The sequence below is a fragment of the Martes martes genome (genome assembly GCF_963455335.1).
Source record: "Martes martes genome assembly, chromosome: 9".
NCBI lineage: Eukaryota > Metazoa > Chordata > Mammalia > Carnivora > Mustelidae > Martes > Martes martes.
The window spans coordinates 85,816,169-85,960,347 of record NC_137896.1 but is presented as its reverse complement, the minus strand read 5'-3'; the positions used below and the strand labels follow the sequence as shown (position 1 = coordinate 85,960,347).

At 39.9% G+C, this 144,179-nt stretch overlaps 4 protein-coding genes across 5 annotated transcripts in view; 3 read left to right on the top strand and 1 right to left on the bottom strand.

Moving 5' to 3' along the window:
• Positions 1 to 25,116, top strand: part of AAK1 (AP2 associated kinase 1) — a 158,905-nt gene extending 133,789 nt beyond the window's left edge. The window contains exons 16-22 of the mRNA XM_080813302.1: positions 1,416 to 1,520; positions 6,484 to 6,579; positions 18,043 to 18,144; positions 19,174 to 19,275; positions 20,664 to 20,774; positions 22,397 to 22,507; positions 23,410 to 25,116. Coding sequence (XP_080669428.1) covers positions 1,416 to 1,520; positions 6,484 to 6,579; positions 18,043 to 18,144; positions 19,174 to 19,275; positions 20,664 to 20,774; positions 22,397 to 22,507; positions 23,410 to 23,504 — 722 coding nt within the window. The 3' untranslated portion in view covers positions 23,505 to 25,116. The remainder of the gene's footprint in view (positions 1 to 1,415; positions 1,521 to 6,483; positions 6,580 to 18,042; positions 18,145 to 19,173; positions 19,276 to 20,663; positions 20,775 to 22,396; positions 22,508 to 23,409) is intronic.
• A 16,533-nt stretch (positions 25,117 to 41,649) lies between these two features.
• Positions 41,650 to 53,845, bottom strand: LOC308349112 (uncharacterized protein; the record flags this gene model as incomplete). The annotated part of the gene is made up of 4 exons (XM_080813636.1): positions 41,650 to 42,220; positions 53,059 to 53,155; positions 53,653 to 53,796; positions 53,832 to 53,845. 4 exons carry the CDS (start codon positions 53,843 to 53,845, stop codon positions 42,173 to 42,175), a joined length of 303 nt encoding a protein of 100 aa, XP_080669762.1. The 3' UTR covers positions 41,650 to 42,172.
• On the top strand, positions 53,814 to 77,066 carry NFU1 (NFU1 iron-sulfur cluster scaffold). Its single transcript, XM_080813301.1, has 8 exons — positions 53,814 to 53,905; positions 56,424 to 56,524; positions 61,265 to 61,400; positions 66,343 to 66,409; positions 70,380 to 70,494; positions 72,627 to 72,687; positions 74,176 to 74,350; positions 76,223 to 77,066. Exons 1-8 carry the CDS (start codon positions 53,844 to 53,846, stop codon positions 76,265 to 76,267), a joined length of 762 nt encoding a protein of 253 aa, XP_080669427.1. The 5' UTR covers positions 53,814 to 53,843; the 3' UTR covers positions 76,268 to 77,066.
• Positions 77,067 to 86,383: 9,317 nt separating this feature from the next.
• On the top strand, positions 86,384 to 140,411 carry GFPT1 (glutamine--fructose-6-phosphate transaminase 1). 2 transcript variants are annotated; one of them, XM_080813299.1, is made up of 20 exons: positions 86,384 to 86,575; positions 98,676 to 98,783; positions 100,928 to 101,035; positions 107,066 to 107,191; positions 108,578 to 108,636; positions 110,672 to 110,806; positions 112,210 to 112,271; positions 113,213 to 113,292; positions 113,492 to 113,545; positions 116,662 to 116,767; positions 118,863 to 119,026; positions 119,936 to 120,031; positions 122,686 to 122,783; positions 127,284 to 127,404; positions 128,265 to 128,422; positions 134,896 to 135,010; positions 135,481 to 135,608; positions 136,417 to 136,584; positions 137,204 to 137,365; positions 138,257 to 140,411. In XM_080813299.1, the coding sequence occupies exons 1-20, from the start codon at positions 86,569 to 86,571 to the stop codon at positions 138,299 to 138,301; spliced, it is 2,100 nt and encodes a 699-aa protein (XP_080669425.1). In that variant the 5' UTR covers positions 86,384 to 86,568; the 3' UTR covers positions 138,302 to 140,411. The 2 variants fall into 2 exon arrangements, with proteins under 2 accessions (XP_080669425.1, XP_080669426.1); XM_080813300.1 differs by lacking the exon at positions 113,492 to 113,545 and having other exon boundaries at positions 86,399 to 86,575.
• The last annotated feature ends 3,768 nt before the right edge of the window (positions 140,412 to 144,179 follow it).

Below are 144,179 nucleotides of genomic sequence, written 5' to 3'. Positions count from 1 at the left end.
CTGGTAGGTTAAGTGTCCAGCTCTTGATCTCAGTTCAGGTCTTGATCTCAGGGTCATGAGTTCAAGCCCTGCACTGGACGCCACACTGGGTGTGGAGCCTTCTTAAAACAAAACAAAACAAACAAACAAAAACCCCCACAGTCTGTTTTGAAAGGTGGGACTCATACACACAGACACACATGCACACTTTGGAAAACAACAGCACGCCCTGGGAAAATACCTAGGCATTAGACAAGAACACAGGGTAAAGGAATGATCAGAACTGAGTGAATGATAAGAACTTCAACCATATCTTTTTGAACTTTACTCTTTTAACTTATGTTAATCTCTTTTAACTTTATTTCATAGATATCTTTTTTTTTTTTTAAAGATTTTATTTCTTTATTTGACAGACATAGATCACAAGTAGGCAGAGAGGCAGGCAGAGAGAGAGAGGGGAGGAACAGGCTCACTGCTGAGCAGAGAGCCCGATGCGGGGCTCGATCCCGGGACCCTGGGATCATGACCTGAGCCAAAGGCAGAGGCTTTACCCCACTGAGCCACCCAGGCGCCCCTCATAGATATCTTTTAAAAATTTATATTACTTTCTTATTGTTTTAAACAAAAGATAAGATATAGGATTTAACTCTGACAGACAACTAACAGACAACCCCCTTCTCATGTGCTCTCCTCAACTGTTTCCAACGTGGAAAACAGAGAGGCAAACTCAGTAGTATTTTATAAAAACAAATAGATTCAAAGTAAGGACTGGAGGCATTCTGCCTGAGTAATGTCCTTGAGCTTTTGGGCGTTTGCTCCAGCCATCTCTTTTGTTGCTTTTTTATTCATTTATTTGAAAAAAAATTTAATTGCGACAAATATACCAGGGATGCCTGGGTGGCTTAGTGGGTTAAGCATCTGTCTTACGCTCAGGTCATGATCCCTGGGTCGTGGGATCGAGCCCATGTTGGGCTCCCTACTGAGCTGGAAGAATGGTTCTCCCTCTCCCTCTGCCCACCCCCGCCCACTCATTCTCTCTCTCTTTCTCTCTCTCTCTCAGATAAATAAATAAAATACTTTTAAAAATTATAATAAATAAACATAACATAAACATGAACTTTTGAACCATTGTCAAATGAACAGTTCAGTAGTGTTAACTACACACACATCGTTGGGCACCCAATCTCCGGAACTCCTTCCATCTTGCAAAACCCATGTGCTGTCTTTGATTCTTAAAACTTCTTTCCTTTTCTCAGCTGTTGTCTCAGTTACTGCAGTGATTAGACAAGGGCCTGTGAACAGCTGAGGTATTGCCTTGAGGCAGTAAAAGGAGTCCAGTCGAGAAGTCAGTTCAGAAGGTGCCCTCCACCTTCTGCCTGTGTGTGTGCATCATGGGGTTCTGCTGGAATGAACTCAGTGGCGTTTTGTCCCTCCAGGCAAACATCCTGAGAAGCTCGGAGGCTCCGCTGAGAGTTTGATCCCAGGCTTTCAACCGACTCAAGGTGATGCTTTTGCCACTCCCTCGTTTTCTGCTGGAACCGGTTAGTATAGCCAATGCCTGAAACATGGAGCTCACAGTTGTTGCCTCCTCAGTTTCCATCCCACAGATAGCTGTGGCACACCAGTGAGCCCCAGATCTTGGTGCTAACGTATATTTTCTCTTATTCAGAAGATTTCCAACATAAAAGGTAGGGAAAAAGAAATACTTAGAATCATTCTGAATCAAAATGACAGAATGATGTGTCAATAATATACAGGATTTATTCTCTCTAATTCACACACATACTTTAAGCAAATATTTCTGAATTTAAGAACATCACTGCTAATCTCTTATAAAATTGCTTAGATCTTTGGAACGGCTTGAAGAATTCTTATTAGATGTTCTGTCCTCTATCCAAGATTTTTCTGAGCTGTTTCTGTGTGTGTGCGTGTGTGTGTGTGTGTGTGTGTGTGTGTGTTTACAGGGAGAGGGAGATATCTTTTTAAATTAGACCTTTTTTTAAATTAAAGAAGTAATAATAAAAAACTAATTTTCTCCTTTATTAATAAAAATGATACATAGCCAACTATATTTCAACGAAAATTTCTTAAAAATGAGAGAAAATTGTACATATTTATTACACAAAAGTTAGTAATTTAACCGACTGAGCCCCTCAGGTGCACTAAAGGTTAGCAATTTATAGAAAAGTATAGAGAAGGAAGTTAAAATCCCCATAATCTCACCATTAAGAAGTAGCACAGGAGTACCATTTGGTGTCTGTTAGTGACATTTAACCTTTTTAGGGTCACATATATCTTCATGAACGTAATGAAAGTTTACAGATCTTCTTCCCCAAGAAAATAAATGACCACGATTTTGTACATAATTTTTGGACTCAGCTTAAGACCTTAATGTACATCTTTATAGTCCTATTTTAAAACCAAATTTTCTTGCTTACTAAGTCTAGCACATTTCCCACATCATTAAAGAAGCTCTTAAAGGATAAATTATAAAAGATCTGCATTAAATGGCTTCATATGGATTTGTCATAATGTATCTAAGTAACCTCTTTTTTTAAACATTAATTTGGTTTCAGTGTTTTCCTGTTAAAATTCCCTCAGCAACCGATATGAGGTTTTGAGTATAAATATTCCTTGTAGATAGGAATTTGATATGCTTCCAAAATTGATCTTTTTAATTTTATTAATTTCTGATTTTAACCTTATATATTTTTTCTTCCTGCCTTTTTCTAACGTCATAAGTTTATTTCTTATTGGAACTTTGGCCGTCATTATATGATATCCTTTATAGTTTCTTTAAGGTAACCTCTAGATTATTTGTTAAATCAAAAGATACGTGTCTGCTAAGGCTTTTGGTGCATATTTCTAAATTGCTTTGTCAATATTAAGAGGAACACAGTAAAATTTTAAAAATTTCTTCTTAAAAATGTACTGAAAGTATTTAGAGTTTTTCTGTTACTATAACAGTGATTTTCAGTCAGCATGAGAGTAGGGAGAGAGGCTCATTATAATCTGCTTAGAAGTCTTGTCCACAGATATTTCAGTATTCACTTTGCTTCTCTCTTTCATTGCCCACCCCACCCTGACCTTTGAGAATTACACTGGTTTTTTTTTGTGGTTTTTTTTTTTAAGATTTTATTTATTTATTTATTTGACAGACAGAAATCACAAGTAGGCAGAGAGGCAGGCAGAGAGAGAGAGATGGGAAGCAGGCTCCCTGCTGGGCAGAGAGCCCAATGCGGGGCTCGATCCCAGGACCCTGGGATCGTGACCTGAGCTGAAGGCAGAGACTTTAGCCCACTGAGCCACCCAGGTGCCCCGAGAATTACACTGTTTTTAAGAGTGCTTTCTGACATGTTTGTGTTTCCCTTATCAGAAAAAACCTGAAATTTTAATCATATCCTATAAGTCTTCATATGATATAAAACTTGATATGATAATCTCACTATTATTAATTTAATTAATTGGATTCGCCAGTGTTAACAACAGAGGTCCCTACACATTTTCCATACATTCCTAGTTTCAGTGCTTATAATTCCTACTTATCACATGTTTTGTTTTTTTTCTATATGGTTTTTCAGGATTTTTTTTTGACAGCCAGAGATCACAAGTAGGCAGAGAGACAGGCAGAGAGTGGGGGAAGCAGGCTCCCTGCTGAGCAGAGAGCCCGATGCGGGGCTCGATCCCAGGACCCTGGGATCATGACCTGAGCCAAAGGCAGTGGCTTTAACCCACTGAGCCACTCAGGTGCCCTATTTATTTATTTTAGAGAAAGAGTGTGGGGGGAGGGGCAGAGGGAGAGAGAGAAAGAGAGCACCTTAAGCAGACTCCTCACTAAGCCTGATACAGGGCTCGATCCCATGAACCTAAGACCAGGACCTAAAAGGAAACCAGGAGTCCATCGCTTCTCAGCCTTTTGACTAAGATCAAGTGGAAACCAGGAGTCCAACACTCAAATGACTGCACTGTCCACGTGCCCCTGTATGAACTCTTCTTAAAACAGTTTTTATTTTTGTTTCAGCCTCTTCTCCCCCTTTATGCTTGAGTAGAGTTATGACAGTAATAACAGTGAACATACACTGAGCTCTTGCTACATGCTAATAATATTAGCCCACTGGTTAAGTGCTTTTTTATGCATTATCTCAGATGGTCCTTAAAACAGCCCTCAAGGGGCACCTGGGTGGCTCAGTTGGTTAAGCGTCTGCCTTTGGCTCAGGTCATGACCTCAGGATGCTAGGATGGAGCCCGCATCCCCCACATCCAGCTCCCTGCTTGGCAGGGAGTCCGCTTCTCCCTCTGCCCCTCCCTACCTTGTGCTCACTCTTGTGCTCTTTCTCTCCCTCTCTCTCAAATAAATAAAAAAAATCTTTAAAAAAACAAAAAAACACCACCAAAAAACAAAAAACAGCCCTTGAGAGGTTAAGTGACCTGCCGAGGTCACAACTGGAGAATGACGGAATAGAGAGTTGTACCTGAGCAGCCCAGCTCAGAAGCTGTAGTCATACCACATCCCAGGAGTCTTTGTAATTCAGTGACACGACACTTTTTTGAACATTATAAAACATCTTCAGATTTTTTTCATCTTATCTAGCCTTTTTTTAAACAGACATTTGGTATTTTTCCTTCTTTCTTGTTTGTGGTACAAACTTTTGTGTGTGCAACATTTTTTTTTTATAAATGAAAGAAAACCACATCTAAATCCCAGAAATTAATATGTCCTCATTTGTATGAAGTATAGGATAGCTTCATTTTCTAGGAGTTTTCTAATCAAGCTCAGACTGTTCACTGATTTTAAACCTTCTGATCAACCAAGGAAGGAAATAAACAGGAAATTTGGCAGTGAGTCACAGAGGATGACAGAGGGTTATTTTAAACATTTTTATGGTAAAAGCTGCAAAAATGTTGATGAACTATGTCCATATGTTGGAATAGACATTTAAAACTTGATATTGTACCTCTTTATTTTAAATATTTTTCTGTTAAGTTATATACATTCTTTTGTGTAATTTTGGGAAAATGACTAAAAGCCCAAAGAAACAAGATAAGAGAACTCACAATCCCACCCAGTCAGAGAGGAAAACATTGCCGACATTTTACAATATTTATGTCCATAATTTTATTTCTGTATATATTTCTGTAAAGATGAATATATCCAGTTTTATGATTCTTTCTTTTTCTTTTGATGTATTTCATTGTGTCTCCTTTGAAAAATATTTTAGAGATTTTAAGAGCAGTGATTTTACCCTTCTCTTCCTCCATCTATCTTTAAAGAAGCTTCATTAAAAACCCACTTTAATAAATAACCTCAAAATGACAAAATTGTAGAGATTGAGAACAAATTAGTGGATCCCAAGGGAGTAGGGACTGGAGTAAGGAGTGGGTATGATTATAAAGGAGAACAACAGGGGGGGTTCTTTGGTTTGATGGAACAGTTCTGTGTCATCGTCACGGTGGTGCTTGTGCTAACTTATACATAGGATCTGAATGCAAAGAACTACACCCACACACAGGTGAGTGCCTGTGAAAACTGGATAAAGTCTAGTTAACAGTATTGTAACAGTGTCAGCGATACTGTCCTGTAGGGGGAAAAGATCTCACCATGGAGGGAAGCTGGTCAAAGGTTCCCAGGACTCTATGTAGAGCAGATTCCTGTGATCTCATAATTATTTAAAAATAAAAAGTTTTAAAAAAATCTATAGAAGGTAAAATGAGATTTTAACTAAAGAACAAATGAGTATTAAAATACAGTGTAAAGAATGGGTAAATAGAAAACCAGCAAGCCTGGGTTCTGACCTCAGGTTTGGTGGCAGACCTCTGGCTAGCCTCTTAACTTCTGGGCTTCATTTTCTTTTCCGTAAAATAAGAAAACTGTGCTAGAAAATCCTAAGACCCCTTCAAGCCCTGATATCCCACAGGGTGTTTAGATTTCTGTACATCAGCAAGTTTGCCAAGTATAGAATGAGTGTCACTGATGTTAGATGTAGTCCAGAAGTTAGGGCTTGTCTAACCTTGCAACAGACAAGACTCCTATTTCTGTTTCTGTCTGTGTCTGTCTGCCTAGCGCTGTAATAGACATTCGGTGATACAGTGACCCCAGGATGGTAGAGGGCACGCTGAAGCACCTATACGTCTGTGTTCTATTACAGAGCAGACAGTGTTTGTTCACATGCCATAGTATGTGATACAGACAATAATTACTATAGGAATTCTGGAAGAATTCCACACAAGGAAGAAGTGGACTCAGGTGTAGGAGTAAACTAGTTTTACCATCGATTGCATCTTTGAGTATGTTGCAAGGACCGGATTGTATCTCTTACACAAATTTTGCCATTACACTGGATTATAGTCACTCATCCCTCTTTACGCTGCCTTTGAGTTCAGATTTACTCTATAATTTGAGCTGTTGGGTTACTAGATGCTAAATTCATCTAGATTTACTTGATGTTTTCTGCTTTTCTCTTTTTTTCTCTCCTTGATCCTTTCTTCCCCTCCAACCAACTCCAGCTGAAAAAAGGAAGGGTGGGCAGACTGTGGATTCTAGCCTCCCACTTCTAAGTGTTTCTGATCCTTTCATTCCTCTTCAAGTACCTGATGCACCAGGTAGGTAAAGAGAGCTGATCTGAGGTTAAGCAGCTTGATTCTTATGTCCCAGGGTCTCATGAGAGTTGTTTAAACACTCCATAAAAAGGGCATGAATTCCAAGCCCTAGTAGTAGGTGCTGTTATATATTTTTTGATTATGAAAACAGCCTGTGTATTAGAGGGAACATTAGTCCAATATGATTACAACATGTTGGGGGACACCTATAAGCATGTGATAGAAGGAACAAAATGCTAATAGTGGTTAGTATGATGATTGGATTACTGGTGATTTCCTGTGCAGTTCCTGTTTTCCTATAATGTGCTTTTATTTTATAAATAAAAGTTAAAGGGAATATGACTCAGGAGACCCAGGTTCCCTTCCTGGTACTTGTACTATCTGAAAACCTTCTGGGCTTGACTCTTCATCAGTGAAGTGATTTGGACTGTATTGAGTTTGAATATGCCTTTAGGCCTCGTATATCCTGATTTTTAAGTGAGCAGTCTAAAAAAAAGTAAGAAATTGTTAGTGTGTTCTGATTGAAATAGCTTTTGAAACAATGGTTGGATGCTTTCTCTTCGGGGTTCATGGATGCCCGTGATTTTCTCCCTACTCTCCTCCCCATCCTTTTGGGGGTGTAGTGAGGGAGCGTGATGTGAGACACAGAAGCTACCCTTTCTCTTCTCTATCAGTCCTTTTGAAAAAGCAGAGAGATCCAACGCTCTAGAAGCATCTAGCCGCCATTTTGTTCCTGATAGTTTTTCTTTTTCTTTTCTTTTTTTTTCATTCTTACCCCTGCCTATTCTTGGTTTTAAACTAATAGGATCTGTTTGGTTCTTCTTCTCTCCCAGAATGTTAAAGGTATTTGACTGACTCAAGATTGGAAGTGATTGTGATCCTTGTACCGTCTACTTAGTAAGACAGACTGCAGCAAGGGTACCATGACGGTTTTTATTTCTTTAGGCAATTTGTTGACTCTCCTTAGGGGAAGCAAAAACTTGCCTCGATCTGGTAGTATTGTGTAACTTTACAGCTTGCTGGACCTGGATGTAAGTCAGAAATACCTAGGGTCACTGAGGAATGATTCAGCATCGGATAGTTAAAGGAAGGAGAAGAAAGGAATCAAGGAGAGGCCCTTTTCTCTCATGTATCATTCCGGTATGCCTGGCAGGACCTAGACAAGCCAGTTTCTAGCAGAACACTGGAAAGGTACAGGCTGCAAACTGACACCCCTCAGGGTTCTTGCCTTGCTCTTTCCCAGGTAGCCCAAGAGCTGTGGAAGCGGGAAGGGTGGCCTCTTGGCACAGGCCAGAAGATGAGGGTCCACAGGCGAGTGGCTGTCCTCTGCAGCTCTCACAGGTTCCCTTCAGATCAGGGGCGAGGAGCCGGGCACACACGCCAAGTGGCTCAGGATATCAGCTCCCAATTGTAGGGATAAGTTGTGAAGAGTTGTGAAGATGAGCCTGGGAGGCACCAGAGGTAGCTGGCTGCCATCCTCCCTCCCTTATTGTCATCTTTCCTGTCTCCTGATCCTCCATATTTCTCTCATTCTGGGGATTCCTGTTAAAGTGATACTGGTGTACACTTCAATACCAATTAAGCCATGGTCCCTCTTGGTTTTAATGGGAAATGTGTTAAAATGGAACATTCTAATAGAGAATTTCAGGGGTTTCTTACCTGCTTTATGATCCATCAGGCCAGACTCATCTGAAAACATAAATTAGACATGTCACTCCTTTGTGCCCCAGTGAATTTTCATATCACTGAGCATAAAACCCAGACTTCTTATCATGACCTGAAAGGCCCTAACTAATCTGGTTAGCTCTCTGGCTACCCCTCTAACCTGAGCTCATAGTATTCTTTTCTTGAGTTTTTCCTAACAAGTGAGGCTTGTTCCCACCTCAGGGCCTTTGCATATGCTGTTAACTCTGCCCGGGAAGCTTTCCTCTATCTCTTTTCCTTCTTGTCATCTGACATTTGAGTCTCTGCTTAAATGCTATCTTCTCAGGCCCATTGTATTCCTACAGCACTCTTAGTCACACTTCCTGGCCTTTTTCTTCAAAGCACTTACTATGACGTTGTAAGTGCTTAGTTTCATTTTCTGTCTTTTCCCACCAGTATGTCAGTGTCCTGAAGGAAGGACCTTGCTCTCTGATCCAGCATTGCTTTGCCAGTACTAAGTACACTTAGAGCTGGCACTCAATAAATATTTGCAGATTGGATGAATGAGCAAAGTAAAATGTGAGACTGAAAGGCTCACGGTGCCCCCATTGCTCTCCGTTTCTGTCCCCAGCTCCCAAATACCAGACAACGGGCTCCATAGCCTTCCCTCTGTGCCCCTGCCAACTCCCAGCCAGGCCTCCCAACCATTCTTTGAGGACGAGTAAATGAAGGCACAGCCCACAGTGTCATGAGGCTGCCAGACCCCAGAGTGGAAGTAGTAGCTAGGCTTAGCAAATCCTTCAGCTCCAACCCTTCCTGGAGCCCTCCAGAATTTGGACTGAGCAGGGTGTGTTGCCGCTGTGTCCAACTATTGTATATACTGTAACATTCAGCATATATACACCATTCAATTCCATAGCCTCTTTATCCAAGGATGTGGATGGGATATAGATAGGATTGCCCTACATGCTTCCTGGCCATCTTGAAACGTCTGACTGAAGAAAGGCCTGAGAGTTTAGGGTCTCTGAGACCTCAGCATTGTCTCTGGGACAATGGCCAGTTTGTCCCACTGTGGGCACCAGTCCGGCTCTTTGGTCCATTTGTTTGTTCGTTTTGCATACATTCTTACCTCCATACTCCACCTTCCTGATTGTGAGTCATGAAAATTTAGTCTCCTGACAGCTATATGCCTTTTAATGACTTTAACATTTTATTTTATGCTTTTTAAATGTTCTCACGTAGAATTTCCTTTGATCCTACAAAGAATACTGACTGGTGGGTATGTCAAGTAATATCTCATCTTCTTGCGGGAGTAGGTGAGGCCCTGGGGCTACTGTGACAGGTACTGCTGCATACACTCCTTTTTGTGGCCATTGGGTGCCCAGCAGCAAGGTTTCCTTGTCTGGAGATCAGCAAGGCCTTCGATTGGAGAACCAAATTTGAGGTTTAGGGAAATAAAAAAATGGGTTTGAACTTAAAAGACCTACGTTCTACCTGTATAGTAGCTTGGTGATTTTGATCAAATCACTTAAACTCTGTGTTCCCCTCAAAATTGGTGCCATAAAACCTACCCCATGGAGTGGCCTGTGAAGTTCAGATGAAAGCATGTGTTCGGAATTGCTTTGTAAACTTCAAGTTAGTATAAAGATAGGAAATGGTGTAATAGCTTTGGTTCTGGGTCCTTATTCCCTGTGGGACAGTCCTACTTACGATAAAGTCTTAGGCAGTGATATTTCCCTCTTACAGAAATTAAACTTGCTCTAGAACCTTTGACCTTTGCACAACCAAGAGCCATTGAGGTAGACTTTCTTGATATAATGATTATTAAACTGTGGGTAAAGGGGACTGAATAATTGAATTTGTTTGGGTTTTCTTAAAGGAGCATTTCTATTGTCCAAAGCATCACAAAACAAATTTTCTTAGGAAATCTCTCATATATATATATGAAATCACAGCTGTGAGCATTTGTGTGCTCATAGAGCTGTCAAATGAAGCCTACCTCTGGTGAGTCGCAAAGTATTTCACTGATGCCCATGTGCTATGTTTATTCATTTATTTTGCCTTCTATTTGTGTCAAAGAACGGATAAACTATAGGTGGTACCAAATTTAAAACATGGTAGAAGAGAGTGGGGAATTTTCCCTGAACATTGGCTGAATGATTTAATCTTTTGTTTTTTTTTTTAAACGGTAAAATATATATAACACAAAATTTACCATTTTTAAAGTGGCACTGGTACATTCACACTGTTTTTTGCAACCATTACCATCCATCCACAAAACTTTTTTATCTTGCGAAACTGAAACTCTCTACCTGTTAAAAAGTAAAATTCTCCTTCCTGCAGCCCCTGGCAATCCCCATTCTACTCTCTGTCTCTATGAATTTGACTACTCTACATACCCTCACATAGGTAGACTCATATGGTATCTGTCATGTTATCACTGGCTCATTTCACTTAACTTAACGTCCTCACGGTTCATTCATGTTGAAGCATGTGTCAGAATTGCCTTCCTTTTTAAGGCTGAGTAATATTCCACTGTATGTACATAACCACATTTTGTTTATCCATTCACCTGTTGGCCACTTGGGTTGCTTCCATATTTTGGCTCTTGTGAATAATGCTTCAGCAACACGGGTGTGCAAATGTCTCTCCAAGATCCAAGATTTTAGGGGTTTATATATCCAGAAATGAAATTGCTAGATCCTATGGTAATTCTATTTTTTGTTGAGGAATCACTGTATTATTTTCCATAGCAACTATATCTTTTTACTTTTCCTCTAACAGAGGACAAGGGTTTGAGGGAGAGATTTTCAGAGCAACTCCTTAACACTGATCTCTCAACATCAATGTTCCACAAGACTAAGCAAGAATGCATTAGTTGCCCCATGAGAGCTGCTTCCTAGAATCAATAGCTTCTAAAAACTGTGCCTCCTGGTTTATGGCACTTCATCGTCTCTTAGAAAGTAGGCAAGAGAAAATGTGTTTTCTTACTGGTTTGTTGTCAAGATAGGCTTTCCTAAAAAAAGAAAAAAAAAAGATAGGCTTTCCTCCCAGAGCTCTTTGCCTGGCATCTTCCTCACTTCCAGCTGCTGGTTTGGGATATTGAAAAGTCCAAAGTTGAGCACCTCTGTGTCTTTGCTCTGGAAAGTTTCTCTTTCTGCAGATTCAGTTCCCTGAAATGAAGTTGGAATGGGGCATGGTGGTTGACTTTGGCTTCTAGCTTGCAGATGTTATAGACAGTTTAGTGACTGGTTTCTTCAAGATAGGAACTATTTAAAGTGACTAGATTTTAAAAACAGCATCTCTCATCACAAGACTTCAGACAAGATGTAAATTCCCAAAGCCACAAAGCTGTAGCAATGAGACCATCTCTTTTGATGGGTCTGGCATCAAGCTCTTCCATGTTCGTTAGTTCAAGCTGCTCTACTCCTCATGGTCTTATTCCTGATGAAGTCTGGAATGGTCCTTGAGGGAAGCCTTCCCCTTCTTAACCTATGTAATAAGCAGATACCTATCCTCTCTTTTGATATTTTGAAAGAGAGAAAACTCACAACTTGCAGTATATCCCAGTCTCAAATCAGGAAGCAGTTTTGATTATCTAACCTTAGACAGGTTTACAAAGGATTTATTACCTTCTTGCCTATTCATATTTTCAATAAGTTGTGAGAGAAACATAAGAGAAGACTCTGGAATGGACTAATTCCTACCTCTTCCTCTCTTCCCCTAGTCCCGAGTGCCACTTGACTTATGCTTGAGAGGAAAAAGAGGGGTGCTCAGAAAGAGGACTTTTTCTAAGTCCCCTCTTAATTTTTGAAAGTACTAACAATCTTCTCCCTTACTTTTAAAATTTATTTTTATTTTTTAATTTTTAAGAATATTTTATTAATTTATTTGAGAGACAGAGAAAGAGAGAGTACCAGAGTGGGGTGAGGGGCAGAGGGAGAAGCAGGCTCCTCACTACGCAGGGAGCCCAACGTGGGACTTGATCCCAGGACTCCAGGATCATGACCTGAGCTAAAGGCAGACCTGTAACCGACTGAGCCACCCAGCTGCCCTCCTCTATTTTTTTTTAAAAAGATTATATTTATTTTTATTTTTGAGAGAGAGAGTATAAGCTGCGGTGACGGGCAGAGGGAGAAGCAGACTCCCCGCTGAGCAGCAAGCCTGATGCGGGACTCGATCCCAGGACCCTGGGGTCATGACCTAAGCCAGAGGCAGGCATGTAACCAACTGAGCCACCTAAGGGCTCCAGTCCTCTCCTTTAAGTGTACTCTCAGTCTCCAGTGCCGAGGCTAACTCCTTCCACATCCACTTTGCTCCGGGGGTCCACATTCTCAGTCCTCTCCCCGTGATTTCAGTGTTTTTCCATGCTCCTGACTCATTTTTATTTGGGAACCCTAGACACTTGAGAAAGAACCGAGTCTAATAGCAGGGATATGATAAGAAAATACCACTAACAGGAAAACCGAAGCAGACAATTCTAAAAGAAGAGATATAAATTACCATTAAATATAGATTTTGTAAAAGTCCATCGTGATGATGAATCCAAGAAGAGCCATTTATGAAACAGTGAGATGCTGCAACATCTGCCATCCCCTTGGAAAGGGGGAAAACCCCACCACTTCATGCTTGATGAAGATCTAAGGCAGTGCGGACTCACTCAGATCCTGCTTGTTTACGTTCTTTCCTTTTCTAAAAAATTATTCTAAGAGACGCCAGGGTGGCTCAGTCAGTTGGGCGTCTGACTGGTGATTTCTTTCTCTCTGTTAGACCACGCTGCCTCCTCTCACATTTCACTTTATTCAAAGAATTCTGCCTTTCCTGATCTCATACCAAGACACGTGGGTAAAACCTGAAACTCTGCCCATTCTCATTCTAATCCCAGGCATCTGTGGCCTCATTAGATGTCAACAAATCGTGAAATGCCCAGGGAGAACTTGCTTGAGGCTTGGGATCTTAAAGAACACTTCCGGCACATGTTCCTAAATTCACCACCCTCTTCTCGGCACTGCTGGTCCCCATCCACCCCCTTCATGACACGTGTTCTCAGAGCGTCTTTCTGTAACTCTCAGAGAGCAGATAAAATTCCTAACATGAGTCATATCAAGGGCGGCCCATGCTGCACATGGAAGGCCTGCCGGCCATGGTTTAGAAACTCTCAGCCTCCTGTAGCCTTCCTTGTGCAGCCCATTACATCCTGTTCTCTGGTTCTTCACTTAAAGTGATCAAAAATGAGCAGTAATAGCTTAAGATGTGACTTCTTCTAAGAGCCTTCACTTTCTAAAGCAACCAAAGCCTTAGTTCAACCAGAAGACTGAATCTCTAGTGTGTAGAAGGTCGGGTCCTAGTCCTAGTTAGCTCTCTGGCTTACCTGGTGTTAGCTCTCAGGCAGGTGGCTTTGCCTTTCTGAGCTGATTCCTTCATCTGTGAACGAGAAGGCTAATTGAGTAAGATCTGAGGCTCCTCCCAGGGCCAACGTGTCTTTGCTAATTTGGCCGTTGTGCAGGGGGCCATGGCTCTGGAAAACCTGTTCTCCCATGTCGATGAACATAGGCAGACCCTGTAGGCAGCATGTGGGGGAAACTGTGAAGTCAAGTCTGAGCTCTACCGTGTCCCATCTGTGACTTTGGGCAAGTCACACAGTCTCTGTCTCCATCCTTCTCAACTCCATCTGTATTCCCAAACCCAGGTCTTTTTGTGAAAAATGGATGAAAATGCTTGACATTGAACTCTACAAAGGGAGGTGATAATCGTAGTTAGAATGGCTGCTGGGCACCCAAACTGAGTCGCTGAGAGTCTTCTGTCCTCTCAAGAGCACTAGGTTTGGCGGAGTGGGGTTGCACACTCCATCTGTGCTCTCACTACTAGTTCTCTGTCTGCTCCTGCCCTGTCCCTGCTTCTCCCTCCCACGAGTCAGTATTCGAGGATTCTCGAGCAGCAGTGACCATACAGACTAGCCATGTGAATTGCCTGATACTTGAGGTTTGGTCAGAAGATAAGCCCCCTAAATTGGGCAACTTACCCCATCCCCATCCTGTCTGTCTCACCACACGCACGCACGCACGCCCATGTACACACGTACTTTTTTTTTTTTTACCCCCTCATGTTATCTTTTTGCTAATGGCTAATAAAAATATTCAGTTCTTACTGAAGTACCTGACTTTCCGGTTGACCCCCTCTTCCTCCCCACTTCCCTAATGAAGCAGAGATGTGATGTAGGATACGAGAGGAAAATCTGAGAACTGGGGATACAGAGACTAAGAAGATACCTACCCTGTCTTCAGTCCTTTGTAAGGGCTGCAAGAGAAGTAAGTGCAGAGTGGTCCAGACGGTTCCCAATGTGGAAGGGAGGATCGGGAAAGGAGCAGAAGAGATGATACTTGAAAGACCAGTATAGAAACGTGGTAGGAGGTATGTCCATTGTACAGTTGGGAAGTAAGGACAGAAGTTTGAGGACAGACACCATGGTCGCAACCTCTGGCTGGAGAGACTAGAATTCACACTCTGCATTTGGCTAGCCCAAGCTTTAGCACCGAGATAAACTACTGTTTGAAAGATAAGCAGGTAATTTGGGAGTCGTTACTTTCTATCCATTGCTTTGAGATTGTGATTGTGTGAGTGCTAAAAGTAAAAGAAGCAAATAATTACTTTCCTGCACATGAAAGAAGCTCTTTTTTGGAGTAAAACAGAAGCTAGTGTTCAGCATAATGAAGAATTAGACCATCTTCTTTTTGCTGGTATGCTAAAAACTGTCACATTTTTAAACATGTTTTCTGCTAATAAGATGTTATGCATGATGCAAGATTAATGCTGATGTGATTACGCTTGGATATTTGGTCAGTACTCTGGGATTTTTGCCCCCCTGCTGTTGAGAAGCTGCTTTTCCTCTTTCTTCCTTTCTCCAATATAAATACCAGGCGTAAATGAGAGAAAGTTAGCAGATTGTCATTTAACTCAAAGATATCCGCATCCAAAGATGGTAAATTGATATCACATATAAAAATCTTTTTCTGTAGTGTGTTACTTGTACCAAAGCAAATTATCTTGCCAAGACATTAAAATCCATGATTTGGTTTCAGTCCCTCAACAAATACCAATTTTGTCTTTATTTATCTTGATTCCTGATGGCCTAGAAGAATGCAGATTCATTAAAATGTTCTGTACACTTACTTGAACTTTAAGTCACTTCCTTTTCTCAGACATTTTCATTTTAGTTTTACCTTAATGGCATGTTATTTCTGTGATAGAAAAAAGAATGTCAGCAGGCTTTAACTAGGCAAGTTAAAGAGTTTATGTGGCCTCAACCTCCTTACAAGTAAAAGGAGGTTGAGCTCTTAATTCCCTTCTTTGTGTAAGCTTCTATGATTCAGGATTTTGTTTCAAGTAATGCTCTCTACCTTTAATAAGTTGAAGATAAATAGAGACTTGTTGATGGATCGAGGCTGAAAAAATCATGAAGAAATCTTAATGTGTGCACTTACCACACATTAAGTTACCGGGTGTGACAAATCTGGCGGCTCCTTCTATCCTTTTGTTTCCTAGCCAGAAGACATCAGAAGTAATCCATCTTCAGGTTTAAGTGCGTTTCATGAGATTTGACCATAGAATGATAAGTGTACCAGCTTGTCACAGGCTCTCAGTTGGCAGACAATAAATGATTGTTGAAGTTAACTTAGACATATTTTGATTCACTTGCTGAGTTACACAGCATTTCTAAATGCAAGTCCAAAAATTTTTTTCGAAACTAAGCCCAGGAAGGGATATGAATGCATAAAGACTTATATGCATATGTTTATGGCAGCTTTATTTTAATAGCTAAAAACTAGAAACAACCAAATGTCTTATCAACTGGAGAATGATTCAACAAAATGTGGTGCATTCATACACTGAAACACTACACAGCAATAAAACTGAACAAACTTTGCAGCAATGTCCACAATTGCCAAACTGTGGAAAGAGCCAAGATAGCCTTCAACAGACGAATGGATAAAGATGTGGTCCATATACACAGTAGAATATTACACAGCCATCAGAAAGGATGAATACCCAACTTTTGCATCAACACGGATGGGACTGGAGGAGATTATGCTGAGTGAAAGAAATCAAGCAGAGAAAGTCAATTATCATATGGTTTCACTTACTTGTGGAACATATGGAATAATAGCATGGAGAACATTAGGAGAAGAAAAGAAAAAGTGAAGGGGGGGAATCAGAGGGGGAGATGATATATGAGAGGGACTGTGGACTCCAAAAAACAGAGGATTTTAGAGGGGAGGGGGATGGGGGAATGGGTGAGCCTGGTGATGGATATTAAGGAGGGCACGGATTACATGGAGCACTGGGTGTTACAGGTAAACAATGAATGTTGGAACACTACATCAAAAACTAATGTATTATGCGGTAACTAACATAACACAATAAAAAAACAAAAACAACAACAAAACAAACACACTACTGGTACATGCCATGACAGGTAGGGATCTCAAAAGCATTATGTTAAATGAAAGACATCAGGGGTGCCTGGGTGGCTCAGTGGGTTAAGCCTCTGCTGTTGGCTCAGGTCATGATCCCAGGGTCCTGGGATCGAGCCCCGCATCGGGCTCTCTGCTCAGCAGGGAGCCTGCTTCCCCCCTCTCTCTCTGCCTGCCTCCCTGCCTACTTGTGATCTCTGTCTGTTAAATAAATAAATAAAATCTTTTAAAAAAAAATGAAAGACATCAGACAGAAGAGAGTACCTACTCTATGGTTCCCTTTATAGGAAATTCTAGAAAAGGCAAAACTATAGGGACAGAAAGTAGATCAGTTGTTGCCAGGATCTGGGGGTAACAGGATGGCACTGACTAGAATAGGTACAAGGGTAATTTTGGGGATAATGGAAATGTGCCACATCATTTCAGTGGTGCTTACATGAATGTGTGCATTTATCAAAACTCAGCAAATTGTACACTTGAAATTGGTGACTTTTATTCAGTGTACATCATACCTCAAATTTTTTTCAACTTTTTATTTAAATTCCAGTTAGTTAACATATAGTCTAATATTAGTTTCAGGTGTAGAATTTAGGGATTCATCACTTACACAAAACACCCAGTGTTCATCACAACAAGTGTCCTCCTTAATACCCAGCACCCATTTTGCCCTTCCCCCTCCTCTCCTCCTCCCCTCCAGCGATCTTCAAGTTTGTTCTGTATAGTTAAGAGTCTGTTTTATGGTCTGCCTCTCTCTCTTCCCCACCCCCCCATGTTCATCTGTTTTGTATTTTAAATTCCACATGAGTGAAATCATATGGTATTTCTCTTTCTCCAACTGACTTATTTCACTTAGCATGATACACTCTAGGTCCATCCATCATGTTGCAAATAGCAAGATTTCATTCTTTTTGATGGCCGAGTAATATTTTATTGTATACTTATGTATGGACCACATCTTCTTTATCCATTCATCAGTTGATGGACATTTGGGCTCTTTCCATATTTTGGCTGTTGCTGCTATAAAAGGTACATGTATCCCTTCAAATCAGTATTTTTGTATCCTTTGGGTAAATATTTATACCTCAAATTTTAAAACAAACAAACTTAGGGCAGTATCTTGAATGACTTACAAAGTGACTATGTCACCTGGGGAAACCATCACTTCTAAATTTTGAACTTTGAAAGCTTATTTTTAATTAACAGTAAAAGATAGTAACAGTCTTTGTTTTTATGATGAATTGATACAAAAGTTTGACCCCAAAATGTGTTTGTATAGAAAATGGTAAATGATCAACTTGCTTTAATATCTCACTGCATTTTTGCTTTCTCTTTGCCTCTTTGCCCAACCTAGAAAAACTAATTGAGGGACTCAAATCTCCTGACACTTCTCTCCTGCTCCCTGACCTCTTGCCTATGACAGACCCTTTTGGTAGCACTTCCGATGCTGTAATTGGTAAAGTCGTCATCTCTGTTTCTTCAGTCCTGCATGATATATGTGTCTGTTTCAAGAACGATCACTAACTGGTTAGCAGATCCCCAGGGGATAGCCCTTCTGAGGAGTGGAAAGTGCCACAAAGCCTCCTTTAATCTTATTTGCTATCACCCCAAAGGAAGAGTTTTCTCTGCCTTCCTGGGACACCACAGTTACGTTTGCTTTGCCTGAGATGTCTAGAGGGACTTGTTTTTGAATGAGGAGGAATGGAAAAAATTCACTGTTAGTTACAAAAGCTTCGTGAAGGAAGTTGGTTTCGAGCTGGGACCTTACCTTTAGCAGATTCTTCTTTAGAAGGCCCTGTATGTGCCACGTATCTGTAACGGGCAGCACTAGCCCAGCAGTGACAGGAAACACTTGCCCGGTGGTGAAGCCCCATGAGTAGAATCCAGGCAAGGGGCTTGGTCCGCTCAGTCTGCTATTGCCCTGTGCTCCTACAGCAGGGCAGGCGAGACGTACAAGATGTCAAGGTCCCCTGTACTCTGGGGCCCATAGTCCTCGAACTCAGAAAGGCCATGAGCCGAGAGAGAGAGAAGGGCTTCCAGCTGCGGGATGTCAGACAGCGTGAAAGACCTCCCTGCTACAGCAGGGAGTGGGATTTGAGATGGACTCGTGGCCTTTGCGAGGCACAGAGGACGTCTGCCCCCAGGTTCATCCCTTAAGAAAAGCAAAATTACCATAAGATATTATGATACCTTTCTGCCTGTGTCTTCTGACATGGAAGAAATCTGCTGGGTGGCCCGTGTTCTACATTTATCTGTAAAAACCAAGACTCGCCAGGACTTATCAGAGCAGTTAACCCTGCGCATGCATGCTCAATCAGGGAAGCCCAGACAACAGACATACAGTAACTTCTTGGGCTGCCCATCTTGCCAGAGACTGGCACTTGAGAGCCCCATAGAAGAAAGCCTCCACAGAATTGTCTAAAGAACCTTTTGACTCCTCTTCCCTTACCCTCTGTTCTCCTTTCTTAATGCTCTGTTACAAAAGAAAAGGCCGATGTTGCTGTTGAGAGTCTCATACCAGGACTGGAGCCCCCAGTGCCCCAGCGCCTTCCATCTCAGACGGAATCTGTGGCCTCGAACCGCACAGGTCAGTCCGGTCTCTCTGCAGCTGCGGGGACCGTTCACTGTGGTGGCCCTCACGGTCAGCCTTTCCACCTGCAGCAGGTGACCCTCTTCTTTTGCAGCCTGGTCAGTTGCCCCTAGAATGGTCAGATGCCCCTAGAATGGGGGTACAGCCCCAGCTTCTAGAAGTTGAGTGATACCGTTCCATGCCGAAGAGCAGAGTATTTTTGGAGCCATGTTTCTGTAAAGTGGTCCTTGGACTTTCTCTGGTTACGGTATTTCCTTATTTAAGATTCTTTTCACTGGTGTCAGTTTCCCTGCACCCCCTTCCCTAAAAAACTCTGCTGAGCTGCAGGGATGACTGGACTCTTCCAAGGTTTCTGAGCCACTTTCCAGTGAACAGTGTCAGTAACTTCGTGGAGCTCACTCTCTGGATGTGGACGTTCTATTCTCAGCCCAGTGCTTTTAGCTTATATGGATGGTTTGCTGTTAAATTGTAGGCGGAGTTGAAATCTTCCCTGCTCTGGCATTGTTTTTACCCTAATTTCAAACCTCTCTTAATAGAATCCTTTACTGTCCATAAATCTAGAGTTGATAGCCTGCATTTTTATCGAGCCCATAGTTACCTTGGTAAAAGTGTCTGATTTCCTACCTTGGGACAGAAAACAATTGGAAGTCTGGGAACTATGAAAATAAACTCAAGGGGTGGGGGGGATGAACAAAGAAGGCGAGATGGTTCCTTTGCCTCGTGCTTCCTTGACTTGTCCAAAACTTACCCAGAGAACAGTTTGTATGTTAAAATGCTTGAGCTCCGCATTTTGCCTTCTCTCTGTTCCTTACCTAAAAGTAAAATCATATATTCAGAGAAGCAATTCAAATTGAAAGAATACTATTAAGAAACAAGATCATTTTATTTTGAATGGGGATCTGGTTGAGATTTAGAAAATGCTGTTTAACCATGCCATATTCTGCTGATAATAAACCAGGGACAACCCCCTCCTAATCAGCTTCAATACCTCACCCTGTTGTACTTTTTCCCCCAATTGTTTAGGGAAAGTTTAAATGAAACTCTTTAGTGGCAAAGTCCTTTTTTCCCCAAGTGGCATTTGCTGAGAACTGAGTTGCTGAAGGGTTCTTGGCATCCAGATCACATATTTGCTGACCCAGCAACCTCTGAGTAAAGAAGTATTCCATATTTGATGTCGTTGATGTTAAGAGGAATCTAGAAGTACATGTTTCTATTGATGAAAATGCTGGGGGCTTAACGTGTTACTTGTGGTTTTCTTTCTCCCGCCTTGGCTTGTACGTATGACATGTAAATGCAGTAACTTCAAGGCTAAACTCTAATCTCATGATATTGTGTGTGCCATTTAATGCCATCACTGACCTGCGATGCTGTCAATCTGGACTCAGATTCTCTCACCGGGGAAGATTCCCTGATTGATGGCTCCCTGCTTTCTAACCCTACTACTGACCTTCTGGAAGAGTTTGCCCCCATAGCGATCTCTGCTCCAGCCCATAAAGGTAAAATGCTTTCCTGTCCTCGGGCTCCCATGTGTCCTTCAAGGAGAACTGAATGAGTCCTGAGAGTTTTCCTTACTGAAAGTCTTTGCAGTGAAGTGGTCTCACCCCCTCCTTCATGTAGGAAACCCAAGTTTGTACTTAGTCTCTCTGTTATAATCCCTCTCGGGAAGAGTGCCTCGTAAGGCTTAGACAACAGATTGGTGGAGCCATTGCTTTCCGGCTATCACAGGGACAGCATATAGTCCCTGTTCTCCGTGAAAGGCAGAGCTCTGTGCCTTTGCAGTCAGCGCAAGTAGATGGTTCAGTTGACTGTCCACTGACTGACTGTTGTCATTAATACATTTGTTAGCCTTAGACCTTAAAATTGTTCATCAAATCTGATTTCAAGTTTTTGGGTAGTGATTGCTCAATAAAGCAGCAGGCACAAGTCCTCAAAAGTCAGTCTTCAAAGACTGAACTTAGCAAAGATTTAAATTTTGAGTCATGACTGGTTACTAGATTTCTCTTACTCATCTGCCATTTTCATTTCTTAGTCCTTGGTTGATACCGGTTTGAAAGGCTGCTGGACAGAAGTAGCTTGAAATGAGTTCCCTTCAGTGAGCGGTTTATAAAAGTGACAGGCATGGGATGCAGGCGTTCACTAAACTTCTTTCTCTACTGGGGGTAGTGAAGTCGGTTTTCTGGAAGGAGCAAATGTATGGAAAAGGAACGGTGTAAGTTTATTCTGAAGGAAATTCGAGAAGGAAGCCTCCCCAAGAAGTCTGAAAATAACTAGTTTATGGTTTACGGCGGTAATAGCTGAGTTTTTGTTTTTACCCTTGATGGCATTAAAATGATTATGTTTTTATAGAGTGTGTGTTTAACCAATTATGTCTGGCAGGAGTGTGTCAGCAGCGATATGTAATTACAGAGAAACATCACTTGCAAAATAGGTGCTCAGCTAGCACTTGCCCGTAGGGTAATCTTAGAATGGAGGAGGATATTCTAACAAACTTAACACTTGAAATCCCAGGGCATGTGATCTTGGGCCCCAGCGTTCCCTGAGGCATCAGAGTTGATGGAAAGTCACAGGGCAGCAAGTCCTTTCAGAAGTATTTTATTTGCCTTGTATACAGCAGTTGCTTCTTTTTTTTAATTTTAACTTAAAATTCAATTAATTAACATATAGTGTAGGTAGCAGTTGCTTCTTCAAGAGCTACTAATTACCTCCCCCCTGCCCCTGGCTTTGAGTTTCTTGAGTATTGTTTGTTAGTCAGGCCTCTGTTTGCTTAATAAGGAAGATAAATGACTAATTCCTGGGCCTTTGTGAATTACTGGCACTGAAGAGATCCCTCACAGTAACTACAATGAGTGGTTTTAAAACGGTATTGGAGAATTCATCCTCTAACCCTTCTCCCTGACCATTTACGGAAAGTCTTAACATGGCCAGCTCGAAACCATTTTTTTTCTGTTTCCCTATTTTCCAGTTTTGCTACTTTTATTTCAAGTCATGAAAATAAGCATTTTCACCTTCAAAAACAACAGCAATTATATAGTTGGGAACTTTGTGCCCTTACATGTTCTCTCATTTGCTAATCTCTACCTCTGTTGTTTCTGCTTGTGTACTTGCATTCTGTATTAAGCTGCAGAAGATAGTAATCTCATCTCAGGTTTTGATGTCCCTGAGGGCTCGGACAAGGTGGCAGAAGATGAGTTTGACCCTATTCCCGTATTGATAACCAAAAACCCACAAGGTAAGAAAGAGAGGATGTGGAAAAGAGAAGAGCTGGACATCACAGCTCATTACAAAATAGTAATGTACCTAATCTCCAAGAGGGGAAAAAAGCACCCGCACTTAACAAAGGAAACGGGGGATAATGGCAGGCCGTGGGGCTGAAGCAGAGATAGAGATACAGGTATAGAGGGAGATACAGTTATCTTAAAGATTGGCCGTGGTGTTTAGTTAGAAGGAAGGTATTTAATCCTTTGACCAAAATCTGGTTTTTACAAAATTATCAAGCGAAAAATAAAGCGGAAACTTAGTGAAAACCGGAAGGCATATATTTTTTTAAAAGCACGGAACATTTCTTGAGCATAATTAGAATAATCTGTAATCAATATTCTTCCCAAAGAGATGAAGGATGGTGCTTGGATACCATTTGCATCTTTTGGACATTCGTGAAGCATCCTTTATCCTCTCTGATGGGTTAAAATCATTTCAATATGCCATGAGACCCTGAATTGCCATGGGACCATCTATATATTTCTTAGAGTCCATTTCTATTGCAGTGGTCTTAGTAACTAATTTCTCCCCAAAGCAAAAATTGTTGATTTTTACTTTGTCAGGGAGATGATTCGATGTTATCAGGAAGTTAGGGTCCAGCCAGCAGTTCTCAGGCAGAATGTCTGTTCATTTGAAAATAGCATCCTCTTTGCAAGGCGTTCTGCCTGCAGAATGGTTTGCCTGGAGTTTTGGTGGGAGGTGGTGGATACCTAGCTTGTATGCTTAAAAATCAACATGTAAGAGTTTGCAAATGTAAACTGTTGCTTCTCTAGGGTTTGGTTTGGTTTGGTTTGGTTTCTCCTTTGCGTGCTCTGCACATCTAAACCTTAACCCTCTGTGTTTTGTACTGAATTCCTATCTCTCCACTTCCAGGTGGGCACTCTAGAAACAGCAGTGGGAGCTCTGAGTCCAGTCTTCCCAACCTAGCCAGGTCTTTACTGTTGGTGGATCAGCTCATAGACCTGTAGCCGGGACCCAGTAGCAGAGGCAATTCTGTAACCTTCACACCGTAATACACGTTTTCATTACGGAGTTATGAGAAAAAAGGATTTTTTTAAAAATCTGCGAATAAAGGGCCCTCTAGCCCTTATCTCCTACCCCTTGCCTTCTCCTGTAGAAACGATAAGGAAAGAAAATCACTTTGGCCCTCCAGATATTCCTTGGCCAGTTCCTCCCTGTTAGTTTGCTGTGTTTTCTCATTACCCTTCAATAGCATTATCTTAAATCAAGCGCTAGATGCCATGAGCTTCTCTGCTGGAATCAACTCCACCCAAAGCTTAACTGTAACTGAAACTAGTGAATTGACACCCTTGTCTCATTCTTGCTAGGAATGGCCTCCCAGACCAATCCTCCCAGCCCCTGTCTCCTTTGGCCAGATGCTGATGAATGTGTTTCTCTGTTTTTGCTTTTTATGCTGCTGCATTATCATGAGGACATGGCTTCTTCAGTTGGTCTTGACTCTGGGCAGTAGCCTGGAGATGGGTGTGTGACTTAAGAGAGGGTAAAACTGACTGACGGATGGGATGTGTTTGAAAAGAGCAAGTGAGCCCAGCTCTAGCCCACCAGCTCTGACCTTATTTGATCGTAGACTTAGCCAAGGGATTTCACACCCCATGCAACCTGCCCAGCATTCATCCAGCATTCTGGCTTCCATTGAACCGTGATTTCTCAGATCTGGAGACGTGACTGCAAGTACTTGAGATCCTTGGATAAAATGTGTATGTTATATAAAACCCAAGTATTGCCATTCCTTTTCATGTTAACTGTCCTGAGCCGGGATCTCAGAATTAGACCAAAATGAGACAATGGTGGTAATATGATACCTTTTATTAGAAGACTTTTCACTGGGGGGTGGATGGGGGAGGGGAAGGAATTGTAGCAGAAACAGATGTATTTTTCTTGTGATTTTTATTTTGAATCAAATATTGTAAATTGTGTATAAATGAAGACGCTGAATAGTTCTGTTTCCACTTGGCGTTTCAAGTCTGATATCAGGTGTCTGTACAGGGTTTTGATCTCTTTCCCTTGTATAACTACACAGCAATCCTACAGTGTAACATATGGAATCATTTTGAGTAGACTTGTGTGTTGCTATAAGCTTTCAGCAGGTCCTCTGTCTTTGTAGAATAAGCATGTTGTTTATTTTCAGATAATCAGAAATAAGTGTGCTGACAAGCTAGGCACAATTTGATTCTGGCTACTTACCTTTCTTTCTCTCTGATGTTTGAATCGAAGGATGCAGCCAATGATATATGTCCAGTTGGTTTTCCTTGGCTTCCTAGATTAAAAAGCAAAACAAAGCGTAGTTCCTCACTAACCTTAGAATATTGTTCATAAAATAAATAAAGGACCCTGCACTGACATGACAACATGCCTCATGGTTACCCTCTGTATATGTCCTTACTCGTTGGAGTGTATTTTTTTTTTCCTCCCATAGAAAACAATTTTATAAAATAGCCCTTTTGAAATGAGGTGGGCACGGAGAAGCCCGTTGTGGTTCTCTTCCTTGAGTGCCACTTTCCATGATCAGAAGGGGAAACTCTTAATTGATCAGATTTGTACAAATAAAATTCCAAGCTCATTTGTTTGTTTCTCTATCTAGTACTTTTGTTTCTTTTTCCACACGTTTGCACTTTAAGGGGGTTGGGGAAGAAAATTGAGCAGGCAACAACGGCCTACAAAACACGGCACTTTGGAGGTCAAGCTTTGACCCCAGAAAGGTGAGAACAGCCTTTGAAAGGCATCGGAGGAAAAGTCTGAATCTTTCAGTCTTCCTTCTGACTTTAAATACTTCCTGTGCCAGCTGAAATTAGATGAGCTAAGTCAAGCCCTCTATTAGGATAATGGATCATTTCCAAAATTGAGGGAGGCACAACCTTCCTGCTGAAGATAAAAAAAGATGTCCTTGATGAGCTCTCTCCATGATTGGACAGCAGTGAAAATGGGACTCGGTTTGCCCCTTTATGGACAGGAGTATTACTGAAGATCGAAACTGTATTCTTTTTCCTGGACATAGAAAGAATGTATAAACTAATGAAGGAAATGTTTATTTTTAAATAAGAACAATGTTTTATGCCTATATTTTCCAATTTGATTTTTGTTCACACATATACATGTTAGAAATATAATGGAACATCTAGTTTCTCGATTTAATTGAAGAAGTGAAGAGTACAGTTTAGAAATTCGGTATCTCTAAATTGTTCCTTTCTTGTATTACCCATAATCACATTGAGATATATTCCCTAGTCGTCTGGCTCATGAAAGCTTAATGGAGACTGTTAATGAAAATGAACAGACTAGACTGGATGGAGGAAGTCTGAGGGAAATAATGACATGAAATCATCTTGGGTTTATTCTTTAGGAATAGGACCTCAAAGGGGAGAACTATTTTTCTTTTAAGTTAGGAATCCATGTGAGTGACTCAGTAAATGGGACCTCCGTTAGTTTATAGCTTCATCCCTGAGCTAAAAGGGTTTATTGATAGGACACTAGAGACACTACAGCGTCTGATAATTGGGAGACACATGAAACTCTAGACTGAGCCGCAAGTGAGTTAAGAGAGACCAGCCTATAGTTCCTCCACTTCATCTCACAGGTGTGGGACGTACGGCCGAGCCGTGGGAGAAGAGGCTTGGGCAGGACAGGCCCCCTGGGATCGCTCCCTGACTTTTGCCAGTCACTGGCCAAGTAGCTGTCAGCAGGTGCTCCAGTTCTAAGAGCGGTCGTTCCTTAGGTATATGGTGATGAGTTTGGACTAGATGGTCTTTAAGCTTATGGAGTTCTAGCGTTCTACCTACATATTATGATGCTTGGGAAGGACTATGAAGGATCTGTATAGTCCTGATGTTCTTTAGTTCCCTTCTGTAGTTCTTAGTGTTACTGGAGCAGTATTTACATTTTAGAGAATTATAATGGCCCTTTACTACTTGAGCGGCTCTTCCTTGGTTATCTGAATAGAAGCCTACATTATTGGACAGTTTGGGACATAGATTTTTTTCTTTTTTAAGTATCTAAGTATCATTTTGTTTTGTTTTTTAATGGCCCTACCTATTCAACAAAACAGTATCAGAAGACTGCAGTTCTTTTAAAATATATAATCAGTGATCTGGCACTTAAAAATGGGCAGATACTATAAGCATATGTTTCTGATTTGCTTTAATCCAACTGTGCAAGAGTGGTAACTATACCAGAACACATCACAAGTTTTTTTTTTTCCCCCCTTACAGCATTCAAATAACTAGATCACCGAATTTAAGTCCCAGTATTTGTAAAAACACAGGACTTGGAGGAGATAAGGTTTAAATGGACAGTCTTAGCTACAGTCATAATTAATGATTTCTTTAGCAGACCTGTCAGAATTTTGGCCGCTCAGTGAGTGTTGTTCCCCTCAAAGGCATCTGGTTTTAATTGGGAAGCTAATACTACTCTAACGGTGCTGCCTTCATTTAAGTTAATTCTGAAACCACCCCCATCCTTAGAAACACTGTCAAGGACAGTAATAAGGTATAAGAAAATCCTTTGAATTATTATCTAATTAGTATTGCTTTTAGCAGCCGGAAGTATGTTCTCTGTCTTAATCTTTTCCCATAACTCTTGGTTCTGAGTCACATTTAGCTGTTTCCAAAAAGCAAAATCACCCCCCGCCATGAAATATGGTTACTATTGAAGACAGTAAAAAGAATAATCCACAGAAAATTCCCAGAGAGGACCTTATAATGGAAAGTGACAACAATCAGTCTTGACTTCCTTAATATTCTGAATAAGGGAACTGCCATAATTTCACCTGTCTTTAGTGGTTTAGAAAATGGAAAGATGCAGATTTTAAAATAACCTCTGAAAGAGGTTGTCACTTTGTTCAGTGTCATTTGATATTGAACTTGGCGCTTCCTGAATTAGAATTATAGAACTTGGATTGCTAATAATTATAGGGGAACATACTCAAGAAAAGAACCTGTTTTTCTCAAGATGAGATTTTAGTTTTGCTTATAATACTTTTCTTTCCTGCTGTCCTGGCAGGTAATTGATCATTTTGATGTGAACTAACACAGTTTTCTCTAGGTCAGGAACAGTCTGCCTTCAGCAATTTTAGAGGAAGGAGGAGACCTTTGGGGTTGACCTCAGCCCAGAAGTGTGGAGGGATCTGAGTTCAGCTGCATAAATTCATACTGTAGATACCTTGGGCCAAAGTCAAGCCTCCCATGATGATGTTTGTCTAAATTTCCAGAAGTCTTTAAATTTCTCTGGCTGTAACATTACCAGGATCATGTAGCCACTAACTTAAAAAGAGTTTGGGGACAAAAAAATGACAAGATTGCCCAAAGTACAAAATTAAGCAAATTAGAGGCTGCCAGCCAGAACAGAGAAACTATCAGAGGGATATTTAAAATGAAATCTTTACTGAAACACTCCAGATTATACAAAGCTATCTTTTATTCCTCTCTAGAGACTATAATTTTACCAACACAAAGTTAGTCTTTTCATTTTCCACCCTAGTCATATTCCTGAAGTTGGATGTACTTGGGTTTCTTGAGTCAAAATGAATCCCAGATGGCCTCCCTTTCACATAATCTGTAACAAGATACTTCTTTGTTTATCCTGGGTTTCCTTTCACTAAGGTGGAGGAGGGAGGTTCTTTGGGTAATGCTGACTTAGGCAGAGTTACCAACGGTGCGGTTGCTTGAATGGAAGACACTTTCCTTGTCCTCATTTGGATGTAGTGTCCTGACTTTCCTCTCTTTCCTGTGAGTATTCCCTCCACCTACTGCACATGGCCTCGTCACGTGGATGCGTACGTACCACAGGTCTTTACCATGTCCTCCCCAAGAAGACAGAGCAAACAGAGGTACGCGAAGCTCCCTTCTACAGTAAAAATATGAAATTTAAACATTGCTACGCAAGTATTGTATTAAAAAAAAAGGGTCTGTAAACAATCTATTATGTAAACATACAGGGGAATAAAGACTTATCTGTTCAAACGGGAGCCTGATGTTCACAGATGTAAATAACTTACAGTAACTGCCGCTTTCCTGATCTGAAAACGCACTTGTGCGAAAAGGACTTGAACCCATTGTTGAGTGACTTACTGAGTGTGGCTACTGAGGTTTCCCCTTGCTGTCAGAGTGAGCCTGTATTTGGTATGACTAGACTCGGGGTTGCAAATGGAGCAGAGATTTGCAGCTGCCCTCCTCTAATTTGATCCTTAATATACCCAGGTTTAATTAAACATTTGATGCTGGCAACAGCAGTTTGATGCCCAGGGACAAATCTCTCTAATTGCTCCATTGCCTTGAGAAGTGCAGCGTCACTGGCCCGCATTGGCGCCCACCAAATCCCTGTTCCCCAGTCCTGAGCTTTAATAACCACTGCACGGCGTAGGGTAGAACCAAACCCTTAATTTTATCATCTAAGCTGAAAGATCATGGCAATTACTAATTTGATGTCCATCCCTTAATTCCCTGATTCGGTTCCGAGAGTGTGAATTTCAATTGGTGCTGCATTTCTGACCTTCTTGAGAAGGGACAGTTTGCTTTCTATTTGCCAAATATATGTGAAGGTTTCTCAGTACTCCCAAGTCTTCGTTTTCAGTTTGGGGCAAGAAGTAGGTCTTCGATACTGTTTGTAACTGTTATTTCAGTTTACGGTATGGGGGAAAGTAAAATTCTGGCTGTGCAAGATATATCGCACTGAAGACTATCCAGCCTGGAATTTAAGTCTTCAGGTTCTGATTTTTTTGAAAGCACTCTGATGACCCCTTCACTGTGTCCATCGGATAAAATGCCCAGAGTAGACGTACCCTGAATCACTCAGCACTTAGGGTTGCTTTGAAAGTTAACAGGCCGTTAGTGAACAGGTCATCAAAGAGTTTTGGGGACCCCTTTCCTGCTCAGTCAAGCACATGAACTCTGACTGAATCTGCATGAATTTGGAGCCTTGAAATAGACTCATAGAACTCCTAAAAAGTGTGCTGACCTTTCACCTTGCACACAGTCCTCCATGACAGAAAGAAAAAGAGGGGTGTCCTGCCTTCTTGTTTAACTGAATGCGCTAAACCAAAATGAAAAGAGACCTAACCCAGTTTGAGGGGATAAGAACCAAATGCCCTACTTGAGGCTTCATGGTAAGAAAGACCCTCGTGCAGCCTGTGAGACCAGGGCCTGGATTGAAGGCCCCCGCTCCTCAGGAACAACTGGCTGGCTTCACTAAGCTGTGTGGTCCTGGGGCATCTGCTGTGCGTGCTATTGGTTGCCAGAGGAATGGGGCCAAGACATGGGGTTAAAGTAGTGCAAATCCTTCTATACTAGTAGTCAGACTGTTTCAAACACGTTTATCTGATAGGGCAAGGCCATTTTCATATACAAGGATTGTTCACCTTGAAAACACATGCTTTCCTCACAAGAACATACATACTCATATTCCAAAAAAGACCTCTAATTGCCAACAAGATTTAATGTCCATCTTCTGCTTGTAAGTTGTTTAGGATCTCTCCTTGACTACTTTGTGTCTTGTGCTGAGGGCGTATGATGTCTGTGTTTCTCCCAAACCCACTGGCATTCTTTGGTCTCCAGAACGCCCGGCTTGGGAGAGTAGCGAAGAGTGGTTGCTCTCTGCTGTAGTCACAGTACACCTTCTCGAAAAAGAGTGAAGAGGTTAAGAGACTTGGCCTTCTCAGGAAAATCCTTTAAATGTAGTTTTCTAACCCTTAGGAGGCAGATTCATGCTGAAAAATAGAAACAGGTCTGGCCTTGTTTTGAAGAACAGGAAACAAGATTCCCCTTCAAACTCAATGTCACAGGGTTTTTGTGACTGGGCTTGAGAGGTTTTGAAAGTTCTCGAAATTTTAGGTATGGTTTTCCTGTTACCATCAGGGTCCTAGAATATGCCAATCTGGCAGGTTTCCTGTTGTCCAAGAACCCACTTTTTAAGTAATTTAGATAGGGTAAGCATGCTCTTCTGTCCTGTCCAGCTCCAGATATGGTCCCCTACACTTGGTACCTGATAGTTCTCAAAATGTAACCCAACATTGCAGGCATCCAGAGTGCCCCCGATTCTGTAGGCAGCTGCTTTTTGGTGTTCTCTGCACACAAACAGATCTGACTGAATTCAATTTAATTTCCCAAAAGCACTAACTCCAGTCAAACTAGTGTCCGGTTTTCATTATTGATCGGTATGGTGCCAGAATTGGTCATTGGCTTGACTAAATTTACCATGTTTCCCCTAAAAGATATTTTGCTCTCCCACAGAACCAGCTTGATAACGTCAGCTCTGGGGGTATTTTTGGCAGATGAGAAATTGTGTCTTAGTTTTGGCAACTGAAAACTTTGTCTAGCTGAGTCTGTGTTAGAACGTGGTTCAAGGAGTCTTGGGGGAGGGGAGCTTCCATGCCCCTTTGCTGGACAAATCTTATTTTGGAAAACCTCTTTGCCCCTTTTCATTTGAATTTCCTCCCAGAAATCACCGCCTAAGAATCACGGTGGCAGAACTAATATCATTATACTTGCCTGAGAGTTTAGGATTATGTCTCTCCACATATACTGCAAGAGAGAAGATGTTCCATTTGCTTCCTAACAGCTGACTAACGCTTTCCTATCGCCACGTGGGTGCACATACCAAAGCCGCAACACCAAGAAAAAAAAAATGTATCCTCTTCAAAATCATATTCTTCAAACACTACTCAGAAAGCTGTTTGGCACCAGTACAGAATTTCACTTAAAGACTCCTAACTGGAAATTCACTGAATGCATTCAAACTCAGAAAATGAGGGGGACACCCACCTTTTTTTGTTTGTTTCCGGAAACAGTATTTAAGATCAGAGCTGTTAAAAAAGAAGCATTGCTAAAAAGTTCTAGCATTCCGAGAAACATAGTATTTTTGTACAGGATCTTCTAAAATGTTCCGATCTCTCTCTAACATCTCTTTACAATGTAATGTCTCTAAGTGACTGGTTTCCCAATAAACTGATTTTGATGCCGCTTCTGCTGTGTTTTGTGTGCTTAATTCAAGCAGAAACCTTGGTAGGGGATAACTGTTAGCAGAAGTTTCTACTAGCTAATGATTTGCCTGGAAGGGGAGAGGGTAACATGGGGAGGGGTTGATAGAATTACCTCAGTACAGAGGTTCCAGGGCATCTACAGAATCCAAACCACTGTACCAAATGCCTGGTGGGTTGGGAAACCCATGATGAAATGCTCTCTTTACCCCCAACCACCCTTTCTCTGGATTCTTCTTGCTTAGTTACATATGCCTTTTTCCTGCCCTCTTGCTAACATGTGCCCAATGACATACTTCTAACCTGCTAATATTTCTTGGAAGGTAAGCTCTCTTGCATTCTGATAATTGTCTATTTGATTTTAAAAGCCAGAGCGCCCTGAGGCACGTCCATCTAGCTAGAAGTAGACTAGTGTATTAGCGTTTGCAAATATTTCTGCAGTTAACCCATGTATTTTACTCCTTCTGCTTAAAGAACTTTATAATAGATTCATTTAAGCAGAGGAGATCTTCCCTAACTGAGAAGACTGAAAACAAAATTCCGCACCAACTCCAGCTGTAGGTGACTTATTTAATATGATTTTTTATTATGTCTCCTCCCCTTGGAAGGCACCTTCAGTGTTGGCATTTGGGGCACTCCTGTGCTCTTTGAATAGTGCTTCTGATGTAAATCTTGCATTTATCAAGCAGCCGTGCTCTGCTGCTCTTGGGGGTAGGGATGGGGGGGTGTGGTTTGGGATTGAGAATCTGTCCTCAGAAACAGGCAGTGTGGAGCAGATGACCACTTGTCAGATACTTAGTTGCATTTGTCCCCAGACAGTATTTCTGCATGATCCAGAACTTCCATGGTATATGTGGAGCTGAGCGACCGGGTTTGTTTTCATTCCGTCCTGAGCCAGCGTCAGGTAGAGCAGCTGGCTGTGCCTGGCCCCGCGAGTAGGAGCCTCGTGTAGTTATGCTGAATGTCTGTGTGCCTAACATCTTCACCTCCTTTCCTGTACATTGTGCCTATCATGTTCCAAAATGTGAGACAGTGACTGCTTGTGTTCCAGTTTGTGTGCCGTGTCCTTGCCTGACTTTTATTTTTCTGTTTTTCCTTTTCCATTTCAACCTTTGTTTATTTGGTCCCACAATGTTTCTGCCATGGGTTGACCATTTTAAATGTTCCTAGGAGAGCTGATCTGATCTGTGCATTAATTCTGCATTCTATGCTTTTCTAGGTCTCCAGAGAGAGCCCAATCCCTGTCCTGTAATAACTGTAGAGCACTTTAAAGACTCAGCGGGCGTTAAAGGCCTTCCCCTGTATCCAGACCCCTCCAGGGTACCTGGCACGAAAACGCAGAACAATTTAGAATCGGACTACTTGGCCCGAGATGGCCCTTCAAGCAACAGTTCATTCCACAGCAGTGAAGAGGAAGGGACTGATCTCGAGGGGGACATGCTGGACTGCAGTGGGTCTCGACCTCTCCTCATGGAGTCTGAAGAAGAGGATGAGAGCTGCAAGCCTCCCCAGGGGAAGCTGGAGGGAGCTCTTCCATTCGCTCAGCATGAAATCTCCACTGAGCAAGCAAAGGCAGGCCAGGGCGGCCGAAAGAACCAGTTCCAGGCCCTCCCACAGCCAGCCACGGATGGTCTTGGGGAGCCAGATGTTTTTGCCACAGCCCCTTTCAGGAGCTCAAGAGTTCCAGCTGATGATTTGGATATTTTCTCCAAAGCCCCGTTTGTCTCCAAGGGCAGTGTGGCTCCTTCCCAGCCAGAGGAAGCAGACGTGTTCTTGAGAGCTCCTTTTACCAAGAAGAAGAACGTGGAGGAGTTAACAGTTGCCCAGAGCGCCCCCCAGGAGTTGCCTGTGCAGGCCAGTCTCCTCAGTCAGACTGATGATGTCCCTCTGCTCCCAGGCCTTGAGAGAGCAGTGTATGCCCCTGTCCGAGCTCAGTACCCCGTGGCTGCTTTTGTCCAGCAGTCTAACCTCCCCTCCCATTCTGTACAAGCGGCAGACCATCTTGACAGCATCTCTCCCAGGGGATCCTCCCTGGAATCGGGGGGCCATCCTAATGACAGAAACAAAGGACCTCAGCCCCAGAAAGAAGCTATCTCGGGCCCTGTGGCCGGCAAACCATTCCGCCCCCAGTCTTTATCCAAATATTCCCGTCACTATAGCCCAGAAGATGAGCTAAGTCCAGAAGCCCAGCCCATTGCTGCCTACAAGATTGTTTCCCAGACCAACAGACAGTCCATAGCTGGCTCTGTTTCCATCACATCCCTTTCCTCCAGGACTACGGAGCTGCCAGCGGTGGATCCATTTGCTTTAGCACCCTTTCCTTCCAAATCAGGCAAGCAGAAACCTTAGGAGCGCTATCTGAGCCTTCAAGCCTCTGTCTTTACCGCACCCTCAGTACTCATCATATCACTCCCAGCTGAGCCTGTCTCAGAAGAAGTGCACCAGTTATTATCTCTCAGTTCCCCACGTCCGAGCAGGATTCCTGCGGGCAACGAACTCAGTGGCAGTGATACTCAGTTGAAACCCCTTTAAGTTATGCTCATTTCTTTTGTTTGTATTGATTTCTGGACTTCCAGGCATTTCCGTCTCCACCTCCACCCAGAACTCTGCTGTCTTTTTTGGCCCCAAGACTGTTTAAATCCAGAAATAACTTCACCCCAACCCTAGAGGGGCCATGTTACTGCGAATTTTTTTTTCCTGCACTTCCTGCTCTGAGTCTTGTCCGTTGAGGACTCAAGATTAGTCCCTTCAGGACTCGACTTAATGCTCTTGCAAAGGGGATATTTATGGAAAGAAATCCAAGATAAAAATCCTGCAAATGAAGAGGAAGTGTAATCCTGCAGATACTAATCATTCCTGTAAAACCAGCAGCTCTGCAAAGGATTCTCTGGATCCGTTTGAGTCTTTGTGAGCCGGGCTAGCCTCTCACACATGAGTGTTTATGGGTGTGTGACCTGCATCAGATCCTTTCCTATGTAGAAACTCGAATAGATGAGATATCTGTGCTCATGTTGAACAGTATTGAGCCTGCCCACACCCATGCTTTTTAAATCACTCTGAGTGCACAGGTATGCGTGTGTGCGCGTGTGTGTTTTGGCGCGCGTACAGGGAGCATTTTTCCTATAGGTAAATCCTGTCTCACTATGCCTACCTCCACAACCACTCATTTACTGGCATTTGTCTCCTGACCTAACTGATTTGAGCCCCGTTTTTATTTAGTTCTGTCTTGTGGCAAAATCAAATCCATTGGAAGGTGTAGGAGAATCCTGCTGAAACTGAGGTTTCACGGAGTAGATGTTTTCCTCCAAAATTTGCTATTTGCTCTTAACAAATTCCATTTACATGGTTTTAAAAAATTATGATTTCTTTTTCCCTCCCAGAACAATAGAAAAGAGCATCTTGTCCCAATTCGAACCATTGGATATGTGGTCTTAGTAATATTTTAAAGTACTTAAAAACCTAAGGTCTGAGCACTCGAGGCTGTCCTAGAATTAATCATGAGACTAGGCTACAAATTAGAGTTGCATACTTGTTTGTGTTTTCCAATTCCTTGCTACCCTTCTCCACTGCCTCTTGAGGAAAAATAAATCTGAGACATGTAAATCAGTTTGAGAGAAAAGAGCTTAATCAACTATCCATGAAAATCTTTCAATTTCCCGTCCTCTGTAGATGTTAAAGTAGGCCAGATAGGTGACTGACTTGTGTTTTTGAAATGTCATCTATTTCTGGAAAGATCTGACTCATTCCCGGCTCTTTCCATACCCGTTATTATTAGTGCCTTAAGGTGAAACTTTTGTCTCAATGGGAAGATCTGTGCTGAGGAAGTTCAACTTAATGGAAAGAGCTGCTGCACCGTGTTTCAGCCTGAAAGCTTTCATTGACTTGTAATCGATGTCAGTGATGTCTCCATTAGCTGGAGAAGTTGTGAGAGTTGCTTACCAAAACAGATGAATGATTTAAGAGTTGGAAATTCATCCAAGAATCAAGCCAGAATGCCAAACTCTATTGCAGTTGAATAGGTGTTGTATACTTTAAATTTGAAATTCAGGAATCTTGGGGGTAGAATATGAACAGCAACTTCTCAAGACATTTTCTAGTTTGGTCTCCACCTATTTCAAACATCCAGGTGAAAAGAAAAATACTTGGCACTGGATCAGGGCTACTGGCGATGGCTTTACACCTGAGGTTTCAACCACTCCAGTCTTTCACTTTGATGAATGTTAAATGTCCCTTCTGCTTTTCTCCTCGTGATGATTTCTGATTTCTTTTGTGTAACGGTGGATGCAAAATCCTCTCTCCAGTTGAATAAATAGTTTGGGCTAACACATATGGAACTTTGCATCCCAGCCTCTTCCCTTGGCCATTATCAAGTAAAGCCCTCCAAGGCAGGAGCTAAGAGGATAAGAATATTCAGGGAGAGTTCTCACCCCCAGTCAGGAACTCTTCAAGTGGAAGGTCATTCTCATTCCCTCTACCAAATATTCAGGATCACCTCTGTAATAGCCCTGCAAAATGTCTTTCCTTTGGTTATTTAATCACTTCTAACTAATCAAGCAGCCATTTTAGCTCTTGAGGTAAAATCAATAAAATCATGGTGATTTTATCACATCATTGAATCATTTGTCAAGCATGGACTTGTAACCCTTTTTTATTCTCACTGGAGAGTATGATGGGTAGGGACTCTAAATACATTCTTTGAATAGAAGTGAACATAAATACATGCAAATTGCTTGTGTTCTTACTGAGTGATGCATGAAAACTTTTGACTATATTACATTAATTGTCAGCCAATAACTAGTAAATTCTGCACTGATCTTTGGATCATATAGGGTAAATGCATCATTTAAAGATAAAATATTCTTGCCAGAGGCCATCCTGAATCTGGAATTCTAGAAAATTTAGTGTTAAGGGAATTAGGGGCACTCAGGGTGCTTTGAATTAGTAGCAAATGCATGTTTCCAACAACTAATACTGCAACAGGTTAACATTACAGAGAAAAAGAAGATATATAGCCAGCAAAATGCTACTACACCTTTTATTTTTATATGTTATTTGCTTTACACATCTGATAGGAAATGCAAGAACTTGTGACTTTTCATTTCAGTGGAGGGCAATGAGTCAGAATCTATTTTAGATACAAAGCATTGAACCCACAACATGCACTGATGAACTCTTTTAAAGAGTCTGCGTTAAATGACTAACAGGCACTATTGAATTAATGGAGTTATATTATGTGTGGTGGAAAATACTCACCTTGAGCTCACATACAGCCTGTTAGGCTCCCAGTCCTTGTTAGATTGGGAGATGGAATGAACAAAAACTTGATGCAGAAGCAGATGCTGGGCAGAACCTCAGTGAATCTAGGTCATAAATTCAATGTCATTTTGGGCTCCATAATTATTGAGTTGAAAATTTGGTATGTGTAGATGTGTGTACATGTCCACATGCCCATGTTAGGTCTGAGTTTAATTTGGCAGCCAACATTTCTTGAAATTTTCAAGAAAATACCAACATCTTTTTGGCCCACTATTTATTTAGTAAGTTTTAGAGTACAGGTCCATCAGTGTTTCAAATTATTGGGTGGACATTTCAGCGACTCATAAAGTAGCAGATTTCAGTTTTACTTAAATGTAATCACCAGAGTGACCTGACAATACAAATTCAATCATGCTGATAAAGAAAAATCATCAGAACATACGTCATATAATATGTATGCATTTTATCAAATAGGATTTTATAGGAAACTGCAGAAGGGTGAGATCCAACTCATTCTCTAGCAGGAAGGATACAACTTAAAATGGAGTCAACTTGGGTGCCTTTAATAAGGAAAAATGTTATTATCGGCTGTGTCTTTGGAATTGAAGTTGGAGAACACATACCAATCAACTCTGGAATAGCTGCTGGCCATATAGACGCAGTCTTATCTGAGAAATTTGAAACTCAGATCATTTTGATAAAAGGTATGTAGGATTGCTGCTGGAAAGACTGCAGCTTCTAAAGAGGTAGAAGCACTTTGTAAATGCCCAGAGTCACCCCTGGGTTCTAATCCAATCCTGCCTGATGGAGTAAACATGAGGATTTTAAATGGAATCATGTACTTTAAATTCTTCATTTTCCAATGCCTTAGTCAACAACTACTTGTTTTTTGTTTTGTTTTTTTAAACCATCAGCACACTTGCAGACTTGTGAAGTTCACTTAAAGATTTCAAGATGCTTCAAAATTTAAAAAAAAAAAAAAAGTGGTATCTGTTTGGGAATTGTTCCTGTGTTCTGCTACAGAACAAGTCTTCTAGGTTGCTGAAAACAACTAGCTGCCTCAGTTTAGATGTGAGAACCCACACTGGCAGTGTCTTGATTCCCCAGGTGCCGCCTTGCTCTCTCACTTCCTGGTCCTCCCTGCCTCATTTGTACCTTGACCTTTATTAGGAAATGGACCTCTCATGTGGTCTCCAACATCCCACCACTAAAACACTGCCAGACACAGCTCTTTCCTGCTGCTTCTCTACTCCAGCAGGTCTTTCTGGCTCACCTTCCTTGTTCCTGTTCCCACTTCATTTCCCCATCTAACATTCCCCTACTACAACCATACCAATAAATGAACGATGAGAGGTATGACTGGACGATCGTGTCAATTTTTATGTGCCTTGTTATTGTAAACAGTTTCTGCCCAAGTTTCAGCTTAACCTATGGTAATCTCACCACACTGGAATAATCCCAAATAAGAGTGAAATGGCTCACCTTCCCCATTTCTTATGGACCAGAAGAACAGACGAAGAAAAGTTGGCAGAAGTCCAGCCTTACCCTGGAGACACAACCCAAAGGCATCTCTCCATCATGATCTAACCTAGGCCCAATGTGCCCCAGAATGCAGGGGTTAAGTTTAGGTATGAAAGGACTCTGGAATAGCTTGTAAAAATACCTGTTAACCAGCACACCGGCGGCTTAGTTTAGTATTCCCAGAACTTGTAATTATGTAAGAAATTTAGTCCGAGCTACTTCCCGGCAGTCTCAGTATGGGTGACACTGTTCAGAGTTTATAGTAATGTTCTTGAAATCAAGTCAAAGTTCTCTCCATTGCATTATGCTAGAACTGTTTATACATGTTAAAGGGATCTGTTTGATTCCTTTTGGCAAGGAATTGCAGAAATGGCTTTTGTGGTTTTTTTTGCAGAAATGGTTTTTAACAATGTCAGTTATAAAGTGAGACTTTGGGAGTGAGCGAAGACATTGTAGCCTTTTCACTCTGAAATGGCAAAACAGTTGTATTCTCTGGGTCTATCAAAGACTCCTATTTGAGGATTGTGAATGGAGAGGGTGTGTGTGTGTGTGTGTGTGTGTGTGTGTCCGTGTGTCCATGTCCTCATGCTTTCTGCCATGGTGTTAAGGCCTCCTTATGAAGGCATCCAAAGAATACCACGTGGTAACAGTAGGCAGTTGGCTTGAGTGAATTCAGCCCCATTTGCCAACAACTCAGAGAACTGGAGTTGTTCTAGATAAAGGTGGGCAAAATCAGCCATTGCCTTAGCCTGTTTTCACAGTAAGCATGCTTTTCTCATCCACAAGGATGCCATTCAGTAGGGTTTGACTTGAATCCCTGGCTCATGTGTGGTGTTGGACTGGCAATAGTGACCAGAACAGCACAAGGCCTGTAAGATGTTCCTTTGAAAGAGAAAGTGCTGTCATTTGTTAGGGCACAGAAACCAAATGATGGCCAAGGACAATGTTCCTTCCATGGAAAAGAGGTGAACTCTGCTGACAAGACATTTTGAGTTGACTGAATGAGGGAGTCGACCCAGCTATAAGGAATACTGCGGTCATCAGACCCCAGGAAACCATACGTGCACACAATCTTAAGGGCTGTGAACATGGGAAAGGAAGGGAAAAAGACATTTATAAAGTCAATCTTAACAGTTTTTGCGATACCTCTTATTTGCAGACTATTGGATTTATGTTATTGCACTCTTCGTGTGATCTATCTTATGTATCGGATAGTTTTTATGAATAATTGTTTTGAGTTGTAAACTCTTATACACTTTATTAAAATGGACCTAATAAAAGTAAATGATTTATATTTTGTATTATTTCTTAAGTCAGATCTTCCTAGGATTGAAGGGTTCCATGAGTGCCTTTTATAGTACCAAGCCTAATTTTGTGTTTTTAAGTTTCAAAGAACCTCTAGTTGGTTGGTTGGTTGGTTGGCTGGCTGGCTGGCTGGCTGGCTGGTTGGTTGGTTTCCAATGCCAACATTGTTACTTCCTGAGACCTACTTTTCCTTCTAGATGTTATATGGAGACATAAATGGAATAATAAAAGATAGCGGGGCCATACAGACTGAGGCAAGGAAACCAAAGAGCTCCCTGCTATTGTACTATTGTAAACTTTACTGTGAGCTCCTAAAATATGTTAATCTGAATATGATTTGCATCAGTATTTAGTCTTTTTTTTAAAGATTTTATTTATTTACTTACTTAATTTGACAGAGTGAAAGAGAGCAAGCATAAGCAGGCAGAATGTCAGGCAGAGGGAGAGGGAGAAGCAGGCTCCCTGCTGGGCCGAGAGCCCTACATGGGGCTTGATCCCAGAACCCTGAGATCATGACCTGAGCCGAAGGCAGGCACTTAACTGAGCCACCCAGGTGCCCCCAGAATTCAGTCTTTAAAAACAAACAAACAAAAAATCCCCCTTAAGAGAGACCATCATTAACATAACAAAGAGAGAAGTCTTGGAAATGACAAACAAAAAAACCCAGACTGTTAACTATAGAGAATTAACTGGTGGTTACCAGAGGGAAGGTAGGTGGCAAAATGGATGACTAGGTGAAGGAGATTAAGAGTACACTTAACTTGATGAGCACTGAGTAATGGATAGAATTACTGAATCCCTGTATTATACACTTGACACTAATAACATTGTACATTAATTATACTGGAATTAAAATAAAATTTAAAAGTACACAAAGTACACATGCCAAGAAAAGTCTTGGGGAGAAATGAATTATACCTATGAATCTTAAAATCCATAGTGTGGGAGAGAACCTGCCTGCTTATTTCCTCTCCAAATTTGATAAAATAACAGTAATATTTGGGCTTTAATGAGTTTTGACCTCCATCATTCAGGGAGAAGTGGTAGAGGGCTGAGTTCAGGTCCAAGTTCAAGCTGGTAATGGTGTTCACAGAAGACCCAGGGATCCAGAGAGTTCTGGTATAATATACATGAGTAAAGTCAAAATTGCCTCCTTTTACTAAAGATTCATCTAAGATCTGATTTGTCTATCTTTAAATATATGCCCCACCTCATTCTACAGTGTGAAGTTCCTGTGCTTTTTCTGTTTCAAGTTATCGTTAACCAAGAATACAGTCCTCCTTGTCTGTGACTTGGACTGCTCTGGGGGAAGCATCATTCCTACTGAGGTAGACGCAGGAATGCGAGCCTTCTGCAAATGCAGACAGATTCACCTTCAGTGACTTAGCTCTGTCTTTCTTGTAGGGAGAGCCAAACTTAGCAGCTCCAGCTCCCACAGGGTGTTATCGTTTGCATTCACCCTTTTGTGGCTCATTTTTGCCAACCCCGAGACTGGTTAATAAGAGACCAGCCAGGGAGGAGGTGTCCTTAGATCACTCCCTAATTGAGAACCAAGTGAGAAGTGCCAGAGTGAGACCCAGAGAAAGGCCACGAGCAGATGATTTAGAACTTTCCTTCGGATTTGGAGACAAAGATCTTTTTCCTTCCACCTTAATAATTTTTCCTTGAGTTAACCTCTTCTTGTATTGGGGTAGTAAGATCTAGAGGGCTTCAGTTAGCATCTCAATCTATATGGAAGAAGACAAGTAATTCAACCTGCTTTTATGTAAGCTTAGCCCAGAGGCCCAAAAGGAGTGCAAATATTCTCTATAGAAAGTGGCCCACTTCTCTAGCACCAAGGTTTTGGGACCAAGATCATCACTAGATAGGGAATTTGCCAAGTCACTTATGGAGAAATTGGTATTTTTACCGGATCTCCCCAGGAACATCCTGTTTTTGAGCAGGACCTTTGACCTCAAGGACAGACTCTGTTTTTACTCTTCAGAGAAACCTTAAGTTATCAGAGGGAAATTGATGACAGTTTTCTCACAGAGGAACAAAAAATTAAATATAAACTGTCGAACTTTATTCAGTTTATAATGAATATTACTGGTAGAAATACTCAGTTCAAGTTAAATTCAAATCTGCTAAAACCATACATCATTAAAAATTGGTGGAAAGAATGAAATTTTGACAAAGTTTAAATCGAAATTTTTGACCAGGAAATTTGAATTTTATAGGTATAGTAGCCACAAGAGAACTTAGTAGCAGAAGATACTTTGGTAAAATTTGAAATGAACCAAAAATTGACTAAGTCTCCATTATAAAACATATAGAAGAAACTGGATCCCAATGAAAATAATTACAACAAAATGGAAATATATTGCAGAGGAAATTGATCAAAAATTAAATTGGCTTAATGGAGTTGCTGAATGGAGTTTCTCGACGAAAGTTCATCAATATTAGCCCAGTTAAAATATGTGATCAAAAACATTGAGTGAAACAGCCACAGTAGTTCAAAATGTCTTTCTTGTGCCCACCTGTGGGCGGTCGAAATGAAGTTGTCCAGATGGCCATTAGCAGCATGAATCAGGAGAGAAGTCTTGACTGCTGGTAGAGAGAAGTCATCAGTGAGTCCTGGACATAGATGAAATCAGAGGAAGAGAATGTAGACTAAGAGGAGCACTTACAAAATCTTTTGGGAATGACAACATTTAAAGGATAGGTAGGGGGTAAAAAGCCATGGAGGAAACTGAACCACAAAGGTAGACAGAAAAACAGAAGGGTGATACCAAAGCTAAGAGAGGAAAAATTTTCAAGTATGAGCAGCGGTCAGTAGTTTTCTTTTTCTTTTCTTTTCTTTTTAAATATTTTATCTATTTATTTGACAGAGAGAGACAGCAGGAGAGGGAACACAAGCAGGGGGACCGGGAGAGGGAGAAGCAGGCTTCCCGCTGAGCAGGGAGCCTGATGCAGGGCTCAATCCCAGGACCCTGGGATCACGACCTGAGCTGCAGGCAGATGCTTCACCACTGAGCCACCCAGGCACTCCTGGTCAATAGTTTTAAATGCCAAAGGAAATCAAAAGAGAGAGAAAAATGTTATTTGGATTTGTCAGTTGGCAGCCATTGGTGACCTCAGCAAGAGAAATTTCTGTAAAGTCGTGGGGCAGACTGCAGTGATTTGAGGAGTGAGCGGGGTGTAAAGAAGGCAGGCTATATTTTGAAGAACAAGGTGGTTCCAATTTATACAAGGACCTTAAATAATCCACAACTTAAGGGCATACCACAGATGCATGTTCCTTCCCAGAACACCAGCGAGGCCCCCGGTTTTTTCCCCCCACACTATGTTGGTTTTATTTCTTAAAAGATTTATCTTTCTTATTCTAACAGCCCTTTCCATACCTTATTACGTGAAACTTGCATTCCAATATTATTGTTTTGAATGTGTTGTTTTCCTCCAGTTCTCATACTAGTTACATCATTGAACAAATGTTTAGATGACATTTGTAGGCTAGGAAAAGAGAATTACATTATTCTATCAGTGAATTAAAAACAAAACAAAACAAAAAAACAACCAGTAGTCACTGTGATGGGCTGAGTAGTGCCTCTGACATTATCCATGATAAAATGCCCAGAACCTGTGAAGGACACCTTATCTAGCAAAAGGGATTTAGCACGTGTGATAAAATTAAGGATCTTGAAATGGGAAGACTATTCAGGATTTTCCAGGTGGGCCCAACATTATCACAGCTTCCAGTTAGAGAGATGCAGGAGGAGTCAGAGAAGGCAGCAGTGTGGTGACAGACAGGAAGGCTGGGGTGTCACTTTGAAGATGGAGGAAGCCAAAGAATACAGAGAGCCACTAGAAGGTGAAAAAGACAAGGAAACAGATTCCCCCCTCAGAGCCTCTAGAAGGAACCCATCCTGCTGACAACCTGACTTTAGTCCAGTGAAAATGAACTCCAGACTTCCTGCACCTGTACCAGACTGTATCAGACCTCTGGACTGCAATAGAGTAAGTTTGCTGTGTTAAGCCACCATGTTTGTGAGAATTCGTCATAGCAGCAATAGAAAACCAGTCACGAAAGTCACTCTCCAAATTTCTGACACGAGTTAACAACAGTGGTGTTCTTACTGACAAAGGGGAATGGGTGCCTTGTGTGGAGGAGTGAAGAAGATGGGTTCCAACTGCTGAGGCTTAGATCCCTTGTCTGTCACTTCCTAGATGTGTCACCTTGAATATATCACTGAGATTCTGCATGTTTCTTCACCTGTGAAACAGGGAGGACAGCAAATGCCCACATCGTAGACTATCAGGAGTTGGACTTGGGAGAGCCGCCCACTCTGGGTGCTCCGTCAGTGTCGGCGATGTCTGTTCGGCCCACTCCTGTGGCGATGGCATAGCTCTGAAGTGCTGTACCTGACCATTTTTCATATTTGCATGCATTTCATATTTTGCACAGGAGTTGACACTTTATTAATCTCTCATGTTACATTTTCAAATTCATATAAAATGTGACCATGCCATGAGCTTGAATGGAAATGAAAAGAGAACTAGGGAGCTTGCCAGTGGGGGACATGGATAGGAAAGGATGAATGAGGGAAGAACTTGAATACGGTCTTACCTTAGCAGCTAAGGAGAAACAACCCGTAGAGAGGGAGCAGACGAAGATGAAGGAATAAGAAAGAGAGAGAGAAGTAAATGGATAAGAAGCACGCCCAGCACCCAGATCTTGGTTTCTGAATGAAAGGAACCATGGCTCCGTGGAGAAATGGCTGAGGGCAGGAAATACACAAGGTGAACTAGGGGTATCTTGTACGGCTAGAAAGCAAAGAAGTGCTGAAGAACAACAAAGATACAAAAGCAACTACCACAAGGACACAGGCACCAGCCTGAAAGAACTGCCAGTAGTCAAAGCTGGAACAATGGGATCAACAAAATAAATAACATAATACTAGATTATAACAAAATATAAAGTAAATATCCACCACCCATACTGATATAAGTGATTGAAAAAATAAATAGGGAAGACAAGACCTATCTCTCACATAGAAGAATTTCAACTAATTTATGTAGACCCTCCTGCCTCCAAAGTAGAGCTTCATTCCACATACTTTGAATGTTGGCTGTGCTTCCAAAAAAATAGTGTCTGGAATGGGGAGATGGAAAGAGTAACTTTACATGGAAAAACCTAACAACCACCACCTCAGCCAGATGGTCAAGTTAACATCAACCGTGGTATGTCGATAATATGTACCCTTAATACGATGTGATGAGAAGGGTACTTCACCTCCGTGGTCCTCCTCTCCAAAACCCATTAATCCCAGACTAACCAAGAGAATAACATCATACAAATCCCAATTGAGGGACAGACTAGCACTCTTCAACACTGTCAAAGTCATCAAAAACAAGGAAAGTCTGAAAAACTGGTATAGGCCAGAAGATGCTAGGAGATATGACAAATAAGTGTAATATATCCAGATAGGATCCTGGTGCAGAAAAGAGCATTAGAGGGTGCCTGGGTGGCTCAGTTGGTTAAGCCACTGCCTTGGGCTCAGGTCATGATCCCGGAGTCCTGGGATCAAGTCCCATATCGGGCGGGCTTCCCCTGCTCTGCAGGGAGCCTGCTTCTCCCTCTCCTTCCGCTTGCCACTCCCCCTGCTTATGTTCTCTCTGTCCAAAAAAAAAAAAAAAAAAAAAAAAAATCTTAAAAAAAAGAAAGAAAAAGAGCATTAGAGAAAAAGTAGGGAAATCCAAATAAACTGTGGAGTTTGGTTGATGTTGGTTCCTTAGCTGTAGTAAATAGTCATGCTGGTTCCTTAGTTTTGGCAAAGGTCTAATGGTGATGTAAGATGCCATCAGTAGCAGGGGACACTGGTTAAGGGATACATAGAAACAGTCTGCACTGTCTTGCCAACTTTTCTGTAAACCCAATACTTTAGAGTACTTTAGAATAAAAAGTTTAGGGGCGCCTGGGTGGCTCAGTCGTTAAGCGTCTGCCTTCGGCTCAGGTCATGATCCCAGGGTCCTGGGATCGAGCCCCACATCCGGCTCACTGCTCCGCAGGGAGCCTGCTTCTCCGTCTCCCACTCCCTCTGCTGTGTTCCCTCTCTGGCTCTGGCTCTCTCTCTGTCAAATAAATAAAATAAAATCTTTAAAAAAAAAAAAAGAATAAAAAGTTTACTTAAAAAATAATAAGTTGGGCAAAGTCCCTAAGGAATGGCAGGGGGAGTAAGGAGTGGGGTGGATCCTGAACACAGGTGAAGTTACTGGCTTTGAGTAAGGAAAATGCCTCTTCTCCTGCTATAGGAGAAAAGCAGTAAGATTAATGCAGTGTCAAGGAGGAAAAACTTTTCCCCTACCCTCTCCAGTCCTTTTCATGGGGGCTTGCAAATTAAACTGCCAAAAAGACAGATTAGCAAAAAAGATTTTTATTCACATACTCACACAGGAATTCACAGAAAAATAGGACTCAAGGAGGCAGAATTTGGATTTATATACCATCTTAATAAGAGAAGGGGGTGGGGAGAAGGGCGCCCTAAGAAAACAAATGACTTTTAGGAAAAGATAAATGGCAATTTTGTCAAAATGTCTGTTTAGGTGATTGCTTATTCCTGAGCCAAATTCTCCTCTCCAGTGATAGGAGTCTATCTTTTGTGGTTGCTAAATTCCTGGAGACGGGACCGATTTATAACTAATGGATTCTTTGGGAAGCTCTGCTTTCAGGTAGTAAGGGCAGTTCAAAAAAAAGAAAGAGAAAACAAAGCGAAACTCTTCAGCAATATATTGTGGATGCCTTCAGCAGGAAGAGGTGAATGTGTGAGTCCAGGCAGGGTTCTGACCAGTTAGAAAGCCCACTGCTGCCCCTACCACCACCAAGTCCTCTTTTTTTCTGCAAAGTAAAATCTACTACGAATGAAGATGCAAGGCGTTAAGTTTGGAGTAGCTAATAAAGGGAATTGTTAAAATATTTGCAACCAGTATTTTAAATAGACTGTGTTCAGTAAGATAGGTAAGAGTTCAGGAAAGGGCTTAAATGTGATCCTTAATGAAATTCCTGCAGATTCCACAGCTTTCTAGTTCCTTTCCCAAGTACTCTCAAGTATTAAAAAAAAAAAATCTAACCAAGTCTTCACAGCTTCCATCTCACATCAGCCTCAGAGCTTCCCTCCTTTCCCAAGGTTGTGCTCCAGGACCAGCTTCCTTCCACACCTGCCTTGTGCAGTTTGGGGCAGGATAGGGGCATTGGGATCAGGGTGCATATAGCGGTCCCTTTCCTTGGCTGGGGTTCCCTGTGGAACCCGCCCCTCTCCACTTCTGCAGCTGGTGGTATACCCCACTCGGCAAGCTGGAGCCCCTTGCCCTCCTGGGGACCCTGGTGAGCAGGAGCCCTCCAGCAAAGTTCAGCCTGGCTTGCTTCTGCAGCATCTTCTTGTTGCATGGGAAAGTCTTGCATCCTTGTCCCTCCAAATGCCAGGAGTGCAAGCTGGTCCCCTATTCCTTCCCTGTTTGCTTTGCCATTGTGGGGTGCTTTGGTTAGCCTCCTATCTTTACGCTTCATCCCCAAACTCCTGGGGATACTCCAAGGACTCCCTCCCAACTCTGGGAGGCAGACCCAGAGTTCCTAAAGCTCAGGAAGCCTGCACCCAGTGAATGTGACAGCACAATCCTCTTGTAGCAGGACCCTGGGGCCTTCGCACAGGATTTTCAGTTGGCCCATCTTATATAGCCAGGAGGGGCTGAGGAGGTGGTCACCATTTTCCTGCATCTTTTAGAAAGCTTACAGGGTAGTCTCAAATCACTTTAAAATGTTGGAGCCCTTATCACCCAATGTCTTTGACTTTGAAGCTTTATCTAAAACACGAAAACCGCAAGAGAAGTTGCAGACCATACGCTGTGACCCAGGACTCTGATGCGGTACAACCTCAGGGCTCATGATCCACACCACAGCCTGGGTTATGGCAGGGGTTAGGGTCCTGGGGAGCACAACCTGCATGGCCAGAGGCAATGTGTATGGCTCCGTATACACAACAACAGACCCAAATGAGCGCAAATCTAAGGACTCTTCCCTGGCTTTGGAGGCCAAAGCAGACCTATGCAGTGTGATGAAGGAAGCCAAGGTTTTGGTGGTTGTTGGCATAAGCCTTTGAGCATAAAATAGCAGAGGAGTTCCAAGGCTTCCAGGGTAATTTGGGGAAATAATAAAGTAGGACCTTTTGTTTTTATTTTTAGAAGATTTATTTTTTTATTTAAAAGAGCGAGTGAGAGAGGGAGCACAGAGGGGAGGGGCAGAGAGAAAAAGAGCCAGAGTCTTAAGCAGACTCCACATTCAGCATGGAGCCCTACACAGGGCTTCATCTCATGATCCTGAGATCACAATCTGAGCCAAAACCAAGAGTTGGATGCCTAACCGACTGGGCCACCCAGGCACCCAGGGACTTTTGTGTTTAAAATGTTTATTCTAGGGGCGCTAAGTGGGCTAAGTGGGCTAAGGCCTCTGCCTTCAGCTCAGTTCATGGTCCTGGGGTCCTGGGATCAAGCCCCGCATCAGGCTCGCTGCTCGGCAGGGAGCCTGCTTCCCTTCCTCTCTCTCTGCCTACTTGTGATCTCTGTCTGTCAAATAAATAAATAAATGGCTCTTTTAAAAAAATGTTTATTCTAGAATTTTTAAGAGAAAGGAACAGATTTTTTTTTCTCTTAAGCAACAAACCAGAGTGTGGAGAGAACTGTATGTAATTAGGTAACTAGAAGGCATGATCTCTATTATTACCTGTTTAACATTTCTTGAGACCATAACCAATCTCTTGGGAAAAACAGGGTCACAATACAATGTTTCCTTGTCCCCACCTTCTCTGTAGAGACTCCAGTGACCTACATCTCTTCCCAGCTATTCCTGGCATCACATGTGCTTGGAACAAGATTCTGTGCTGCTATCATTTACATATTTACTTCAACTGCTCTGCCGCTTGCTGCCAGATCAGCCCCAGAAGGCCAAGGCACCCATGGTGTCACATCCTCCCGCTTCTCCTGTCCAGAGAGCAGCTGCTGCAGTTTGCTAATAAGGCAGCAGGACCCAGGGCTCACACAGTCTGGGATATTTTAACAAAACAGCCCTCTTATTTTGTGGGTCACCCTTCCTGAACCTCAAGCAGAATCTATGGGTATTGGGCCAAAGACAGTCTGAGCAGAAGGGCTCACTGATTTTGAATCAAGTTCGTGGAATACTGACTTTTCCCCCCAAGAGAAATTCTTTCCCAGGACCAGTTCTCTCCTGGCAGACTTTTCAGTACTTCAGACGAACATTTCCCTGCTGGAACTGCCACACTGGCCCCCAGAAATGCTCAAACCAGTCTCAGTTCTAAGAACAGACTAGGCTGCTGACCTCAGGTGTTGCTGCTTGTAGCTGTGTTATGAATGGGTCTCCAAGTTTTACAGAAGACAAAAGCACCGTTACAGCCACCCATGTGATAAGTTCCGGGCAAGACATTTGAAATGCATTTTTCTCTTATCCACTCAATCCTTTTTGATAGCTCTAGTTATCTACATTTTATAGATGAGAAAACTTGGGGCTCATTCATTCAACAAGTATTTACTGAGTACCTACTGTGTGCCAGGCACCGTTCTAGGCATTCGAGCTACCTCAGCTACCAATGGAGGCCCCCTTGTGCCATATGCTTTCTAGAGGGGGTAAATGGCTATAAATTATTAGCATAATAACCATGAAATAAAATATGGTAGAAGGTGCCCGGTTCTATGGGACTTCAGAGAGGTCTCAATTCAGCAAGTGTATTTTGAGCCTCTCCTAAATCCCAGGCACTGGGAATGAAATCAAAAAGATAAACTTGCGTGCCTGTCTGCAGTTTACATGCAGCAAGGCTACCGAGTGAGCAGCCGAACCAGGAGTTGGAGCTAGTGGGCTGGTTCTGAACTGCGCTGCCAGACACTGCTGGAACATCCTAACACTTCTTTTTCTTTAAACACACAACACAAGACTTTCCTCTTATGCGAAGCCTTCCTCCGGCTCTCCTCTTACCTGTAAGTCCTCATTCACTTCTCCCACCTGCCACCAGTGGGCCCTTGTGGAGCATGTTGTCCCCTGGGGTTGCCTGCGTTGATTTCCAATGTCTCTCCTCTAGGAGCTCCTTGAGACTATGAATTGTTTTGTTCGTGTTTATATCCTCAAACCAGGGATTTTGATCATTCTTGAGTAACGGGAAACCTGGTTAACCTGTGGCATCAGCAAAACCGTGGCTGATTTTTTTCTCATGCCCTAAGCAGTCTGGAAGAGGGTGGCTGCTGGTGGCTGTTGGCTCATTGCCTCAGGGATGTCATGGATGAAGCATGGCAGCCTTGATTCCAGCATTCCTGCCCTGACACAAGCAGGAAGAAGGACCCGCGCAGAGGGCAGGAAAGCAAAACCTTCTCAGACAGTTCTGACCATCTTCCACATTTGTCTTATTGGATGGAACTGTGCCACATGACAAGCTGTAGTTGCACGAGAGGCTAGGAGAATTCTTCTTCTTCTTCTTAGACTGAACACACTGCCACCTAAGCAAGGTCACTGTTGACTAGTTAAGAAGGACAAAATGAACACTGGAAGGTAACCAGCATCATCTGCCTCAATGCCTAAGACAAAGCGAGTGCCTGGCACCATGCTATCCAGAAAGCACTCAACAGTTATTGAAAGAAAACAAATGAACAAGGCAAAAAGAGACAAACAAAAAAACAGACTCCTGATTATAGAGAACAAAGTAGTGGTTGCCAGAGGGGAGGTAGATGAGGAGATGGATAAAACAGGTGAAGGGGATTAAGAGTACACTCATCTTGGGGAGGGCTGAGTAATGTGCAGAATTGCTGAATCCTGACATCGTACTACTGAAACCAATGTAACACTGTATGTTAATTACACATGAATGTTGAAAATTAACTAATTTAAAAAGTTATCTTAAATCATTTTTTAAATGATTTTTATTTTAATTCCAGTTAGTTAACATACAGTGTTATATTAGTTTTGGGTGTACAATACAGTGATTCAACAATTCCATACCTCACCCAGGGCTCATCATGACAAGTGCATTCCTGAATCCCCATCACCTATTTCACCTATCCCCCACCCACCTCCCCTCTGGTAACCATCAGTTCTCTATAATTAAGCATCTACTTTCTGATTTCTCTTATTTTTGATCTGTGCTTGTTATGTTTCTTAAATTCCACATATGAGTGAAATCATATGGTATTTGTCTTTCTCTGACTTATTTCACTAACCATTATACTCTCTAGCTCCATCTGTGTCTTGCAAATGGAAAGATTTCATGCTTAAAAAATAGTTATTGGGGCGTCTGGGTGGCTCAGTGGGTTAAAGTCTCTGCCTTCGGCTCAGGTCATGATCTCAGGGTCCTGGGATCGAGCCCTGCATCAGACTCTCTGCTTCCTCCTCTCTCTCTGCCTGCCTCTCTGCCTAGTTGTGATTTCTCTCTGTCAAATAAATAAAATATAAAAAAAATAGTTATTGAATAAATGGTAAATGAGTAAATAAATGATTTTTTGGTCCATGTCACATGGTCTGGTGATCTTCTTAGCAAAGAATTAAAACAGAGCCAACATCTTATTGAAATAGTACTGGGGAAAATATCAGTTGTCTATCAGTTATCATGGTGAATGAATGTGTGTGGGTGTGTGTGTGTACATGCGTGGTGCAGAGGCAGAGAGAGAAAGAGGAAGGAGCGGGGCATAGATAGAGACCCAGATATCTCAAGTAGTAGTTTTACTCTTTCCTAAAAAAAGTCACCCTCCTTCTAGTATATTTGGGGAAAAAAGTGAAGGCTGTTTCACACCAGTTTCATGTGCCAATGGCCTTAGTCCTCTCCATTAGATGCTACACCCTGCCTTAGCATAGCACCAGCTAAGGGGTGAGTGAGGCCAGGCCCTCTCCTTCTGCTGCCCACACGGTCATTACACAGAGTGAACAAGTGTCCTGGATTTGACAGAAGGGTTGTGGTGACCACATTCACTCAACTACTTCTTGTTGAGCACCTACTATGTGCCAGGTATTACAGTAGGTGCTGCTGGGGTACGAGAGTAAAGAGACAGACATGCCCTTCGCAAGTCTTAGGATACAGTGGGGAAAGGGTCATTAGAAAAATTAGGGGCGCCTGGGTGGCTCAGTGGGTTAAAGCCTCTGCCTTCGGCTCAGGTCATGATCCCAGGGTCCTGGGATCCAGCCCCGCATCGGGCTCTCTGCTCAGCAGTGAGCCTGCTTCCTCCTCTCTCTCTGCCTGCCTCTCTGTGATCTCCATCTGTCAAATAAGTAAATAAAATCTTAAAAAAAAAAAAAAGAAAAAGAAAAATTAACACCCAAATCCGTAATTTTAACTTGAGACAATGTAAAATGAAGGAAAAGGAGAGGGTATATTGAGAGAGAATAACGAAGGAGACTATTTGGATGGGGATGAAAAGAGGTGTTAGAAAAGGCCCTCTAGGGGCCCCTGGGTGGCTCAGTGGGTTAAGCCTCTGCCTTCGGCTCAGGTCGTGATCCCAGGGTCCTGGGATCGAGCCCCACATCCGGCTCTCTGCTCCATGGGGAGCCTGCTTCCTCTCCTCTCTCTGCCTACTTGTGATCTCTGTCAAATAAATAAATAAAATCTTTAAAAAAAAAAAAAAAAGAAAAGGCCCTCTAAGGTAGGATATTTAAGGAGAATATTCCTACCTTATATTCAGACCTGGGGGAATTAATATGAGCAATTCAAGGAAAAATGAGGGGAAGAGGAAAAAAAAAGAGGCTGGCAGGGGGGAGAAGGTATTCCCCATAAGGGGAACAATTTATGCAAAAGCCCTGAGGTCGGAAATATTTTGGGACGTTATTATTCTCAAAAATAATTTGAGAAGTGTGGTTTCAGGAATGAGAGGTGAAAAACTAAAGATTAGAAGTGTTAAGAGATTAAAACTCTGCAGCACCTGGGTGGCTCAGTTGGTTGAGCAACTGCCTTCCACGGGGGTCATGATCTTGTAGTCCCAGGGATCCAGTCCCACATCAGGCTCCATGCTCAGAGGGGAGTCTGCTTCTCCCTCTGACCCTCCCCCCCTCATCCTCTCTCCCTCTCTCAAATAACCAAATGTTAAAAAATAAATAAATAAAAGATTAAAACTCTTTTTATGTCTCCAGAATGTAAACTGTACTCAGGAGCCATGGCCTGCTCAGTGTCCAAGCCCACACCCACCCCCGTTAGACACTTCTCTGGGCCACAAAACCCACCAGGGTTATATTGGGTGTGTCTTCAATCTGTCCAACAACAGGTGTGTTGTTTCTAGTTTAGAAACCAGTACTGTGCTTAGAACCACTTCTAGAGCAGTGGTTCTCACATTTTTCCTGCAGGTCGTATTAAAACGGATTATTAGGGTCTGTTCTTCTTCTCGCGCTCTCTCTCTGAAATAAATAAAATCTTAAAAACAAACAAAGGATGACTAGACCCCACCTTCAGAGACAGATTCAGTAGGTTTACGGCGGGACCTGCTAATTTGCGTTTCCAGTGTGTCTCCATCTGTTGCTGCCCCCCAGTCCGAACCGCTGTCCTAGAGAAAGAGGAATATTCAAGAAAAGTTCTGGAAGAACTGTTTGTACTTCGCTCTGGAAACTACTCAAACACTCATGCTTAGACAGCAAAGGGCAGCACCGCAGGTGAGTCCTCCTTGGGGGTCAGTCCAAGAGGACAGGGTCTACAAGCACAGCCTAACAGAAGGGTAAGACAGATCCACCTCAGCCCCACGGGAGAAGGGCAGGCATCTTGCTGGCTAAAGGAGAGCCAAGGAGATGCTCCAGGGAGTCTCTGGAAGCAGCCACTGGGCTGGACCTGGAGAGCGAGCTAGGATCCTCCATGTGGCCCTATGGCTGGTTTAGGGGTGGGGAACAGCATTCCACCTGCCGGCCTCCATCCCTGTAAGCAAAGCACCACCCATCAAGAAGGAAAGGTGATGCAACGCTCCGCGTGCGCGCCGAGTCCCGCGTATCTTACCGAGGGTGCCTGCGCAAACGTCTCCGGGACTTCCCCCCCGCCCTGGTATAGGCTTACTGTGCAGGTGGGCAAAGGTGGCCGGCGCCGGGCGCCTGCTCCTGCCGCTCATCACTAGCAGCGCCGCCTGCGGCCGGCAGGGTACACTCTCCGCGGAGCCCGTCCCGCTCCCGGTCGGCCTGCGCCTGCGCGGGGCTTCCGCCGCTCGGCGAAGCGGGAGCGCTCCCCCACGGCTGCGCACTCGGAGAAACATGGCAGCGGCGGCCCGGCTACGCTGGGGAGCGGTGGCTGCTGCTGCGGGGCTGCGTAGGCGGTAGGTGACGAGCTAGGAGCTCCGCACCGGGGTACCGCTGGGCTTAGCAGAGCGGTCAGCCCCCTCACACGCCCCGTTGGGGCGGGGAGAAGTGCCCCTTACCGAGCCTTCGCCCCCGTTCCTGCCGTTGGGGGTTTCGGCCTGCGGAGGGCGGCTATCCTTGAGCCGGCTCCGCGCTCCGAGTTCGGGCGGGATCTGCAAGCGCCTCGTCGGAGGCTCTGAAACCCGGCGCCGGAGTCCCTACGGGCGGGAGGCCCGCAAAGCCAGGCTGCAGACACCCCACGGGGGGGCTGTTTTTAAAATTTTTAAAACCCCTCCAGCGCTTCTATCACGTGTATTCCCTCTGCTTTTTAAACACAAATCAGAATGTCTGTAGAGTGGGAGTGGATACCTCATCTCATTGCCTCATTTTCTCAGTAGGCCCAGAAAGGGGACGCGACGTGTATGAGGTTACACAACGTTTAAGTGATGGAACTCTGATGAGAATCCAGACACCTAGATTTCTTCCCCATCCCCTAAACCCACTCTGTTCTCTTGTTTCCCCCCCCACTGTGCAAGCTGCCTTTGAGTCTGGCCTCCCGGTGACATCTGCCAGTGTTGGTTAGGTGATAAGGAATGATGACTTAAGTAGGTGCTGTACCTTGATTTTGCTTCTGGAACAAAAGGACAAAAGGGCCTAAAAGGGTTTCACCTAGTGAATATTAAGGAGTTTTAGTGCTAATGATGGCCTTTAAGTGTAAATGCATTAAGTTTGCTGGAAGATTTTTTTGTTAGTCACCTCCTGGCCCCCTCTGTTAGGTTTGGACGCACGTCTTACTGGAATAATGCAACTCACCTTCACTATTTTGTCACTTTAAAGCCCTCTCTGTACCATATTCATCCATTCTGGTGCTTCTTCCTTGGGCTGAAGGGAAGAGAATACTGGTCTCCAGTGTATTTCCATATTCCAGTGTAGTCAAGATTTAGGCAGTGAGCTGTAGATAAAAATGTTTTCACCCTAAACCTTAAACTTCATTCAGTAATTAATTAGTAGGCACCTATCACATAAGAATACTAGTAGCTAACATTTATGAACTCTTGGTCCAAGTGCTTGGCACTGTTTTAAGCACTTTGCATGGATTATCTGGGTTCCTCTTTGGCCCAGTCTTAGAGGTAGCTGTGAATATTCATTGTAAAATTGAGGAACTGAGGCCATCCTTCTAGCTGCTGAGGGTCACAGAAATGCAGATGCTCCTTTTCCTTAGTGTTTTTGGAGATAAAAGTAATCAGAGAAAGTTTTTAAGTGATCATATGTATTTAAAATTCTATAGTGACTTATGTGAAATGAAAATTGTAATGATAGCAATGTATTTTAAACAGGGTTTTGGGGTGCTTGAGTGGCTCAGTTGGTTAAGCATCTGGCTCTTGATCTTTGCTCAGGTCTTGATCTCAGGGTCCTGACTTCCAAGCCCCACATTAAGCTTTATGTTGGGTGTGGAGCCTACTTAAAAAAAAAAAAAAAAAAAAAAGCAACCTGGATTTTAAAGTAGCTTGCATCAGATTTCTAAAATTTTTTTTCCTTTCCCAATAATATTTGTTTTCCCCTTCTCCCTTCATTTTTAATTTGTTAAAGCCATGAAAAAATATCCAATCAGTACTTCTCTATTACAGTGAAATTACCAAAGTTACAAACACTCTTAAGAGGTTTCCAGGCAAAAAGCATATATAGATTGTTGGCTGCTTTTTTTTTTTTTTTTTTTAGCAATTTGGAGGGGAATAGTACACTTTCTCTTAGAGTTTCTGAAGTATTGAAATACCTTTCAAAACAGGAAGTATTGGGGTGCCTGGGTGGCTCAGTCAGTTAAGCGGCTGCCTTCGGCTCAGGTCAGGTCCTGAAATGGAGTCCCTCATTGGGCTCCCTGTTTGGCGGAGAGCCTGCTTCTCCCTCTCTATCTGCCTACTTGTGTTCTCTCTCTCTCTGTCAAAAAAAATTTAAAAATAAAAAAAAAATTTAAAAAAAAAAAAACCAAAACAGATAGTATTGGTTCTCTGTTTCCTTGGAAACATGGTGCTGGAGACAGAAAAGGGAGGGAGACTGCACAGTATTTACTTTTGTTCCCTTCGAATTTTGAACTGTGTGACTCTGCTGCCTAGTTTTTTTAGATTTACAAAGAAAAAAAAAAACAGTTGGTAGTTCTTTGCATCCTTCCTGCAAAGAACTAGCAAAGAGTCTGGGAATCCAGGCTGTAAATCACAAACGTAGTTGCATTTCTGTTTCTTTTTTTTTTTTTTTTTTTTTTTTGCATTTCTGTTTCTTAACACTGGATATTGCACTATCCTGTGTACACTTGGTTATCAAGGCTATAAATTTCCACTTGAGCCATTGTTTTTAAATTGTTTGCAGATATTGCTTGCCTAAGGAAGTGGAAATAATGTGGATGGAGAGTGACATTAAGCTTTGTTGTTATATATATGAAGTAGAAATTGAGCCTAAAAGATTCTCTCTTGAAATGTCTTTTTTATTTGTTTTTAAATATAGATTCTGTCCTATGATGAATCCATACACCATTAAGAAACAGCTTCTGCATCAGTTTGTACAAAAACCACTTTTCCCACTGCCTGCAACCTTATGTAACACAGGTAAAATTTTACCTTTTAGAACAAATTATGTTTCAGAAGCTAATGAAACTGTGCTTAAATACTATTTGGTGGATCATAAAAGATAAGAATTTGTAAATTTTCCATTCAAGTGCATAAAAATAACAGCACTTTTTGTGTCATAACATAACATTTATTATAACTATTTTATACATATTGGCATTAGATTTCAAGAATCTGGAGCACAGGGGTACTTGAGTGGCTCAGTCATTTGAACATGTGACTCTTGGTTTCAGTTCAGGTTGTGATCTCCAGAGTCCTGGGATCAAGCCCCACGAGCCCCACCCCACGTCATTGGGCACCTCACTCAGTGGGGAGTCTTTTTGAAATTCTGTCTCTCCCTCTGCTCCTCCCCAACTTGTACACACTTGCTCATGTGCTCTCTCTCTCTCTCAAATAATAGTCTTAAAAAAAAGAAAAGAATCCTGAGCATAGTGTCCAATAGGCCTATGAAATCTCAGTATCTTGAATAACATGTTCTGGAACATTGCTCAAGATTGATTTCTCAAATGAAAATATTATAAAAAGAAGTTACAAATGGGTTTGTTTAAAAAAACCCTATGTATTTTAAGCTGCTGCCCTCTTTGTTTTGTTAAGAATACACCTAAAATGGGCACCTGGGTGGCTCAGTTGGTTAAGCATCTGCCTTCAACTTGGGTCATGATCCCAGGGTCCTGGGGTTGGGCCCTGCGTTGGGCTCTCTGTTGAAGCAGGGAGTCTGTTTCTCCCTCTCCTTTTCCTCTCTCTCTGCCCCTGCCTTCCCGTGCTCGTGCTCACTCTTTTTCTTTCTCTCTGGAATAAATAAGAAAGATCTTAAAAAAAAAAAAAAAGAAGGTAATTGTTTAAAAAAAAAAGGAAAAAAGAATACACCTAAAATCAGTAAATTTCTAGTTTTTGTCCGAGCCTTAGAAAATAGTACTTTCGATGTAGTTTTTCTTTTGGGGGGCCCAAGTTAATTAGTTATGGCTATTGTTGACAATTTTGTTGATGTTACATGGTTTTATTTTTCATTAATATTGGAAGTAGGTATGAAGATAGGATTTGGACATTATTGAAATATGACCAGTGTCATGTGATCAGGGAACCCTGGGAGTTGTCTTTGTGTGTCTGTGTGTAAATGTCTGCCTATATGTACTTATGGAGCTGTAAGAGTTTGGATTCAGCCCTTGGGCCCTCTCCCATTTCCATCACCGGCTTAAACACTTTGTGGCCATATTCTGGCAGGTGGCTGACTCTGGCTAACTGCATGAATTGGATCAGGGTAAAGACCTTACCTCTCCTGTGTACCAGGGCAAAAAGAGGAAATCCTTGCCTGGCTCCTTGAATCACAGACTAAAAATTTAGGCATAAATATTGAGTTAGCAAGTTAAGCTAATTTAATTGGACTTCTACATTTTGTGAGATGGGATTATGTGGTCATCAGGTTTTTCGATTTGGAAACCCACTGATCTTAGTCTTTGATATTGACTTTAAGTACCATTAATGTATATTTTTGGGGAAGCTTCTGCCTCTCTATTAACCTGTTATGTATTAGTACCAAGCATAATGGGAAAAATTATTTTAGATCATTCTATTTTGTTATAACCCTGCTGACACTTTCAGGGTCATCTTTCTGGATGATGGACTTGGGAGTCATTTCTGAAATACCTAATTAAGCCCAGCTTAGAGTGTAATTGAAATGATTTTGTTAATACCTAGTCAAATTACTGTTTTGAAATAGCTTTGTTCATTGTCAAAAGAGAAAGTTTATGTCATGGTGTCATATATTTTCTACTTCAGACAATATATATAGATTATGCTCTCAAATTTTTCTTATATTTGTAGTTAAAAAAATTTTTTTTAGTAATCTCTACACCCAGCGTGGGGCTCAAACTCATGACCCTGGGATCAAAAGATGCATGCTCTTCACACTGAGCCAGCCAGACACCCCACATTTACAGTTTTTACCTTCAAGTATTTCTAAAACCTTTTCTTTCTGCATGTATAGTTTTACACAAATGCACTGAGTAGAAAAATACCAGATTTAGTTCTTCAAATACTGTGGGAGAGTGCTTAATGTGTGTGGAGATTTTGATTACCAATAAATTATTAAGAAAGGCTTCAAGAAATGATTGGTCAGGTCCAAGGTTAAAAGAACCTTGTTGTCTTTATATTTATAGAAGTTGGTGGCAGGCCTTTCTTTAATGTTCCATCTGAAAACTTGTTCCCAGGTAACACAGATTTTCAGAGAAATTTATTCATTGGAGGTATAACTATTTCTTTTTTTTTTTTTTTTTTAACATTTTATTTGTTTGAGAGAGAGCACAGGCAGGGTGGGAGGGGCAGAGGGAGAGGGAGAAGCAGTCTTGCCCCTGAGCGGAGAGCTTGAGGCAGGACTCCATCCTAAGACCCTAGGATCATGACCTAAGCCAAAAGCAGACACTTAACTGACTGAGCCATCCAGGCGCCCTGCAGGTATAAATATTTTAAATCAAGTATTTGGATTTTGAGGTTATCTTTTTAAATTTTTGTCTTTTATAGGATTTGCCTGTTCACCAAGTCACCAATTGATAATATTTATAGGACAGTGACTTAAACTGTATGGGAGTTTAGTTTCAGTTTCTCCTTCACCAAGGAAATGACTCAACATCAGTTAGATGGCTGCTTGGCAAGGTGTAAAAACCGCTCCCAGCTGTGAAATTAGAATCTTTTATAATGGGTAAAAAGAAAAAACTTCCGTGATCAAATCCTGTATTTTGCCAAGTTTAATCTCTTTCTAATTTAAAATAAAACTGTTGCTTGTTGATATTTTACTATTTTTCCTCAGACATACAATATGAGGATTATGACAGGAGAAGAAGACTGATTTTATTTTATTTTATTTTATTTTTTAAAAGATTTTATTTATTTATTTGACACAGAAAGAGATCACAAGTAGGCAGAGAGGCAGGTGGAGGGTGAGGGGGTGGGGTACGGGGGAACCAGGCTCCCTGCTGAGCAGAGAGCCTGATGTGGGGCTTGATCCCAGGACCCTGAGATCATGACTTGAGCCAAAGGCAGAGGCCTAACCCACTGAGCCACCCAGGTGCCCCAGGGAGACTGATTTTATTTTTATTTTTTTTAAAGATTTTATTTATTTATTTGACAGAGAGATCACAAGTAGGCAGAGAGGCAGGTAGAGAGGGAGAGGGAAGCAAGCTCCCGGCTGAGCAGAGAGCCTGATGCGGGCTGGATCCCAAGACCCTGAGATCATGACCTAGGCCAAAGGCAGAGGCTTAACCCATTGAACCACCCAGGTGCCCCAGGAAGACTGATTTTAAATGTATTTTCCTATCATCCTGGGCATTAGTGAGTATGGAGTGGCAGTATGTATGCATAGTGGTTAGGCAAGTCCATGTGGGAAATTGGCAGGACTTTAATCCTGTCTTTATTTCTTAACTACTGAGTGACTTTGAGCTTTAGTTTCCTCATTTGTAAAACAGGATAAAAACAGTGTTTCCCTGGGATACTGTAAAGTTTAAATAATGTAATTCACAGGGAGTACTCAGCCTCATGCCCAATCGCTCAATAAATTAATCTATCTGGGTATACTGCTCTAAGATGAGAGTTACTTTGTTTTGGTTAGAAAGTTTATTTTTGTAATAAACCATCAAGACATGGTTAATAGTTTCAGGACCATTAAAATTCCACTACTATCTTTTGTCCTACTAACTGTTTTCATAATAGCAAGGTAGGAAATTAAGATTCTGTTCTTTATTCCTTTAATGAATCTGTTCTTGAACTATTCATGGCCTTGGAAGAAACAAAGAAGAACCTGTAAAGATAATTTAAAAATATTCGAGAAAGTAAAATAAATAAATAAATAAATAAATAAATATTCAAGAAAGTAATTCACATATGTTCCCACTTACATGATAATTTATAACGTCACTAAGTCTATACCATTGGACAAGTTACCTAACTCTAAGCTTCTTTTTCTTCATTAGTGAAATAGGAGTAATGGGGTTTCTTCATGGGGTTGTTAAAGGCTTAAATATATTTAAAGCACTCAGCCCCCATCTCTGGCATATAGTAGGTATTCACACACTAAATATTAATATTATAAATTTATCTCTTTAGGGGCACCTGCGTGGCTCAGTCATTAGGCATCTACCTTTGGCTCAGCTTGTGATCCTGGGGTCCTGGGATTGAGCCCTGCATCAGGCTCCCTGCTCTGTGGGAAGCCTGCTTCTCCCTTTCCCACTCCCCCTGCTTGTGTTCCCTCTCTTGCTGTGTCTCTCTCTCTCTGTCAAATAGATAAATAAAATCTTTAAAAAAAATAAATTTATCTATCTCTCTTTAAAAGAATGGTAGCACTTTGGAAAGAAGAGAAAGTAACATTTTGCTCTTTTTGATATCACAGTGATGATTTTTGATCATGACAGCCATTAGCACTAGGTCACCAAATAAAATACATTGAGGGCTCTTGAATGATGATATGCCTTCCTAGTTAAAATAAGGCTATTGCTAGAGTCTGTTGAATAACAAAAATAATCAGTATTAATATAAAATTCAATGCCGTTATCCTAAATATATCATTAAACTTCTTTGTTGTCTTTAAAAATTATTTCATTGGCTTGGGCAACAAGCCTTATTTTCTTTTTTCTTACATCTTTTGATTCTTTGAAAATGAGCACTTCATAGTTCATAAACTTAACCACTGTTTTTTCTGGAATAACATGCTTTTTCTTTTTTCTCTTTTAGTGAGACACATGTTTATTCAAACACAAGATACCCCAAATCCCAACAGTTTAAAGTTTATCCCAGGAAAACCAGTTCTTGAGAAAAGGACCATGGATTTTCCCACACCAGCTGCAGCATTTCGCTCCCCTCTGGCTAGGTATAATAATATTTCTCATTTGCTTTTACCAAGAAACATAAATAACTGACTTTGGGGGGAAGGCGGCTTCATTTAGTGATTGTATTTTTATGTGTACTGCATTGTTTTTAGTGTAGAGAATGCTTTATTTTCTTTTCAGGTAAGAGATAAGAGAAAAATAACAGTAAATATTAGGAAACCCTTCTGAAAAGCAATTGAAGATCTATAGCAGGACTAAATAAGAATTTATATTTTTACTTTAAAAAATTCATGAAAATAATATAAATTTCCATTGTAAATCTTTAAAACTCTTTATAAAAAACAGTGACAACTTGTTCATTTTTTTCTTAAGGAGAGCTGAATTTTTCTAGATGTTTCAAAATGGAGTGGTTTCTAAAATATTGCACTCAGAACCATAAATAATAATAGCTATTAGATTTGGCATGATTTTTTAAAAACAAGTCAGAGACAGTTTTTAAATTTCACTAAAGACATGTTAGATGTATGTCAGATGATATAGGACAAACAACAAAATTACTGGAATGAGCTTCTTTTTAATGATGGCTAGAGAAATTATTTATATTAAGAAGTATTAGAGTCAGTCTACATCAATTTAAGTTTTTGGTAACCTAAGCCTGAGACTGATTTCCAGGGGTATTTAGACAGTAAAGCTTAGATAATTACTTCTATACACACATGTGTTTTATATGTCACACTTAGAAGAGCCAGAATTGCACTTCTATCAGGAATTTTTTTTTAATTTAAATTTTTTTTTTAGTAGGCTCCACGTCCAACATGGAGCCCAGTGTAGGGATTGAACTCAGGACCCTGAGATTGAGACCTGAGCTGAGATCAAGAGTTGGCCGCTTAACTGACCAAAGCACCCAGGTGCCCCTTTTTAAATTTCTCATGAATAAAAATGCACATTTCCTTTGACCTACACATGCTACTTCTCACAATAATGCCTTAGAGCATTTGTTTTTCATACTTTTTTTTTTTATAGGCCACAGTAAGAAACCTTTTATATTACAACCTAGTACATATACACACATAGGTAGGTAGATAGATACATGCACATGCATTCAATGGGACAGTTTTCACCCTGTGTAAAACATTCTTATTTCCTTTCTAATTCTCTTTATTCTATTCTGTTTTGTTATATCAGATAAAATCCAGATCAATACCTAATTGATTTTATAAGCTACTAGTGGAGTTGAAAAACACTGCCTTAAAGAACATCCACATAGGGGCGCCTGGGTGGCTCAGTGGGTTAGGCCTCTGCCTTCAGCTCAGGTCATGATCTCAGGGTCCTGGGATCGAGCCCTGCATTGGGCTCTCTGCTCAGCAGGGAGCCTGCTTACCCCACAACCTGCCTGCCTTTCTGCCTACTTGTGATCTATGTCAAATAAATAAATCAAATCTTTAAAAAAATAAAAAAAGAACATCCACATAACACATACAAGGTGATACAAGGATGTTCATTGCAGTGTTGTTGCTGGTGGTGACAAGTTGGAAACAACCTAAATAGGAAAAGTTCAATAAACTTTGTCCATAGTCTTAGATACTACAAAAGGATGAGGAGAACCCTCATTTACTGTCATAAGACACACTGTTGGGGTGCCTGGGTGGCTCAGTCGCTTAAGTGTCCGTCTCTTGATTTCAGCTCAGGTCATGATCTCAGTGTTGTGAGATCGAGCTCCGCATCAGCCTCTGCACTGGGCATGGAACCTGCTTAAGATTCTCTCTCCCTCTCCCTCTGTCCCTCTGCCCTGATCTCTCTCCCCTTCTGAAAAAAAAATAATAATAATACTATTAAGTGAAGAAAACATGTTGTAGACCACTACATACAATATTATTACCTATATAAAAACAAAAATACAATACAACAAAAATACACTAACATAAAGGTCCGGAAGAATGTATACCCAACTGATAACAGTGGATTCGGGGGAGGGGTGGTCAAGAGGCATTTTCACTTTATATAAATAGTTTGAAATGTTTACATCAAAAATGAATTTATGTATTTTGTATTTAAAAGTATATAAAAATAAAAAAGACTCTTCAGTTACAGATGAGTTGGAGATTATTTCTGTCAGATGTTCAGTTGGCAAAAGCCCTTTTCAAATTAGTCTTTTGAAAATAGCTCATTTCCTGGATTCACAGAATTTATTATCTTCAGACAAGCAAAGCTAATCTTGTTTTTGTTGTTTGAACAGAGAATGTTTACTGTAAGCTAGAATGCAAAGCTTCCTGAAAACAGAGACCCGTCTGTCTTGCCCATCATTATATCTCTAGTGCTTAGTACGGTGTCAGATATTCAGTGAGTTTTCAGATATTTGTTGAATGAATGAGTAATTGAATGAATGAGCAGTAGTGTATCTTCAGATGGGCATTTGACCTATTTCTTACTATCCTTCTGGACAAGACAGAAGAGATTTAAACAGAGTGTAGGGCGCCTGGGTGGCTCAGTGAATTAAGCCTCTGCCTTCGGCTCAGGTCATGATCTCAGGGTCCTGGGATCGAGCCCCACATCGGGCTCTCTGCTCAGCGGGGAGCCTCCTTCCTCCTCTCTCTGCCTGTCTCTCTGCCTGCTTGTGATCTCAAATAAATAAATAAAATATAAAATAAATAAAATCTAAAAAAAAATTTTAAGCAGAGTGTAAATCTGTCTCTAGTGGCATATGCAGGGGTTCTGTAGTATCTGTAATATCTCTCTAGTTGGCATGTTTATTCCATACTTTTCTTTACCTGCGACATTAATGATGATAAAATTATCAGTTTCCAGGTGGGAAGAATTGCTTCTATGTTAGATGGCAAAGCTCAGAGAAATGTTTAAAGGTTTCATTAGGCCGAAATGATAGATTAAAGCAAGTAAGGTAAAATCTAACAGGAACAAATATTAAAGCTTATGACTTAAATGTTTAAAATGAATAGCTCAGTTGCGGGTTGGAAGAATCTGACTTCTTAGTTCACTATGTTGGATAAGTTTGCCATCAAACTTTAATAATCACAGTATCTAGCTTAAGAGAAGTAATAGTCGGGGCGCCTGGGTGGCTCAATGGGTTAAAGCCTCTGCCTTCGGCTCAGGTCACGATCCCAGGGTCCTGGGATCAAGCCCCACATCGGGATCTCTGCTCAGCAGGGATCCTGCTTCCTCCTCTCTCTCTGCCTACCTCTCTGTCTACTTGTGATCTCTGTCAAATAAATAAATAAAATATTTAAGAAAAAAAAAAAAGAGAGGTAATAGTCTTCGTATTCTGAATAAGTCAGACTATGTTTGGGATATGTGTTCACTGCTGGGTATTATATTTTATTTTGGATATTGTAGAAGTTGAAATTGTCCCGAGGAAAGTAACCTAAGTGGCAAAGCATATATAATAACATTTTAACTCCTTTTAAGCGTTTTGTTTCTTTAAGCATAGAACCTATGAATTCTTGCCTAAAGCAGTCCCCATGACATGGCCCAAAGATCAGGTTGATTCTTTTGCATGGTCCTTTCATGTGAATAAAATAGCTTTGCTAACAGTGCAGATGCATAGAGCCAATCAAGGGACCTGCTTATAGGTCAGTGCTTGGGTTTATTGGATCATATTATGTAACCAAGTACCTTGTAACTTCTTATAAATTTAATATTGAATTAGAGGACCCAGATGACATCATTTCAGACAAATTTCTCAATAATTCAGATAGTAATTCCAGTAACACTCTTGGCAATGATAGACAAAGAAAAGGTAAACTAACCTTTTTTGGAATATGTCAACTTTTATTCCTGGAAAGGGTAAGGGAAAAAGGACATTGCTCTGGTATGTTACATACATCAGTGATTGGGAAAGGATGGTGCATTTCAATATCCCTTACAGGGGCTTCAAATTATAATCCTCCCCTCTCAGAGGATTTGAAAAACTAGTTTTACTGAGGTATAATGTACATGAAATGAAATTCACCAGTTTTAAGTGTATAGTCCACACTTTTGATAAATATATACAGTTGTGGGGCACCTGGGTAGCTCAGTTGGTTAAGCTCTGCCTTCGGCTCAGGTCATGATCTCAGGGTCCTGGGATCGAGTCCCACATCGGGCTTTCTGCTTAGCAGGGAGTCTGCTTCCCCCACCCCCTCTCTTGGCCTGCCTCTCTGCCTACTTGTGATCTATGTCTGTCAAATAAATAAATAAAATCTTTAAAAGTATATATATATACAGTTGTGTAACCACCACTAAAATAAGAATAGAGAACATTTTGATTACTGCAGAAATCCCTCATTTCTCTTTGCATTCAATCTTCTTCATTTCCATACCCTGGTAACTATTTTGTTTCATGGCAATGAATTCCAACTTTGTTGAGATGTGACTGATGTAAAACATTATGTAAGCTTAAGGTATACCATGTGCTGATTTTATATACATATGCCTTGCAAAATGCTTACCACAGTAAAGTTAGTTGACACATCTATCACTCTGGTAACTATTGAGTTTTCTGCCACCACAGTTTATGGTTTTAGGGTTTTATATAATGCCACCATATAGTCTTTTGTGTTTGGCTTCTTTCATTTAGCATAATGCTTTTGAGAGTCCTTGGTTTTGCATGTATTGCTAGTTTATTCTTTTATTGCCGAGTTGTCCTGCATTGTGAGGATACACACAGTCTGTTCAGTTATTCACTGGTTGATGGGCGTTTCCAGATACTCTTTTTGGCTTTTGTAAATAAAGCTGCTATAAAGATTCATGGACACGTCTCTGTGGAGCATGTTTTCATTACTCTTAGGGTAATACCCAAGAGTGAGTGCTAGATCATAGGGTAAGAGGATGGAACAAGATTGGCCATGAGTTGATCATTGCTGGCCATGAATTGTTGATGCTGGGGATGGGTATATAAAGGCTCTCTTACTTTTCTGTCTCCCTTTGTATATGTTTAAACTTTTTTGTAATAAAACATTTTATTATCTTGTATTTCTTATTTATTCACAGGCAGTTATTTAGAATTGAAGGAGTAAAAAGTGTCTTTTTTGGACCAGATTTCATCACTGTCACAAAGGTAAACATAGGATTATATAAAATAATCTGTGAAGTTCTTTCAGTTTTTTTCCAAGTCCAACATCTCTCTCCAGAAATTCTTTCTTGATATATTATATACATATTGTTATTAAAAATCTCTGTTTACTTCTCACATTTCTCAGTTAATTAAGTAGAATTTTCAAGTTGAAATTAACTATATCCCAAATCCCTCATTTTTCAGAAGAGAAAAACATGAGCCTCAGAGGGTTAAGTGCAGGATTGTGTCCATGATTATATATCTGCCCTATAGCAGGGCCATGATTCAACCTGGGCAGGACTAAAATTCAGGCTCCAAGTATTATTTTAACTAATTCTTTTTTTTTCTTTCATAATTGAAACGTTATTGGTGGTTTTGATATTTTTACTAGTACTTAGCTTTAAATAATGGAGTAGGGGTGCCTGGGTGACTCAGACTGTTAAGCAACTGCCTTCTGCTATGGTCGTGATTCCCACGTCCTAGGATCGAGCCCCGAGTTCGGTTTTCTACTCAGCCGGGGAGCCTGCTTCTCCCAATCCCTCTGCCCCTGTCCCCCGCAACCTCATTTGTGCTTGCTCTCTGTCAAATAAATAAATAAAATCGTAAAAAAAATTTTTTTTAAATGATGAAATAAAAAAAGAAGCAAACAAATAAACTGTATTTATATATTTGACCAGCAGAATGAATGTGTATCTCCTTTAAAGGGGTCTCTTTCATCATGGACCATCTGCTGTAATACTTCAGAACTTCACAGATAAGAGCAGGGGACTGTGTTGTCCTGCAGCATTTGGTTAACCTCTAAATGTCAGAAAGTCAATCTGACTATGCTACCCATTCCAACAGCTGAGGTAGTATCTGCTAGAAAAGGCGGTTTCATTTTCAAGTCTACTAGATGAATGAGAAACAAACTATTTAAATTTGAACTATGTATACTTTTAGGTCTGTTAATTGATATGTGTGCACCAAACTTAATCACTTGTTCAATATTGTGTCAAAATCCAAAGTTTTCGGGGTGCCTGGGTGGCTCAGTCGGGTAAGCAACTAAGCCTTTGGCTCGGGTCATGATCCCAAGGTCCTGGGATCGAGCCTGCGTCGTGCTCTCTGCTCAGCAGGGATCCTACTTTTCCCTCTCCCTCTGTCCTTCCTCCAGCTTGTGCTCTCTTGCTGGCTCACTCTCTCTCTCTCAAATAAATAAATAAAATCTTTTTAAAAAAAATCCAACGTTTTAACGTAACTCCTCTTAAGCAATTTGAAAGGATTACTCTTGAGTTCTTGATGCACTGATATGACTCATAAAAGTGGACTGGGTTAATGACTTGTTACAAATAGTCCAATATGCTCTTGTAGCTGTATGTGTGGAGGAGAATTAGAGTTTTCCTCTGTGGTGGCATTCCCAGTGGCCATAGTTGTTCTTGCAAATATCCTAATTGTAAAAGGTTTTTCCCTGTTGTTTCAAGTGTTATTGGGTCTAAATTCTCACAAAGCCCATTCTTGCTCCTATCAGTTGAAATGGCTCTCCCTCCAGGAGCTCAACCTGTATCATCTTTGTGGCACTTATCACTTAGCCACTTCTTCTTCTTTTTTTTTTTTTTTAGTTTATTTTTATTATGTGCCTTTCCTACATTGGAATGTAAACTCTGTAAAGCTAGAGATTGCCTGCCTTGTTAAGTTCACCTAGAGCAATGCCTAGCACATGGTGTTCACTTAAAAAAAAGTTTATGGAAGGGAACAATGACATAGGGTTTCATAGATTGAATTTTCAGGCTTTAAGGGGTTTCTACCAAAAGAATTGTGGTGAGTAAATCCATGCTGACCGATCCCACATGTTTACCAGTTTAGAGACATCTGACCTATCTTTGGTATTCTTCAGTTTGCTTTCTTTTATATTTTTTGAGGGTTGGGGGAGGACCACCTCTTGTTTAACGTTTCCAGGTGTCTGGTATGGCATTTACATAGCAGAAGTGCTTTATGTATTTTACCTAATTTAATTATTTAAACAAGGTAGTCTTGTCTTCATTTTACAAATGGCAAATTATGTATTTATTTTAACAAGAGTTTTTTTTTTAGTTCTTTTATATATAGCCTGTGGCATTTAAAAAATTTTTTTAGTTGAAAATGTGATTATATCTTACAGAGTTGGGTTTTTTTTTTTATTTTTATTTTGGTAGGTCATCATTTATTTTCTTTCTTGTTCATAATTTAATTACTTCTTTTGGAATTTCTCCAGCCCCACTATTTTTTCTTAAGTGAAATGACATAATTAATTAATAATAGTCTAAGGGCATATATTGAAATTTAATGGGTGGAATAGATTTGTATTCTTTCAGTTACCTTTCTTATGGACTATCTCATCTACCTGATATCTTTAGCTATTGCCTATTTCCTTTTCTGATTGCTAATTGATGATTCAGAGACTTTTTATCCATAATTTGTTATTTAAAATGAATAATTTATTTCTTTAGCAGAGTAAGGATGATTTTCTGTTCTTCTGTCCTTTGAAATAACTTTGATAATACCAATATATTTTTTTAAGTAAGTTCTATGCCCAGTGTGGGGCTTGAACTCACGACCCCAGGATCAAGAGTCACATGCTCTACTGACTGAGCCAGCCAGGCACCCCTGTTATTTTTTTCTAAACGAGTAAATGTATTTGAAGCTTATGTACTGCCTTTTTTTCTCATTCAGACTATTTCAGAATATTTTTCTTTTTTTATTACCAGTATTTCCCTACTTGGTAGAGTCCACTATTTACTGAAGATCTGAAGTAGCCCTCTGATCCGCCTTCCAAATAAGTTATTAAAATGTTTCCCAGAACCAGTTCCCAGTCACTAAGGCAACTCACTAGTTTCACCCTTGTATCCATAGCAGTGCCCATGTATCTTGTCTTCTGTATACCATGTCTAAATTAGCTTTTTTTTTTTTTTTTTAAGATTTTACTAATTAGAGGGTATGTGTGAGCAGAGAGAGACTCTCAGGCAGACTCCACTCTGGGCAAGGAGCCTGATGCAGGGCTCGATCCCAGGACCAGGAGCCTGATGCAGGGCTCGATCCCAGGACCAGGAGATCATGATCTGAGCTGAAATCAAGAGTCAGACACTCAACCAACTGAGCCACCCAGAACCCCTAAATTGGTTCTTAATCCATGACAAAAATAGCCCCTTTTATGCATGTAGATTCATTTTTAATAGTATTTAAGCATAGCCACTAGCTAACAGCCTCCTGAGAATCTAAATGGACTGACTGCATCTAATAGTTTTCCTCCTAAAGAGCTCTCCTTAAAAAACTAAAAGAAAACATGTTCCCTTTCTCTTTTTGGATGTTAGTACTATTTAGGTATTTAATCATTGTGTCTTTTTTTTTAATGGAATCAACTAATTGGCCAGACATATAGTTATGGATTCTTTCTTAAGGATACTGGGCTTGTTGGACGTCCATAAGTCTTCTAGCACAACACCATAGATAAGACATGTTACATGTTTTGGTTCTACAGTTGTGTCATTGGATTTCTTCAGTACTGTGAAGTAGTATATTTGAGTTGAATTTTTTGGTTGCTTGTGGGATATCCTGTATATTTGATCAAGCAACTCTATCCTATTTTATTTAAAAGAATAGGAAATCTCTTTATCATTCTCCTTAAACACAAAATTCATTCAGTATTTTAACTCTCTTCACCTCATGAAAAAGTATGTTTTAATCATTGTGGTATCCCCTAAACAAAGCATGGTACATACAGCCTATTTAACATAAGTGTGATGAATGAATGGATGAAGAATATTATAAGATTATATCTTCCAAAAGTCCTTATAAACAGATCTGATAAGGACCGAATTGACAAGTTTTCTCCAAAAATGAGTGCTGTTGTTATACAGTATGGGATATATATGGGAAAAGATTCTTAAAAGATACGAAGTATTGTTTTGTATTAGTCCTTGCTCTTGATTAGAAATGTAGGATTTTCCTTTAAATATTTCAGGAAAGTGAAGAGTTAGACTGGAATTTACTGAAACCAGATATTTATGCAACAATCATGGATTTCTTTGCTTCTGGCTTACCCTTAGTTACTGAGGAAACATCTTCAGGAGAAGCAGGTACTATGTTGGGTAATTAATATTTATTTTAAGTAAAAAAAATTTTTTTTTCTACTTTCTTCACATTTGTTTTGATTTTGGAAGTCATGATAGTAGATTTTTATCATTGTACCATGTTTAGATCTGGAACCAATACCAGAGGGAACAAAAGTTCACATATATTAGTTTTATCCATCATTTTTGAAAACTTCTGCATAAATTGACTATATTATACAAAATTGAATTTTTCAATTATAAAAATTTTTAAACATATAGAAAATAATATGTATACCAATTTCCTCTCCTCTCAAATTTAACAGATGTTAATATTTCCCATAATTGCTTGAGACCCATTTTTAAATAAAACATTAAAGAGACGGGGCAGCCCTGTTGAGACCCCTCTCACTCTTGAGAGCTTTTTCAGTATCTTCATTTAATAAACTTCTGTTGCTTTACTCAAAAAAAAAAAAAAAAAAAGTCCATGACATTAAAGATAAAACCAAAACCTCACAGCCCCCATCCATTGCTTTCCCCCTTTCTATTTCCAGAGATGTATATAAACATGGTTTGTTTTTAAACTTTTACTGCATGTGTAAGTTTCTGGGGAATATATAGTATGAGTTTTTTAAACTTTAATGTGCATTATATGCAACTTGCCTTTTTTCACTGAACATATTTTGAAATACAGCCATTTTGAAAAAAGTGTCATTCTAGTTTAAGTGCTAGGTAGTAGTTTTTTTTTTTTAAGATTTATTTATTTTAGAGAGAGAGCATGCACACTCGTGTCGGGGGAGGGGCATAGGGCAAGAATCTTTCAAGCAGACTCCATGCTGAGTGTGAAGCATGATGTGGGCTTGATCTCATGACCCATGATATCATGACCAGAGCTGAAACCAAGAGTCTGACGCTCAACTGACTGAGCCACCCAGGCACCCCAACATAAGAGAACCTTTGTTTTATTATATTTTATTTCTTTTATTAAAAAAGGCTCAAAGTTAATATAATTTGATATTGATAATTCTTAACTTACATTGTTGCCAGAACTCTAGAGTGTGTATTGTAGTATAATTTGAATTATCTGCATTTTTCATTTTCCTAAAGGTAAATTTCTCAAAAAAATTTTTAAACCCACAAAAAGGTATTGGTAAAGATCAGTATATAACCTTATAAAGTAAAAGAAAAGCAAAAATGAGACAAAATGAAAAACTTATATTTTTGTTCAGATTTGTAGAATATTTTGGAAATTTCCATAAGGCTTATATCTATATTTAGTATGGATGTCATTTTGAAAATCTCTGTATTGAAAAATTAAAAATAAAATTTAACTTACGAAGTAGGTATGCCTTTGTGTCTCAGACTTTCCCTCAGAATCCAGGCAGTCTTTTTTCTCTGCCGCTTCTCAATCCTTGAGGATGATGAAAGTTTACAAACCAAAAAAATTCAAACCCTAACATCATTAGTAGATCAAGTTATGGCAGTTATTCACCTTCATCACCAAGTGTTGAGTTGGCCAGTGCTCCTTAATTTTTCTTCAGAGAATCAAGGGGCACCTGGGTGGCACAGTTGGTTGAACGTCAGGCTCTTGGCTTTGGCTCAGGTCATGATCTCAGGATGATGGGATTGAGCCCCACACTGGCCTCTGCAGTCAGTGGGGAGTCTGAGACTCTTTCCCTCTCTCTCTTCCCTTCCCTCCTGCATATGCATGTGTTTTCTCTTCCTCTCTCAAATCTTTTTTAAAAAGTTTTTCTTCAGGGGCGCCTGGGTGGCTCAGTGGGTTGAAGCCTCTGCCTTCGGCTCAGGTCATGGTCCCAGGGTCCTGGGATCGAGCCCCGCATCAGGCTCCCTGCTCAGTGGGGAGCCTGCTTCCTCCTCTCTCTCTGCCTGCCACTCTGCCTACTTGTGATCTCTGTCTGTCAAATAAATAAATAAAATCTTAAAAAAAAAAAAAAAGTTTTTCTTCAGAGAATCGAATGGTCTTTCCGTCTCTCCAACTATCATTTCCTTTTCCCTTTTATCACCATACCAAGTTAGATGTGTATGCTTTTATTATTTTTTTAATGAAACATTAAGTTAAAATCATCCTTTTTAATACTTGTATTTGCATGGATATAAAATTTCTATCATTGATATATTTTATTTGCAATTGTTAATAGGATCTGAAGAAGATGATGAAGTTGTGGCAATGATTAAGGAATTGTTAGATACTAGAATACGGTATGTGCTCATCATTCTGCCCGAAATCAAATATGCTGCAGAGGGAATTTCCATTATAGCAATTTACTTTTAGCTGTCTATGAGGGAAAAAAAAACAAAAACCCTCTAATAAATAAGTAGAAGTAAATGTAAACTGTAATAGGTAACCATGGCAGTTGAATTTACATTCTGTATATGCACTCCAAAATTTTTAAGACAATCTGTCTAAACATAGTGAGGGAATTTATCTCTCACAGTCACAGTCTAGGTTTGATATTGTTATAGTACCAAATTTCTTAAAATGAAAAAATGAGTTAAACAGTGTTTGGGTGGATTGTGAGAAGAGAAATACTTTCTTTCAGACTATAGCCCATAAGGAAGAAATTAAAATGAGCGGAGAACTGCAGGCTTCCACTTTTGCTTGTAGCAGACCTGGTGAGAACTCACAGAAATACAATAAAATACAATAAAATTTTTTTTTTCGTTTGAAAACGGTAGAGAGCTGCCAAAGCAGACAAGATCCTATAGACAAGGGAAGCTCATGAAGGTTTCCCATGGGTCATTTTGCTGATTCTCAGTGTGAGGCTAGGGTATGAGAACCTGGGCAAAGGGCAACTGTTTGTATCTACTAAATGTGAGTATACGTACATTCTTGATCCAGCAATTTCGTGCTCAGGTGTATTCCCAGTGGCCCTGTATATGTATGCCAAAAGACATCTGCAAGAGTCTTCATAGCCGCACTGTTTGTAAAAACCAAAAACTGATTTTCACCCAAATATCTGTCCACAACAGCAGGGATAAATTCTGGCATTTTCACTTAATGAAACACTGTGTGATGATGTGGAAGAATATCATTAAGAGCAAAATTAGGCAAATACAAAAGAGGAAATCCTATGTTTTTTAAATGGAATGCCTATTTATAAATTGTAAAGTTACAAAACAGACCTAATTAATGGTAATAGCAATTAGGAAGTGGTTACCTTTGGTTGCCGGGAAGCACAAGGGGGACTCCTGGGGGTGCTAGCTTTGTGTCTTGGCCTGAGACAAATGTGTGTTCACTTTGTAAAAATTTGTGTAATTGATCATACGTGATTCATGCGTTTTTCTGTATTAATGTTATATTTTGATGCAAAGTTTATCTGGTGAAAAAAAGCCAGCATGTATCATGTCAGTCAGCGTCTGTTCATTCAAAAGAAATGAGTGAGTATTATCTTAGGTAATTGTAATTATTAGGACATTTGAGATCTTAAATGCCTAAAAAGATTATTAATAAGCAGGATTAAAATATAATAAGTGGAGCAAATATTTGTATGAATGAATTTGCACATTTTACCTGAAACTTTTAAAAAGTTACAAATGAGACTAGCTACATTTCTCTTCCCTATTGTGTAAGTAGCTCCAACTTTGTGAATTTTACCAATATAAAAATCTAAGCCCTGAGTTGTTTTAAGTTTTTCTGGTGGACGCTTCAGTTCTTTTACATACATCACAAATATTCTGTGACCACAGGCCGACTGTGCAGGAAGACGGAGGAGATGTGATCTATAAAGGCTTTGAAGATGGCATTGTACAGCTCAAACTCCAAGGTTCTTGTACCAGCTGCCCCAGTTCAATCATTACTCTTAAAAATGGAATTCAGAACATGCTACAGTTTTATATTCCGGAAGTAGAGGGTGTAGAACAGGTATGCCAATATTATATAACAGTCGAGATTCAATATTAAACTAAATATTTGGGGGGAAAAATAAATTTATGACCTGACATATTCTTGAGGGGCTGGATCTCTGTGTTACAGTTGTTATTAGACTTGAAGACTCCTTATTTTAGAATTCACTTTAGTGTTATGAATACCTATCTATTTGCCAGGCCTTTTTACAAATACTGTTCCTTTAATCTTCTCACAACACAGTATTGAGTAAGTCATTCCCATTTTGTACGTAAGGAAATGGAGACTCAGAGGTCTTGCTGCTGCTCTGGTTATAGAAAAATTTTGAAAAGGGGATTCAAAACATGGTTGTTAGAGCTGAGAGTTGGAAGTCCTCAGTGAAAGAGCTCAATCATATTTATGCATCAGATTTATCCAGGCAAGAACCTCATCGAGAAATCATACTTTGTTGTATGGTAAGACAGAGGACTAAATGGAGTTCTAGCCTGATAGCATTTTTTCTGCCCCAAAGCACCTCAGGAATAGCACAGAAACTTCTCAGTAGTAATAGTGGCCATCACTGCCGCAATTCTCAACCAAGAGGCTTGGCCTTATGGAAAGAGATTATCAAGGAGGAAAACAATGTATGGAAATTGGAAATTTGAAAAAACTCTTCAGGTCACTCTGTGCCTTTAAGGAGAGGGCATCTCCTCAGCTCCTTTGAGAACCACTCATCTCTGACTAGTATGAAAATCCATCCTTTCGGTATAATACATGGCATCTGCTCTTTGAAGGCCATATTGGTCCTCTCCTTGGACTTGGGCTCTGCTTTTGTCCAAAGTCTCTTCCTGTGGGTCTGTTTCAGATTTATGTTTATTGGTAAGTTCCTTGAGAGACTTGTCATCAAGCCCAGGTCTTTATGTTCTTCTCCAACACTTAGCCCTGTGTGTTGTACATGTTGTGTACATTCTTTGTATTAAATAAGTATTTGGAAGAAGGTTTCCAGATTTAGGAATGTGCTGCCTAAAATAGGAATTGATGGATGAAACTCTTTGGATTGTGTGTTGCTAAGATTAATTATAATGTATCAATTCCTTAGAAGTAAATATCCATTTTTACTCAATTTAAGACAGAAAATATGAATTGTTTTTCCATGATATTCTCAGATCAGAACCAAATTCTTCTAGATTTAAAGAAACAAACTTATTTTTGTTTCGTTATTTTCTCTATGCCTTATACGCCTCTTTAAAGAATTGCATTACTTGACACTTTGGTGGATTGACAAAGGAACATACGTTCACTTATCCAGGGTGGGGTGATGAATTGGCAGTCAGGTTATAAACTTGAATTGGTGTTTAATTGTAGTAGGTGTGTTGAAAAAAAATTCTTGAGTTTATATAACTCTTTTCCTCCCCAAAGGACAACTCTTTATTTCCTGAGTAATATATTAACTCATGAATAAGATACTAATCTTGGGACATCTGGGTGGTGAAGTTGGTTAAGTGTCCAACTCTTGGTTTTAGCTTAAGCCTTATCTCAGAGTCATGAGATCAAACCTAGCATGGGCTCCACTCTCAGCTGGGAGTCTGCTTGAGATTCTCTCCCTCTGCCCTCTCCCTACTCTCTCTTCCTCACCCCCCAACGCATGCTCTCTTTCTCAATAAATCTTTTAAAAAGACCAGTGCTTAATTAATTTGCTAATATTAAATTTGCTTTTATGTTGTTATGATACCAGTTTATGAGACAAACTTGTGCTTTGGGGGTTGTTGATAGGCTTATTCTTATTGGACTGACACTCATTATTATAGAGTGAAGTATTTCAGGTAAGCAAGTAATGGTATAATCAGGAAAATAGCAATTTCTAATCCTTTTCTTAATTCTTAAATTCTCTTTTTCTTTTCTTGGTTTTAGGTTATGGATGATGAATCAGATGAAAAAGAAGCTAACTCACCTTAAAATAATTAGCATTTTCTTTGGGCCCAGCAGTTGGACTTATTGATAATTATACCAAGCTTTTATTATTAATCTGCTAAGGAACTTGAGGATAAATAAAATATGCCCTTTTTTCAGACTGATATATAAATATTGCATGTTTGCTTTACCTCATATGAGTTATTTATAACATCTTGAATCATCTTCTGTACATGTGGATTTTACCCAGGGATATTTTAATGTTAGTTCTTTATTTCTTATGGTTCCTTTGCATAATGTGTGAAGCAGTTCATTTTCCACCATCTAATTTGTTTACTTTTTTTTATACAGAAGTAAATAAGGAGAATACTTACAAAATTACTCTAAAATGGCTTAGCTTTTTGTGAAATATTTGAGACTCTTTACTGGATTTTTTTTTTTTTTTTTGAGAGAGAGAGTGAGAGAGAACATGAGAGGGGAGAAGGTCAGAGGGAGAAGCAGACTCCCTGCAGAGCTGGGAACCTGATGTGGGACTCGATCCTAGGACTACAGGACCATGACTTGAGCCAAAGGCAGTGGCTTAACCAACTGAGCCACCCAAGCACCCCATCTTTACTGGATTTTTATCTTGTTTAAAAAAAAAAACTAAACAATTCTGGCTTAAAAATGGTATCTGCCTAGGGGTGCCTGGGTGGCTCAGTAGGTTAAGTCTCTGACTCTTGATTTCAACTCAAGTCATGGTCTCAGGTTGTGAGAATGAGCCCCACTTTGGTCTCTGCACTGGACCTGGAGCCTACTTAAGATTTTCTCTCCCCCTCTCCTTCTGCCTCTTCTCTGCCCCCTTAAAAAAAAAAAAAAAAAAAAAAGAAAGAAAAACAGGGGCGCCTGGGTGGCTCAGTGGGTTGAGCCTCTGCCTTCGGCTCGGGTCATGGTCTCGGGGTCCTGGGATCAAGCCCCGCATCGGGTTCTCTGCTCAGCAGGGAGCCTGCTTCCCCCTCTCTCTCTGCCTGCCTCTCCACTTACTTGTGATCTCTGTCTGTCAAATAAATTAAAAAAAAAAAAAAAAATATTTAAGAAAGAAAAACAGATCTGGCAAAAAAAAAAAAAGTAGTCATAATGCTGAAAACTAATAAAGAACCAAGTTCCAGAATGTAGGCAGAATTTCCATTGGTAGAAGACACAGCAGGCTGAATTGAGGGAAGAGCTGCCTTAGCATACTCAGGCTTTATTTTATGAAGCAGAATCTCTGGAAGAAAAAAAAAAAGATGAAAAACTGCTTTGGTTCTTCTTCCACTGGATTCTCCTGACTCAGAGATTTATAATCTGTGCCATGCCAGAAATTTGGTCAGTTATTTTTCTGCCATAGAGATACTGTTTTTTCAGATACCCAACATAGTAAATTACCCTTCTCTCTCATTTTCTATAATATTTCAGAGACAGTAGTTCACAGACAATATCAGGATAAGAAAGAGAGAAATAGCAGTGGTATATTGTATTTCTGGAATTCTGGTTCCCAAAAGTATCCATACTAAGATAGAGATGGAGGGGCACCTGGGTGGCTCAGTGGGTTAAGCATCTGCCTTTGGCTCAGGTCATGATCTCAGGGTCCTGGGATCAAGCCCCACATTGGGGTCCCTGCTGAGCTCAGAGTTTGCTTGTCCCTCTCCCTCTACCCCTCACCCCAGTTTCTGTGCGCTCTCTCTCTCACTCTGCTCTTCCTTTCAAATAAATAAATAAAATCTAAAAAGAAAAAAAAAAGATAGGGATGGAAACAGGAAGAACTCCATGATCTATGAATGCTAGAATTCAAAGTTTATATGTTTGTCCTTTGGTTCATAGACCTGACAGTGGGGTTGGGAGAATTTGTTCCCTAAGCTATTATAGATGAATTCAGGTCAGACTCTGGGAATTGCTTTGTAGACTAGACACATTGACCGGCTGCCCTTAAGCTATAGGAAAAAAAAGGGGTGGGGGCGCCTGGGTGGCTCAGTGGGTTAAAGCCTTTGCCTTCAGCTCAGGTCATGGTCTCAGGGTCCTGGGATCGGGCCCCGTATTGGGCTCTCTGCTCAGCGGGGAGCCTGCTTCCCTTCCTCTCTCTCTGCCTGCCTCTCTTGGGGTCTCTGCCTACTTGTGGTCTCTGTTAAATAAATAAATTAATTTTTAAAAAAAAGAAGCTACAGGAAATTGAGACTGTGGAGGAGATGCAGTTAATGACAAGCCTTCATGGATGGCCATGAAATTAGTTGCTGAAGTGGGGAGTGAATTAGATTATTGGGGGAGGGGAAATCATGGAACTGAGAGGCCAAGGTATGAGCAAGATTTTCTGCAAAAGGGAGCAGCCATGAGGAGCAGAGAGGAAAGGTGGGGAAGACCTTTCTAGGCATACAGAGCAGTGTAAACAGAATCTAGAAGCTATGTATGTGTATGTATTTGGGGACTGCAAGAAGCGAACTACGGCCTAAGTGTAAAGGAAAGTCCTTACCTGGAAATGGGACAGAAGCAAATAGTGAGCCAAACAGTGCTACAGAAACTAGTGGCTGCCTACCCAGCATAAACTGCTGCTTCCTACTGAGAGAGGCCCTTTCAATCATTTGTTTTTGTTTTTGTTTTTTAGGATTTTATTTATTTGAGAGAGAGAAAACACAAGCAGGGAGAGGAGCAGAGGGAGAGGGAGAAGCAGACTCCCTGCCAAGCAAGGAGCTTAAGGCAGAGCTTGATCCCAGAACCCCTGGATTATGAACTGACCTCAAGACAGATGCTTAACTGACTGAGCCACCCTGGCACCCTGTTAATTATCATCTGTGATGTGACCAGGGAAGGTATCCCTTAGGGGATAAATTCTAACTAATGTAAGCCAGTCATTTTAACTCCTTTTCTCTTTGCCAGTTAGTTTAGGTGGGGACATGTGACCTAGCTCTGGCCAACCAGCTGGAAGAGAGGGTCTACTGGAGTGTTTTAATTTAAAAGATTTTCTTCCCTGATTAAGAGAGAGAGTTAATCTATGTAAAGAAGGCTCTTTTCCCCTCAATTCCTTTCTTTCCTGTTGGGTATGCTGTAGAATGGAAACTTCATGTCTAAGGTTATGACAGTCAATTTAAAACCATGATGAAAAGCCAGTCCACTGAGAATGGCAAAGAGGAAGGAAACAAGGCCTGGATCTTTGAGGACATTATTGACTTTTGAGATAGCCTGGGAACCACCCGTTTTCAGAGTATCATGTGAGATAAGAGGTTTTCTTGTTATGAACATCTACTGTTGGCAGGTATTGTCACTTGAAGCTGATTGCTTTCTAACAGCCTTGGTAAATCATGGAGGAGTTAGTACATTTATTTTACCGCTTTTTCTTATTTGTGGCCGACAGTGTGAAATACCAATCTTAAAATGAAAATAATATATTTTTAAATTAATTGAGCCATTTTTTCAATCAAAGATTAATTTAGAAGGTATGGTTTAATCAGATAAATGGTTTTACTTTTGAATTTTTAAATTATACTTAATTTTCTCCTATATGTTTCACAAAAAGGGGAAGTAATCACTCATATTAGTTGTGTTTGGTGAAAACAAAAATTAGCCCCCCAAAATGTATAAAATCTTGCAAGTATTATGGAAAACACTTTATAAACATGGAACATTTCAATAGGTATTTGAAACTGAGATTATTGACTAAGAGTCAGCAAAGCACTTGGAGGATTTTTTGCTAATGAGAATTAGGATGAAGTGTTATCCAGAATGACAAGGAGCAAAATATTTAAAAATAGCAAACTTTCATTGGCATTCACTATGTGACAAACACTATTCTAAGCACCTTACATTTATGAAGTCATTTAATCGTATGAGATCGGTAACTATTATTGTCCCCATGAGGCACAGGGAGAAGTACATTTTCCATTGCCATACAACTTCAGTGGAAAAGCCAGGAATATGAACCCTGGCATTCTGGCTGCAGACCTTATGCACATTGCTGCGATACTACTATTTTGTCTTAAGGGGACTGCACCCACATACCACTCCTGAGTATTTTTACCTGTTGGAGGAGAGAGCTTTCCTTGCCCTCATAGATGCTGCTTTCTAGTCTTTTCTATCTTTTATTTGCTCCTGACTCTACTGGGCCAAAGCAGTGGTATGTGCATGTGTGTCTCCCTTGCCCCCCAACCCTTTTGTCAGGAAGCTAGCTGCTCTTCAGTCCAGTGGGAATTTACATCCCTTTGGGAAAACCCAGCTTTATACTCCGATTTCCCCACAGCAGAGTTGCAATCTTGATAGAGTGCTTGTAGGCTATGCAGAAATGCCTTTGTATCCCCTGAAAGAAACTAGGGAATAGTATTTTTTTTTCCTGTCACCTTATATTTCCAGTGATCTTTCAGCTCTAGGCTGCTCCATGAATGGTCTGCTTCCATTCCAACTCTGATCACATCCTACAGAACAGAAATATTAGATAGGACCAGTTAATCTCATGGTTTCCTGTTTGTGGACAATTTCTTCGCAGTAAAGTGAGTTTCCTTCTAGCAGAGCTAGAAAACTGCCCCAGGTTCTGCCTACTGGGAAAATTTGGAGACACCCCAGAGAGGAATCTAGGGGAATATACTAATTCTAGTTGGAGTCTGCATCCTTTGTTCCTAAGCATGAGGTTTCCTGGTGGGGCAGTCAAGGCTGTGTCCATCTGATGTAGTGGGCATCTTTTGTTTGTGTGTTACAGGTATCCCTGCATTTTCATTAGCAACACCTTCCCCTTTCCTTTGAGGAAAAGGAGTCTACGTGGGGCTGGGGAAATGTTGGCTCTCTTGCTGACTCTGTGCCTCTGGTGACTCTATGTGGTACTGGTGGAATTGTCTAATCACAGTGTCCTGCCTTCTGCAACAGGAGTGAGTGAGGCATAGGAATCTGCATTGGACGCATCAGAATCCTTGCCTCGAATATGAAAAGTGAGGATGGGGGAATAGCCTTTCTCCCCTTGGACTGCAAACTATAAAGATATGATTACAGAGTTGTTTGAGGGTCATTGACCTGTGCATAAGGTCAAGAAGAGAGAATCAAAGGGAGTTCTGACAACACTGTTTGTGTCCTGGATACAGGTGTGCCTGAAGCTATATCCCTGTCCTTTCCAATGACACTAGCCAATAAATCCCCTCTTTAGCTACGGATTTCTATTCTTTGTCATTAAAAGCTCTATCCTTAAGAAATTTAAAACAAATTCATATATTCAGCATTGAAAAAATCAGTAGGATCAACATTAAGTAGATGTATTAGGGTTCTCCAGAGAAACAAAACAAATTAAATCTATCTACTTACCTCTCTACCTATTAAGAATTTATTTCAGGGAATTGGCTCATGTAATTATGGAGGCTGGCAAGTCCAAAATCTTCAGGGTGGGCTGTCAGACTGGACAGAAGGGGAGAGCCAATGCTGCAGTTGAAGTCCAAAGACTGACTGCTGCCTAATTCCTTCATACTCCAGGGAGGTCACTCTTTTGTTCTATTCCAGGTCTTCAACTAATTGGGTGAGGCCCACCTACATTATAAAGAGCAATCTGCTTTACTAAGTCCACTGATTTAAATATTAATCCCCTAGGGGTGCCTGGGTAGTTCAGTGGGTTAAGCCTCTGCCTTCCGCTCAGGTCATGGTCTCAGGGTCCTGGGATTGAGCCCCACATCGGGCTCTCTGCTCAGCAGGGAGCCTGCTTCCCCCTTTCTCTCTCTGCCTGCCTCTCTGCCTACTTGTGATCTCTCTCTCTCTGTCAAATAAATAAATAAAATCTTTTAAAAAAATATTAATCCCATCCAAAAGTAACTCACATAAATATCCAGAACACTGTTTGACCAAATATCTGGGCACTGTGGCTCAGCCAAGTTGATATATAAAATTATGCATTATGGAGGGCAGAGTTTGCTTTCATCACCAACTTATTTCTGATTCCTTCTTCCATATCTTGGCCCCCTCTCTTTGCATTATCATACTCAATTTCACATGCCCTTATGTTGTCCCTTTTTTGACCAGTGTCATCAACCAAGGTGATCTACCCAGATCTGGCTTTTTTCTGATTTCAGAATCAGCTTCATCCACATCAAAACTTTAATTTCCTCAGTGACCTTTTCATACCCAATATCCAAATGAAAATTATATTAAATGTCACTGTAAAGTATTAATAGATGATAATGACTTATTGTAGACCTCCTGGGGGAAAGGGAGGTGCTGTGCTTTAAATACAGAAATACGGAGACGAGTTTAGGCAATATGATAGGTAAGGAGTGGAGGTAATTTTGGACAAGGGAATTTTGTGGTCCCCTTAGAAGCCCATTTTGTGACTAGTTCTCTATAGTCATGTCCTAACTAACATCTGGTTACCTTTTTAATGCTTTCTTTCAAAAAGAGCATATGCAAAGATGAAAAAGCATTGTAGTCCATTCTTAGGGAACTAGTTCAGTATAGCTAGACCATAAGATGCTTGCTTGAGTAGAGTGGCAGAAAATGATGCTGATAAGACTGGCAGGAATGAAATCCTGAGTAACTATGTCTGTACAGAGGAGTCTGGGCTTAATCCTGCAGGTGAAGGGTACCCACTGAACTGGAAGCAGGGAGAACAGAATCAGATTTGTGTTTTGGAAGGTCACTTTGGCGTGAAGGTCTGTAGGATGAACTGGGATGGTGGTGGAACCAAAGGGGCTCAATGAAGGGAACTTTATGAGGCCCTGACTGGTGCCTTTTACTCTTGCGTTCATTTCTTCCATCTCATAAGCCTTGATAGCTCCATCTGTTTCTTCTCCCTTTGATACTTAACCACAATCTTCTCTGTCTACTGGGGTACATTTCTCCACAAAACTCCCTAAAAATTGGGACATTTGTCTCCCTGCTTCCCATATTCTTGTTATGCCTTTCTTTTTTTAATTGAAATATAATGGACATATAAGATTATATTAGTTTCAGGTGTACAACAGAATGATTTGGTATATCTATCTATTGCATAACAATCACCACAATTCACCACAATAAGTCTTGTTTACACTCATCACCAAATATAGTTACAACTTTTTTTCTTTTGATAAAAACTTTTTAAGATCTACTGTCTTAGCAACTTTCTAATATACGGTGCAGTATTATTAACTATGATTACCATCCTGTTCATTACATTCCCAGGACTTATAACTGAAAGTTTATATCTAGGCATTTTTTTATTGTAATAATTTTGTTGCTATTTGCTATTGGAATTCAGGTAAGGGGTAACAAAAATCACAAACATGACGTTAAAAAAAATTTTTTTTAAAGATTCTATCCATTTATTTGAGAAAGACAGAAAGTGTGCACAGTACACACACAAGTGGGGTGAGGGGCAGAGGGAGAGAATCTTTAAGCAGACTACCCCATAAGTGGGGAGTCCCATATGGGGCTCAATCTCACGACCCATGAGATCACAACCTGAGCCAAAACCAAGAATCTGAGGCTCAACCAACTGAGGCACCCAGGTGCCACTCCATGCACCCCAATTTAAAAATCTTATAAAGCTATTTTAATTATGGTTCTTCCTTTCTTTAGAAATGGTAGCTGGAAGCCCTAATGGCCTTCTGTGCATCAGGCTGTATAGCATGGAGGAGACTGAGAGCCATCAGGTTTAACAGGACAAATTTATGAACAGAGAAATGGATGTACATAAAGAGATGATGACTGACACCCTCCTTAGCATCATTTTTTTTTTTTTTGAAGTTCAGTTAGTTCAGAACTTTTGATGAGGAGAGAAAATCCTTTCTATTTCTTCACATGTTTTAATTAGATCCAGATGTCCCCTTTCCTTCACAGATCATTTATTTTCTTCTCCAGCCCCTATTCCCAAAGGTCCAGCTAAGGCAAAGCTCTATAGAGATGGGGGTCAGACAAACAGAGTTCTTTCATATTAGTGTCTTGACTGGAGCATAGTTATGAAGGGCTCTTTGTTCCATTGGGTTGGGAAAATATTGACTTTCAGTTTTTCACAACCTCTTCCTTGCCATACATCCTGCTGGGCAGAAGGCCATTGGGTTTCCAGTTGGCATATCTAAAAATATGAGGAACCCATGCACCAAGGAGTCAAAATATGATTCCAGTGTTTGAACAACACATTTGTGCACTGCTAGCAAACCTGATGATGCCACAAAGAAAGTGTCAGCAGTGGTACCAATGTTCACATGCTCAAACTAAAATACCATTGAATCCCTTGCTTTTCTCTTCTCTTTGTTACCTTGACTCCTCGGCAATATCACTGCGATCTTACTAGAAACTCTTAGATGAGGGTTCTGAGGCTAAGATGTACATCCACAGTCTTTTGCCTCTTCAATTAAGAAATGTGTTGTCTATTAACAAACAGCTATTTTTAAATTTTTAACTGTGTTTTTAACTTTAGCTCTAGGGTCATTTAGGGGCTCAGGGGCCTGAATTATTAAAGGGCTCTTAGGTGATAAACTCTTTGATTAGTTAAATGTAACATTTTTCCAGCCTCTCTTTGAAACAAGTAATTAAAAGCCATTTTTTTTCCCCTCTAAGAAAATCTGAAAAGCCCTTCCTTCATTCATTTGATCACATAACCAGTCATAGGAAGTCAGTTCCTATGACTTTTTTCACTCCTTCAGAATGGGTTTTTTCACTCCTTCAAAAACATTTTTTTTAAAGATTTTTTTCTTTTATTTTTTTTTAAGTACTCTCTATCCCCAATGTGGGGCCCAAACCCATGACCTTGAGATCAAGAGTCGCATGCTTCCCTGACTGAGCAAGCTAGACGCCTCAAAAACATTTCGATCTGTTATTTTGTGCTAGGGTTTTACTAGGCGTTGGGAATGCAAAGGCTTGATCTGGCCTCAAGAAACAACCTTGGAGGGAAGTACACACATACAAACACAATGTCAGAAATATATTGATTTAAAGGGGGCAGTTCAAAGAATGAGAGGTTAATCCATGTCCTTAAGTCTGTCTGGGGAGAAAAATCGGTTTTCCTCAAGAGGTAGCATTTAAATAGAGATGGGGTGGGGATTCCAGAAGAGTCACTAATGTGTACAAAATATTTGAGAATGTTGGCGCAGTAGGGAAACTGTAGCTTTGGAGTGTAAAGGGCTGGAAGGTGGGGTAGGAAGAGAGCAATCATGTGAGGTAAGACCAGATAACTAGGGTCAGAAGTCCATGCCATATTCTGTATGCCAATCAAGTTTTTATTTGATCCTAAACTAGAGCCATTAATAGTTATGATAACCATCTACATTTGACTAAAGATACCATTTAAATCTTCCTAGAGCAAATGCTTGGATAATAAATTCTCAGAAACATCATCTCTCTCTGATTAAGTCTCTCTTGGCAGGAGTGGTGCATTAATTTACAGAATTAATCGTCAGTGAGTCAAACGTAAGGCTGTCAAATCTGGGCAATTCCTAGTCTTCTCAGGTGGGCCATCAGAAGTCTGAGCCAGAAGAGTTTCATAAGACCAGTAGCACAGTATTGTATCGTCGAGCTTTACATCCTCCGCTCCCCTCCATCCCCTCTGCCAAAAACTGGGGGTTAGGAAGGCAATGAATGGGGGTGGGGTGGGGTGCGGAGGGCGTTTAGAGGCCAAGCATATTACACAGAGCTTAAGTCCGGAACTGAACTCCCTGTCACCAGAAAGACTGGATGAACCTGAATGGAGCTTTGCATCAAGAATTTTGTACCTTTCCTCTCTACCTCATTCAATTTTCTTTGCAATTTTTCTTTAGTCTTATGTCCCTTTCCACTCTGACTTGTTTATCCCCCCTTTTCAGGCCTCCCGCTTTCTTCCTCCTTTTTCCGCCGCTTCGTGGGGTGCCGGAGCCTGGGGCCTTGGGTTGCATTGGGCGCGTGCTCCAATGCTATTTGCTTTGCTGACAATTCCATCCTCCTCTTTCCTTAACGTTCCGTCTTTCCCTGACAGCCACCGAGTTTCTTCCTCCCCCACGGCGTGGTTCCTCCAGCTGCTCGCCCGGTGGGCCGGGCGGCTCCAGGAACCCCAAGCGGATGCGGCCGCTGGCTGGTGCCACGTCTCCGCCGCCAGCAGGCCAGCGCCTGCGTGGGCTCGAGGGCGGGGCGGGGCGGCACGGTGAGGCGGGAGGTGCGCGTGAGCGGCGTGGACACGGCCCAATGGGATCCGCGGGAGGCGGCGGCGGCGGCGCGGTGCGCGCCGAGGGGCGGGGCCCGTCGGCAGTTGCTGGCGAGCCCGGGAGGCCGAGAAGGCTGTCGTTGCTTCGGCCGTCGCATCCGCGAGGGAGTCGTGTTGGCTTGCCCCGGGCCCCCAAGCTCGCCGCTCGCCCCAGACGCTCGTGTGTGCGCTCCCGACCTCGCCAGCCGTTCGCTGCTCGCCCGCCGATCGTGCCTTCTGCATCATGTGCGGTAAGGGGGCTGCGGGCGGGGGGCGTGTTGCGGGGCGGTGCTGGGGTGCGGTGCGGGCGCCGCCGAGGCCGGAGGCTGGCGGGAGCCGGAGTGTGAGGGTGTGAAGTGCGGGTGCTGGGTGCGGAGGCCGGCCTCTGCGAGCGGGATGGGGGTGGTGGACCTAGGAGGGTACCTGGGAGGAGGGCGGGCTCTAGAGTGGATCTGGGGGGCCACTGGGGGCGGTTTTGCGTTGAGGAGGGAACAGAAATGTAGGTATCTGTCTTGGAAAGGGAGAGAGGGCCGAGGGAACTGAGGTGTAGAGGGGCTTGGATTCAAAAGAGTCCGTCAGGTGAGTGAGGCAACCTGTGGAACATCAGGTGAGATCACTCGAACTTATCTTCCTTTCTTCTAGGATTTACCTTTTCAAAAATATTTATTTTTAGTTGCTTTCTTTCGGGCAGGCCCAGTAGAAACAGAACTATGTATAGCTAGAGCTACGACAGTGGCATTCCACATGATTTTACTAAGTGCCACCCCCTGTCTCAACAGAAACCATTGCTAATCAATAACTTGGTGAATGGGCTCAGATCTAATCCTGTGGTGGAAGAGGCCCGACTGTAACATGCGTTATCACGTGCCTGTGCACCCATTTAAAACACATATGAACAGTATTGGTCCACATTTAATAAACGTTTTACCAAGAGCAGTTAAAAAACATAGGTCCTTTTATTCCATGTTTTGCGACTTCGTAATTTTAATATTCCCTAAAACTGTTAGTAAAGGGGATTGTCAAAATTATATCTGAAATGATTGATAAGCTCTAAAATAGGCATTTACTTGGCTATTGTCAGTAAAAAGAGTTATATTCTTACCGCTTTTATTGAAATTTACAGCTAACCTTACACCTGGAAGAAGGAACACTTTTTTAAGGAAAGTAGGATTGTAATAGAGTTGAAGCTATCTGGGAAACTTATTCTTCATAGCCTTTTGCAAGAATATCCTGGCAGAAGGTGGCTCGTACTCATTGGTGTATATTTTTCCTGTACTTAATTTTATGGTAATTTCAGCTTCTGAAAATGAGGAGCAGGTTTAAATTTAGAGCAGATTAAAAAAAAAACACCTCAAAACAGAAACATCTATAAATAGTTTCTGAAATTATTAGATTAGGACTGACTTTAGAATCAGTTATACTTTTGCTGTGCCTGGTTAGTAGAGTGGTTTTGAAAAACACATTATTTAGTTTGTAGCTGTGAAGTAGTGAATTTCCAAACTGATTAATCCTCAGGATGCTTCATTTGGTAATTAACTTTTCCTGAATGTAGAGGTGTGTGCCTAGTTAAGCATGTGGCTTCCTGGTTGCAGGTCTTCTTCTTGTTTCTGGAAAAAAAAGTACCAAAAAAGAGGGTGAGGCTTTGGGGTGGAGACTAGATAAGTGGGAGTTTTCACACAGCCAACATCCCCATTCCATAGAGTTTTACTGCTGAGGAAACACACCGGTTATAAAGAACTAATATTTGAAACATTTCCAAGGTCCTGCCTTTAACCCAGAACAGAGTTTTGCATGATTCCAGGAATAGAGTTCAGAATTTATTTCCTCTTTAATATAGATTCTGAAACTTAACTGTTAAAAGAATAAGACTTTGTATTTATTTTCTTCCCATAGCTCAATCATTGAAATAAAATTTCTAGGCAGAGGAAGTGAGGGGGAATGAGATTAGATAGGAAAATTTAGAGGTTTACCCTCTTTTTCATTTTAATTCCAGTAGAGTTAACATACAGTGTTAGTATTAGTTTCAGGTGTACAATATAGTGATTCAGGGATTCCGTACCTCACCCAGTGCTCATCATGGACAAGTGCCCTCCTTAAATCTCCCAACTCCTTTTTCACCCTTCCCCAGACACATACAAGTTTACCTTCTGATTACCTGCGGCCTATTCCAAGTTTTTAAAAAAGATTATTTTGTCTCAACACTGTACAATGTTGAAGCAGAAGAATGAAGGCAGAAAATTCTGTGATACGCTTTTTCCAATCAGATATACTAAAAAAACTGTCATAATGTTTACCAGTTTATGCTGAGATGTTAATAGTGTTAATCAGGAGAAAAAAAAAGGTTCTATGGTCAAGTAAATTTGGGAAGCAGTAGATTAAACAGTGTTGAGTTTTTTTTTTTTTTTTTTTTTGGCGTGTTTCTTGGAACCTTTAGTGGGCTACTAAGTGTTGTGAATCTCCCAGAGAAGAATAATAGTGTGCCTGTTTTCCAAATTTATTTTATCTTCCTCTTGGTTTTCTAGAATATACTTTGTCCTTTTCATTTGTATTACCTTTTGTTTTGGTGAGAGAATGGCAAGTCACTTAAGCTGCCCACAGCTTTTAACAGAGTATACTATTTTTTTTCTTTTTTAAATAAATGTAGGGTTATACCATTCTTTTTTTTCCTTTGATTTTTCTTATTACTCAAAACTGCATTTTTATTTTTTATATTTTTTTAAACTGCATTTTTAAATTTAGCTTTGTGACTCTGCGTATCCCTTCAACACGTTCAAAACATTGTTCTTCTCCTCAGTAAGTACAGCATGCTTGATCCAGTCACTGACACAGCACACGTGGAATCACCGAGGTCTCTGCTGGGGTGGTGTTTTTTTTTGTTTTGTTTTGTTTTGTTTTGACAGCCTCATAAGAACTGTAGGGCTCACAGCACAAATGCCTCGAAGTTGGCCTGGGCACATGCCACATGCACATTTTGGTGCTTTTCCAACCTCCTTGGCATAAAGGTAAACAGTTCTATTACTAGGGACTTGGGGGAGACTAATTTTGTTAGAGGCTGTATTATAGGACAGTCTTTGATGGTATGTCAAATGTGGGACCATTCTGAATGTGACTGCATTGTCCTTGAAAGAGCGGGTGAATGGAGTTTTTGTAAATGAAGCCATATTTAAAAGCAGTAAGGGAGCTTACAATTTAAGAGTATCCTGAAATGTATCCTTAAAAAGATTTTTGTAATAATACTGTCTAATAGCTTTGGAGGTAATTGAGGGTTGCTGAGACTGGCTGCTGGGATAAATCATAAAACCAAAACTATTAACACATTCTTGGAAATCATACTGGATATAAAGTAGTTGTGAAAGAAAATAATTAATTGCTTAATAAATATTTCCTCAATTGTGTTCCCTGGAAAGGGAGAAGTTAATAGGTGCTGGTTAGGAGCAATAGAAGGTGGGAAAGAGTTTTATAACACAAGTGTGGGAAATTCTGCTTTTGGAGATTCACAGTTAGTGAGATTAAAGTTTCTAGAAAGTTCTACAAATAAACATGTTAACTTTAACCCAGTATTTCTTAAACCTTTAATTATGGAACATTTCTTTCACCTTATCCCTGTTTAGCATCCTGCAAAATAGTGTTCTCTTTCTGTGGCTTAGGAAATTTTGACTGTATATTTCAAGTACATAGAAAGCATTAGAAGATATTTGAAGTGATGGGTTTACACTTGGTGCTTTGTCCTTCAGAGAGATGACTAAGATAAGGGAATTGCCTTCAAGGAGTTGTGTCTGGTTGGAGGAAACAGTGAATATATATAGGTGCAACACAAGAAATGCAACAAGTGTGAGTGTTTGTAAGCATTTCTTGTTCATTGTTCATTGCCATGTTATGGACTACAAGTGGACTGAATAGAAAATCAGAGACTAGTTATGGGAGGAATGTTTCAGGTAATGGGCAGTACTTTTTTATTTTTTAATTAATTAATTTTTAAAAAAATAATCTCTACACCCAGTGTAGGACTCGAACTTAACCCCAAGATCAAGAGTCACATGCCCTATGGACTGAGCCAGCCAGGTGCCCCAGCAGCAATACTTGTACGTTGAGGAATAGTGCCAGCTGGTAGAGAATTAGTGCGCTGTGAGAGATATCATTGATGGCATTTACCCAGCAGTGAATGGGGTCATAAATAGGTTGAGAACTGTTGCCATGGGGTTTGAAAGAAGTAAGAATTCCAAGAAAAGGGGCCAAAGAACGGTGATTAGAGGCTGAAGAGTTCCAAAGTAGTGTATTGACTTGGACAGAATCTGCGGAAGTAGGTCATTCATGTTTAATATTGCAGAAATAAGTTTATTGTATTTGGCTGTAAAGAAATCATTAGAGAAGTTGCATATATACAGGCAGAGGAACCTGAGTTTGTGTTGAGGAGGAGGGCTTGCATACCAGCAGAGGAGGGAGTATTGTGAAACTGAGGTCCCCTGATAGAGTTGAAAAGTTGAGTTCTAGAGCTGTGGTTCTTGACCTATAAGCTGTGTGGTTACTTTGGGTGTTCACTGGTTGATTCATACTATAAGCATTGTCTGTAAAGTTGTATAGAAGTTGTTCTAGATCATTGGATAATAAAAATTCAACCCACTATTTTGTAGGATCCTCAAAATATTTTGAGGTAATAAAAGGTTCTGTATTTAGAAAGTTGAGGAATCACTTATCAAGAGTTACAGGTAGGGGACGCCTGGGTGGCTCAGTTGGTTAAGCGGCTGCCTTCGGCTCAGGTCATGATCCCAGCGTCCTGGGATCGAGTCCCACATCGGGCTCCTTGCTCTGCAGGGAGCCTGCTTCTCCCTCTGCCACTCTGCCTGTGCTCACTCTCTCTCTCTCTCTGACAAATAAATAAATAAAATCTTTAAAAAAAAAAAAAAAAAAAAAAAAAAGAGTTACAGGTAGGAGAGACTGGCTTCAGGAAATAGTGTGTGAAATATGTTTCTCTATTTTGAGCTCATAGGGAAGGATAAGGCACCCTGCAGTGGGTTTTCCTGTGCCTTGGACAGCTGTGATGTTCCAGCAGTGTTTGGTGAGCTCTTTTTGGCCTTCGAAAATCTGGGGGAGAGGGTTGTGGATCTCTCACCAGGCTGTATCTGTATCCACAGCATGTCTCCAGGGTGAATGGCCTCTGGCTTATTGGAACAACGTAGGAAGGGTTGGAGGGTATATACTGTTAAGATGAGGAGATGAAATTCTGAATGAAATTCTGTGAGAATCTACCAGAAACTGAGAAAGAAACTGGGAAGAGAGAAATGGAGTAGTCTAGATTCTAGCTTTAGAATAATATCTGGGGAAGTTTGAAAGTTGGACAAGCAGTGAATTAACAGGACTGGCTAGCAGTTGGGAGCGCTCCTACAAAAGTAGGCCTGAAATGGATAGATGGACTTGAAGTGGATGGACTCTGCTGTAGGCCTGCTCAGGCACCCAGGAGTAAGAGCATAGTGCACCCAGAGGGGCTGGCTTGTCAGGATGCTGAAAAATTGTGGTCTGATGGGATTGGTTAGAGGGAGGAGGAAGAGATGGGATGTTTGAAGGTTTGTGAGCAGAAAGTGCATGCTTTTTCTCAGGAAAGATGATGCCGTAGGTAGGCTGTGAGGGAGTATATAATTAGAGATGTCAGGGTTTGAACAGTGCTTTGAGTTCCAGAGTGTTAAATGTACGAGAGAGGTGTTAAGGAGCTCCTTCCAGTGGCAACGTGTATTTACAACAAAGTAGGGGACACTTGAACCAGCATTTTGTAAATAGGATAAAGATCTTAAACAATTGAAAAACACTAATTGAAATTCCTCATTGTGTTACTCCAAACGTTACAGTATTTTCTTGGTGTTTTTAGGATTATAGAAAACATAATCTTGAATAATATTTCCTCTTTTAAAGGAATCTTTTGTGTAGAATGTGTCTCCATGATTATAATATTGAATATATTTTATGATAAGCATCAAGTTGATATGTGTAAGTTTAGTTGCAGCATTGTTTATAATTATGAAGAGTTAGAAAAACCTCAACCAGGGTGGAAATGATTAGGTAAAATAAATCTATTATGGAGTAGTATGCAGCCATTATATTGAATAGGGTGGATGTGTATATACTGCCATAAAAAGATATTCAGCATTTTAAGTAAAAGAAACTATATAGAGGGTTATCACATTTATTTATTATTTATTTATTTTTAAAGATTTTATTTATTTATTTGACAGACAGAGATCACGAGTAGGCAGAGAGGCAGACAGAGAGAGAGGAGGGAGCAGGCGCCCCGCTGAGCAGGGAGCCCGATGCAGGGCTAGATCCCAGGACCCTGAGATCATGACCTGAGCTGAAGGGCAGAGGCTTAACCCACTGAGCCACCCAGGTGCCCCTAGACGGTTATCACATTTATGTGTTAAAAAAAGTACCCTCTAAAACCATGTGCGTGTAGCTTTATATATGTATAGTTAAAGGACAGTACATATACATAGGTTCAGAGCTAAAGGATTGGGACAGTTTGTCAGAATTACAGTGCATACCTCCCTTGTATGGAGGTACAAGGGGAGATTTTCACAATTTTTTTTTAAAGATTTTATTTTATTTGACAGAGAGCACAAGCTGCGGGTGCAGCAGGCAGAGGAAGAGGGAGAAGCGGGGAGCCTGAATGTGGGGCTCAATCCAGAACCCTGGGATCGTGACCTGAGCTGAAGGCAGACGCCTAACTGACTGAGCCACCCAGGCGCCCCAGATTTTCACAGTTCATTCTGTAGTATTTGTGTAATTTGAATCTTTTAAAGATGATAGTGAATGAAGTATAACTTGCATTATAAGAAAAATTTAAAAATGAAAGTTAAGTGGGATTGCAGATGGATTTTGATTCAGAAAGTATAAAATTTACAGAATGAATACGAACACTTATCACTGATAAATTACAATGTCTGAGGATTTAAAATATGGAAGTTGTCAAGGGAAAAAATGTAAAATATTCTTATTTACAAGGACATAAATTCAATCAGGCATAAGAACTTTAATAATTAGTCAGCTAAGTTGCATTCAGTTTTCATTTCAGGAAGGTTTAATGCCCTTTCAACCACGTGTGTCCTGACCCAGGTCATGTCTGAATGTTTGGTTAAGCAAGGTGCTCATTAGTGTGTTCATGTCGTTGAATTTAAGTTGCAGTTTTCCAAGAATGATGCCTGTAGGTGCGAAGATCTGCATCCTTCGGGGAGATACTTATCTCAAGAATATTCCATTAATAAGAAAACTTACACTCTGGAAGCAAATGGTGATGTAGGAGTGGAAGAGCTCCTGAGCTCCCTACAGCTACTGTGTGTTATTGTAGCAATTACCCCAGAGCAAGGGAGAGTTGATTTTTAGGCTTTTAGTAGTTAACCCAAAGCAGAGCTGTTTCTGGGAGGTTTGAGAAGACAAGTAAAAGATGTAAAATGGGGCTCATTCTAGTGATTTCTACTCTACTAAGCACCATTTTGAGTTGTGAATGCCTCCCTTGTGAACATACCCTGCATGCCTGAAGAAAAAAAACAGGTTTGTTTTTTTTTTCTTCACCCAACTCTGTTACTTTGATTTTAGAAGACTTCTCTACATAGGTTGTCCTTTTTTTCCTTTCAATCCCTGCATGGTTATTTAGGGAGAAATGTTGCTCCAACTTCTTCCTCTGTTCCTCCTCCTCTTTGTTCCAGGAGTGAACCAAGAGATGACAGTGATAATTATAGATAATAGTCTTGCTTCCTCTCAAGGAAAAGGCAGGTTTTGAATTGGAACATGATATATGGTACTTTATTGAATCTAGATGCCACTGATTGGGAATGCACCATTATTATATAGATCAAAAAGAAAGAGAATATGAATGTCTTAAAATCAGTGCTGTCAATATCTGAAAAAGTATTCTGAAGATGCTTTCAGAATATGATAGGCTAGATGATCTAATTGTCTTTACTAGTGACAGTCTTAACATCACTAATAAGGGATCTATGGACAATATAAAATACATACATTGTGAATAATTCTTGCTTCCAAATTTTAATGTAACTCAATTAAGTCTTTAGATCTATCTTCCAGTCTACAGGAAATAAAAGGAATAGAGGAATTGGTTAGACTACACTGTGTGGAAACAGAGCCAGGAGGTGAGACAGTCAACAAGAAAATTGGCCTCAGCTTGCCAGTAAGTCAGTGAGTTGGGGAAAACAGTGTCTTGGGGAAAACAGTAGGGGAGAGACCATTCTGGATTCAAAGAGACTTTTGAGACATAACAATCAAATGTGAGGTATGATCCTTTATTACATCCTAGGATGAACAAATCAGCTGTAAAAGACTTTTTATAATAGGGAAATTTTATTTATGTTTTTAAAGATTTTATTTATTATTTGAGAGAAAGAGTGAGTTCATATGAGCGTGAATGGGGTGGGTGGGGGCGAGAGGGAGGGAGAAGCAGGCCCCCAACCAAACAGGAAGCCTAATGTGGAGCTCGATTTCAGGACCCCGGGATCATGACCTGAGCCAAAGGCAGATTCTTAACTGACTGAACCATAGGGAAATATTAAATACGAACTTCGTATCAGGTGGTGTTAGTATTATCTTCTTAGGTATGATAATAATGCAATTTTGCAGAAAAATGTCCTCAAATTTTATATATTACTTTGCTTTTATTCTTAGCAGAATACAATCGATCCTTGAACAACATGGAGTTTGGGGTGCCCACCCTCACCTCTGCAGTGGAAAATCCGAGTATAACTTTTGACTCCCCCAAAATTTAACTACTCATAACCATGTGTTAACTGGAAAGCTCAACCATAATATAAACAAAGCTCACCAAAAACATAAATACATGTTTTGTATGTTACATACATTATATACCGTATTCTTACAAAAGCTGAAGAAAAGAAAATGTTATTAGGAAAATCATAAGGGAGAGAAAATACATTTTCAGCACTGTACTGTATTTGTTAGAAAAATCCACACATAAGTGGACCTGTGCAGTTCAAACCTGTGTTCAGCAGTTGATTGCACTCTGAAAATAATAAGGCTCTTCACCAGGTTTCCAATTTTAATATGGTGGATACACCATACATTGAACAAAATCATATAAATGTTGTAACAAAGAAATGGGGCCCAGAAGAGAAGTGTAGTGTGTATAGGTGTTAAAAAAATGTCAAATTCATCTGGAATGGTTCCAAAGCAGTCAGAAGAATCTTCAGATACTATAGAACATCAAGCTGGTAAGGTAGTAGTAGCTGGTGAGCTGTAGATGTCCTCAAATATCAGGCAATATGTCCCTTGTGCTGTCACTTTCTACTTCCTCGTAATACGTGTTGCTGATCAATCACGGCTTTCCTTCCTGTTTAGGAAATGGGGCCACTGAATCATTTTTAACAATGTTTTCTACAGCCACTATCAGTTAATCCTTCGGTACGTACTGTGAAAACTATTTTACCACCTCTCAGTCAAACCCATTCATTTTGCTGAGGGTTTGTGGCAGGGTGGTATGGTGGAAAGCTTTGAGGCCTACGTGAGTTAAAAGATCCGCAGGATTTCTTAGGTGAAAGAGTACTTTATGAGCTAACAAATGTTTAGTGTGAATTTTATTAGTTTCTCAAATAGTTACCACTTTAGAAGTTTGTTTGTAGGTGGGTATTAGTTTGGAAGATCTCTTTTGCCATGAAATGATACTCAGGATCTCAAGATCCACACATTAAGATCCACACACTAAGCCAGTATAAACCAGAGACTGGAGTTAGAAATGGTATCCAAGTTGAATGCTATTATTGAGTTCCATGTATTGAAAGTTGTAAATTTAAAATTGCATCACTCTGAATTTTCCTTTAAAAAATGTGTTGAGTCTATAATTTGTCTTAAGAACAGTTGGTTTTATATCAGCCTTTAAATTGACAAAAATTGGTATTCATTATATTTAATCTTTAATTCTCCATATGTATTACTTTTACCATCAGAATTATATTTCTTTTTTTTTTTTTTAATTTATTTATTTGACAGACAGATCACAAGTAGGCAGAGAGGCAGGCAGAGAGAGAAGGGAGGAAGCAGGCTCCCTGCTGAGCAGAGAGCCTGATGTGGGGCTCGATCCCAGGACGCTAGGATCATGACCTGAGCCGAAGGCAGCGGCTTTAACCCACTGAGCCACCCAGGTGCCCCCAGAATTATATTTCTTAAAAAAAGAGAGATAACTTAGTATTGAGTTTTCTGGTTTGTGCTGCATTGTTGGGATTTGGCAACTCTGAATTTCCTCGAGGGCCTCAGATGGCCAACAGTTCCTAGCAGTGTAATGTGTTTTATTGTTTAATGACTTTCAAACAAGCTCAGTTGTATCCTCCTCTAGCGGATTATTTAGCTGGTGCTCAGCACTGTGGTAGAGTGTAGACTAGTTGACAATCAGTGTTTCATTAGATCATTTATTTTTTTTTTTCATTAGATCATTTATATTATAGTCTTATTTTGGGAGCAGATTCATCTTCTGTGAATTGTCTTTTAATGATATAATAAAAATACTTATCTGGAACTAATAGTTTTCTTTATTCATTTAATCTTTATCAAATGCCAGTGACTCATGGTGGGGGAAAGTGTAAAACCACATAGAAGTTTCATTGTAGTCGGGTCATTAGTGCATTTTCCAGATACCTGATGAAGGAACAGCAGTGACATCAGGAACCGCAGCTCTCATGCAGGGCTGTGGTGCTGTGTGACATGCTTGTACAACACGTGGTAACTTAAAAAATCTTTACTGATGAAAGGTTTTTAAAAATATATGAATGGGGCCACCTGGGTGGCTTGGTTGGCTAAGCAACTGACCTTTGTTTTTGGCTCAGGTCTTGATCTCATTGGTTGTGGGATCAAGCCCTTCTTGAGGCTCCACGCTTAGCGGGGAGTTGGCCTGAAGATTCTCTCTCCGTTTCTCCCCTGACTCTCTCACGCTTGCTCTCTCTCAAATAAAATATTTAATAAATAAAAAAAGTAAGAATATGAATGAAATATAGGATTGCTGTAGTGTTCGATCTCATACTGCCTTTTTTGGGAAAGTTCAGACAGTTGTTTTCATTTTGTTTTGAACTGTAGTGTACAAATGTGGATTTCCTTTTTTTCTTTCTTTTTGAAGAGCATGATAGTTTATTTGGAAAAATTGCACTTTATCAGTCATGGTGATCATACACAATTGGCTTTTTGTTGGATATTAACATTATGGTCTTTTCTTTTTAAAGATTTTATTTGTGAGAGAAAAAGAGAGTGAGCACACATGTGCATGAGCAGGGGGAGAGGGAGAAGCAGACTCTGCACTGAGGAGGGAGCCCGACATGGGGCTCGATCCCAGAACCCTGGGATCATGACCTGAGCTGAAGCCAGGTACTTAACCTACTGAGCCACCCAGGGGCCCCATGCTGCCATGTTTAAAATGTGGATTTCCTTTTCCTGTGTTCTTCCTGTTTGCTTTTCTGGTTCAGTTCACATTGTACTGGTCCTTTTATTCTAGTTTTGCTTTTCTAAATAAGTGCTTTTTTATGAATATCATAATAGTTGTTTGTCTTTTGGTAGTGAACAACTGGTTCATTCAAGGAATGCCATTTTCCCTTAAGAGGATTATATAAATATTTTAGTCCATTTTTCCCTATTATTAAATTATTTAGGTTGTATTTTTCACATCATCAATATTTATTTATGTTTATATATAAGAAAAATTATTCCATCTGCCTAGTTTTGTAGGGTCCATGTGTTTCTTAAAATACTTACTTCAGAAAATGTTTTCCTTTAAACAATGCTCAGGGCATAAGATATAAACCACAAATTTGTTGATTGTTTAATTTTTTAAAATTAAATTTTACTTGACAAGGTGGTAGTGATGGAAGATATGTGACTAGCCTTATAAGCTTCTTTGCAAAAGCTAAACATTTATTTTGACATATTTGCTTCAGTCTTTTATACGAAGGAGAAATACCTCTTTGTAAAACTTTCACCACCTTTAAATAATTTGAGGTGAGAATTTCTTTCTTTTTTAAAGATCACTCTAGAGACGCCTGGGTGACTCAGTTGGTTAAGCGTCTGCCTTCGGCTCAGGTCATGATCCCAGGGTCCTGGGATCGAGCCCCAGAAGGGGCTCCCTGCTCAGTGGGTGGTCTGCTTCTCCCCCTCCCTCTGCTCTTCTACTTGCTTGTGCTCGCTCTCATTCTCTCTCTCTCAAATAAATAAATAAATAATATTAAAAAAAATAAAGATGACTCTAGCTTCATATTTCTGCACATCTTAGACATAATTGTACAGATGAAGATTTTGTCACAGTTATGTCAATTTTGCTTCATTAGTCATATTCTTTATTAAGTATTTGTTCATTTGCAGGTATATTTGCTTACTTAAACTACCATGTTCCTCGCACAAGACGAGAAATCTTGGAAACCTTAATCAAAGGCCTTCAGAGACTGGAGTACAGAGGATATGATTCTGCTGGTATTTCCTTTTAAAAAAATATTCTAGGTTTTGCATGATTCTCGAATCTAAATAAAGAGATTTTTTGTTTGTTTTAGTTGACTAGATTCTTTAGCATTATCTGTTTCGAGTAAAGCTAAAAAGAATTTTTGTTTTTTTATCATGTTTAAAGGGTTTATACATATAATTTCCATAGTATTACCATTTATATTACTTCTTAAGGATGTCTGCCTTTGTTAAGAATGTTACTGTAAAAACATAAATCACCTGGGGTGTTTTCATGGTAGAACACAGTTCTTGAAGGCCTTGCTTTATAAATTATCTTTTTCTTTCCTGTGATTTCTTTTTCTCCAAGGAATCCCTGCTGTTGGCATATACACTTAGCCTGAGATTCTTCTATCTTAAATAAATGACAAAGCAATTAAAAATAACTTTTTGTCAACTTTATGTTCTATTCTGGCTTCTTTCCTTAACTGTATCAGGGGTCCCCATGACCACCTTCAGTTCTGGTAACTCCTGAGGACGACTCAGCATCTAGTTGAACTCGTAGCTATGATTTATTACAACAAAAGAATACAGAGCAAAATCAGCAAAGGGAAAAGATGCATGGGGTGAAGTATGGAGGATAATGAGGCACAAGCTTCTGAGAGTTCTGTCCTGGTGGTGTGTGCTTAATTCCCTAGCCAGTTATGACAGTGTGTGAAATGTATATCAGAGAAGCTCATTAGTCACTCAGTGCCCACGCTTTTTTTGGAGGCTTGTCACACAGACACCCTCTGCCTAACGTGTACCAAAATTCTAGAATCCCAGAATGGAAGCAGACGGTCAGCATAAGCCACACTGTTTGCACAGTTAGGTGCCATAAGCCATTCTTAGTCAGGTAACCATCCTGAAATCCCAAGTTCCCGGAGGCCAACCAGAGGCCAGCTTTACAAGCAGACCTTTCTAAGGAAAGTGGTATCAGACTTGCTATGTTAAGTTTTTACTGTACTCTTGACATGGCCAAATGTAATGGGCATTTATTTTCCATGATTTCCCTTGGTTAATAGAAAGTGAGCTCTTCAGCTCCTTTGTCCTTAAAATTCTCTGCTTCCTTAGCTTCTCTGACAATACATACTCTCTAACATGCTGATTCTTTTTTGTCCGCTTTGAGGGTTCCTTTTCTTCCACTTTTTGCACAAATATTAATGTTTTTTTAAGATCGTTTCCTAGGCCCAATTTTCTTATTCTGTATCTTCATGGGTGAGCTCTGACTTCATCAACCTCCTATATTGTTGGTAACTTACAACCCACATGTATTTCCCAAGCCACAGACCTGTATTTCCAACTGCCCCGTAGAAATTTCTTCCTGGAGAAACCATGATATGATAAACTTGGCATGTCCAATTCATGCGTGTCTTTCTGTGTTCCTTTATTCAGCTAATCATTCAACAAGTCTTGTGAGCCTAGGAGGAATCCCGGACTCAGGCCGCACATTCACATTGCACCCAGACAGTTATACCCTCAGTATCACCAATCTCTGTCTTCGTCACCACCATTTGGTTCATGGCCTCCCCATATTTGCTTTGCTATAGCTAGATCTTCTGACAGCTGGTTTCTTCTCTCTGTCCCCTTCAGTCTGAACTCTATTTCTAAGAGAGTTTTCTCAACATTTTTGCCGTGCAATTTCTTGATTTGAAACTACTCAGTGCTTTTCTAGTACCTTCAGGTAGCTTTTTTTCAAATTCTTTAAGAACGTAAGTAGAATTTTGAGAACTGTGTTTCCTGATGTTCCTTCCTTCTTCCCTTTCTGAGGTGGGTGCCAGCCTCCTGCATTTCTCCATTGTTGCTCCAATTGCCACCCAACCTGTAGTACTTGTTTTTTTTGTTGTTGTTGTTTTTAACCTGTAGCACTTTTATTATAACCAAAACCCACACTGTATTCTAATCATTTTTTCCTTATCTTCTGAATAGACTTAGAAATTTGAGGGAAACAATTGAGTTATTTTCATTTTTGTTTCGGGCAGCTATCATGTTTCTTGACATATAATAAGTTGTCAGTAAATTTGAATTGATGAATGAATAAATTAATTAAATGAAAAAATAATTTCTAATTAAAAATTTGCCTCAAGATGGTAATCTAAGTAACTTTCTAAATCTTGCTTTTCTGCCTCTCGATGAATTAGGTGTGGGAGTTGATGGAGGCAATGACAAGGATTGGGAAGCCAATGCCTGCAAGATCCAGCTCATTAAGAAGAAAGGGAAAGTTAAGGCACTGGATGAAGAAGTTCACAGTAATGTACTTAGTTTGAATTTTGTCCCCCCCTCCCCTCCCTTGACTTCCTTCTCCCTTCCCTACCAAATTCCCTTTCTTTCCCTATTTTGGGGTCCATTTTAAATATAGTGGTATTTAAAGTTGAGGGAAGGGAAGAAAAGCATACTTTTGTTATTGTCTCTACCAGTGTACAATGTACCTTAGCTTCAGAAATGACCGTATTAGCAAGGGAAGGAAATTAGGTACATTGTGTTCATAACAAGCTCAGCGTCCTAAAATGAAGTAACCATCATTCCCAAGGAAGGACCTTTCACAGGATGAAAGGTATTTTTAGTGGTGTCCTTATTCTAGTGTCTTCACTGGGTTGTCTTCACTCGGGAGTAAACGCCTCCTTTGAAAATATAGTCAGTCTAGATGTTGCCTTTTAGTAGAACTGATGTAATCAGGTAAGTCTCATGTTTTTCCTTCAGGATTTTCTTCCCTGGCATAAAGTAGTTGTCTACATGCTTCAATAAAGAGGATATACTTCCTAGTATTTTGTTCATAACATTATGCTTATACATTTTAATTTGTCACAGGAAACTTAAAAGCTTTGAAGTACATTGGCTGAAAAAAACATTTAAAGAAAATTTGCCACAGGAGTGCCTGGATGGCTCAGTCAGTTAAGTGTCTGACTCTTGATTTCAGCTCAGGTCATGATCTTAAGTATCATGAGCTCAAGCCCTGCATCAGGCTCCATGCTGAATATGGAGACTGCTTAACATTTCTTTCTCTCCCTCTGCCCCTAACCCGCTCTTTCTCTCTCTTAAAAAAAAAAAAATCCTCCAAAACTCAAGAAACAGGTTTTTTAAATATACCTGCTCAAATGGATGCCATTGAATTCATGGTAAAGGAGTGCAGGTAGAAGAGGAAAATGATGGACTTGGTCACCTTTTTTTTTTTCCACATAAGCCAAACATTTAGCTTTGTAGTACTTGCTGAACGTGATAGATCAATACTTATTTGCACGTATTGTGGGTAAGATTAGCTTAGGGATGAGGCAGATACCCAAATAACTGTACTTCAAAAACTGTAGTATAAATACTTGCTCTACTGTGTGTACGACATCCTATATACCAGGCTGATTATAGTAGGTTCCACAGGAGAGGAAAAAAAAACAACCAAGTTGCTTAAGGATTCAGGGGAGAGCTAGTTCCAACTCAGAGTTGGGGTTGGAGAGACATGGTATACGGAAGGAATGGCTGCTGTTTTCCGTTTGGACAGTGAAGGTGAGCAGGGAGGACCTTCTGAGTAGAATAGCGTGGGCAAAGATAATAGGGAAGTCAAATTTGATGGAATGGTGGGTAGTCTTTTTACTCTGCATTATTGGTAGATGAGTGCGGGAGGCTAGAAGGCAGACTGCAACCAGAATCACCATCTTTGCATATCAACATACTGAAACAGGCCGCCTCCTGAAGGAAAGTCAGGAAGGGAATGGAGAAATGGGAACTTGCAGACGTTGCTGGTAAATTTGTGATAAATCACTTTGAAGAGGAAGCTGGCAGTGTCTAAATGGGAGGTGCCTAGACCCTGTGACCAGCTGCTTCCCATCTTGGACATCTACTTGAAAGAAACTATGGACAAGGAGACATGACAACAAGATTCATTGCAGCAAAATGTAGAAACAGCTTAAATGTTTACCAGTAAGAGAATGGGAGATTAAGAAAACAAAAGAATACTAGCATTTGTGGACCCATGTTAGTGTATTAGATGTTTGAAGGCACAGGTGGGAAAACTCTCCATGAACTCAAAAATCCCCTGGGGAGGAATGGGATGAGGCATCAGCTGCATTTTTTACATTTTAGATCTGAAAATCTAAAGCTCAGATGGTTAGATGTTCATATTTGTCAACTCTGGCTGTGGGTATTTGGGTGTTTGTGATTACTCCTAGTACGTTCCAGTGTTTGACCTGTTAAAGACAGAAGAGGAAGGCAGTCATCTCAGAAAAGGCCATTAGATTGGTTATTGGTAACTTCTGACTTGGATAGTAATAGCTAACACTTATTGTTGCTTTCTGGGTCCTAGGCACTCTATTAAGTGCCTTACTAGTCCTCAGTATAACCCATGAAGTGCATAAATTACCATCCTCATTTTACAGATGAGGGAATTGAAACACAGGAGTAAGTACTGTCACGGGGTAGGTGCTGTCACTGGGTGGTGTCAGCAGTAAAGGCAGTGAAGTTTGGGGGCAAAGGAAGACTGCTATTTGTAACAAAAATGTGAGATTTTAAAAATATTTGATATCGTAAGATTTAAAGCATAAATGGCTATACATTAACATTTGTAATCTCTGGATGTAGGTGTTTGAGTGTTTTATTATTGCCAACAAATTTAATATGGTTGAACTATTTTTCTTTAAAAAAAGAAGGATGACATCTGAGAAAGGGCACACAGAAGGCAAGAGCCGTAGGGGTGCATGTAGGGGGAGGACAGAAGATGCAAATAAGCAAATTACAGAGTGATCGCCGCTCAGAAGGGTCGAGGCACAGGTAGGAAATTGGCCTTTATAGGAGTCACAGGTGAAGGAAGAGCGAAGTACAGCAGTTATGAGGTGAAGGGAAAAAAGCTCAGTAAAGGGGATATTGAAGTACTGTCCAGGTCGGATTGGGGCTTAAGAAGAAGTGATGTCTTGAGTGTTGGGAGAATTGAGTGAGCTTTCGGCTTAGTGAATAAGGAAGACACTTCTGTGTGGCAATAGTAAAACAGGTTTGGTGGTTACCATGAATTTGAAATGGACTCAGTTTACAGAATTTTCTAACTCTCTTCAATGTTGCTTGGCAGTTTGTGGGTGGGGAGAAGAGAGAACTGGGGGTGGAAATATCTAAAGTTAAGGTTCAACAGAGGGCTTTAGAACAGGGGTAACAGTGAATAGGATGGGTTAAAGATTGGGAGTCATGATTAACTTTTAAACCATGAAATATTTGTTGTGAGAAATATGCTTATTGTCAAAGCTGTGATTTTTTTCTTATTAGGCTTTAGATAATGCTCTTTTGGCAACCGTGAAATAGGTATGATAATAACTGTAAATTTTTTTTTTAAATATTTATTTGACAGACAGAGATCACAAGCAGGGAGAGAGAAAGAGGGGGAAGCAAGCTCCCCGCTGAGCAGAGAGCCCAATGTGGGACTCGATCCCAGGACCTTGAGATCATGACTTGAGCCGAAGGCAGAGGCTTAAACCACTGAGCCACCCAGGCGCCCCAATAACTATAAATTTGAATTGGATTCAATCTGTAGACTCTTGTTACTCTCTTCAGTGTTGCTTGCCAGCATGGCCAGAGGGTGGGGATGGGGGGGGTGCCTTAATTATAATTAGCCTAACAGAGTAGTCAGATGTTTTCATTGCTTGCATTAGCCTGTTAAGTAGTGATAAACAATAATCCTTTACTTTTCTGGAGGTTATTTATTTATTTATTTTAAAGATTTTATTTATTTATTTGATAGAGATGACAAGTAGGCAGAGAGGCAGGCAGAGAGGGAGGGGAGGAAGCAGGCTCCCCACCAAGCAGAGAGCCGGATGCGGGGCTCGATCTTAGGACCCTGAGATCATGACCTGAGCCAAAGGCAGAGGCTTAAACCACTGAGCCACCCAGGCGCCCCTGGAGGTTATTTATCAGGTCACCTTAATTATTCAGGACACAGTTAAGCCAGGAAAGAATACATTGATGATTTTATCTGTTGGTTGACTGAGCCATCCAACAAAAATTTGAATAACTGCCCTGTATAGCTTAGTGCTTGGGCTTCGAAGATAATAAGGCAAGCTGCTGCTTATGTAGAACTTAAATCCTGGTAGAAGCCAGGTTGACACCTCTCATAAAGTTACAGTAGTACAGCAGAGTATATCATTGTGGTTTTAACCTCTGGCTCTGGAGTCAGCTGGACTTGGGGACACAGCCTATCTCTCCTTCCCATTAGTTATGACCTAAGGCAGGTTCTTTGACCTCTGAGAGCCCCAGTTTCTTTATCTGTAAAATGGGAACAATAGTAACTAACAGAGCATTATAAGGATTCAGTAACGAAATGCATATTTCTTAAACACTTATTTTATTTCAGCCCTTGTGCCAGGCCCTGGTGACATAATAGAGAACAAGATAGGCAGACTCCCTGGTCTGATGGAGCTTGACTGTCTAGTGAGAGGGCCAGACAACAAATATTTAACATTAGGTAGTGTGATTAGTGCTGTGAGGAGAAAGTATGGTAGAAGTGACATGTAGGCAGAGAACGCATTATGGTCCGAAGGGAGAAATTCTAGGCACAGGGAACACCCAAGTGCAAAGACTCTATTGGTGTTGGTGAGGGGGAGAGTGGTGGAAGAGGAGCTGGAGAGGTGACTGAGGATGAGGTCATGTAGGATCTTCAGAAAGGTGGATTTTACTTCATGTGCCTTGTGAAACCCTTGGAAGATTTTGCATTGGGGAAGTGACAATGATTTAATGGGCTCATTTGGTTAGTGTGCAAAGACTAGATTGTTCAGAGGGAAGATAGGACATTGGGATACCAGGATTCTGTTGAAGTAGTTTAGTTGATGGTTGCTTGGGTCATACTGAGATGGATAGGGCAATAAGAAGTCTTAAGTCCCTAGCATCCAGGTAAAAATCTTAGTAAATGGTGGCTATTGTTATTTGTAAAAGGTGTGTTGAGGGCTTTGAGAGGTAATGGGAGAGGTGGGAGAATGATAATGTGAAGGAGCTGGGGCCAAATGGTGGAGGCCCGGGTACCCACAGAAAGATACTGGGGCTTTATCTTTGTGAGAAAAAGGCTCTCTGGCTCTATGTGAGAATTTGAGGATCTTTTTATAAATCCCTGTGACCAGGATTAAGATGACTCACAAGGGTAGCTAGGGATGCAAACCACTTTTTAAGCAATGGGAATCTGTTCAAGGATTTTAAGGGTTTTTTCTTGATCATATTTGTGTGTTAGAATGATGTCTGATTAGCCAGTATAAAAACCACAAAGACCGTGCTAAAATAAAATGCACGGACTTTCCTATTTGAGACTTCTGAGCAGTTTGCTCTTAATTTAGGCCTGATTCTCATAGGCTTGGATATCTGGTTTCTTTGCCAAATGAATTTTATATTTAGCAAATCAGAAAGGGGGCATTACTAGTAAATACTAGAACTGCCTTTTTTTTTTTCCCTTGGAAAAAGCAAGAAGAGATAGCTTATAGGGAAAAGAAATCAGAATAGTTGCTTTTCAAAATAAAGGAATGTCCGTCTATAACCCCATACTTTCATTTGTTCTACTCTCAAGGACTGTTCTTTGATTTTAGAAGCTCTCCATAATTGAGGTTTATTTTGTGAAATATGTTTACATCCACTGGGGACCAAAGAAATTGCAGTCATAAGGTTGTATGGCATTGAGAATGTGAATTTATTTTTACATGTTTAGTTAAAGTGGTACTGGTGTTTTTTTCAAGACACAGATTAAATATAGATTTAAAAAAAAACCACATTTACTTTTTTGGTCCATAACCCTTCAGTTTGAACATTTTCAAGCCTTCAGAAAAATGGAAAGAATAGTGCATTAACTACCCATATACTTTATCTAGTTTTACCAAATGTTAGTACTTTGTCACATTTGCTTTATCCCCCAGTTGCTGGGTTCATTTGCTCTAAATATTTGAGCTGCATTAAGTCCTGGATCTTTTCTTTTTTCTTTTTTTTTTTTTTTTAAGATTTTATTTATCTGTTATTTGAGAGAGAAAGAGAAAGAGATCATGAGATGGGGGAGAGTCAGAGGGAGAAGCAGACTCTGCAGAGCAAGGAGCCCGATGTGGGGCTCGATCCCAGGATTCCAGGATCATGACCTGAGCTGAAGGCAGTCGCTTAACCAACTGAGCCACCCAGGCATCCTGAATCTTTTAATTACTATTTTGAATATGGCTGATCTTTAGTTTCAATAATTGTATATTCTGGGTGAACAGCACTGTATTAATATATATAATAATATTTATAGCTTCTAGCTCTACAGCGTGATTTAATAATGTAATTTTTCATATTATGTTCTTCAGAACAACAGGATATGGATTTGGATATAGAATTTGATGTTCACCTTGGAATAGCTCATACCCGTTGGGCAACACATGGAGAACCCAATCCTGTCAATAGCCATCCCCAGCGTTCTGATAAAAATAATGGTATGGACACATTCTACATGCTGTGGAATGATTGTAGAGGGGTCAATAATGGGAGAAGAATGAAGGCTTTTATGTTTTTGTTATTTTAATTTTTTTTTAATCTGGAAAGTTTCAGACCTATTCACAAGTAGAGAATATGTAGAACCAGATGTGTGTGTCACCCAGCTTTAATATTATACACAATCTGTTCTTTTTCACCATATCCCTCCACCCAGATTATTTTGGAAGCTCTCCGTTTGTCTCCTTTTCCCTTGCAGGTTATTGTGGTGTTTGTCTTGTAGACTTTCCTACAGTCTAGATCATGCTAATTGTATGCATCCCATGGTATCATATACCGTGTTTCTCTGTCCCTTCTCTTTACTCTAATGGTATGGTATTGATTTATATCTGGAGGTACATGGTGTTTGGGTGCTTTTCTTTTTGTATTATTAGTGGCCATAGATGATCATTGCCAACATTAGTTTCTTTAGGGGTTTGTAAAATGGTGTTAGTCAAATACTCTCATTGCTTTTTCACTTATCTCACATACTTTAAAGAGAAACTTCTCCATATCTAACTGCTTAGTTACCCAGACTTACAGATTATACATAGGAAAGGCAGGGTAAATGTGTGATTTTTTTTTTAACTTTATTTACTATTTTTCAAAAATGAAGTGGTTCTAATGTTCTAAGATGAATGAGTTTATTATTATTATTATAAACTCATGGATTTAAAATATTGCGTTTATATTCAGTTACTTAATCAAAAAAGATGAAAATTATCCTGCTGTATATGTCTTTGATCTTGGAATGCTGTTTTGATATCAATTTATGTGACATTTATCTGACATTTTAATATCTGGACCTCTCCTAAGTAAATTTCACTGTAAATCTGAATAAGTGGTTTTTCTTATTCTCTAACTTCAGTTCTTAAGCTCATTTAATGTAAATCAGGTAATTGTTTTAGTTCAAAAGTCTTTCACTTTAAACTTAGGAAATTTTTATGCGTAAAAATGAATGAACAAAGAAGTGAGAATAATAATTATGTAATTCAGCCTTCTTGTTTTGCAAATGAAGACACAAGCCCGGGAAATTTGGCCCTTTCATATGGTGACATTAGCTTAGTAGTTTAGCCACAAATGAAGTTGATGTCTTTAGACCCCAACTTATTATATTTCCCCTCTAATATCCATGTCCCCAGCACTGTGTGCTTCCACTAAACCACATAAATAATGCTGCTGATCTACCCAAAGGTAATCTGATAATGAAAAAAAGAAGATATTTGATTACACTTGGAATTATAGCATGTGACAAATTTTTTGACTTGAGAAAAATCTGACAATACTGGCTATTTATAATGTTTACAAGACCTGTAATTTTTGTCATCAATAATTTTTATCTCCTTTAGAATTTATTGTTATTCACAATGGAATTATCACCAACTACAAAGACTTAAAGAAGTTTTTGGTAAGTAAAGTAACCTCAAAAGACACCAGGCTTTGAGAAATTTCTAATGAAAGTCGCAAGGTGGTTTGTTGAAATGCACAACACCGTCTAGGTATGATCAAATAATTCCTGAGATGGTTACAAGGGTATGTGGGTTACTGGACCCTTCTTTGTTCACAGTGAAATATTTTTGTTTCTTACGTGAGTAGGAAATAATTATTGGGTTTTATTATAAATGACCCTTCAAATCTCAGATAAAATTGGAATTTGTGGTTGGGGGACATCTTTTGCATTGTGAGAGACCTTGTTTATCATTTGTAAAAAATTCTGGGATATATAAGAAGAATTAGGACAGATTAAATGAAGTTTCTCTGCCCTAAATAGCCATGTACTATATAGTAATAGTCATGGCGATGACCTGCATGAGTGCCTCTTGGGGCTGTCCAATTGAAATTTCTGCCATGCTGGAAGCCTTTATCTTTGCGGTCCAACACCCGCATGTAGTCATTGAGCTGCTAGAACTGAGGAACTAAACTTGAAATTTTATTTCATTTTAATTGGTTTTTTTTTTTTTTTTTAAATTTTTTATTTATTTATTTGACAGACAGAGATCACAAGTAGGCAGAGAGGCAGGCAGAGAGAGAGAGAGGAGGAAGCAGGCTCCCTGCTGAGCAGAGAGTCCGACGTGGGGCTCGATCCCAGGACCCTGGGATCATGACCTGAGCTGAAGGCAGAGGCTTTAACCCACTGAGCCACCCAGGCGTCCCCGTTTTAATTGGTTTAAGTGTATTTTTGTTTTAATTAAAGTTTTTAAAGATCATGTTTTTATTTTTAAAGATTTTATTTTTAAGTAATCTCTACAGCCATTGTGGGGCTCAAACTTACAACCCTGAGAGCAAGAGTCATGTGCTCTACTAACTGAGCCAGTCATGTGCCCCCTAATCAATTTAAAATTTAAAGAGCCACATATATGGGGCGCCTGGGTGGCTCAGTGGGTTAAAGCCTCTGCCTTCGGCTTGGGTCATGATCCCAGGGTCCTGATCCCAGGGTCCTGGGATCCAGCCCCGCATAGGGCTCTCTGCTCAGCAGGGAGCCTGCTTCCTCCTCTCTCTCCGCCTGCCTCTCTGCCTACTTGTGATCTGTCAAATAAATAAATAAAATCTTTAAAAAAAAAAAGAACCTTTTACATTTATTTATTTATTTATTATTTTAAAAAAATTTTTAAAAGATTTTATTTATTTATTTGTCAGAGAGAGAGAGAGAGTGAGCACAGGCAGACAGAGTGGCAGGCAGAGACAGAGGGAGAAGCAGGTTCCTTGCTGAGCAAGGAGCCCGATGTGGGACTCGATCCCAGGACGTTGGGATCATGACCTGAGCCGAAGGCAGCCACCCAACCAACTGAGCCACCCAGGAGTCCCAAGAACATTGTACATTTAGAAAAAGCCACATATATGGAGCACCTGGGTGGCTCAGTCCATTAAGTGTCTGCTTTCCACTCAGGTCATGATCCTGTGGTCCTGGGATTGAGCCCCAAATTGGACTGCATGCTCAGCAGGGAGTCTGCTTGTCCTTACTCCCTGACTCCTCCCCACTCATGTTACCTCTCTCTCTCTCTGTCTCTCAAATAAATAAATAAAATCTTTAAAAATATTTAAAAAATAGCCACATACAGCTAATGACTGTTGTGATGGATAGTGCAATTTCATTATCCATGAAAGAATCATTATGTTCATTATGGAATTACTGTTTTGAGACTATTGCATATTATACTTTAATTATTTAAAGTATTCTTAATTTGTATGTGGCATATATATAGATTTATATAATTATAAGTGTATATTCAAAATTACACAAAATACCTCACCATTTTGGGTTCACTATGGTTAGATGGTGAGTTTAATTTTGAACAATGGGTGATGGGGTATGGTGTTGAAAAAATATTAGAATTTGGTTAGTGAAATTTTTGAGAAAAAAATTATATAGAAAAGATTTGGATATCATGACTATTTCCTTAAATGTGTCCTTTTTTTTTTTTTTTTTCCATTTCTTATTTTAGGAAAGCAAAGGCTATGACTTTGAATCTGAAACAGACACAGAGACAATTGCCAAGCTTGTTAAGTACATGTATGACAATCGGGAAAGTCAAGACATCAGTTTTACTACCTTGGTGGAGAGAGTTATCCAACAATTGGTATTAAACCACACTTTTAAAGATAATATTGCCAATGTTAATCATAACAAACTCTTAAAATTAAGATAAGCAGAAACTATGTTAATTTCTTAAGTATTTTTGGCTTTTATTTTTATATATATTTCCTATATATATATAAATATTCAGCTTAAATAATTTTGAAAGACTCTTTGACCCCCTTCCTTGCCACACACTTAAAATTCTTCTTCTTTCACTGTAGTTCAGTGTCATGGGAATTAAAAATAATCCCAAATCTAAGAGTTTGTCCTATGTGCGCGCACACACACAAGCCCATACATACCACCCAAACCTGTATACAATAGACACAGTCAGGGGTTCATTACTTTCTTGCTTCCCACTCACTCAGGTATTCTTTTCAGTCAGTAACTTAGCACAAGGGCAGCTTCAGTAAAATGCACACTCTTTATTCTGGGATAATGTCTGCATGTCTCTGAGCCGGTATAGTCAACTTCTTATTTTTCCTTATGGCACCTTGCCTTGGCCTCGTAACACTATAATTTTCCAGCCCAAGAAAAAAATGCCATTCTTTCTGATCCCATCCCAGTTGTCCTAGTTAAAGATTAAAGACACAAAAGATCCACAAAGTCCAGATGCATTGGGATATCTGTCCCCATCCCCATTCATAACTCTAGCATTCCCATTTAAAAGCCCTCTACTTCTTTCTGAAGGTCTAACCCTCACTTCCTCCCTCTACCCAAATCTCATGATGCCTGAAGCAAATGGAGGAATCAGGAAGATGGAGAAAATAGAGGCCTATTCCTTCCCTTTACTCAAGGCAGAGTACTGTGCCTTTCCAGCCTTTTCTTGTTTCTACGCATTATATAACCCAGTTTACATTCTAGGGTGATCCTTTACCTTTCCTGCCTCCTGTTCCTCTTTTATTCACTCTTGATTTCCTTGCCCGGTCCCTGAGGAGGTTGGGTATGCTTGTTAATAATTGTGGTTGTGTATATTTTTATCTCCAGTATCAAGGTCAACAGGCATGGAAGTTAGCAGTGGTGTAAAATCACTGGACTGGAGTAGGGGTTTTGGATATTGGGCTTGTAGTCTTTTCTAATCCTCTGTTCCCTGCATTCTAATGCCTAGTATGGGAGCTAGGATGTATCTATTGAGAAATATGTACAAAAGTGCTTTAAAATAGTGTTTTGTGGAGCTATTATCTATTGAGTTGATTTCAAGAGGGGCTTGGTGAAAAAGTGTATCTTGATACACTAAGTTAAGGAATAAGTGTCTACTTAAATTTTAGACTTGTTTATAACCTACTGCAAAAGGGCAGCATGTAAACAAAAAATTTCTGTGCTGAAGCCAGTATGTTTTAGGAGTTTCACATTTGAGAATTGATTATAATAAATATTGATAATGCATTTTTTTCCCTCTTATAGGAAGGTGCTTTTGCACTGGTATTTAAAAGTGTTCATTTTCCTGGCCAAGCAGTTGGCACAAGGTACATACAAATTTAATAATGACTAATAATTATATGTATTTTGAAACATCTGAATTACAAGTGTGTTTTCTGTACATGATGATTACCCTTCACTGTAAGGACTTGCCCTGTCTGAGAGACTCCATATGAATATGTTTTCATATGTCCTTTCTTGTCTGTTTTTTACCACTCTTCCATTTAACAGAATCCCTTAATAAAGCAAATATATTTTTGCATTTATAAACTGGCCTTTTGTCTGTAGTGGGACACCACGGTTACTTTGTGAATTTGGATATTGAGTATTCCTTAGTTTCAGGCCCCAAACATTAACTTTCTCCGTATTTTTTGGAAGTATATATTCTGAGTGGATTCCGAGATAATAGTACCATCACTACTTTTGTGACGATATGTAGGCCTGATCATGACGTCCTTTTTAGACCAGTGGGAAGCCCTAATATTTGGCAAGAAAGAGCTATTTTTAATACGAAGGCAAGGTGACTAAGGAGAAAATGCTTAAACATTCATGTGTCAGAATTACATGTACAATTGAAAGAAAGTTTCCATTTGACATTTTAAAAAGGAGAAAGACTTTCTGTAATGGTCCAGAGAGTAAATATTTTAGCCTTTCTGGGCCATGCGGCCTCTGTAGCACCAAGGTTTGCTGCTCTAGTGGGAAAGCAGCCGTAGAAAAAAGGGAAAAGATTTTCAAGAGCATGGCTGGGTTCCAGTAAAACTCTTGTGTAACAAAAATAGACAGACCTGGCCTCAGGAGCATAGACTGCTGACCCTGTTACTATTTTATAAAAATTCTGTGTCTGTTACTGTTTTGTTATACCTGAAGCCGAGTTTAAAGGGGAAAGGGAAAAAGTTAGACATTATTTGATGAGTGTTGGCTCATGAAAATTTGTATCTGTGCATTATTTATGAAAATGATGTAATTCTGCCTAATTTTGCACTAACAGACGAGGTAGCCCTCTTTTGATTGGTGTACGAAGTGAACATAAACTCTCTACTGATCACATTCCAATACTCTACAGAACAGGTAAAAACTCTTGCTATGTCTTGCCAAGAGGAATAAATTTGAGTGCAGTAGATAAAAAGAATTGTGTTCATTAAATTGAAATAAATGTCTCTTTGGTCAGATCCACACATATGTGTATATAGTTCTGTCTAGACGTGAAAAGGATTTGCTGTTGTGATTTCTCTGACGAGGAGAATTTTTTTCTGTTGTATATCCTTAGCTAGGACTCAGATTGGATCAAAATTCACACGGTGGGGATCACAGGGAGAAAGAGGTGGGAAATGCACTCTGCATGGATGGGGAGGAATCTTACCCTCTTTTGTTCATTCTTTACTAATTCTTTGTTCTTGGAGTGAATGAATGTGCTGAGCCTCTAAAAATGTGCTTTTTTTATGGGGAAACATATTTTGACATTTTTCTAATTTGCAGAGTATATTTTGTCTGTCTGCTTTTGGCATTTAGAAAAGTGCTTTTAATAATTTGTTTCTTTGAAATTTCTAAGATTTTAAATCATAAAGTTTTTTTTAAAAATTAAAATCATGTAAGATACATTAATATAAGTAAGATGTTTAGATTGGGAAAGAGCATTGTATGCTAGGCTATTGTAGATTGAATTCAGTGGTAGTTATTTAATTTATTCTATCTTTTTACTAAGTTATGTTTAAATGATCTTTATTTTATGCATGACATTTTACTTTTAGATTCACATTCACATCTTGATTGCCTTGTTTGAAATTGGAGTCTTTTTGTTTGTTTGAAGTTTATTTTTCTTTATAGGACTTTCAGCCATACAAATTCTGGGTCATTTTATTGATAAAATTAGACAGAAAACAAATGGCATGCTCTTTTCATTTAATTATTATTAAAAGCTTTCCAAGTAAAAGATAGGGAGTGGTAAATTCAGAAAATTGAAACCCATTATTATTAATGTATAAGTCTTGGTTTCTTGAAAAAATATTAGCAAAGGACTCTGAACCTTTCATCTTTAGATAGTGGCTGGTTTAGCTCTTTTATCTAAAGTGGAAAGTTAGTTCCTTATGTAGCCTTCAGTCATGAAATGTTAGGATATCTTCTTACTTCCTCCCTGTCCTTCCCTTTTAAGAAGAAAAACTAGTATAACCAGTGAAAGTAGAGAATTTTGAATCCAGGGTTCCAAATTTCTGTTAATAATCCTGCTCTTTTTATACATTACTTTTATGTTACCTCGTACATTTTCTTGGGCTGCTCTTAGAAAGAAAGAATGGAAAAACATTGGCTAAGGTCTTTTTTTTTTTTTTTAAAGATTTTATTTATTTATTTGACAGAGATCACAGGTAGGCAGAGAAGCAGGCAGAGAGAGAGGAGGAAGCAGGCTCTCCGCCAAGCAGAGAGCCTGATGCGGGGCTTGATGGCAGGACCCTGGGATCATGACCTGAGCCGAAGGCAGAGTCGTTAACCCACTGAGCCACCCAGGCGCCCCTGGCTAAGGTCTTAAGAAGTTAGAAGAAAAACTTAACATGAGGCATCTTTTTATGATCATGAATTACATTTTAGTAGCTTTTATTTCTGTAGCTCCTCGTAGGTAGATGATGTGTGGCTCAGCAAAGTTGAGTTTAAAAAGTTTAGCCTCTTATTAAAGAGGCTGTATAAAGGGGGCTTTTAGATTTTCGCTATTTTTTCCAGGTGTAACTTCTGACAAAGTAAGAGGGGATGGTGATGATTGTATTCTACTGAAATCAGATGAGAAAATCTATGTACGGCAAAACATTTTGTAGATTGCAGGAGTTGTGTAGGCATCAGGTGGTAATGTTCTTTTCATTTAAATAGGCAATGATATTAAATCCTTCTAGATATTATAATAAAATATACCTTGTTACTTGAAGAATAAATATCTGGAGAAGGAAGATAGTGAAACTTGGCAACCAGTAGGGCATTGAATCAACTAAAGCTAGTTGTATTTATTTTGAAAATATTGGTCCTAGGCTATTCTTTATATTTTTTAATTCAATTTTTTTAACATCAGGAATGTTCACTGTTTTTGATGTGCAGTTTCATGAGTTTTGTCAAGTGCAAATAGTTGTTAACCACCCCAGTCAAAGTGCAGAACGATTCCATGCCCATGAAAGTTCCCTCCAGCTGGAGAGTTGTAGCCAGCCCTTGTTCCCTTGTTCCATATCAGGCCTTGACAAACACCCATCTGTTTTCTCTTCCTGTAGTGTAATTTTTCCTAGGATGTCATCTTATATGTATTTTTAAAAGTGTGATACCTTTTTTGCTTTTGAATTTGGATGGAAAGATGTACAGAGCTGTTTTGTTTTCATGTCTAAAACACATCATACGATTATGGAGAACTTTGGATGTATATTTCTAAGAATACTTACAAGCAAGTCTTTATAGACATGCATTTTAGAGGATAGATACAATATGAATTTTTGCAAGTATATTTATTGTGTCCTCTGGCCATTGTGTCCATAGTTATAAGGTCTGTAAATGTCCTGATCTCAGAAAAAGGTGTTTTTTTTTTGTCTCTGTGTTATATAGTCTTCAAGTAATGGGTTCCTCCCCCCCCATATTTGGCTAATTTGTCAAACTGCACTTTGCTTTCCACCTTTGACTTTTGTTGTGAGTGAGCCAAAAGGAAAAAAGTTCTTCACTCATGACTTGACAAATTAAGTAGAGATGCCAGAATTCTAAAGTTCTAGGATTAAAAGGATATTATTGCAGAAGGACCGTATTTTATCCTAACTTAAAAGAAATGTAAGAAAACCCAATTTTAAGAAAGAAGAGGTTCTAGGTTTATGGTATTTCCAATCCTTAGCAGTAGGGCCACATATAGTGTATGATAGAGAGTTCTAAGTATCTTTGTTTTGTTTTGAAATCAGAGTTAGTATAAACTACAGCTTGATTTGTTGTGCTGACTTACTGTTAAAATTTAGAGAAGTTTTGTTATAATAAAAATTAATATGCCATCAGTCTTCATTTTATTCATTGCACAATTTTGATTTTTAATGTAATTTTTGTAAGTTTAGTTACATAAACTTATATGTATTCTATCAAGTTTTGTGTAAAGTTAAAATTAGGTGATACATACTGTTGATTAAAAAAAGTTAGTGATATTAGTGAATTATTTGCCTTTTACCAGGAAGAGAAATATTCCGCTTTAAAAATGTGTAATTAGCACTCTCATCTGCCACGCTCTCTTTGATAGTTGCTGTTTCACTCTACACCTGTGTCTGTTGTTCTTGTTGGCTTATTGCATGGAAATAAGGTGATCTACCTAGCATCTCAGAGTTGCTGAAATTATTTTGTGTTGCTATGGTTTTTTGTTGATTTTATAGAAAGTTATGTCTGTTTATCCACTGGCCATGGTTTCCTGCATGATTGCTGATTTGTGTTAACTCTGTGCTCTAGGGAAGGACAAAAAGGGAAGCTGCAATCTCTCTCGTGTGGACAGCACAACTTGCCTTTTCCCTGTGGAAGAAAAAGCAGTGGAATATTACTTTGCTTCTGATGCGAGGTGAGCTTCCTTCGTTGGTTCAGAGAACTTAAGTAAAACTTCTCATGTTACTGAAACCAAAAGTCATTTTATGCATATCTAGTCATCCTGTGTGGGAGAATTTTGTCAATTAGGGAAAAATGTAGGTGTCCTTTTAAATGGAGATGGGGTTCTAAGAATATTTTTCCTCTGAATTCAAAGCACGTAGGTCAGTTTACCAAGAAAAGAGAACAGTCCTTGAGACTTGTTTCTGCATATTTACTCTGAGCTCTTTTATTATTTTTCCTCTTCTTTCTGGAGCCTTACCCGGTTTTATAGGGAGGAGAGATTTTAGATTGGAGAACAGAATGGCTTAGTGTCCCAGCAATTACAGTATGCTTGCTAAACCATTATAGTTTTAGTCCAATAAGGACGCCTGCCTTTTTTAATTCGGAAGTAGTTTGCCACATAATCACTTTTATAAAAGAAATAGTACTAGACTAAGACATTTAGAGCAAGAAGTACCGTGGGACGGTTAGATGCATTTAGAAATGGAATACCAACAGTGGGGAGGATCGAATGGATCGCTCAGGTTGCCAGCAAGCACTTGAGTCATTCGTTGTGCCTGAAAGTGAGAGGGTCTGAAGATGAGAAAGGGTCATAGTTTAAGACTGCTGGGATTGCATCATCTCAGTGGGAAAATAAGTTTTGACTGTTTCCTAATCTTTGCCAGAGTATACTCAGTGCTAGGATGCATCGTTGTCATTAAGTAGGTTTGTTACAGAATTGACAGTTATGGCTTTAATAAACTGGAAATTGCAGAAGCTTATCATCCTTTTGTCATTGACTGATAGGTTCATATTGAACACTCTGAGCAAATCCATGTCCTAGGCTTAGGAGACAATTGTGAGTAAAAATAAAAATATACTTGTCTGAGGAGTGCCTGGCTGGCTCAGCCAGTGGAGCCTGTGACTCTTGATCTCAGGGTTGTGAGTTTGAATGTGAGCTTGGGGTTGTGAGTTCGAGTCCCACGTTGAGGGTGGAGATTACTCCAAAAAAATTTTTTTTAAGAAAAATTTATTTATCTGTATGTGTGTGTGTGTACAAACTTGTCCTTGAGGAGCTTTTCCTTAATGGAGAAGACAAATTTTAATCAATCATACAAGTATAGAATTCCAGCTGTGACAAGAATGCCTGTAACAGGGTAACTCACTCTCCTGTGGGTGAATTTCTTTAAGGGAGTGACACTTGAGAGATAAGGAGATGTTAGGAGTTAGTTAGGTGAAGAGGTAGAGGGAAGAACATTTCATTTACTGCAGATTGGTCAGTCTGTAAGAGTTTGGGACGGGTATGAGTATGGCTGGAATAGAGGAAGTGGGAGATGCGGCTAGAGAAGGAGGTAGGGTCATGGTAAGGTGTTTTTGTTGTTTTCTGAAAAGCCAAAGAAAAGCCATCAAGTGGTTGTTGGGTGAGAGAGAAATCTTGGTTTGAGTTACCTTTTGATACTCATTTTGGCAGAGATGGAGAATGGATGGAGGGAGGGAAGGAATGTGGTTGGGTAAGTTAGCAGGCTGCTGCCATAGTTCATCCAAGATCTGATGGTAGCTTGAACTGGCTTGTGGTGGTGGACATAGAGGCTTTGAGAAATATTTAGGAGTACAAAGTGGAAGGATTTGGAGATAGAATGAGGAGGAAATAACCATGCTTTCTGATTTGATCGAATCTAATTTGGTTTAGGGTGTTGCATAGAGGTCCTTTTGTTCATTGTCCCTAGTAGGGGACACTGCCCTGTAGGGAATGGCTTGGGTAACCAGAAAGTTATCAAAGATACTGCACAATGATAGGTTTGTATTTTTTAAAGATTTTTTTATTTGAGAGAGAGAGAGAGAGGAGGGACAGAGGGAGAGGGGGAGAGAGAATTTCAAGCAGACTCCTCACTGAGCACGGAGCCTGACATGGGGCTTGATCCCATGACCCTGAGATCATGACCTGAGCTAAAATCAAGAGTCAGATGCTCAACTGACTGAGCCACCTAGGTGCCCCAAGTTTGTATTTAAACTTGGTCTGTGTGTCCTAATGGTAGTTGTATTTGTAGTAACCATCCTTGATTATTGATTGTAATATCTCCTTTTTATAGTGCTGTCATAGAACATACCAATCGTGTCATCTTCCTTGAAGATGATGATGTTGCAGCGGTGGTGGATGGCCGTCTTTCTATCCATCGAATTAAACGGACTGCGGGAGATCATCCTGGACGAGCTGTGCAGACCCTCCAGATGGAACTGCAGCAGATCATGAAGGGTGAAAGTTTTTGTCATGTTGTAGCTTGGTGTTCTTAATGGAAAGGACACATTCTGCTTCCTGTGGTTGTGTAGGAATCTGATGACACAGTGCTGACTGAAATCTTCCAGACAATTAGTGAGGGGATAATCCCAGGAAATGGGATGATTTTTTGGAAAAATTACCTGCTGTTCTTAAAGTAGTTATTCTTCAAACTAATTCATGGTTGGTTGTTTGTTAAATTAAAAAAGAGGCTGATTGTTTAAATAGTACTTGATATTTTTAAGATACTTTATGAACATAGCTTATGTTCTGTTCTTTATTCCTCTCCCGAGAGAATATGTATGTATAGAATATATAAATAATGTGGATAGTAGAACTTAACTCATTAAGGTTGTTTTGAGGATGAAGAGAAAATAATTTATGTAGAGCCTTCAGAACAGTGCCTGACACACTTAGGCCTACTATAATGTTTGCTCTTGTGAACTGTTAAGATGATTTTTCTTAAAAATGACTTTTCTTCCCCTTTCTCATGGGGTCATGGTGGGCTAAAAGCTAACATTTATTCTTAACAGCTACATGTCAGGTCTCCCCTACACTAACACACAATAGTGCTGTGAAATAGTTGCTGTTCTTATTTTATGGATGAGGGAATTTCCCCAGAGCCATTTAGGTGTTAAAGGATAGAACCATCATTTGAAACAAATCTGAGTCTAAAACTTAAGTCTGTCCCTCTCTTCTGTTTTGTTCTAACTGCGTGTTTTAGGTGTGAAGTTAATAAAGTGAGTTTTCCTCCTTATGTATTTTTCTTCACACAGGGCAAAATATCTTATGTGAATATTGTACTCTACTGCCTTCCTGAGATTATGTTACAAAAGGTAGACTTCAGTTGGTACAGATTTCTTAATGATACAATTTATGTTACTTCAGGCAACTTCAGTTCATTCATGCAGAAAGAAATTTTTGAGCAGCCTGAGTCCGTTGTGAACACGATGCGAGGAAGAGTCAACTTTGATGACTATACTGGTAATGAACTATGGATGATTATTTCAGAGCCTCCTGTGGGGGTTGGCACTGGCAGGGCCTGAAAACTCCTTGTCCTTTATAGCCTGACAGAAAGCTGTGGCTGCCGGCCACCAACGGCGTCCACTTGTCTGTCACAACCCCCCCCCCCCCATATGTGAGTCCACTGACGTGAGGTGCGCCTAGAATTGTCAGATGCCAGAGGCATAGAGCAGGGGTAGATCAGTGGTTACCAGGGGCAGGGAGAGTGTTTCAGTTTGAGAAGATGAGAAAGTTCTGGAGATGGATGATAGCGATGGTTGCCCAACAGTGTGAATGGGCTTAATGCCGTGGAGCTGTACTGTACACTTAACAATGGTTAATGTTAAGTTGATGCTACATCTATTTTACTGCAATAAAAAAGGGGAGGTAATAACTAATGGTTGTCAGAGGTCGAGGGGATGGGAATGAAGAGTGACGCTAATGGCTATGGGTTTTGGGGCAGGTGATGAAATGTTCCAAAATCAGGTGGTGCTGATGGTTGTACGGCTCTGAATATACTGAAAACCACTGACCGTGGACTTTAACAGGGTGAATTTATGGTATGTGACATATCTTAATAAGGTAGTTATCAAAAATATAAAAACTGGCTAGGAAGTCAACATTTGAAAATTGTCAGTATTAGCATGATTTTTCTGGAGTGGGATGGGGATGTCCTCCAGTGTACCATTAAAAACATTTAACCTCTTTTCACTTCAGAAAACCTTTTTGGGCACTTGCTGTGTAGCAGGGACTCTTCTGGGCACTGTAAATTCCAAGAGGAGTGAGACCTGGTCTCTCTCTCCTTGGGAAGCTTGCATGTATCTGCTCAGCCTGGATTTTCTCTCTCAGTTTCTAAGTGAGTGAAGGTGTGAACTTCCCAGAGGCTTTCCAGGTGTTTGCTTAACGCCTTCTGGGATAACATGTACCTTCCTGCCTGCCTAGGATGAGCTGAGAGGGCAGCCCTGGTCTTCTTTCTGGAAATTCTGCCTGGACCCTGTGTCACAGGAACTTGGGCACCTGCAGAGATGAGTTTGAGATTGACGTTCTGGGGTCCTAAGTTGTCTCTAACCTCTTTATTGCGAACTCCCATTTTGGGAACACTGCTCATTCATCGGGACCAGTTTAATAAACAGTGTAGCAAACAAACTTTGGGCTAAACTTCTCAGCATTAATTCATTTTTGACAAATAATTGTTAGGGTGTAAAACTCTCATCCTGAATCTGTGTGTCATATGTGCAGTGTTAAGTGTCTTCTTCCTTATGCCATGTCCTGGTAATGATTTTCAGAGATGTCCAGAGAATGATTTCTCTGAGTAAATGCTGTCTCTGTGTCTTTTTCTTTTCTAAGCAGCATCAGACTTTCTCAACAGGAGAGATTTGTTGAAGCTGAATTATAAATAGAACGTCTTGTGTTCAGAACATCATGTTGAACATAGGGACTATAGGGAAGTTATTTCTGATATGATCTCTTTGAGGTTCTTATAAATCTAGAAGGGGGCAAATATATAATTACTTAAAGGTAAAATACGATAAATGACACTAGAGACATAGTTTAATGTTGAGATGTTTAAAGTTCACTGTTGAATTTGGAGTAGACAATAAATCTGTCTGTGGGCAGGGGCTTTGGGGCCACGGAAGGCTTCACGAAGCAGGCAGGCATGAGTTTCAAGGATTTGGAAGGTGAAGATGACACAGAGCACTGCAGTTAGAGAAAACAGCGTTAGCTAAGGGGGGAGATAGTGGAAGACCACGGGCAAGCTATTGGTAGAATACTGTGTGGTCCAGTTTGCCACATCTACTACCTAAAGAGGAGTAAGGAGCAGTACATCTGGGAAAGAAGATGGGAGGACCTGCCAAAGGGGTTCTTGAATGCTCTACTGTCGGGCGGGGGTGCGGGGGGGACCTCCTTGTGTAGAAATTACAGAGCTGTTAGGAGGCTTAGGAGCCAAGGCGATCAGAGCTTCACTGGAGTGAACTGGGTGCTTGTCTGAGCAGCGTGCCCTGGAGGGGCGAGAGGCTGAGGAGCAGTTGCCACTTAGGATGTTGTCCTGTCTAGGCTAAGGCGATGGGGAAGGGAAGGAGAGAAGCAGGAGCTGCGTTTGTGGGTGTGGGGAGAGGGGCTTGTTGAAGGGGGTTGAGCTGGAAAAACTGGGAGAGTAGCAGTAAAGACCACCTATGGTAGTCTTGGAAGAAAGATCAGGAAAAAGATTTATCTCACAAGGGAAGACAGAGAAACTTTCAGAAGTTCATGATTTTAAAAAGGACTTTTATCAATGTTATCTTCCTCATAAAAGTTCTTTTTTTTTTAAAATTTTATTTATTTATTTGACAGAGAGACAGAGAGCACAAGTAGGCAGAGCAACAGGCAGAGGGAGAGAGAGGGAGAAGCAGGCTCCCTGCTGAGCAGGGAGCCTGATGTGGGGCTCGATCCCAGGACCCTGCGATCATGACCTGAGCCGAAGGCAGACGCTTAGTGACTGAGCCACCCAGGTGCCCGTTTAATTAAGTCTTCAAAACCGTATATAATTCTTTAAAGTGGTAGTGTTTCCCATATTGGCAGTGGACACTCACGAAAAGTGATTACCTTTTTCCTGTGGTCCTTTCCTCAATAATTATATTCACAAACTTTTATTTCAGTGAATTTGGGCGGTTTGAAAGATCACATTAAGGAGATCCAGAGGTGTCGGCGTTTGATTCTTATTGCCTGTGGGACGAGCTACCATGCTGGTGTAGCAGTAAGTGGCTTCTTGAGATTTTAACTGTTTGAGGTTGGATATCAGAATGTGTCTGTAACACACCATGTAAAATTACAGTTTGTTAAAACACGATGTTACCTTTTCATGTTGTTAAGACAAAAATCAGGAAGGTGGGGGACAGAAATGTTAAAAGTAGCTGCTTGGACTTATTTATCAGTGGAAAATTTGCTTTAGAAAGACTCTTAGATATATAGGTGGCCCACCTGCGGTGTCTTCATGGAAGGCAAAGAGTGGGAAGATTTTTCTGTAGGAGCAGTCCTTAGGTTTTGCTTCTCATTTTCTTGGCTCAGACAGATGGCTGGTTGGCATGTGTGAACCTCAACAGGATTTTACTTGGTAGGCGCATTTCTGCAAACGAAGGAAGTCTGCTTCTTGTCAGACTTCGTTCTTTATTTTTTAGGAAGCTAAATTAAAACAAACTTAAGTTAAATTTTTTCTAGTTTTATTGAGAAATAATTGACATACATCGTTGTATAAGTTTAAGACCTATGGCATGATGGTTCAAGTTAAATATATTGTGAAATCATGGCCACAGTAGGTTCGGTTAACATCCATCTTCTCATAGAGGTACAATAAAAACAAAAGAATAAAGGAAAGAAATTCTCCTGTGTGATGAGAATTCTTAGGATTTACTGTCTTAACAACTTTCCTGTATATCCTACTGCAGTGTTTGCTGTAGTCATCATGTCGTACATTATATCCCTAGTGCTTGTTTATCTTATAACTGGAAGTTTGTACCTTTTACTACCTTCCTCCAGTCCCCTCTCCCCCCACCCCTACCTCTGGTAACCAAAGTCTAATCCCTTTTTCTATGAGTTTGTTTTGTATTATTTTTTAGATTCCACATATAAGTGAATCATACAGTATTTGTTTTTGTCTGTGATACTTATTTCACTTAGTATAATGCCCTCAAGATCCATCCGTGTTGTCACAGATGGTGGGATTTTCTCATTTTTCATGGCTGAATAATATTATTCTGTGTGTGTGTGTGTGTGTGTGTGTGTGTGTGTGTGTGTGTGCGTTTGTGTGTGTGTGTGTGTTTGTGTGTGTGTGTATGCACCACGACATTATCCATTCAGCAAATGATGGACATGTAGGTTGTTTCTGTGTCTTGGCTTTTGTGAATAATGTTGCTATGAACATGAGGATGCAGATATCTTTTCAAGTTAGTGTTCTCTTTAGCTTTGAATATATTCCCAGAAATGGAATTGCCAGATCATATGGTAGTTCTATTTTTAATCTTTTGAGGATCTACCGTAATATTTTTCATGACGGCTGCACCAGTTGACATTCCCACCAACAATGCACAAGGGTTCTCTTTTCTCCACATCTACACCAGCATTTGTTTTCTCTTGTCTTTTTGATGATGGCTGTGCTAACAGACATAAGGAGATACCGCATTGTCGTTTTGATTTACATTTCCCTAATGACTAGTAATGTTGAGCATCTTTTCATGTACCTGTTGGCCATTTGTGTATTTTCTTTCTTTCTTTTTTTTTTTTTTAAAGATTTTTATTTATTTAACACAGAGATCACCAGTAGGCAGAGAGGCAGGCAGAGAGAGAGGAGGAAGCAGTCTCCCTGCTGAGCAGAGAGCCTGATGCGGGACTCGATCCCAGGACCCTGAGACCATGACCTGAGCCAAAGACAGAGGCTTACCCTCTGAGCCACTCAGGCACCCCTGTATATTTTCTTTGGGGAAATGTATATGCAGGTCATTTGCCCCCTTTTTTTTTTTTTTAAAGATTTTATTTATTTATTTGACAGACGGAGATGACAAGTAGGCAGAGAGGCAGGCAGGCAGAGAGAGGAAGGGAAGCAGAGAGCTTCCTGCTAAGCAGAGAGCCCAATGTGGGGCTCGATCCCAGGAGCCTGGGATCATGACCTGAGCCGAAAGCAGAGGCTTTAATCCACTTAGCCACCCAGGTGCCCCCATTTGCCCATTTTAAAATTGGGTTATTTGTTTTCTTTTTTTCACTTGAGTTCTTTATATGTTTTGGATATTAGTCCCTTACTAGATACTTGGTTTGCAGATACTTTTTTCCCGTTCTGTAGTGTGACTTTTCACTTTGTTGATCGTTTTCTTTGCTGTGATTTGATGTAATCCCACTTTTTTATTTTTTATTTTGTTGCTTTTGCTTTAGGTGTCATAGCCAAGAAATCATCACCAAGACCCATGTCAAGGAACTTTGTTCCTGTGTTTTTTTCTAGGAAGTCCTTGGTTTCAGGCCTTTCATTTAAGTGTTTAATCTATTTCGAATTAATTTTTGGGAAGCTGAAATTCTGTATCAAAGATGTGTGTTGGTTGTCAGTGCCGAAGCATAGGAGTGTAATAGTCTTAGTCCAATAAATGAGATCCAGATGTAGTTTTCTTATAACTACACCATTTACAATGCTGTTGGTGTCAACTTCTGTAAGTACAGAAGACCCTTACACATTCAGTTTCTATTTTGAGAGTTTGTGACATAGTGATTTGGGGGCAAAAATATCTATGATCTGTACCTGTGGGAACGAGTCATATAACTAGTGATGGAAATCGGGTAGTTGTCCAGCCCTTGCATCTCAGTCCTCTCTCAGTCCACTCCTCAGATCACATGGTCTAAAAAGGAAAGTCTAGAAATCAGTATTGAAGGAAAGAGTTCTAGAAAGTGGTTGTTTCAAACGTGGGGGAAAAAAGAATGACTTGAAGACATGAGTGTGAATGAGAGGATTGGCCAGTTCCCTGGTGGCTTTAGATCTGTTGTTACTGAGAGACCCCTCTATTCAGAAATTAAAATTTTGATTAAATGTTTCATCTCATGCTAAACCTGAATTTTAGGGCAGAAAATATATGCTAGGTTAGAATTCTCTAATTAGGAAATTTGAGAAAATGTTAAAGTTTGTTTTGTTTTGTGTGTTGGTAGATGCTGAGACTACTTTAGTTAACAAATGTGAGAAGTCCCTTTAGGGTTTATCATACAAAATAGTGTTGTTAATTCTATTCTATCTAGTTTTTGGGTTTTTTTTAGTTTTTGTTTTTTTATGGGTTTTTTTTGGTGGAGTCCAAAGTGAATGACACATACGCATAAATGCTTTTTTAGTATATAATATGTATCCTGAACAATAACAATCAACTGAACTCATTCTAAGTACAGTTTGCTTTTCAAAGTGTTACTTGTCTCTGGGTTTTTACAGTGACATAGAATAGAATTTATGACAGTATATTAGTCTCTTCCAGTGCAAATATGTCATGCTGTGTATTTATAAAGAGTTACTTCCACTGAAAGAAAAAGATATTTATTAGCACAGATAAAACTTGAGATTACTTTAGCAAGGTATGTTTTAAAATATCTGTTAAGTTGCTAGATTTGTATCTTTCTCTTTTTATTTTGAAGAATATAATTCCAGTGGAACATTTATATCGTAAATGAGGGAGTAAAGTTTGATTTTTGTTTGTTTGAGGGAAAATGTCCAGCATTTTAGGGTCAGTAACTTAGTTACATATAATTAGTAAGTAAAATATAGCACTGGAAAAGATTTGTTAAAAAATAAGATTTTATCTTTGAAGACTTTCTGTAAGTGGTGTTACAACATTGTTCTAAAGTGCCAAACCAGGGCTACAGGATAAAACCATTTAGTTTACTTGTGTGGACAGAAAAGTTAAAGGGATATGAAGTAAGGAAACCTATACAGTTCTTCACTCCTGTGAAGGAGGAATGCGGTGATGGGGCAAGAGGGTGGGCCCTTTGCCTAGAGCAGCAGGTGGTCTCCACAAGTAAATGTGTGCACCTACCTGTAGGGCCTCAAATTTTTGCTGCCTCAAAGTTTACATTTTTCTATTGTCTTGGAAGTTTTCTGATGTTTAGAGTAAAAGGAATTGGATTAGAATGGAAATTAGTAAAAGAAATGCTAAGATGCTGTTGGCTTAGAAGCATACTACCCCCTACTTCCCTCTCCATACTACAGAGTTTGGAAATTGTGAGCTTGAGCTTTCTTAAACAGGAGTTCCAAAGTGTATTGACTTTTTTTTTGGTAACGTTACGACTTTATGAATACATGATATTTTTGAAGTGCTTAATTTTTCACAGGGGGTTTATGTGTCTTTGGTTCTCTCTGAAATCTCTCAGTGACTTGGTGTTATATGAATTGCCATTTCAAGATTAGGAATTGGGAAGTTAGAGATAATAGACAAGCTAACTCAGAGCAGTGCTTTTTCTGCTTCTCAAAACATTGTATTTGTGTGGGTGTATTTGCTTTTAAGAATACATGCATTGATAACTAAAGAGTCTTGTACTAAGATGTTAACAGTACTTATATCCTGGCTGGGGGGATTTTGATTATTTTTTATGCTTTAATCAGTATTGTTTGTATTTTCTAATAATGCATGTGTATCATTTTTATAGTAAAAAGAAATGAAAAGTGTACATTGACTCCAAGGAAGTCCAGTGAGAAAGAGTATTTGAACTAAGGTTATACAACCGAATCATCTTTTCTCTGCAGACACGTCAAGTTCTTGAAGAGCTGACTGAGTTGCCTGTCATGGTGGAGCTTGCCAGTGATTTCCTGGATAGAAACACTCCAGTTTTTCGAGATGATGTTTGCTTTTTCATTAGTCAGTCAGGTATGCTAATTTTAAAGCCTTGAAAGAAAGGAAAGTCATTCATTCTAATAATTATAGCGTACCTTGGCGAAAGCTGATATTAAAAGATAAACAGGTATTGCAGATGACCTGACAAATACAGATTTATATTGATACTATGTAATTCTCTATGAGTTAGTAAAATTAACACATTTTACACTCAAGGAGCTGAATTTTCAAAGATCAGAAAAGGCGATCATAATAAGTAGGAACTTACTATTTAAAGTTTTACAAATTTATTATTTTATTTATTTATTTATTTATTTATTTATTTAAAGATTTTATTTATTTTTATTTATTTGACAGAGAGACACAGTGAGAAAGAGAATATAAGCAGGGGAAGTGGGAGAGGGAGAAGCTGGCTTCCTACCAAGCAAGGAGCCTGATGTGGGGCTCAATCCCATGACCCTGGGATCATGACCTGAGCCGAAGGCAGATGCTTAACGACTGAGCCACCCAGGCACCCCACAAATTCATTATTTTAAAGTGCATTTTTTTTATATATATATAATTTTAAAGATTGTTTTAGAGAGAGAGTGTGTGTGCAAGCTGGGGCGGGGGTGGGGTGGGGGTAGGGAGAGAGAATCTCAGGCAGACTCCCTGCTGAGCATGGAGTGGAGCCTGATGTGGGGCTCGATCTCAGGACCATGAGATCATAACCTGAGCTGAAATCAAGAGTCAGACGCTCAACCGATGGAGCCACACAGGTGCCCCTGGTCATGTTTTAAAAAATTTTTCTTAAATGATACCGTTGAAAGTGTAGTCAGTTTTTTGTTTTTGCATCTAAGAAACAGTGTCTGCTGACTGCTCTGTGTGTTACATTTGTCTTCCTTCTTATATAGGTGAGACAGCAGACACCCTGATGGGTCTTCGGTATTGCAAGGAGAGAGGAGCTTTAACTGTGGGGATCACGAACACCGTGGGCAGTTCCATATCAAGGGAGACAGACTGTGGCGTTCACATTAATGCTGGGCCCGAGATTGGTGTGGCCAGCACAAAGGTAAGTTCCTGACTTAGTTCTCTTGATTTTGTTATCATAGTGGGGGTGGAACACACTAATCCATACCTTATAGTTCATTTGTTAGCACTTACAGAGCTCATATAGTTTACTAATCATAACAGTGCATAATAGATAAAACACTCCTGAGGCTAAAAGGGACAAGCGTAAATAAGTTTCATGCTGGCTGTGTCTATTCATCACTTATGTTCCTCCTGTCAGTGCAGCAGGGTACATGGTAAGTCTGATGTCCTCTTCTTTTAGTAAGTGTAGTAGGGAATTAGAAAAATAACAGATTAGGAAAAAAAAGAAAAAAGAAAAATAAAAGATTAGGAGCATCCAGCTTAATTCTAATAATTTTTGACAATTTACATACTCATAGCTTCTAATAACTATGCCAAAATACACATATTATCTGTGGGAGTTTGTAAGGGATTGTACACTTTTTGGTATAAAATTTGCTAGTTTGGGGGCACCCGGGTGACTCAGTGGGTTGAGCCTCTGCCTTCGGCTCAGGTCATGATCTCAGGGTCCTGGGATCAAGCCCCGCATTGGCTCTCTGCTCAGCAGGGACCCTGCTTCCCCTCCTCTGTGCCTGCCTCTCTGCCCACTTGTGATCTCTGTCAAATAAATAAATAAAATCTTTAAAAAAATTTGACAATTTAAAACAATTAAAATGAGTATTATATGACAATATCTGTTTCTCTTTTGATACTCTATCTGTGGAGACTTAAGACTTAAAACACCTTTTTTAAGGCCTATTGAGACTACTTTGCTCTTTGAAATTGGAATATACAGAAATTTAGTATTAGTAATAAAAATAGGAATCTTAAAATTCTCTCTACATAATTGTATTACTCTTTATGATTTCAACATTTCTGTTTTTCTGCTTAAGCATAATATTTCCTACTGATCTTCTAATAAGATGCTTAGGTATTGGTGGATTTGATTCTAATTAAGGGAGTGTGGAAGATGATGTTAACACGTACAGAACCACATTTGAATTTTTTCCTCTTAAAGAACCTCAGATTTTTTTTTTTCTGGAAAATTTGTGATTCTTATATAAAAACCCTGAGTGAGGTTTTTTGTTTCATGGTTACTTTGATGTTGCTAACACTATAATTTACAGAAAGCTGAAACCTGAATTTTCTCCATGTGGTAATTAAAACATGTAAGATGTTTGTGCTTGGGTTTCCATTCTGTGCCTGAATAAATATCCAGCTGCCCTCAGGAGCAGCTTATGGATTTTTGGAACAGTATCCAGACAGACAGCTTTGATCAGGGATTGGAATTCCAAGGCTCCTTTATTCACAACACATGGTGAAACAAGGGCTTCACCGTGGTATATGTGAGATACAGGGTCGTAGCACTGAATGGGTGCTCTTCACTTAACTTTTCAAAAAAATCTTTCTTGAACTGTGAGCTGCCTGGGGAAGTTTAGTTTTTTTAATTTCTAATTCTCTTGTTCACAAAAACTTCAATTTTCTCAACATTTTATTTTTATTTATTTTTAATATTTGATTGATTAGAGAGAGCACAAGTGGGGGCCGGGGGGGAGAGGGAGAAGCAGGCTCCCCACTGAGTAGGGAGTGTGAACAAGGGCTTAATCCCAGGACCCTGAGCCGAAGGCAGACACTTAACCAACTGAGCCACCCAGGTGCCCTTTCTTAACATTTTATTATCATCATTTTCAAACACACAGTGAAGTTAAAGGAATTTTATATTATATATTATAATTATATATATATATAATATATATATATATAATTATAATATATAATATAAAATTCCTATATATAATATATATATTATATATATTATATATAATATATATATTATATATTATAATTTTATATTAACACCCATATGCCCATCACCTAGATTCTATCATTAACATTTCAGCTCTATTGAGGTATAAGTTTCACCACCATAACATTCACCAATTTTTGGTATACAGTTTTAGTAAATTTGGCTGTGTAACTGTCACCACAGTCTGTTTTAGAAGACTAATTCACTTAAAAAATGTTCCTTTTGTGCTCTTTTACAGTCAGCCCCCCACCCCTGCCTCTCAGCCTCAGCCTGAGGCAGCTACAGTTGCTTTCTCTTGCTGTACTATTTCATCTTCCAGAAATTTCTTATAAATGGGATTTGTATAATACATGTCTTTTGTGTCTGGCTCCTTCTCTTTAACAACATAGTGAAAAAGGGTTTCACCGTTGATGTTTTTGAGACTTTTTAATGGTGTTATTTCTAGCAGTAGTTCTTTTTTGCAGGTCTTTTTTTTTTTAATCTTTTTATTTTGAAGTAACTCTAGGGTTTATAGGAAGTTGCAAAGATAGTAGAGAAGTCCATGTACTTCTCACCCAGTTTCCCCCAATGGTTACACCTTGTATAAGAAAAAAAGCATCTTTTCATAGTATATATTTTAATTAACGTCTTTAAAAATAATGGCTCCCTTAAAAATTTTAGTAAGTATGACAGTCTTACTTTAATTTTTCTTGGACTTTAAAGTAATTTTGCTTTCTTCAGCTGCTTGACATTCTGGGCTTGGAGTTACAAAAGTTTTGCAGTGTTTAGTTGTAGAGCGTTTCTGAATGGTAAATAGAAGTTTTTGTTAGTAGGTGATCAAAGAAGTTCATCATTGGTCCTCATCCCTGCCCCTGTGATAGACCTAGCCCAAGATTTCTATAATCTTGATTGTAAATCTCCAACTTTGCCTGAAAAACTGTCAGGGTTAAAGAGAGAGAGAGATTACCGAGTTTCTCATAATATCAGACTGTAGACAATTTGATATTTCTGTAGGAACTGATGGGCATAAATGTGCAGATTTAGCAGTTTTTTATGTTAGTGCAGGTGTTTAAAATTTAACCACAGTACTGACTTTTGTTGAGTTTTAAAAATAAACTGATACAGCTTTTGGCCAAATATAAAGTAAAACCAAGTTTAAAAGTTCAGAGTCAACTTTTTCCTGGTGAATTCTTTCAAACCTCAGTAAATTCTAAACGTGAGGTGTAACTTACTTTTCTCATAAGTGGTTTTCTGGTATCTGTTGGTGAAATGAAAAACATGGAATTGGAAATTAAGCTTTAATGGGAATGCAATGGAAAAATATGTGCGTTAAAGCTATTCTGTTTAATATTTATACCTAAGAACCAGGATCAAGATGTCTTAAGTCCAAATAAGGAAACATTACTCTGTAGAATAACAGTTTTAGTCATGGGCTGGAGGAATTGGAACTCATCTGATTGGTTTGAGCCAGAAACACTTTAGGTATGCCAGGGGTCCCAGATAGTGGGTCTCTCCCCCATCCTGATCATATGTTTTGTGATTAATTAGTTTATTGAAAAGTAAGCATCAGTAGGAAAAAGTAGACCAGAAGGGCCTGGAATTGCCCATTAGCCTGAAGGCAAGGGACTGCAAATCCATGCCAGTGCTCCTGCTGGTGGACCCCATCATAGCACAGGGACAGGTGGCTGTGGAGGAATGTATGAGCAGCTGGCCGCTGGGAAGCTCAGCAAGAAGTAGGGAGTCTCATTTAACTATTGGGAAGTTTCATTTAACTATCAGGAGCTTTAACAGATTGTGATTTTATTATACAGGAGGCTCATTATCCACATTATGACAGGAAGAGAGTCATTGATGAAGTGATCCCTTATCCTGAGAAGAGTCATAGAAATTCAGCCTATAATCTACAAGAAGACTCAGAATAAATTTCTTAATGTTAAAATTATACATAGTACTATAGCTGGCTACACCACAACAGTCCTGGTGATTTAAGAATAGAAATATAAATAAGAAATTCAAATGCCTAAAACATAAAATTTAGTTTCTTTAAATGATCAATGAATTAAAAAGATACCAGAACTACTATTAAAAAGTCTTAGTACAGAGGTGCCTTTGTGGCTCTGTCAGTTAAGCACTGACTTTTTTAAAAAGATTTTATTTATTTATTTCACAGAGAGAGAAACAGTGAGAGAGGGAATACAAGCAGGGGGAGTGGGAGAGGGAGCCCAATGCGGGGCTCAATCCCAGGACCCTGGGATCATGACCTGAGCCGAAGGCAGATGCTTAATGACTGAGCCACCCAGACACCCCTAAGCATCTGACTCTTGATCTCAGCTCAGGTCATGATCTCAGGGTCCTGAGATGGAGCCCCTCTTTGGGCTCCACTCAGCAGGAAGTCTGCTTGAGATTTTCTCCTTCCCTCTCTCTGCCCCATCCTCCCTTGTGCTCTCTCTTTCTCACACACACATAAATAAATAAATCTTAAAAAAAGGGGGGGGGTGTGCCTGGGTGGCTGCAGAGACTAGAGACTGCAGGAAATGTCACAAGCCAATAGAGAAAGTGTGTGTGAAATGGAGGGAAAATTGGCTATTTATAAGAGTAAAAACACAAGTTAACATTTTGCACTAAAATCAATTTCAGATGGACTAAAAGTCAAAAAGGGACAATGAAAACAATAAAATGAGGAAAATTTAATAATACTTAACTGATGTTAGGGTGGAAGGATTAGGCTTAAAAGTACTACTCAAAGTTAAAAAAATAAAACTTGCTAAGTTAATAAATACCATTATAAAAGGGTTAATCCAAACTGGGAAAAAGTATTTGAAACCTAACAGTGAAGACATTCTTAGCACCAACAAAAAACAACCAAAACCCCCCAAAACTCCCAGGTCCAGTAATAAGTAAAGAACATATAATTAATTATTAAAAGAGAAAACATAATTGGCTAATGAACATGAAAACAGTCTTGAAAGATTTAAGATATGTATGATAAAGTGGTAGCAAGAGACCATTGTCTAACAACCAAATGGTAAAAACTTATTAAAAAGATAATTTTAAGTATTGCAGAGAATGTGGCAGAACATTCATCTCACAGTCTCATACAGCTAATGGGAATGAAAATAGTCTTGGTCGTTGACTGCACATTTTAAAACATTCACAGTTCTCTAGCCTAGGAAAATAGATGTCTCTTAGTTTAAGCTTTCATCAGTAAAAGTTTGTTTTGAGCCTGCGTGTTAGGCATTACACTGAATGTTTTACATTGGTCTCATTTAATTCTCATGAGAATCTTGTAAATGTACCTGTAACAGATGGGCCATCTGACACCTAAAGAGAGGAAAAACTGCTGTGGTTTAGTAAGCAAGAAAGAATGCATTCTTCCTTGGGAAAGTGCTTGTGATTAAATTAAGAATATGGCAAGTTATAAGAATATATCTACCAATTGATTTTCTTAACCATTTAAAGAAAGAAGAAGGGCAGTAAAGATTAGTAGGCAGTATTCACAAATGTTATTAATATCATGTTATTAAAATGTAATTTTACATTTAAGTATGATGATTAGGGGCGCCTGGGTGGCTCAGGTCATGATCTCAGGGTTCTGGGATCGAGCCTTGCATCGGGCTCCCTATTCAGTGGGACACCTGCTTCTCCCTCTCCCACTCCCCTTGCTTGTGTTCTCTCTCTGGCTGTTTGTCTCTGTCAAATAAATAAATAAAATCTTTAAAAAAATGATTTTTCTGGGGTACCTGGGTGGCTCAGTGGGTTAAAATCTCTGCCTTCGGCTCCGGTCATAGTCCCAGGGTCCTAGGATCAAGCCCCGCATCAGGCTGTCTGCTTGGCGGGGAGCCTGCCTCCCCCCCCCCCCCCGCCCCTCTGCCTGCCTCTCTGCCTACTTGTGATTTCTGTCTGTCAAATAAATAAATAAAATCTTTTTAAAAAAATGATTTTTCTTGTTTCTACCCACTTTTCTACAATTGAGCTTTAAAAAAATTTTTTTAAGTCAAACTGGAGAAAAAAAAAGGTGGGAGTGAAGTATAAGCAATGGGCAAAGGTGAAAAAAAAAAAACAATTAAAAAAAAAAAAAAAAAACCAGTGCAAGTACCTCAGGGAAAGTCCTTCAGCTTTGCTTTTGACTTAGATAAAAAAACCTAATCTGGTTATGCACGTGCAGATTTACACTCTGCTCACCTTCCTTTGCATGTTTCTGTTCCTTTCTGATGGTATTAGGGATTTGGTAAGCATCTGCTGCGTTATAAGGAACTTTTGTTTTGTATTTGGAAATAAAGGTTAAGTCATTGTTCAAATTCAAAAAACACTAGTGATAGATTTCCCAAGCACTGATTCAGTTTGCTGTTAACTAATGCTGTTTTGTTTTTTGTTAAATATTTATTTATTTGAGAGAGAGTGAGAGGGGAGAGGGTCAGATGGAGAAGCAGACTTCCTCCTGAGCTGGGAGCCTGATTCCGGACTCAGTTCTGGGACTCCAGGATGATGACCTGAGCCCAAGGCAGTCACTTAACCAACTGAGCCACCCAGGCTCCCTAACAGTGTTTTGTTTTGTTTTTAATAGACAATACATATTTATAAAACCAATGGGAGGGAATTCTTTATTTTAATCTTTTTTTTTTTAATTAAAAAATCCCAACTTCTTAAAATGCAACTGCAACTAATTCTGCTTTTCTATGGTGTTTCAGGCTTACACCAGCCAATTTGTATCCCTTGTCATGTTTGCCCTCATGATGTGTGATGACAGGATCTCCATGCAAGAGAGACGCAAAGAGATCATGCTTGGACTAAAGCGACTGCCTGGTATGAAGATCTCACAGTGGATGTTTGTTATCTGCGGGAGTGGCTAATGGGTGAAGCCTTTTCTCGTCCTTGAAGCTGTCTATGGCTTGTAGCTATTTAGTCAAAAAGATCCTCCTTCTTTGGCATCTGTGTTTTTAAAAATCTTTCACTAAATAGAAACAGTGGTCTTTGGGGCACCTGGGTGGCTCAGTGGGTTAGAGCCTCTGCCTTTGGCTCAGGTCACCATCCCATGGTCCTGGGATCGAGCCCCGCATGGGGCTCTCCGCTCAGCAGGCAGCCTGCTTCCGCCTCTCTCTCTCTGCCTGCCTCTCTGCCTACTTGTGATCTCTGTCAAATAAATAAAAGAAAAAAATCTTAAAAAAAAAAAAAGAAATACTGTCCTTTTGTTGATTGCTTCCAATATATTGTTATTATATCATTCAGTTTATTACCCTTTTTTCATAGACTTTGTTAATATTACTTCTTAACAGATTTGATTAAGGAGGTATTGAGCATGGATGATGAAATTCAGAAACTGGCAACAGAACTTTATCACCAGAAGTCAGTCTTGATAATGGGACGTGGCTATCATTATGCTACTTGTCTTGAAGGGGCACTGGTAAGTCTTCTCACTTACAGTTGTGGTCTGAGGACTTACGGACCTGGCATACAGTCATACATACTTTTAGATCAAATGAAATAGGTAGGACTTTTGAAAATGTCTCTGTATTTATGCACTCAGATTTGTTATCTTGAGAAAGGGCAACAATACTTAATTCAAAAATGAATATCAGGGTGCCTGGGTGGCTCAGTGGGTTAAGCCTCTGCCTTTGGTTCAGGTCATGGTCTCAGGGTCCTGGGATCGAGCCCCACATCGGACTCTCTGCTTAGTGGGGAGCCTGCTTACCCCCTTCTATCTCTGCCTGCCTCTCTGCCTACTTGTGATCTCTCTCTCTCTCTCTGTCAAATAAATAAATAAAATCTTAAAAAAAAGACTTAAAAAAAAGTGAATATCAAGAAAAATACATTTTACCACCTTGATTTGGATTTAGCAAGTTAGTTAACTACTTGGGTTAATTTGTTGCCTACATGTGAGTAAGAGATTAAGTTTTCTAGGTGTGAGATTTCATGGAAGTAAACATGAGGCAAGTAAAAACAGTTACAGAGTAATAGGAATTCATCATCATCTGAAATCTTCAAGTTTTTGTGGGTTTAGAACTTCTAGTTACTTACTTAATAAATAAACAGACTTCCAGTTACATGATAGTTTAGAAATAATGATCTATTCACCTATATTTACAGGTCAGTGGTCCTTTTATACTTCTGGCTAAATAGTGACTTCAGACAGCAGATGTTTCATGTAATATTTGCATAAGAATGGGTTTTCGAAAAACAGACTATAGACTAATCTAGTTCTTTCCTGTTAGAAAATCAAAGAAATCACTTACATGCACTCTGAAGGCATCCTTGCTGGTGAATTGAAACATGGCCCTCTGGCATTGGTGGATAAGTTGATGCCGGTTATCATGATCATCATGAGAGATCACACTTACGCCAAGTGTCAGAACGCTCTTCAGCAGGTGGTTGCCAGGCAGGTAAGTTAGGGGCTCCTGGGAGGGCACCAGGGTTGTCTAAGAGTTGGGTCACTAAAGCTTATTTGAATTTTATGACTTTAAAGTGATAAACCAGTGCCCAGTAGGAGGCTTACAGAACATGTGGAGGTTTACATGTGAAGAAACTGAGATACTCAAGAGTTTTGACAGCACCCAGCTCCTGATCTCATAATAAGCAGAACCAAGACCAAAACTGAGGTCCTAGTCTCCCGATCCTGTCCTCTCTCAGTGTGTGCTTCTCCCTTTCAAGTTAATATTCTTGAAAGTATATTTCAGGAAAAACTGGGTTTTATGTTACTATTACAGGTGTTGTGTTTAACTGAGTTTTCTTCAGCTCACTCGGCTTTTATATAAAGCCCCAAAGATACTACTGGCTGTTAACTGAGCTCGGTATTTCTCAGTTGTGTGAGTTTGAATAAATTACCGAATCCCACAGTTTCCGTTTCCTTGGCTGCAAGTCAGATCAATCTGAGTTACCACGTAGGATTGTGAGTCAGTGAGGCCACGTGCATGTGGGCAGTGCAAAATCTACACGTGCGTGTGCAACAGCTCTGCCTTTGCTTACCAGCGATTTTGTGTGTGTGTGTGTTTTCTTTGCCAGGGACGCCCAGTGGTGATTTGTGATAAGGAAGATACCGAGACCATTAAGAACACAAACAGAACAATCAAGGTGCCCCACTCAGTGGACTGCTTGCAGGGCATCCTCAGTGTGATCCCCTTGCAGCTGCTGGCTTTCCACCTGGCTGTGCTGAGAGGCTATGACGTGAGTGACGGGCCCCGGAGAAATCTTGAGTTCGCTTTCTACCTGGTTCATTCATAGTTTTCCTTCTAAATTTTTAGCTACAGCATTGGAGAAATCCCTTAGGTATTTATCTGTCACCTGTCACATTTGCATGGCCCAGTTCAGAGATTACGTCATGACCTTTTTTTACCCATAGAACCTGAAGGAACCTTGGAGCTTATCTCTGTGATTGGAGATTACCTCCTTGGGGAATCCCCAGGTGTCTTCTGTTTCCTTCAGGGTGGCTGGCAGTTCTTTGGGACGCCCCCACACATTGCAGGGTTTAGTATCCCCAGTCCCTCGGTCATGACAGCCCAACATCCTGCTCTCACACACAACTCCTCTAAATCACTACTGACTGGCATTTCTAGTAAGAAAGGATTTAACAGGGAGAATTAGGCTTAGAGCTTACACAGCCATTAGAAGACCTGGGGAAAGGCAGGGGAGGGAGGCCACTGTGCCATCCGCCAGGGTAGGAATTGCAAGGAACCACTACTGTCAGGGGGTCTGTAGCACCAGGGTGGGCCACTGCTAGAAAGATGCGTGGAAGCTGCTGGCAAATCCCACATTAGCTGCCTGAGGCCCATTACCCTCCGAGTGGGCTGCACCTTTTGCAGAGGACCACAGAGCGCTTTCTCTGCTGAGCTAGCTCCTTCAGGGTGCTTTTTCCTCATTCCAGGATTTTTAAGATGTATTATTTGACTTTGTTTTCTAATTGTAGTTTTTTATTTTTTGTAATTAAGATGGTTGAGGAACATGTTGTTTTCTGGTTCTATACGCAAAAGTAATTTGCTTAGAGTCGCTGTTTCTCCCTCCCTACCCCCCAACCCCCCGCCCAGTCTGTACAGTCTTTCACATATTGTTTCTTTGCAGGTTGATTTCCCCCGGAATCTTGCCAAATCTGTAACTGTAGAATAAGGAGCATCTGCAACTCTGGGCGGTTGAGCAACACAAGACACCTTTTGTATTTAACACCTTGATTTAAAATATCACCCTCTGAAGCCTTTTTTAGTAAATCCTTATTTATATATCGGTTATAATTATTCCACTCAATTTGTGATTTTTGTGAAATTACCTCATATTTTTCCAGTAATCTGTGGGGGAGTTTAAATAATGGAATTTATATTGGAATTGTTATCACAAAGAGATTCAGCTCTCATTTTCTTTCAAGGATGCCGGGTGTTGAATTTCTGGGCCCTGCACTTCAATCTGGGAGGATTGTGTGTTTTTAGAATACTTGGCCTTTGTTTTACCGTGCTTCTCTTCATTCAGCCCAAAGAAAGTGTAGTACATTTAATTGGAATATCTAAAGACAATGGCAATGTATGCAAATGCTTAGACCTTTGATTAAGGTTTTGTTAAGTTTACGAATTAAGAGAAGATGCTGTGATTTGTTTTGAAATTTGTGTTTTGTTTTTAAATCACACTTGTAGAACTTAAAAACTGAAAGCTTTTCTTAGTGGGGTTTCTATGTAAGTTAGGTTAACCTGAGTGTCTCTGACCTGTTGCTTGTTATCTGGAGGTCGAGTTAGAGTTAAGGTAGGAAGCTAGAGTATGGTAGTACATTGGTTTTCTCCACTCTTAACAGCAAGTATTTGCACAATTTTATAACAGAAACTTTAATTTTGAGCTGCTTAGGACAATTGACAACATGATTTTCTGTATGAAGTTGGGGGACCTCCAGGTGGGGTGTCCTACTCCTAGTTTTTCCATCTTCTAAAACTGGTTTTTGTTTCCTTGTATCTGTAGTTTTTTGTTTCTTGTGTTTTTGTTTTTGTTTTTTTAATGATTTGTTCTTGGAAATCACCACACAAAGTTGCTGTCATATGTCTGAGATTAAATCAGTACTGATATATGCGGAGTTCTCTAATTTTTGTCCCGAGGAAAAACTGCGTGCAGTGAATTTTAACTTTTTACTGCCTTGTTACATAAAACTCGTACCAGCCTGCCAGTTGGAAGTTCTTTGTAGATTGGAAGATTTGCAAGTCTTTTGATTAATCATTTGATTGTAAATGTATGTGCCGAGCTAGGTTTAAAGAAAGCTGTATGTTTTACACTGATGCTAGTGAAGGATTGCATCAAATATAGTATTATTTCCTAGGTATACTTCTCAACTGTCTGTGTTCCACCCCTGAAATCTATTTAGGAATGAAGAAGATACAAATAAGTGAAGTGGTATCAAGGTGCCTTCAGCTGATTTATGTCAGAAATGGAATTTAACAATTTAGATTAAAATAGAGTTAGAATATTAGTTTGACACCCAACATGTTGTGAGTAATCATTTCTTTATGGGGCTTTTTGGCCAAATCTTGGGGGTTCTAGAGCAGTGTGTTTGTGTTTTGGTGAAGTCCTTCTCTTTTTAAAGTTTTTGCCTTTAAATTGTGAAGGTAAGATATTTAGCATAGTTATTTAAGTAAATTCAGGCTTTTTCTTTTTTCTCTGTTTGAATTTCTTGGTGAGGTTAAGATTTTCTAATAGCTATTGCTGCAAGGGGAGCACAGAATTCTGCTTGTGTATTAGGGTTAGAAAAATACTTAGCATATTTTGAGGTACTTTGGAAGGACTGTCCTAGATGGAGACTAGAAACCTGGTTGTTTTTAAAAATAAAATAAGGTTACTATTTACATCATATGTAGGTTGTCACTATAGCTATATTTATCTATTTTAATTGTTTCTGAGATGATTTTGTTTAGGCCTGCTAGTTTTAGTATGTGTGTAGTGTCATTTCTTATGTCAAATTAGCATTTTATGTCTGATTTGTATGGATTTGTAGCATTTCTTAATGGTCTAAAGTTTAAGTCGGCATTCTAAGTGAACAAATATGTGAAATCAATCATTGGTTTTCAATTTCTCTTTTTCTCTTCCTCTCTGTCTCTCTGTCTCTCTCTCTCTCTCGCTCACACACACACACACACACACACACACACACTTCAAGCTAGGATAAGTTCTGAACTGGATATCAAAAGCTGGTATTAAAGAAAAAAAGTGATATTTTCCAAATAAACATGGTTTCTCTTTTTTGTCCCTTCTTGCTTCTTACTTTATTTCATGTAGTGATTTTTAAATGCTTTTATGTATTAATTACGAACACTAAAAAGGATACTCTCATGAGGCAAATCACTAATAAATGTGCGTGCCTAGTTAGAACCAATGTAATATTAATAGGTAAGAGAATCTGATTTTTCAAGAAAGGTATTCTACAAAAGGAGTCCTTATATAAAAAGTTCTTTCTTGTAGTACATTTAGAGTTTAAATTCATTCACATATAACTTAGAGTTCCTTACCTCAGCCCTGAGCCCTTTTTAGGCTGGGGTCATGGGTAGCGTCTCACACATGGCTCAGCAAATGATGGTTCCTTTGCAGTCAGTTGGCTCTTCTGTCTTTTTAAAGACAGAATGAGTGCCATAGGAATGAGTGGGAAGAGGAAATCAATGCTCACTGTTTTTAGTGTGCTCTAATTGTGTCAGCCTCCTACTGTGGGCAAGTCACTGTGCCAAGACCTGGAAAGGACATCATGTTGAAAGCAGAGTCTGCTTGTCCCCAGGCAAACTTATCACTGGTGAAGACCAAGATCATTACGGGCACAAGGTGAAGGGAGTGGAAGAGTGGAAGTGAGCTGGGTTGTTAAATAATGGTCCAAGTTTAGGGGCGTATAGTGTTCAAAAGAGAGAAGGTGCATTTTGTAGAGTGCGCTGTTGCTGCAGGCTGCGTGGACCACCACATGTCTGTGGTGTGCCAGGGAGCTGCAAAGGCGAAATGCACAAGAGAGAAAGCAGCAAGCATCGGTACTACTCCAGGGGGCGGACGCAGGGCTGCCTGCAGGTAGGGCTGAGGGTTAAGAGAGCTAACACAGATTTTCTCTCTTAGTTTTGTGGCAAGTTGTTTCTAAGATGATGTCATCTTAGCCTTCTGACTACAAATCTCTTGGCCTAAGCTAATCATGAGGACAGGAGGAAAAGGAGCCTCCTCCTCCCACCCCCCGCCTTTTTTAGCTCCTTGGTAATGTTCATTTGGCACTTATTTATATTGTCTTCAAAGAAGGAAGACCAGCTGAAATGTTTGCTTTAACAAATATATTTTAAGAAGTCCTTTGGAGTCGGTGTTTTATCTGCTTAAAAACTTAGGATATACTATAGCAATAAAAGGGAAAGACTAATGTTAACAATAGTATGTGACAAGTGATTTTTCTAAAAAGCACAATGTTACTGAAAAGCGTTTGTTGAAAAAGAAATCATAGCTCACAGGAATTTGTGAAGGCCAAAGAAATGGAAGGGAATGGTAAAGGAAGGTATTTTAGCCTTATGTCCACGTAGTCAGTGGGTTTTATCTACCAGACTAGATATAGTGTGTTCTTCGTGTTAGAATCTCAAGTTTAGAAGAATTAACACATCGGTTTTTTCTCACAATATTTAAGGGTTATTAATATATCAGTATTTTCGTAGCCTGATGAGTTTAACCATATCTTCAGATCTATGACATGACAACCGATAGGACTGATAACATTTGCTTTGAACCAATAATTTCCAGGGGTAAAAGAAAATCGTAGTTGACTAGCAAGATTGTAAAGTTATGCTGTATTAATTTGTAAGTCTGTAATAGCTTGGTATCACTGTTAAGGAATCTACCATAAATAATAGCTAATGAGAATGTTTTAGGAAATTCTTGAATTACCTTTCTTACGGTACTCAGAATGAACACAGAAATGATCCTGTTAGCTTTTTAAATGTTCTGTGGTTGACTTTTGGTTTGTTTTTTTTGGTGTCTTTTTCTCCTTTTTCTCTTTCTTTCTTTCTTTTTCTTTTTTGCTTAAATAAAACTTTTGGTATTTGTTTAAATTATACTGATTGTGAGCAGGAGGTTTTAGAATCTTTGCTTTGTTTCAGTTTTCTGTTCTATAAGATAAATGTGTAGTTTACCGAGCCATTGGATCATTTCTTCCTCATGTCTTGTAAGTCCAATAACTCTAACCTTGAACTGTGAATAAATTACCAAAACTTACTGAGAATTGCATTTTGAAGCAATTTGCCAATATTTGAAGTATATACATGTTTGTAGATGTGTTAAAGATTGTATTGCACTAAGAATGTAGCCAGTGTTTAGTTGTTAGTAAACTTTTCTGATGCTAGAAGTTACTTCATTACTGTTGCTTTTTTAAAGAAGAGATGATTGGATAAACATAATCAAGAGTTTCATGTCTCCACTCCAACTTGCCAGTTGTTTTTTGAAAGAATCATTAGATTAAAACAAAGGATCTACTTTTTATGATGTCATATACCTTAACAAGTCTTTTAAAATTTTTTGTGAGAATGTGTTGTTTCTAGCGAATTTCTAGTGTATACGGTGATCAACAGCTTTGTGTAAGTAAATTGATAGTTGCAAAAGAAGGATATTTAAGATGGGTGAGTAACCAGACAGCATGTATGCTAAAGTTTCTGTAGTATCTGGCAATCTGTTAATTATAGAACAAAGATTCCTTTTACAGGATCCTTTCATAAACAGCAAGCGAAAATCTCTATCCTGAGTGCTTACAGCACTTGCTGTGTTCTGCAGGAGACAGAGTTATGAGCCAGGGTAGTTTGAATGAATAGCTGTGCTGTTTTGCCTTCCCGGAGAACTGAGGCCAGTCCCTCATCTCTGTCTCTGTGTTGCAGCAAAGCCTGGGGCTGCCACACAGCGTGGGTCATTTTTCCATGGGCCACATTTTGGCATAAAATCCAGCTTTACTTTTATTAAGCAGTTATCTTTAAATTCTCCTCAATTGGCTAGAAGTATTTACTGAGTACTTACTAAAGGCCAAGAAATAATTTCCCTAAAAAATTAGAGGCCTGTTTTTCATTGGAGTGGCATTTAAGAAAAAGAAATTGTTAACTTTTTTGGATGAGGAAAAGGAGTGAGAGTTAAGTAGAGTTAAGTTTCTCTCATTAATCTGAAGGTAAATAGGTATCCTGCATTTTACAAAATGATGTAAGAAAAGAAATGATGGCGGAACTTTATTAGTTTAAACATCCTGGAGCTATAAACTAATCTTGTCATTATATACAGACAGGTTGCCAGGTTACAGGTCATTTAACCAGCGGATCCCTTCCCCGGAAGTATGTGTGTAATAAGATAAATTCATTATTCTCTTTTTTGGTTAGCATGTGTACAAGAGATTATTTGCAAGATTGAAAGGCCACATTTTTGAACTTTATACTAACATGATTTATTGGCTCAAATTCCAAGGTTCACGTATGTGTTTTCTCATGTATTTCTCCTAATGCTGTCATGTAGCCATATTTTCCTTTTCGTATTTCAAGAGATTTTTGAAAATGAAGTATGAATGTACAGTTGAAAATATGGAATAAAAAGTGGAGCGTGTAAACAATTAGAGAAATGCTTTTTGGATAGAGTTACAGTTCTTTCCTTCCACTCACTTATCAGTCTACCTCTGTTTGTGTAAGATTAAAAAGATCATTTATACCTATTAGGATGAAAGCTCTTGGCATGTTTTTCATATGCTTTATTTTCTGCAGTATACTGAGTGATTTAGAAGCATCCAACAATTTAAAAACCAGAGCCTAATAAGGTGTATTGTGGAACTCATAGCTCTTGTACACCCTGGGGGGGCCTTTCGGAGTTCATTTTTGCCTCTATCACTCAGCTTTATGTGTTCCGAAATGAAGGTAAATACGGTGAGGTCTTAGAATTGCCAGAATAGTCACAGAGAATTGTAGATTCATTATACCTAAAGGGCAAATGACCCCATGGTTCTTAGCTAATGCATTCTTTTTTTTTTTTTTTAATCTTATTTATTTGA

Bases quoted from the DNA above. Each gene is read 5' to 3' on its own strand.
- NFU1 (XM_080813301.1), top strand. From the start codon at position 53,844: ATGGCAGCGGCGGCCCGGCTACGCTGGGGAGCGGTGGCTGCTGCTGCG. The intron at 70,495-72,626 runs GTACTATGTTGG...AATTGTTAATAG, and splicing joins AACATCTTCAGGAGAAGCAG to GATCTGAAGAAGATGATGAA. The intron at 74,351-76,222 runs GTATGCCAATAT...TCTTGGTTTTAG, and splicing joins AAGTAGAGGGTGTAGAACAG to GTTATGGATGATGAATCAGA.
- GFPT1 (XM_080813299.1), top strand. The intron at 116,768-118,862 runs GTGAGCTTCCTT...TCCTTTTTATAG, and splicing joins TACTTTGCTTCTGATGCGAG to TGCTGTCATAGAACATACCA. The intron at 127,405-128,264 runs GTATGCTAATTT...CTTCTTATATAG, and splicing joins CTTTTTCATTAGTCAGTCAG to GTGAGACAGCAGACACCCTG.